This window comes from Colius striatus, chromosome Z, assembly GCF_028858725.1.
Source record: "Colius striatus isolate bColStr4 chromosome Z, bColStr4.1.hap1, whole genome shotgun sequence".
NCBI lineage: Eukaryota > Metazoa > Chordata > Aves > Coliiformes > Coliidae > Colius > Colius striatus.
Genome location: NC_084790.1, coordinates 17,682,621 through 17,826,799, shown reverse-complemented (window position 1 = coordinate 17,826,799; position 144,179 = coordinate 17,682,621). Strand labels below are relative to the sequence as shown.

Sequence of the window (144,179 nt, the reverse complement as noted above, 5' to 3'; positions counted from 1 at the left end):
TCCCCCTGTTACCGAGCAAAAGCTGCTTTTTGCTAAACCATGACACTATAACATGCAAAAATTAAACTCATATGTGCAGATGCAGGGCCATGATCTCATTGCAGTTACAGAGACATGGTGGGACAGCTCTGGAGCACAGCCATGAATAGCTATGTGCTATTTAGGAAAGGTGGGCCAACAAAGTGAGGAGGTGGGGTTGCTCTCTATGTGAGAGAGCAATTAGACCATATTAAGGTCTACCTGACCAGGGATAAGAGGTGGGTTGAGCGTCTGTGAGTGCGAATTAAGTGGCACGGTAGTGTAGGTGATACTACTGTGGGAGTTTACTACAGGCCACCTGATCAGAAGGAGGAAGTGAATTAGGCCTTCTACAAACAGCTGGGAGCTGCCTCACGATCACAATCCTTGGTCCTCATGGGGGCTTCAACCACCCTGATATTTGCTGGCAAAGCCACACACACAAGTGCACACAGTCCAGGAGATTCCTACAGATTGTTGATGACAACTTCCTGTCACAGTAAATGAGGAATCAATGAGGAGGAGTGTGCTGCTGGACCTGGTACTGACAAATCAGGAGGGCCTGGTTGGGAATGTGAAGATTGGAGGCAACCTTGGTTGGAGTGACCATGAGATGGTGGTGGAGTTCAGGATTCTGTGTGGAAGAAGGAGGACACCAAGGATTGTGACCCTGGATTTCAAGTGTGCTGACTTTGGCCTTTTCAAAGACCTGCTTGGAGAAATCTCACGGAATAAGATTCTAGATGGTAGGATCTTCAAGCACCACTTCATCCAAGCCCAGGATTGGTGAGTCCTTACAAGTAGAAAACAAACAAAAAAAAAGAGGTAAGAGGGCTGTGCAGAAGAACAACAAGCTACTGGAGCAACTCAAGGAGAAGAAGGAAGACTATGGAAGATTGAAAAGGGTCCTGATTCCTTGAGAAGAGTATAGGAATCTTACCAGAGTATGTAGGAATGAAACTAAGAAGGCTAAATCCTTTTTGGAATTAAGCCTAGCAAGGGATGTAAAGGGAAGCAACACAGACTTCTTCAAGTACATCGGTAGCAAAAGAAAGATTAGGGAGAATGTAAACCCACTACTGAAGGAGGAGATTCTCTTGGTGGAGGAGGACTGGGTTAGAGACCTGTTAGGTAAGCTGGACACCCACAAATCCATGGGTCCTGATGGGATGTATCCACAGTGCTGAGGGAGTTGGCTGATGTTGTTGCTAAGGCACTCTCCATCATCTTTGAATGATCAAGGAGATCAGGTGAGGTGCCTGAGGACTGGGGGAAGGCCAGTGTCACTTCAGCTTTCAAAAAGAGCATGGAGGAGGACAAAACTACAGGCTGGGTCAGCCTCACCTGCATCGCTGGAAAGGTGATGGAACAACTCATCCTTGATGTCATTTGTAAACACACAAAGGAAAAAATAGTTTTCAGGGAGAGTCAACATGGATTCCCCAAAGAGAAATTATGCTTGACTAACTTGATAACCCTCTGTGATGGTACAACTGGCTGGCTAGATGAGAGGACAGCAGTGGATGTCATCTACCTTGACCTCAGCAAGGCTTTTGACACCATCTCCCATACTATCCTCATCAGAAAGCTCAAGCAGTGTGGCTTGGATGAGTAGACGATGAGGTGGATTGAAAACCAGCTGAATGACAGAGACCAGAGGGTGGTGATCAGTGAACCCAAGTCAAGTTGGAGACTTGTGGCCAGTGGGGTTCCATAGGAGTCTGTTCTGGGGCTACTCTTACTCAACATCTTCATCAAATACCTGGATGAGTGGTTAGATTTACCTAATGGTCAGCTTCTGCAAGTCTTGTTCACAGCCTCAACGTCTCTGGTGTGAATGGGCTCATTAAGAGTGTTATATGTATATAGGTTGCCTGATCCTACCTTTTTGTTCTTTGCTACAAGACAAAGTGTCCAAGGGATCTGTAAATCTTTATTTGTCCTGCAATCATGTGGCTAGAAAATGAATCTCTGTATATGTATACATAAACAATGATCCTATTGGTTCACTTAAAATAATTTCAAACTAAATTACATTGATGTTTGAAGTTAACTAAATTATATGGTATACTCACTATTTCCTGTTCCTTTCTCACACAAAACTAATTAATAATATTTCTTCTTTGATTTTTAAAAATACCATAATTTTTGCTAGCTTCTGCAATATTCTGCAATAAATGAACATTCTGCAAGCATATATGAAAACTTAGTATAAATGATAATATTTTCCATATGAAATACTGTTATTTAATCACTTCTAGTAACTTCTTCTATAAGTCAGGTCCTAAAAGACTAAAGCTTTCCACTCTCAAATTGTGTGTGGTCTGGCTGGCATTTCAGGAAAGGCATCAAGATGACCTTGCACTCCAAAAACACTTCTCCAGTTGCAAACTGTTAGCAGCTCTTTTCTCTGTCTGGCCTGCACACTTGACATTGGTCACAGTGGTATGGATATCCTGGCTCTTCTCAGCAACTTCTCAGAAGTTGACATTTAGGGAAGGAGTTAAAGACTAGAGTGGGCATTCAGTCTCAATAACAGCACTTCCTCTCTTGCTTTCTGTCATGGTTTGGCCCAGCTAGCACAGCAGCATCACGACTGTCTCTTGCTCAGTGACCCCATTCACCCCTACCCTTGTTAGCATGGGAGAGGCCTCAGCGAAATGGGAGTAAAAAGATAAGCAAGGTTGTTGTGGATTGAGACAACGACAGGGAGGGCTCACTGCCAATTATGGTTCTGGGCAAAACAGACTCCAGTACTCGACTTAGAGAGGAAAGTAGGAAAGTTTATTCTACAAGAAACAGAACGGAGTAAAAGCAAAAAGGGAGTAGGATGATGAGAAAATTACAACCAGCACTTTAAGATCTCCTTCCCCCATCCCTCCTTTCTTCCCAGGCCCAGCTCACTGCTCCCCATATCTCTACCTCCTCCCCCCTCAACAGCTCAGAGGGGCCGGGAGTGGGGGATGTGGTCAGTCTCTCACAGATGGGCTCTGCTGCTTCTCTCTTCTCAGAGGAGGATGACTCCTGGCATTCTTCCCCTGCTCCAGTATGAGGTTCCTCACACAAGACACAGTCCTTAATGAACGTCTCTGGTGTGGGTTGTTCCCAACAGCTGCGGCTTCTGCTGATACAGGGCCCCTCACATGGGACAGTCTTTAGTGAATATCTCTGTCATGGTTTCTTTGCCACAGTTGCAGTCTCTGCAAATAGAGGGTCCCTCTCTCGGGACAAGGCCTCTTCTGGGCATAAGTTTAATGAGCTGCTTTGTCGTGGGTTCCTTCCCACAGTTAGAGCTGTGGATATTGGGTCCCTTCCACAGGTCATGGCCTGCTCCGGCCATAGTGATACAGGGTCCCTCCCGAGGGATACAGCCTCTTCTGGCCATAGTTTTAATGAAGAAAATCACTGCCCCTGGCTTGAGGCCTTTAATAAAGTGAATCTCTGCCCCTGGCTTGGGATTCTTAGCAAAATGAGTCTCTGCCCCTAGTGCAGGGTTTGTATCAAAATGAGTCTCTACTGCTGATGCAGGGTCTTTAAAGAAATGAAAATAAATCTCAGCTTCACCAGCTCTCTCCATAGAATGCAGGGGAGTCTCTGCTCCAGCACACCTCCTCCTCTCTTTCCTCACTGATTTTGGAGTCCTCATGGTTGCTTCTCTCACCGTTCCTACTCCTTGCACCACCACCAGCCAGAAAAGAAGAAGGGCAGAGGAAAAAAGGAACAGGAAGAAGCCTCCTCTTCGGCTTCTTTTTAAAAAGTGATCGTGGAGGTGTCTAATTGGCTCAGCCCCAGAGTGGGTCTGGCTCAGAGCTGGGGAGAGTTGTGAGCAACTACTTACAGAAGCCATTTTTACAGCCCATTCCCCCTTACCAGAAATGGCTGTCATGTCAAACCACGACACTCACCTTCACTTTCTTTGTTAATTTCAGCTCAAGGAGAGTTTTGGATTGATAGACTCTTTCACTCCTTGTGCTCCAAAGGAGCTTACAGCTCTCAGGATTTTAAATGGTAAAATCTGATGAGCATTGCAGCCAAGGGTTCCCTTGACCTTCTCGCCTGCAGTCCTTTTATTTTGGTTCATGAGTAGCAGGTCAACAGAGAATCTCCCCAATTTGGTTTGTTGATCCTCTGCATCAAGAAATTATCTTCATTGGGTTCCAGATTACTCCTGGATTTCCTATATTCATCTGTATTACCTTTCCATCATGTACTTGGGTGATTCAAGTTGCCTACAAATGTCAAGGTTTCTGATAGTGATGAAGAAGATATCTTCTTCTATCTCCTGTTGGTTTCATTGGGAGATCTGAGAAGATGCATCACTGGTGCTGTTCTGCCCTCCTTGCCCTTATCCACAGGCTCTCTACTTGTTCAACACCTACCACATAGTGAAGCCCCACACGTTCAACCTAAACCTTTGCAAAGAGGATGCATCCTCCTCTATGGCTACCCACCTTGCCTTTCCTGAAGTGCCTGTATCCCAGCACTCTGTCTGCAAGGGTGACAGTCATCCTGTCATGTCACTGCCATTCCACTGTCTCAGCTCTGATTCTGTGTGCCCACTGATAATACTCCCCCTTGTCCCAAGGGCTATCTGAACTCATACGCAGCTGTTTGAGCTGGTACATAAGTTCTTCTGCTTTTGTAGGTCATGCTGTTATGTGGACATTTCTGCTGTGCCCTGGTGCTCTAATTCCTCACTAGTTTGGCAAGCCTGTTTGCAAAGCAGGTCTAGTCCTGCTTTGCAAGGCTTCTTCTCTACTTAGTAACTCTTGATCCTCAAAGAAGGTCCTGTAATAAACAGATGCCAAAGTCCTGGTGGCAAATAAAGCCAGTAGGGAACAGCTGAACCACCTGATGAGCCCATTTCTAGTCAAGTGCTTCTGCTTTGCTGGCAGTATCAAAGAAATGCCACAGGAGTCCTTCACATTTGCCCTCAGAATTTTCTAATCACTCTAGGTACTCTCAAGGATTTCCTTGGCAGCATCAATCATGCCCATATGGAAGAGTATCAAGATAATCATCTGAAAGCCAGGCAAGCCTTGGTAAGCCTCTCACCATTTCCCCTTTTTGCAGACACAAGGTGCAGTCTCGGTTGGCTCTGATGCATCCCCTCTAAAGTGTTTGTCCTCTCCAGTGACAAGGCACTGTGTCCATTTTGCAGTTGCAGGTCTACGGGCGGACCAGAAGTCTTCCCACTGTTGCCAAAAGCCAGGCATGCTGTCTGCTGTCTTCACGGGGTCTTCACTGCAACCCACTCCCCCTGTTACCAAGCAAACCTGCTCTTTGCTAAACCATGACACATAGCAAAAAGTTTCATACAAGACTTTGGAGATAACCTGTGAAACATCATGTAATTGCCAGATGTAGTATATGTTTGTCAATTCTTCTGACTGATAATTTAAATACTGCCCTTTCCTAGCTGGAAAGATCTCATCCTATCACAATAGTCCAATTATCTGGCTTGCAGAAATCCCAAGCATTTTCCTCTTGTGACAAGTTACCATCTTCTTAGGATGAGAACTTAAAAAACATTACACTATGCCCACCACATCCCATTGCATGATGCTGGTAAATACATTGTGCTTCTACCTTTTCTGAGAAAGTGATTGCTAACCTTTCAGAATATTTGTGCAATTCATACTCTGGATGACTCTGGTCAACACAGATGACAATGTTCATATTCTGAATTATCATCCCAAATGTGCAGAATTCTTCTTAACCACAGAGGCTGATGGTTCTCAATCCATAATTTGCAGCCTGAAGAAATAAGACAACAGATATCATAGGACAGCAGAATACTCAGAATATGGAGGAAGCTTTTGGAGGAAAGGTATGCTAGTTCTAAATTCTTGGGCTTTGCTCAATATTAAACCCACAAATTTAATCCTCATAGTACTAATGGTTAAATCCTCTGAACTTGTACCACTATCTCATCCAGCATCTCTAAATCTTCACAATTAGATGAGATTTTCAGTCCTCAGATGAGATGTAATAACACCTGGTGAAGGAGGTTGGCTTTATGATACATTCTCTTTTGTCTCCTGCAAATATGGTCTGCTCAAAGCCATAAGCAATGGCTGATCTGGACAAAAAAAAAAAAAAGTGTTTACAGATATCACTTTCAATTCTATTACAACACAGAAAATATAACCAGTTAGAGTATTGTTACTCTGCTTATTCTCAACTTCACTCTGCATCTTCAGTTTTACTGCTATAAAATACATAGAAAGGGGAAGAGAATTTAACAGTATTAGAGCAATAAAGCTGTATATCCGAAACACTTCTACATTTTGATACAGAGAAAAAGGAAAATAAACTGCCACAAACCCTTTTTTGTGACGATATTACAACTTCTCATTAGATCACTGCTAATCAATACTGACAATACAGTATTTCAGGACATGGAACTGCAGCAGCACTCAGCCAAGCTCTGTTTAGCTGCACAAAGCTCAAGTAGTTGGAAGCTGAATCAGTTTTCACGCCTGTCAAGTACAATCATGGATTGCTCAGCAGGGGAGCTAGGAGCTAGGGAGCACAAGGAAGAACCATAGGGGCTGAGCTGAGCTGATGCATGGTTCCCAGGCAATGGGGAGATCCTCAGCAAAGCTCCTGCCAGCTTTGCTTACAGCAGCCTAACCCCAGACTATGCGGGCTGCACTTGGCCAGAGCCAGCTATCAGCCAAGCCCTGAGGTTGGGGTTGAAGAGTGGGGCACTCAAGGCTTCAACAGGAACTTTCTGTGATCCATGTTCTGCCTGTATCACCCCATTTGGTAAGATATCAGAGTTGTTAAAAGCACATGCGAAAAAAAAATGAAAGATGCTAAAAGGAGAAAAAGAAGAAGAAAGAAGTTGTAAGGAGTTAGAAATATGCCTCAATATTGATGGCAGCATGACTGACCACTGGAGCCATGTGACTCTCGCAGCTGGAGAGATTCTACCTGTTAGAGGTACTGTTGCCTCAGAATGCACATCCCGCTGTCCCAGACCATATTGTCTCTGCACAAGCGCCCGGGGGTGGCAGAAGAGTCAAGAGTCAACAAGAGATATGGAACACGGGGCTCTGACCCTCTAGAACTTTCCAGGACCCTTTGGAGATGGTACTGGGCATGTGCCAGAGAGGCGTGGATATAAGCGGGACCAGCAATGAAGGGGAATTCTTCCCCCACCAGACTGGGAAGAATCTCAGAACTCTTAAACAAGCAGGCTAACGGGACTCTGTGGACTAGTGGTGGTGATTATTGGAACTCCCCCACCCCTGGACTGGAGAGAACATCATAACTCTTAAACTAGCAGACTGTGGGGACTGTGGAGTCGCAGTGGTGACTATTATAATTTTCTCTTGCTCTCATTCTTTTCTTTCTTTTGTTGTCCTCCTCCTTACATTGTGGACTTTTGTGGGCAAAATAGTTTAGCACTTTACTCCATTTTGAGTCTTAATTCTGTACCCGAGAATACACAAAACCTGATCACAATCACCTGTTGGATCAGACATCATTCAGGAGATAAGCCCAGCCGCCCCCAGCCACCCAGAGTTGTCTGAGGTCAGTTGGAAAGCAAGGGAGTTTAACTTCTGCCAAATTAATTGTAACAGGGAATCATGACAGAAGTGAAGAAAGAGTGAAGGAGAAATATCCGCTCCAGACCCATTAAACATTTTGTAGAGGTATTGTTATTCGCTGATGAAATGCATGAGCTTCTTTATGGTGTTTTAACAGAGAGGATGATACTCCATGCCGGACCTCTGTTGTTCCTTCAGGAACACCTTGGCTAAGTGTAAACAAGTACATTTAAGTAACTGCATGCAGGTTTTGTGAAGTATTCTTTTAATATATCAGATAGAATGGCCTCCTTGCTCACATTTATTTGGATAGGAAAATATAGACATTCCTCTTTCTCTAAGGCTCCACTCACTGAGGTCAAGAAAACCTGACCTGGATCTGTGCAAAGATGTTTTGTGTCTCGCTGGTTATGGGTGACATTGGGTATTTCCAGTGTTGTTGCTGCTGTGGAAACTGCTGCCCAATTCAAGAGAGCATTGCCTGTCAGGAAGTATGAGTAGTTGAGATTGGTTGCAACATCAGCCCTGGTAGGGTCATCACAGCATCTTAAATACAGAAGAGAGCTGATTTTTCCTGGTCCTAGTCACAGACACCCTTACAGTCTGAGACATTGACTGTCTGGATGTGTCACACTGCCTGAGTCATGAATTTCATAGAAAATAAATCTGTCAAATGCTATTAAAAACGAAGAGCCCAGGGTGGGCGATGTACATATGAGTTATTCAACTATTTGTATTTCATAGCTCTTGTGCTGAAGCTGCCCAGGATACCATACATTTTTCTCATTCTTGCATTACTCTCAGCTAACAAATTCCAGTTTGGTGTTCGTGAACACTAGGTAACCACTTAGGAACTCACAGATCTTAGAACTGTAGAATCATAGAATGGTACGGGTTGGAAGGGACCTTTAGAGATCATCTAGTCCAACCCCCCTGCAGAAGCAGGGCCACCTAGATAAGGTCACATAGGAACATGTCCAGGCGGGTCTTGAAGGAACATGTCCAAGGAAGGAGACTTCACACCCTCCCTGGGCAGCCTGTGCCAGGGCTCCCTCACCCTCACAGTGAAATAGTTTTTTCTTATGTTTAAGTGGAACTTTTTGTGTTCCAGCTTCATCCCATTACCCCTTGTCCTGTTGCTATCTACTATAGAAAAAAGAGATGCCCCAACCTCCTGACACACACCCTTTAGATATTTGTAAATGTTAATAAGATCTCCCCTCAATCTCCTCTTCTCCAGACTAAACAGCCCCAGTTCCTGCAGCCTTTCCCCATATGAAAGATGTTCCATACCCCTGATCATCTTGGTGGCATCTTAGATCATGAACTGTCATTTTATGATTTTAAGATCCCTATTAAACATTCCAAGTACATGGACCTTGCAGAAGAGCCTATGAGCTCCTGGAAAGGAGTAGAGCTTTGCTGTTGGTCTCCACTCTTTGTCTCAAACTCTGAGATGCAGAAAGATGGCTTTGTACCTCCAAACTGTAACAAATCACTTCTTGTAAGAAAGCAGCCCAGATCTTCCAAGATACATATGTAACTTCCACTCAACTGAAAGCCTAGATACCTCTATCCATCTGGAATGATACTAAATATTCACGTGATGAGCTCTCAAGCAGGGTAATTAGGCCAAGGGGAGGGGAGGGGAGGGGAGGGGAGGGGAGGGGAGGGGAGGGGAGGGGAGGGGAGGGGAGGGGAGGGGAGGGGGAGGGGAGGGAAGGGAAGGGAAGGGAAGGGAAGGGAAGGGAAGGGAAGGGAAGGGAAGGGAAGGGAAGGGAAGGGAAGGGAAGGGAAGGGAAGGGAAGGGAAGGGAAGAGAAGAGAAGAGAAGAGAAGAGAAGAGAAGAGAAGAGAAGAGAAGAGAAGAGAAGAGAAGAGAAGAGAAGAGAAGAGAAGAGAAGAGAAGAGAAGAGAAGAGAAGAGAAGAGAAGAGAAGAGGACTGAGAAGGGACCTCAGTTAATACTTAGAAGTATTTGAAAGGTGCATGACTATGGGATAGGGCAGCCCCTTTTTCTGTAGAGTCCAGTGATAGGACTAGGTGTAATGGACAAAAGCTGGAATACAAAAAGTTCCACTTAAACACAAGGAAAAACTTCTCTACTGTGAAGGTGATGGAGTACTGGCACAAGCTGCCCAGGGAGGTTGTAGAGTCCCGCCTGGACAGGTTCCTGAGTGACCTGATCTAGGTGGACCTGCTTTAGCAGAGATGTTGGACTAGATGATCTTTAGAGGCCCCTTCCAGCTCTTACCAGTCTGTGATTCTGTGATTCTGCAAAGCAGCAGAGGTCATCCATATATTACCAGAACATGGCCTATATTATCTGTGTGATTCCTGCAGTTTTCACCCTATGCCAACTCAAGTAGGAGTACTCAAAAGTCACTAACAAACACCACCTGAGAAAATTAAGGAGCAAAAAATGACAAACAGTTCAATACAACCTTCATAATAATCACATATTTTGAGATCATGCAGGAAAATGATGAATGAATGCTTTTTAAAATTTTGCTTGAGCAGTTTTTCCTTTCAGAAAACTATTTGCAACACAATAATGACAAAAGTAGAGGAGTAAACAGAAATATTTTATAAGGCTGATTACTTTTACAGGGCATATAATTTCATACTCACTTTATTTATCCAGAGTGAATTCAGTGTTTAAAAAGACTATTTGAGCCTATTTTTTGTTACTTGTATATGTTTTTGCAGAGGAGGTGACTTGTGCTTTGTCTTACTGACTCAAGAACAAGATCCTGCAATGCAACAGAAAAACGGCTTTTCTAATTTTGGCAGTTCATGAATCTTACAGGACACCAGCCCATACAGCAGTTTGGTTCTCTTTCTTTCTTTCCGGTGCTTTTTACACTTTCACTTTTTCACATCTTCTTTCAGGTCTTTTAAATACGCATGCAGGTGATGCAATGTCTGCTTTTGCTTTTCTGCTCTGTTTTTCCAGGATAATATAGGCATCTGACAGCTCATTCATGCTCTGTCTCTCTCTTCCCATAAACACAAAACATGCATAGAAGAGTAAGCATATACATACATATGTATAACGTACGGACATTTTTTTTCTCCTTCAAAATACAGGGAATCTCAAATGGCCTCAGACAATGCTATGTGGGCTGCTAAAGCCAGAACTGTTGCTGACAGAACACCTTTTGTCTAAGCCTACAAAATTATACCAGATGAACTCTGGGAAAAGTGTAATTGGTCTCATTCCCACCCAGAGAAGATTAATGCAGCTCAGTTCCTTTCAGCAAAAATAAGCTGCTTAACAGCAACTGATGCAGTGAATCAGCTTGCTTATTCACACTTTGTAGGTATGCACAGTAGCAGTGATGAGCTGGTTTGCCCAAAGAACCACTGGAAAGCCATGGCTGCCTGTGTCAGAATTCTAATTTCCTAAGCCAGCCTACTCCCTTAGACACCAGAAACAAACCTGTGCATTTTGTCATGGTTTCTTGCTGGTCCAGGTGCTGGTGGACCTCTCAGCTGTACAGGTGCATGAGCTGGTGGATGAATGTCCTTATGCAATTTCACATCTAGTTCTGCAGCTGCCACACCAACACCTCCTTGTCCACTCCATAAAGGTAAAGGAAGGCCACAACAGAGCCCTCCATCATAGCCACCTCCCCTCACTTGTCCTTGGCAAGCATCCTGAAATCGTGTTACAGCCACGGCAGCAGGAGCCTGATGTTTGGGTGGCTCTTGAAAGAGTCTGCCCAGATCCCAGGAGGGAAGCTGTCTATGTGAGCCCTGGGCATCAGCCCAGCTAGATGGTCTTCAGCAGATAACTCTGCAGGGATTGGGATGTCAAATATCAAATAATCATCCTCTGACCACATCAAGAGTGAGATGTCCATCATCACTGACCCACAGACAGGGCAACGTGCCTTCTGCCATGTGCAGCACAGTGTCCAGCCTAAGCAAAACTTGTGTCAGCAGGGTGACATATAGGCAGTTCTCTTCATTGGTACAGCAAATGGGGCAGCTCCACTCTCATCGGCCATGCTCTCTGTGTGCTATGGTCAGCTGGGGAGCACTGAGGGCAAGCAGCAGCTTCCTCAGAAGCAGCAGCAGCAGCAAGTCTCATATGCTGCAAAACAGACGGGCTCCTGTCCCTCACTGTCCTGCAGAGAGGAGGAAGAAGTGCCCAGGCTCCTGGAGAAGGACAGGCTCACAGCTCTCTGAGCCCTGCCACCTGCCCCACGGCCACCCCGGGGGACATTTCCCCGCTGCCTGGCTGCCTGAACCAGGCAGGGCCAGGAAAACACAGGCGATGGCTCTGGGACAAGCACTGAGAGCTGCCAATGGCAGCCCCCAAAGCACCACCCGGCACTGGCAGAAGCTTCACTCGACTCTCCAAGTCTCACAGGAGGACAAGCATGAGCCAGACTGGGCCAGAGCTCCTGTTTTCTTATGTCAAGACAAATCACCTCCCACTGGAGAAAACAGTTAATGGCCGCTGATGGAGGCTGAGGAGCAGCATGGGCAGAGCACAGGGGAAACCAGAGGAAACACCTGCACTCGCACACCCCTGGGTGCTAATCCACTCAGACATGTCATGGTGTAGAGATCCCCAGCTGGCAGGACAGACGCCCTGGAGGGATGAGGTTCTTAAAGCAGGAGCAGTCAGCCAAGGAGATATTCTTTGCCCTTGGACATCCTGTGGTTCATCACCTGCCTTCCTGATAGAAGCTGCTAGGCCACCAGGCCAGTTGTCCTCTCTATCCAAACAGTGGAGCCAAAAATAAAGTGTGTAGGGGTAAAAAGGTGTGGAACAGTGAAAGAACTTTTAAGATCATTCACTTGGCAAGATGAGTTACAAGAAATAATAGTTTCATCAGTGGCCACTTAACGTGAACTTGCTGTGCATCATCCCTAGGATGTGCAAATCCCTTTTCCAGGGCTGGTGGAGGCTGAGTGGTGGCCACTTCCTGCCCCAGGCTAGGTCTTGCTCCCTTCCCTTCTATCATCCTGGGGAGCTATATAGCTCACCTCAGTCCATCCAGCAGCAGAGATAGCAGCTGTCTAGGAGGACAGCACCTCCTCCTCCTCCATAACACAGGCAAGGTCCCCAGTGGTGGAAGCTTGAGCCTAAATATTAGGAAGTTTCCTCTCCTGGTGTGGTGCCTCCAGTTCTGTTATTGCTCATTGGTAACACCTCTAAGAGCAGACCTTGGCAAAACAGAGCTTTGTACACACCCGTCATGTTCTCCTCTACTAGTACCAAAAACTGATCTTCAATATCAGCCCGACCTTCTGAGAGAACACTCATCCTCATGCAAATCTTTCCACCTCCCTGCCACTGCAGCAAGTGACTCCACAACCCCTCCAAAAATCCCCCAGGCTCCAGACAGAATAGCACCCTTGGAAGTGATGAAAATCTTGAAGGGGGTTTTATCACCCTTGTTAACCTCAAATAGATTTGAAATCGCTGTCCCTTGCAGGTAAAGACTTAAACACATGTTCAGTAGCTTGATGAAATCATTCACTTTGTGATTTAGATACCGAGTCTTCAGTGCTGTCAGATTTGCTCATCACTATCTTTGCACACTCAATCAACCAACAGCTGACGTGTTGGATCCACATCTGTCAAACCGGGGAACAATGAGTTTATCTGTAAAATTTTTGGTAGCTGCCAGGAGGCCTCTGTGAGAAGAGATCATGGCCTGCCCTGTGCCAGACACAGATGGTTCCCAGTTGGCTCCAAAACAGTCACTGCAGGACACAGCAAAGCCCACCAGCCATGCTGATGGTGCCTCCAATATAGAGGGTAAAAAATGTCACAGGGTAGCTGTGGGAGAAGAAAGTAATACACGAAACAGCTGTGAGTCAGAGAAGGAGGCAGGGGGAAGTCCTCCAGAATCCAGCAGAGATATTCCCTGGCAGTGTGTGGTGCAGCCCACGAGGAGGCAGGTCCTGTCCCTGCAGCCCACAGAAGTCCATGGTGAAGCAGATATTGGCACTGCAGTCATGCCAGAGCAGGTAGAGATGCCCCGAGGAAAGCTACGGCCCACAGAGACCCCATGCAGAGCAGGTTTCTGGTAGGAACTACAGCATTGTTTAGGAGCAGGTTTTCTGTCAGGATTTGCGACCCTGTGGGAACACCTGCTGGAGCAGTCCATTCCTGAATGAGTGCACTCAGTAGAAAGTAGCTATGCTAAAGCAGAACAACAAGTGTAAGCAGGAAGGATGAAGGAGCAGCAGAGACAGGGAAGTCATTACGGACTGACCACAGCCCCGATTCCCTCCCCCTGTGCACAACTGGAGAGAAGGTAGTAGAAGGGTCAGGAAGAAGGAGTGAAATTGAGCCTGAGGTGAAGGAAGGGGAAAGTGGTTTTAATTTTGTCTTTGTTTCTCACCATCTTACTCCATCTTTCATTAGCAATAAATGAAATTAATTGTTCATCAGTCTATTGGGCCTGTGACAGTACTTGTTAAGCGATCTTCCTGTCTTTCTGTCAACCCATGAGCTTTCTCATCTGATTTTCTTGCCCACCATATGGAGGACGGGAAGCAAGTGGGTATCTGGCAGGCAGAGGTCAAACCCATCACTCATGGAGGTAGTAATGCAAGAGACAGAAGGCCACTTCCTGGTTCAGCCCTGGGGCCTACTGCTGTGAACACAATGCCCAAATCTGGAGCACAAGACCCTACCTGAGCCCTGTGCCTTGCACATTCATGCAGCAGAACATCTAGGGTGACTTGAGATGGGTGAACATTGCCTAAAGCAATGAGGTCAGGAGGAGCTGCTCCATTGTCAATACTATAGAAAAGACAGGCGTCTTCCAAGTATGTAGTGGTAGAGCATATAGAAGAGGAAAATACACTCCTTGAGAGCTGCACAGCAACAAGACAGAAGGCAGGAGGTGTAGACAGCAACACTGAAAACACAACAAAGGAAATTTGGAAAAAAACCCACGTGTTTCCTATGGAAATACTCAAACATAGAAGAGGTAGCACAGACAGGCCTCCAGCTTTGTGAATATTACAAACTGAACAAATCCTAACCAATCTGAGTGAGGCTGTCCCTGCTTTCAGTGAAGGCTGAAATCTGATGAGCTCCAGAGGTCCCTTCCAACTTAAGTAGTCCTGACAGCACAAATATCCAATAGTCTCTACTGGTAAGACACCTAAAACTGCAAGACCAATGTTCTGTTTGAAAGGTACACAGTTCACACGTTAAAACTGATTTTTAAAAAAGTCTTATTGCTTTATTTGCAATTTCATGTAGTTCACTTCTATAATACCGGAAGTCCTAAGGACAAGTCTATATAGAAATTGCTGACTACTTTTCAGCACACTATCATCTTAAATCAAATAGAATAAAATTAATGTAGAATTCAGCCTAAAAGCAATTTTTCCTCTGTCTAGGAAAAACAATCCCCATAAAATGCAATTTCTGGCTTTTGGTTTGGACTCCTTTTTTGTTCTAGACAAAACTTTGAAATACTCTATGGATATATTTTACATACTACAAGAATACACAATGGCTTTACGAAATTAGAACTTCCAAAGAGTCTTCTGAGAAACTTTACAAGTTATGTACTAGGAGTATTCTTTGACTTAAAAGTGCATACACATTCAAAGGTTTTAATACATTTCCCAGACATCTTTTTACACACACAAATCACACCAGGTGTTTTTCTTATTTCTAAAGGGAAAAAAAAAAAAGCAGTTAGAACATCACAATTTTAAGAAGTGTTCGGTGGAAAGTGTGCTACATTTTTTCTTCTGGGAAATCAAACCAAGAGGACGTGTTGACAAGACTCTTTGGCAGTCTTAGTATCAACGGTTGTCTCTCTGGACATTCTAGGAAGGAAATCCTGGGCGAAGGCAGTTGACTGGAAGGCGCTGCTGGTGCTTCTTGAACATAGCTGGTTACAGTTTCTGAATGAGGGCTGTTGCTGCTGGTATCCCCTACAATACTCCGATCTGCTGCTGTTTCTCGAAGCTCAAGATCAGCGTTTCTAATGTCATCATTTAAGTCCCCTTTTCTGGAAGGAATACCATGCTTTTTTGCTGCTCCTCCAGCTTCACCATCAACTCTGTAAACATCTCCACATCCTGTCCTTCCCAGAAAAGAAGATGGAGACTCATTTCCCCTCTCATTTATCCGAGTTGTGCCTGTCCAGGTAATATTCCTGTCACATTCGGTACTTTCTGCCTCCTTGCTACTATCGCTATCAATCGTAATCACCATTGGAGAAGAATGTGCAGAATTATTCACATGATGTCTCCGGTGTTTCTTCTTATGCTTTTTCTTTTTCTTTTTAAGATGTTTTGTTGTGTCTGTTGCCTTACCTTCATAGACTATTTCCACACTTGGACTTCTCACGTATTTTTTCTTTTTCTTACGCTTCGTCTCGCCGCTTGCCCGATTGTCTGAAAAGCTGTCTTCATTTTTGTAGCAGTCATTGAATTTTGAGCAAGTTTTCTTGGAGTCATTTTCTCTTTCTAGACTTGTGCTCTCCATTAATGTATTCTCCAAGTGGCGAGTTTTGTACTTCCTTTTTCCACCAGGTTTTTCACTTTTCATTCTGTCAGTCCCTCCAGAAGGGGTCCTTGACCGGTTGCTTGACCGGCTCCTTGACCTGCATCTTTCATAACAGTAATAATGTCTCTCATGAAGTCCTCTCTGGCCATGTGGATCTGTCCTTTCAATAAATGATCGTATCCTGTACTCTGGACTAGCAGTGTGCCTTGAATAGAGGGCATTGGACTGAGTTCTCCTCCTGGAAGACTCATAGCCATCTCCGAATGGCTTTCGACTGCAGAAAGCATAACCCCACTGGTATCTGTTTTGATAACTGTCTCTTACATAATAACGGTCACTGTCTCGGCTTCTCGATCTTCTGCCATGACCTTTGCTACGTGATCGTGATCTACTTACTTCTCTGGACAGTGTGCTCTCACGACTTAGAGAGACTTTACTGTCATGAACCCTTGACCTCCTGCTTCTTCTTTTGCTCCTGTGTTTGCTGCTGTCTCTGCTTCTTGATCGTCTTTTTTTAGGCTGGCTCTTGCTCCGATGCTTCCTCCTAGACCGATGGCCATGACTACCTCGACTGTTCCGTGAACAAGACCGTGGGCTCCTGGACTTCCTCTTTCTTGACAACCTGTGACTCCAAGGGAAGCATACTGTGTCACTCCCTGGAGAGACACTCCAGCTCAAGTCCCGTGGAGACAGACTTTTGATCTTACATTTGCTCTTCGTATCATCTTTTGACTCTGTCTTCTCAACTGCAGGAGATAAGCAGCTTCTGCAACTACCTACATCCTCCTTATATGTGGGGGAATGTGGTGATAAACTCCTGCTTGGTTCACTGTCACTCCAGTTGCGACACTGGATTGGTTGCTGTTTCTTTGTATCTTCCTTTTTCTCTTCCCTGATGGACTCCTCAGAGTCCGAGGACAGCTCAACCACTTCTGGTGTCCTCTCAGCTAATGGCTTAACATACCCAACAATAACACAATTGTCTGAGGAAGAGTCACTGCTGTTTGAGTCGGTGTTAGCCTGGGGCTGAGTCTGCAGTTTGGTCCTTTGATTCTTTGTAGCTGAGCCCTCATCTGAACTTCCTGATGTCTCCAGAGGAGAAGCTATGGTTGCATGAACCTCTTCTGAAATGGAATAGGAAGGCCCTGGAGTTTCATCGTCCCAGGGGGCCTGACCAAGACCAGTCACAGATAAACTGTTATCTGTCCCTGGAGGATATGCCATATCCGGAGATATTGTAATAACTGACGAGTCTGAGCGGCTTGCTTCATCATATGATGGAGCAGGACAGTCATAATTGGCATGTTGATCATATGCTTCTAAGTTAAAAGGACAACGGGCAAAACTGATGAATTCATGTAAAAAGTGTTCTGTCCGATTCAGCAAAAACGGCTTTAAATCATCAGCAAAGGCCTGACTTTCTAGATCATACCTAGTCACGGTGCTCATGATCATGTGCTGCACAATATTAACCAAAGATCCACGAGCACCAAACAGGACTGTAAGCTCTCGCTTCAACCAAGGAACCAATCTGTGAAGGCAAGCAGGGTTGCGGCGGAAAAACTCTGCTGAAATGTCTCGATAGCGGCCGCCATCCTGAATACTGCGAATACGCACCCCAGTCCGGTACAGAGCCCTGCGGAAGTTGATCATGTCCTCCTCTTGAATCTGTCGCAGAGACCTGCCCTCAGCACTCGCTTGTCTCCTTGAGGCCAGCCTCCTCATCATCTGCTGAATCTCTCCATGCCTCTGCTGTACTGGCTCACTTGACAGCCCTTCAAACAATATCCCATTATCCAGAGGGTACAGCGTCCTTCGAGAAGGGGAATTGCCAGTCCGTCGTTCCCCTGTTAAGGTGGTGCGGTAACGAAACCTCCGGCCATCAGGGCTCGCGAAAGAGCTGGTTTCTGAAGGGCTGAGTACGTACTCCTTAAAGTCATCTTCAGCACGAATTGTATGGAAGATGGAAAAAAAGGGTTGCTTGCAGAGAGGACATTCTGCTTTGTTCTTTGACCACTCTTGGACACAGCTGAAACAGAATCTATGCAAGCAGCGGTCTAGATATGCAACGTTGTCAAATCTATCAAGGCAGATAGGGCATTTGGAGTCAGGAGACGCATCTGTTGGCAGCTTGCTGGTGCCAGCTTTTGGTGAAAAGTGGCCATCTCCTGAAAACTCATTATCTCCTGAAGTCATGCCCTACAAAAGAAAGAAACAAAAGATCACTGCTATCTCAGAGGGACAAAAACATTGAAAGTCTAGATACAGAAAACTGGATCAGCTTTGTTTACAGTTAGAAGGCCCAGCAGTTGCACTAAGGGAATACCAAAGAGATAGCACAACCTGGCTCTTCAGTGTTGTAAGTTTTACACAGAGTTTGAATCATGCTGGCATACATGAAGGTGTAGTGTTTTTTTGCCTGGGTCAGGTTTTGGTGAGGGTGGGGGGCTACAGGGGTGGATTCTTTAGACAAAGAAGCTTACCTTGTACCTGTTAGGGCTAGTGCCAGTCAATTCTAAGATGGACCCACCGCTGACCAAAGCCTGGCCAATTAGTGATTGAGATAACACCCCTGTGATTAATGTTTTTGAGAAGGGGAAGATGTTGCTGGCCAGATGATAAACAGCAGCAGCAGTTACAGGGAGTGAGAATGTGAAAACATCTAAACAGACACCAAAGTCTGTGTAGAAGGAGAGGGAGGAGGGTGCTTAGGCCCTGGAAGAAAGACTCCCCTATGATATGCCGTGAGGACCACGGTGAGGCAGCTGTGCCCCTGCAGCCCATGGAGGCCACTGGGAAGCAGAGATTCACTCACTGGGGCCCATGCTGGAGCAGGTGGATGTCTGAAGGAGGTTGTGACTCCGTGGGAAGCTCACCCTGGAGCAAGTTCCTAGCAGGACCTGGGAGTCTGTGGGGAGAGAGGTGCCCACACCAGAGTAGGTTTGCTGTCAGGACTTGTGATCCTGTGAGGGACTCAGGCTGGAGCAGTTGGTACCTGAAGGACTGTTCTCCCGGTGGATGACCCACGTTGGGACAGGGTGTGAGAAGCTGCCCCCGTGGGAGGCCCCATGCTGGAGCAGTTTGTGAGAAGCTGCAGTCCATGGGAAGGACCCACGCTGGAGAAGTTCATGAGGGACTGTCTCCTGTGGGAGGGACCCCACAGTGTAGCAGTGTGAAGTGTAAGGAAGCCTCCCCCTGAGAAGAAGCAGCAGCAAAGTCCATCTGTAATGAACTGACTGTAACCCCCCATGTCCCATCTCCCGCACCATTTGGGGGAAAGGAAGGAGAGTCCTGAGAAGAAGGATAGGGGAAGGGAGGTGTTTTAAGTTTTATTTCTCATCATCCTGCTCTGTTCTGATTGTTCATTAATAAATCAAACCTTTTTCTCCCCAAGCTAAGTCTATTTTGCCCATGATGCTAATTGCTGAGCGACTTCTCCATTCTTACCTCAACTCACAAACCTCTCGTTATATTTCTCTCTCTCCTGTCCAGTTTAGGTGGGGTAGTGATAGAACAACATGGTGGACACCTGGCACCTGGCCAGGGCTAAACTACCACAGCTATGAGTGGATCTCTGCTCCCTGCTGGCCTCCATGGACTGCAGGGGCACAGCTGCCTCACCATGGTCCTCACCACAGGTCACAGGGGAGTCTTTTAGGGCCTAAGCACCCTCTTTCTCCACTGACTTTGGTGTCTATGGAGATGCTTTCACATTCTCACTCCCTGTTGCTGCTGCAGTTTAGCAACTGCACAACAACTACTTCTCTTTTTCAAATTCATTAGTCACAGCAAACATCACCTCCATCACTAATTGGCCAGGCCTGGGTCAGCAGTGGGTCCATCTTAGAACAGACTGGCCCTAACCCTCTCAGTTACAGGGGAAGCTTCTGGTAGATATTTGTTTAAAAAAGCCATCCCTGTGGCTCCCACCACTACCAAAAACCTGGCCTGGGTAAAACCACTACAGAAGGTAACAGGCAGGATTCTGTGTTCTTTCCCACTAAAAAATAACCACTTTGACATGGTCAGTAAGTTTGTGATTAACATGGTAACCCCTGAAATCACAGAATGGTAGGGGTTGGAAGAGACATCTATAGATCATCTAGTCGAAATCCTCCACTAAAGCCGGTCCACTTCAACCAGGTCACACAGGAATGTGTCCAGGTGGGTTTGAAAACCTCCAGAGAAGAAGACTCCACACCCTCCCTGGGCAGCCTGTGCCAGGGCTCCCTCACCCTTTCCCGTTAAGTGGAAATTTTGTGTTCCACCTTATGTCCATTCCAAAAGAGACTAGTGTTTACACATGAAAAAATGAGCACTGATAGCTCTGTTCCTTAAGAGTTAAACCAAGTAATTGCACTTGGTGCAATTATGAAACTATGAGTTTCTAAGCTTTGACCGACTTGTCCTGCTCCTGTACCCTCCTCCCATACTTTGCTGGGCCCCTGCGCTGGGCCACACATGGCTTGTTGGACTAGACAGTCTCTAGAGAATTATTCCAGCCTGGATTAGCTTTTGTTTCCATGACTGACACAGAAGCAGCCAGGTGTCACTCCTACCCCCACCGTCGGGTACGGGCTGCCTTTGTGTCCAGTTGGGCTGCCAAGCTCGGTCATCGAGAAGTCGATCAGACACTTTGGGTATCGACATTTTCCTAAGCATAGTGATTCGGTGAAAATATGTCGCCATGCTACAGCTCACCGGCCCACCGTTCGCAGCACGGGATCACGGAGGGCGTGGCGTGCCGACAGCCCGAACACATGCACAGGGACACACGTCGAGACGTCACGAGCCCCCGCAGGCCCGGGGTAGGGGGATCGCGCCGCCCGGTGCCGCGCCGCCCGGTGCCACGCTGCCCGCCCTTCCGCTCGCCTTCCCCCGGGAAGAGTCCGCTGCGACACCGCCCGCCCACGCCCGCCGCTCGCACTCACGGCTGCCGGGCCCTCGCTCCTCGCGCGGGCCGGGGCTGCGGCCGCCTTCAGCCGGTCGTGGCGCGTCCGGCAGCGCCCGCCGCCAGAGGCCTCCCGCCGCTCCTCGCCTGGTGTGCGGCGGCGGCGCCGAGCCGCGTCCGCCGGGCGCCGCAGCGGCTCCGCCATGGCAGCGAGCGCGGCGTTGCCACGGGAACGGCCGCCCCCCCCCCCCCCCCCCCGCCGGCCAGTGCCGCGCTGCCTGCCGGGGCCGCGATCGGGATCGGGACCGGAACGCAGCCGCTGCTCCCTGTTGTCACTTCCGCTCGCGGCGGAGGCGGTGTGACGCGTGAGCTGGAGGAGGGGCTACCGCCGCCATCGCCGACGCTGCCATGGCTCCGCCGGTGCCCGCCACCCGCGACCCGCGCCCACTCTGCCGCCTGGTGCGTGCCGCGGCCGGCGGGGGTGGGCAGCCTCGGGTGTGCCGCTCGGGGAAGCGGGGTAGGCCGCCCGTCCCGCGGGCAGCAGGGCTGGGTGTGCCTCTCGCTGCTCGTGAGACACCGGGACCTGGTGGAAAACAGCGGGGTGGGGGAGGCTGGAAGGAGTCCGCCGATGCGGCTGTCGCCAATGTGCTTTGTCCCGCAGGCGCTGGCAGCCGTCGTGCTGCTTTCCTGGGGCTTCGTTCTGTACGGGGCACGGGTCGTTGCCCAGCGGCAATTGGAAAGCGAGCTCCTGGCCCAGGGCTTGCCCTAGGCAGTGGCAGAGCCCGTGGGACACCGAGGGGAGCTTGGTGTTACCGAAGGCACAGAGGAACGCGGTGGAAGGCTTGAGGGGTCTCCTAGTCAGTAGAGCAAATAAAACATTGATAGCTTTTAGGGAAAAGAAGGAAAATAAAGCATAAACAGTTATTAGGAGAAGAAAAATGATCTTTCCTTAGTGATTTGTACTATATGTGTCTGAGATGCACACACACCCATATATGCAAAAACCACACTGATTGGCAAGCCCCACAGCCAGTCTCAGCATGTACATTTAGTGCTGCTAGGCAGGACTTGCATAAAACACTAGCAGAGACAGCCGTGTCCCTTTTCTTCATTACAGCAGGAAGAATTGAAGTTCACTGGTGAAAGCACATACGGGTTCATGAATACCCTGTGTACCAGCACAGCCCTTCTATCCGTCTGATAACCCAGCTTCATATCTTGGACCCTCTTACTCCTATGCACCAGCTAGTCAAGCTGCCTGCTCACGGGCATACATGGGAGCATGCGCTGATACACTTACCCACCAGGTGCCACATTGGCAAATCTCCCTAGACACCAGCATGGACCCATGCCTCACCCTGCCAGGACCCAGGGCTTCCTGCTAACTTGATAGTCCACCTTCAAGTTTGTTAAAGAGTTCTATCCCCACACCCAGCGCTTTTCCCTGGTGTTTTGGGCAGATGCAGCCACTTTGGCTCCCCAGCAGGCAGCACCAGGCGTGTGGGCTGTGAGCTCCAGCTCTGCTTCATGTGCTGGTGCCCAGACTTTCTCACTCACAGTAGCTGCATCTGGGGCACTCTGTCACTTTCACCCTTCGCTGCACCAAGACCCTTACCCACTCCCATCGCTAGCACAGCAGTAGGCATCTGTATCCAAAATAGACCTACTTGGTCGACTTCTTAAGTGTTGTATGCATGTATTTACTCTTAAGCAAGGTGGGATCCTCTTGGAGAGTCCATCTCTTAACTTTCAGAGTCACTGAAATGGGAAGGTGGAAGATGCCCCAGGCTCTTCAGAAGGGGATTTTCCTTTATGAGCTGACAAGAGGCAATTCTGGAATTTAAATGGATCTGTTTTGGGGTTCTGATCTTCTATGCAGCTGGGAAGACAAGAAAGTCTTGTGTCTTCCTCTCCCACAGCCCACACAGCCTGGAAGCACCTCATCCTACCCACAGACCTCTCGAGGCTGGGAAAAAGTCTTCCCCTGGGGAAGGCCATCCCTGCTTCCTGGTCTCTGGGGTCCTCTAGGGTCCCTTGGTCAGGGGCAAGGGTTTTCCTCACTGGCAGCTTGGGAGTGAGAGTGTGGAGGAGCCTTGGTTTCATGTCCTGAGCAGCAGCCATGCGACTGGCAGTGCTCAAGCTGCTCACAGACACACAGTCCCTGGGTGGGGGGATAACCTCCACTCACCTCTGACTCTCCCTGGCACCAGGGACTGCCTCCTGGGCATGGCAGCAACAGCTGCTCCAGGGAAGGAGGGAAGCGTGAGCCTCAGGCTCTCTGATTCCTGGCTTATTTTAGTGTCTTCACGTTAGTTGCATCACCCTGCAAACACGTGACAATTGCCGCAGACCCCAGCAGCACCCCTGCAAGGTTTCTGTGCTGACAAAGAGACTCTCCACATCTCCACTGACTTTCTCTGAGCCAAACCACGTATTAGAAACAGCCTCTGACCGTAAGCTTCCCCGCCTTCCCTGTGGGTGCCACTGCTGGCACACACCTGCAGGCAGGCAGGTATCAGTCACTGCAGGGTTTCTGGCAGCTCCAAGTAACATTTGGCAGCCGCTTCAAAGGAGATCATCCATTCTGACTCCTGTTTTTCTGGGTAAGCATGTGTTTGTAATCACCTATTCTGCTGGTTTACCTGCGAGCTGCCACGAGATGGCAAAATACTCCCAGCATCACTCTCCAGTCTGCTTGCCAGCAGCAACGCAGCAGCACTGGCCGAGTTCTCCCTTCTGGATAGCTGCTCCTCGGCCTGCCTTTTCAACAGCCTCCGGAGGACCAAGAGCAGCCAGTTCTCTCTGGTCTCCCGAAGTCCAAGGCAGAGCCCGCGACAGCTTACAACTGAGGTCAAACGTCCAAAAATGTCCCTGCTGCTGACAAGGACCTCACACAGTGAAGCAAGGAGGCAGAAAGAGAACTTGTGGGTTTTTTTCTTTTGTGGGTTTTTTTTTTTGATGGCATTGTCCTTAGCTGAGACAACCATGTGATGTTTCTGCAGCTATTAAGAGAACTGAGAGTCCAAAGAGCCTTTTTTTTTTCCCCCTCTGCCCTGCCCTGACTATTCTCCTTCCTCACTCTCAGAATTACAGAATGGGAGGGGTTTGGAAGAGACCTAAAGATCATCTAATCCAACCTCCCTACTCAAGCAGGACCACCTAGATCAGGTCACACAGGAACATATCCAGGCAGGTTTTGAAAAGCTCCAGAGAAGGAGACTCCACAACCTCCCTGGGCAGCCTGTGCCAGGGCTCCTTCACCCCTTCAGTAAAGAAGCTTTTCTGTGTGTTTAAGTGGAACTTTTTTGAGTTCCAGCTTTTCTCTGTTATCCCTTTTCTTGTCATTTGAGACAACAGAAAAAAGTGCTGCCCCATCTTCTTGACATACATCTTTTAGGTATTTATTTGTGTTAACAAGATCCCCCCTCAGTCTCCTCTTTTCCAGACTAAACAGCCCCGGTTTCCGCAGCCTTTCCTCATAAGGAAGATGTTCCATACCCCTGATCATCTTGGTGGCCCTGCACTGGACTTTCTCCAGAAGTTCCCTGTCCCTCTTGAGCTGAGGAGCCCAGAACTGGACACAGGACTCCAGATGAGGCCTCACCAGGGCAGAGGAGAGAGGGAGCAGAACCTCCCTCAACTTGCTGCTCACACTCTTCTCGATGCATCCCAGGATGCCATTGGCCTTCTTTGGCCATGAGGGCACATTGCTGGCTCATGTTCAGTTTATTATCAACCAGCACTCCCAGGTCTCTTTTTGCAGAGCTGCTCTCCAGCAGTTTGACCCCCAGCCTGTACTGGTGCATGGGGTTGTTCCTTCCCAGCTGCAGGACTCTGCACTTGTCCTTGTTGAACCTCATCAGGTTCCTCTCTGCCCAACTCTCAAGCCAGTTGAGATCCCACTGAATGGCAGCACAGCCTTCTGGGGAATCAGCCAGTCCTCCCAGTTTGGTGTCATCAGCCGACTTTCTGAGGATACACTCTATCCTCTCATCCAGGTCATTGAGGATGTTGAACAAGACTGGCCCCAGAACTGATCCCTGTGGAACTCCACTGGCCACAGGCCTCCAACTCAACTCAGTACCAGTGATCACCACCCTCGGGGTTCTATCATACAGCCAGTTCTCAATCCAAATCACCATCCACTCATCCAACCCACACTGCCTATGGTTTGCTATGAGTATGTTATGGGAGATGGTGTCAAAAGCCATGCAGAAGGTAAGATGACATCCACTATCATCTACCCTCATCTATCCTTTTTTCCCCTTCATTTTTAAGTCTGTTTAAAATAAAGCATAGCTCTGATGAGCAAGGCTGGCTTATGAGTCTCGAAGTGGTTTGTTTGTTTGTTTAGGTTCCAGGGGGGTGTTTGGAAAAATTATTACTAGCATGCTTTTCATTAGCATAGCTAAGAGGACTTTTGTTTAATGAAATGATTAATTGATTCAGCCAGGTATGCAACCACATTAACAGCTGCTTCAACAGATACAAAAGATTTGCCTAGAAATAGGACCTTGCCTCACTAACATGAGACAGTACCCATGGATACACGTTAATTATTAGGTTGATAAGCATAAATAAAGAAAGCTTATGTTGTAGCTGAATTATTTAATGAAGGCTTTTGAAAACAGTCAAAAACAGAAACAAAATAATTAGCCAGGCAACTGTGGGCTACATTCAGCTTTAAATTGCTTTAACATGATGACGATAATAAATTTCTCCCAAATTATACCACCAGGGAAGTTGGAACACAATCACTTTATTCCTGCATTACACACTGTTTGAAAATGAACTCTGTACATTCAAACTAGAGTTTGACAGAGATCTATGCCTTCTTAACAATAATTATATGCTTTCATTATCCTCTCTATTATTTATGCAATACCACCTGTAACCTAAAAGATGTACAAATCTGTATAAATACAGATTTTGGTACACACAAGTTCATGGTAAATGGGAGCCTAATAATATTTTAAAATCTCAATGGTGACCAGATGTAAAATGCTCGTAAACCTGAAGACAGTACTTCAGGCTACAAGTGGCACCCAGATCAGCACACCAGAAAGAAAAAAACTAGAAATGCTGTGGTGAAAGAGGAACAAAGATGTATACATGGCATGAGACACAGAAGGAAAAGGGTAGGACAGAAATACAGAAAAGCAGAAGGCAACACTGAGCCCAAAGGAGGCTGACATGTAAGACCCAAAGGACATTACCAGTACCTTGTGATTAGGAACACTGAACAGACCTAGGACCCATTTGCCTGAGATAAGGCTCTGCCAAAAATCCCAGAAGAGTTTGGACAGATAGGCTTCAGTTCCCTATCTGCAAATATAGGCTATGAGTTTTCTTGCTACGTTGTCACTTCAGCTCTCCTCTGCTGTTTGCTGCAGGCATCTGCTATCACTCACCCCACACTTTGAGCTCCTGAAATGTTTCTGTGGAAAGGAACACCTGTATCTGAATAGAATTCAATGCTAGGGGATCTTGTCTTGCTGTCCGAGGCTCGACAAGGCTGTGTAACACACAAATGCGAGCAACTAGGTGAAACAAAAGTGTACAAAACCTTTGCAGAAGCCAGACGGCAGTGTCGGCACATGCTTTAAGGCACAGGCAAAGCTACTGCCTCTGTTTTTCACCATGGGCTCTAATTCTGGATCCTCTGTTTACAGGAAACAGTTTTGGACCTTTTTTTTTTGTCACCTGAGTAAAAAAAATGGCTTAGCATCTCTGAAACTTTAGCCTTAAGACCAACAACTATAAAAGCAGTACTCAATTCAGAGGGGAAAGCAACAGCTAAAAAGAGTTAAGCAGAGTTCTCAAAGCAGAAATAACATTTCTTTTTTTTTATTAGTAGCTCCTATGTAACCTGATCTAGGTAGACCTGCTTCTGCAGGGGGTGTTGGACTAGATAATCTCTAAACATCCCTTTCAACCACTATCATTCTATGATTCTATGATTTTTCCCTCATAATTTACATTCCTGCATGTCCATCGGTCATCGGTGGCACAGCACCAAATGACCTTGTCACTAAAAGGAAGCTGCAGTTTTTGAAATGGCTCTTTACATTGAAATGAGATAAAAAGAGAGGTGGAGGGCTCTGTCACAGATACTAGAAGAGACAAATGGTTAAAAAGATAAAAAACTTCAAAGACCGTATGTTGCCCCAAGCAGCCTTTAATGAATTTTACTGTGGTTCAGGGAGTCTGGTTTGCTTTTAATGGTTCATTTGGCAAGTTGTTGCTGCAGCAATTTCTAATAATAAGGTTACAATAATCTTTTTAATGGGGTACAGTGTTGTGACTATACAGTATTGCCCTAAAACTGATTCCTGGACTTGGTAAGATGGAAAAAACATGTTCCTTTAGTTCTTCCTCTGTGGCACACATCAAACGGAAGCACAAGAGGATAACAGTCACTCCAAGGAAAAGCAGAAAGAATTCTCTCCCAGTCAGATAAAGATTACTTTGAAACAATAATAGCAGCTGAGAGCACAACAGTGCCAGTAGTTAGGGAGAGCTTTTACTTCCTTCGCACTTTGAGTATTACTGATAACAGTCAGTAAGACAACATATTTTTACCCAATATGCTAGTTTCCTGTTAGAGTTATTTTCCTAGTCCTCTATTCAAAATGATATTTTTACTCTACCCTAGTGCTGATTCAAGTAGCAAAGTAGTAAGAATTACTAAAATAAGAAAATTAGGAACTTTAACCGAGACTAAATAAATATTAGTTTTCATCATGAACAAAAAGCTCCATGCCAGCAATAGAGTCCAGGAGGAAAAAAGGTTTAAACCCAAACCCTTGAAATAATTTTCTAGCTACGCAGCTTAATCACTAGACTCATAGAATGGTACGGGGTTGGAAGAGACTTTTAGAGATCATCTAGTCCAATCCCTCTGCAGAAGCAGGTTCACCTAGATCAGGTCGCATAGGAACATGTCCAGGCAGGTTTTGAAGACCTCCAAGGAAGGAGACTCCACAACCCCTCTGGGCAGCCTATGCCAGGGCTCCCTCACCTGAACAGTGAAATAGTTTTTTCTTATATTTAAGTGGAACTTTTTGTGTTTCAGCTTCATCCCATTACCCCTTGTCCTGTTGTTAGATACAACAGAAAAAAGGGATGCCCCAACCTCCTGACACCCACCATTTAGATATTTGTAAATGTTAATAAGATCTCCCCTCAACTTCCTCTTCTCCAGACTAAACAGCCCCGGTTTCCGCAGCCTTTCCTTGTAAGGAAGATGTTCCAGTCCCCTGATCATCTTGGTGGCCCTGCGCTGGACTTTCTCCAGAAGTTCCCTGTCCCTCTTGAGCTGGGGAGCCCAGAACTGGACACAGGACTCCAGATGAGGCCTCACCAGGGCAGAGGAGAGAGGGAGCAGAACCTTCCTCAACCTGCTGGCCACACTCTTCTTGATGCATCCCAGGATGCCATTGGCCTTCTTTGGCCACGAGGGCACATTGCTGGCTCATGCTCAGTCTATTATCAACCAGGACTCCCAGGTCTCTTTTTGCAGAGCAGCTCTCCAGCAGGTCAATCCCCAGCCTGTACTGGTGCATGGGGTTGTTCCTTCCCAGCTGCAGGACTCTGCACTTGTCCTTGTTGAACCTCATCAGGTTCCTCTCTGCCCAACTCTCAAGCTGGTCGAGATCCCGCTGAATGGCAGCACAGCCTCTGGGGAATCAGCCAGTCCTCCCAGTTTGGTGTCATCAGCCGACTTGCTGAGGGTACACTCTGTCTCCTCATCCAGGTCGTTGATGAAGATGTTGAACAAGACTGGCCCCAGAACTGATCCCTGTGGAACTCCACTGGCCACAGGCCTCCAACTCGATTCCATGCCACTGATCACCACCCTTGGGGTTCTGTCATACAGCCAGCTCTCAATGCACCTCACCATTCACTCATCCAACCCACAGTGCCTGAGCTTTCTGATGAGGATGTTATGGGAGACAGTGTCAAAAGCTTTGCTGAAGTCAAGGGTCAAGGTAGATGACATCCGCTTCTCTCCCCTCATCTGGCCAGCCAGTTATGCACTCATAGAAGGATATCAGGTTGGTCAAACAGGATTTCCCCTTGGTGAATCCATCTTTTCCTTCATATGTTCAGTGATAACATTCAGGATGAGTTGTTCCATCCCCTTTCCAGGGATGGAGGTGAGGCTGACTGTCCTGTAGTTTCCTGGGTCATCCTTCCTGCCCTTTTTGCAGACTGGGGTGACATTGGCCTTTCTCCAGTCCTCAGACACCTTGCCTGTCCTTCATGATTGTTCAAAAATGATGGAGTGGCTTAGCAATCACATCATCCAGCTCCCTCAGCACTCTAGGATGCATCCCATTAAGACCCATAGACTCATGAGCCTTAGGCTTGGCCAAGAAGCCTTTAACCTCTTCCTCTTCCACCCAGGGCAAGTCCTCTGCTGTCCTTGCCATCTTATTATCCTTACTGGACTGGGCCTCCCGAGGGCCGGCCTTGGCTGTAATGACTGAAGCAAAGAAGGCATTCAGTACTTTGGCCTTCTCTGTATCCTCGGTCACCAGGGCACCCTCAGCATTTAGCAGCGGGCCCACATTCCCCCGTATCATCTTTCTGCTGCTGATATACTTGAAAAATGCCTTATTACTAACCATACTTTATCTCTTTTCATCAGCCACTGTCATCCTGCTGTCACTCCACATTTCTACAGAGGCTCTCAAGTACAGGATAACACATTCAGTCTTCTATAGTGTTATTTTTCAGATATAACAGTGGGTGAACAATACAATTCACAGTAAGTATAAATGCCTAATGCAAGAAAGATATATTTGTAGCACAGGAAAAGGAATTGAAAGGAGACTTCCTCATGGAGATTAAATCCCACATCCATACAAAAATCTCATCATGACTTGGGGCAAATAATCCTATCAAAGTCACTGGAAGTATGCAATTTTAAAAATCGTGCTCTGTGTAAATATCTGCAGTAGGCTTCAGGTAAGCAGCAGACATGAAGCTTTCTATGACCTTTATAGTTGTCCTCAGTGATTTCTAGAGGGCTATTCACATACAAAAGAATGTGCTGCATTTCCTGAATTAGGACATAAAGCCAATTAATTCAGTCTTAACTGCAAACAAACTGCAGACTAAAATCCTCACAAGGCTACTAGTTATTAATCTGTATTTATGTATCACTTTGTTATATGTTCTAATTGAGTATCTTAAATTCATATACCATACCCTCAGACGAAAGGGGTGAGATTTACCCACATACTATATTTCTTCAAGAAGGGCTAGCACCCTAACGCATAGAATAGCATGTAGCAGTGGGCACTGAGGTCCTGGCAGCATGCAGAATTCAGCTGGTCTCTGCCTGCAGCAAACCTGCTTCAAAGTAAATTTTTGGGGTACTTGTATTCCAAAAGTTTGTAGACCACAAATTTGCATATGAATGTATTTTGCCATTATCATCTCATCACCGATTAAAACAAGAAACTCTATCATTTAAATCCCCATCACTGATTAAAAGAAGAAAGTCTGTGACTTAAATAAATAACCTTTGGTATTATCAATCTCTCTTTTCCAGAGAAGAAAAGAAGCTGTTTGGATATTTCACCTCCACAGAACTAAACTAAGCAATTACGACAATGATGACAATCTTCATGATGGTGCTTTGCTTCAGACATGCAGCATCCAGCCACAGGCTACAGATTTTACTGGCTGCAACCAGGAAGATTTTGTCCAAATATAGAACTGAGAGATTTGACCTAGTGATAAGTGTCAGCTTAATAATAAACCACTCCTCAAATAATTTCAGTTCATTAGGCCTTGATCCAAAGTCCAGTGCAGGTAACGACTTCAAGGAGGTCTGTCAGCACTGTTGTGCAAGGGCACATGTAATTCCAGCACTGAGATAGCAGAAGGTAGCATACACCCATGGTGTTTACAGTCTATGTAGAACTGCTGCAAAAAGAAGTGAAGGGAAATACAGTCACGCCTGTTTCCCTGCCTATGAGCTGAAGACAGAAGAGCAGGTAAGAAAGTTGTGTGTGCTCACAGGCAAGCTGAGAGCTAGCAACCAATCAATGTCCTCTAGAGGGCTCCATGCCAGAGCATCTTTTCAGGCCCAGATCTGGTTATAAGAAGCTTTAAAAATACAGATAACATTTTGTAGTATGCAGCCTTTAAAAAAAACAGCTAACATTTCTACAGTGTCCATCAAGGGGTGAAGAACAAGCTGGAACACATTAAATTCCACTTAAACACAAGGAAAACCTTCTTTACCGAAAGGGTGAGGGAGCCCTGGCGCAGGCTGCCCACAGCGAGAGTGTGGAGTCTCCTTCTCTGGAGCTTTTCAAAACCTGCCTGGACACATTCCTGTGTGACCTGATCTACATGGGCCTACTTTAGCAGGAGGGTTGGACTACATGATGTATAGATGTCCCTTCCAACTCATACCATTCCATGATTCTATATATGCTTTTTAACAAAGCCTTGTGAAACTCTGCTGAAACAGTCACAGCTGTGATGGGAACAGTGGGCTACAAATGGATAACAGTGGAGGAATGCAGAGATTAATGGAAAAAAAACCTCTGCAGTGTCACAGTGGACTGCCCCAGATTGAAAGGCACTGAGTCTGATGTTTAAATACCTGAGGCAAGAGTTATTTGATGGAAACCACTGGAAGAATGACTAAGCAGGGACATCAGCCACTCACAGATGATTGATTTGCATCTTTCCTCACAGAGATTGTTTCTTTCTGAATGGTCTATTAATTCTTCCTTCCAGCAAAGGGAAAAAAAAAAAAACACAAGAAATAATAATGCACAGTTGATTTTGTTTCTGGAGAAAAAGAAAGGCTTTACAATAAATATTAGCACAGAGTTCATAATTCAGAAACAGCTATTTTATTACTTTTCCAGATACAACAGAGTATATGAATACATATTTGCACAAAGTTTATGTACAAGTAGGTCATTTAATATGCTTTAAAAAGTGATTATATCTTAGATCTCCATTCATTTGACTGGATAATAAATACAACTTTAAATTTTCTCAAAATAGTACAAGCTCAGAAAAACACAATTTCCTAACACAGATCTCTTTTCATTCTTCAGTATAAACTCTTGACTCTATTTTCTGTGCAAGATTCACACACAGTCTGTGGTATATTGATTGCTCTGAAAATTTTTGTTTAGTTAAATTCAGATTAGGAAGTCTTTATCCAACAGGAAGAAGGATATATAACTAGATCTCAAAACAGCTTCATAATGCAACCTGTCATTGGCCAACATATCTCTCACAGCCACATTAATGCTGATAAGTACTAATTGACTCCTTCTGGGAAAGAGTGCCAAATACTCACTTGAAGAATGCATACTCCTAGTTTGCGAAACAATTTTAGAAATAGCTGAGTAAGACTCCTCTATTATTGCTTGATAAGCATATGCTCTTCTGTCACTTCTTTTGAGTCAAGTATACCTCACCTGTGTTGTTTTTTGCTGTTGAAGTAAGATAATAAAACTGTAGGTGACACTTTAGAAGGCTACAAAACTTCAGTGCTGAATTAAACGGACAATGTCAAGTGCTAACTAAAAATGAGTTACAATTAGTTTTCCAAGACAGCAAGCTATGCCTGCAGCCTGCTGATAATTTACATTTTCACTATCACATTTTTCACTGAAAGAAATGCTCCTTTCCCAGTTAGTGTTGTGTGAAAGGCCCAAATGAAGAAAGAGTAAGACTGATGATATGCATATGAATGTAGAGAAGTGTCAGCATTAAATGAGGAACCTCTCCTCATCCCTGCAAGGGACAAAGTGAGCCAGTGGAGACTTCTGAAACCACTTGCCCCTGACAAAATGAGGCCACTTCCATCAGCTAAAGTTTGTCTCTCTTTCCTGACATGATCAGCTCATCACAAAGTCGTGCCTTTGGAGAGAACTAGAAAAAAACCCTGCTCATTACTTTGCACTGTTCATAATTAAAGCACAGCTTACCATAAATTTAAACTTAAAACTCAAATTAAAGCCAGGTTTTCACTAAGTTCACACAGTGTTCCCCTGAAATAGTAAATATTTTGAAGTGCAAGTAAAAGGGATAGAGGCTTTAAACTCTCAGTGTATCAGCCATCACTCTTAACAGAAGTGATTTAAGTGCCTTTAATGAGGCATTCAAGAGGCTCACAGAACTAACATCACAATTAAAGTCACTAGATAACACATTTTTCAAACTCCATGTTTACAACTCTTTAGCTATTTATAAATTTATTCTCCTGTCATACCTGTATGGATAAGTTGAATATTCTGCTAAGAAATTGATTAGGCCAACATATTGTCACCAAAATAAGGAAATACAGTGCATAACACCGCTGTAGCATTAAGAAGCAGGCATCCCTGGTCCACCTAACATGTACACCATGAAATTAAATAATGCTCCTCATATACATTACAGAGAAGCAATTATGTTCTTTTTTAACATAGTGGCCTTGCTGAAACTGTTTTGAAGTTGTTTTTCTGCTCCGCCCCACAACTTGTAGCTAAAACACAGTTAACTGCTACCATCAGTCTCTCTCATTTGGCCTCTTCTTAAGCTGGTAAGTTCACCCCCTCAAACTCTTCTCAGGCTACTTCCTAAGGCATCTGTCTCCAGGTGTCTGCACAACAGATAAATGAATACTAGCACTTTTAAGAATTTTTAACTTTTTGCTTGCAATTTCAGTTCAAATCACATTTATATATAAAATAGCAAGTAAGGATGGGGACTTAGGGTTAGAAAGAATGAGAAATCTCTGAGTTCTGGTATTAATATGAGAACCAAGACAGGCATTGTGTCTCATAACACAAGCCACCCAAGAGTGAGGTATCTGGCTTGAATTAGCTAGCTAGGTTTGCCACTATATCCTAGGCCATCTAATTTTTACTGGATGATCCAATGCCTCAGTGCATTTATGTCTGCATGAGAGTATGGACATCCAAGGGCAAGAGCTATAAGGGGATCTTGTTATACCAGAGTAACACTAACCACAGAATCTAGCAGCAATTTCAGTTTAAGCAGTGGTGAGAGAACACATGTCAAACACTGAGTATACGACATCATCTGCACTTTTTTTCCCTGAAAATGTGCAGCATTGCATGTACAGAAGATGTAAAGCAAAGAGGTTATATTGTGATAGGCAAAGATCACAGACTTCTCGTTGCGCAGGCTCAGTGCAGAGGTGTTACGCCTTCTGAGACAAAAGATTTACCAAAAAAGTGATCTGAATTAATGAAACACTCAGAAGGAACATAAGGCAGAGAGATGCCACTGGAATGGGCATCGGGGTATAGAAAGTGAGGTTCTCCTGAGCATCTCGTCTGTTTGCTGCTTTTCATCTTGCCATAGTGAAACTAATGTAACTGACCTTAAACATTGGCCTTTACTAAACAGTATATGTGACGAGGAAGAGACCAACTTAAAATTTAACCTGTGCATGGTACAGGCAAAAGTATTGACATTTTTCCTATTCATGTCTAACACCTTTTGGTTTTGAGAAGGAATTTTGACATATGAAGTACAATCAGAAACTTAGCTCTCCAGTTTGCCTTCTGGACTTGCCTCTGGTACCTCACCCCAAGAGTTATGCATCAGTCAATGTGCTTCATATCCTTCCATTGACCTTGAAAAAAGGCAACCAGCAATGAAGCTAAGTGATGCAACATTATCAGGTGAGCTTCATCGTTCAAACACATCGGTTACTCTGTAAAAGGTCACAAGGAATCAAGAAGGTATTTTTTAGCACTAACCAAGCCAAACAAATTCCAACACATTTAAGTAACTACAGACATATTTCATAATATATATTTAGTTTCCTGAACAGTGTCTGAATTGATAATGCAAAAATCAACAGCTTTGCTTTTTTTTTTCACTCTTCATCAGGGTCTTCTGATGCTATAGCAGGACGGTAAGTTGAATGAAAAAGCATGACCTCAGTTTCTTAGTCTTGTGTTCTAGCTCTCCTTCCCAACACTGGCTGTGGATCCCTCTGCTCCCAAGTTCTTTGATACACAGAAGAGGTGACATGCTCGGCTTTTCCTGTGTGAGGACAGAGCTAGCATAAGAAGAAAGTATCAGAAGTGCTTATCTGGGGTGAGTTGCATTTGCCACTAACCATTCGCATGGGACAGCTGGTATGTGAATTGTGTATCTTTAAATAAAACTTGTTAGGACACAGGAGTTAGGAGATGGGCAAATTCCATGTGAGGTGGGTTTTTCTGCTCTGTTTTTTTTCACCCAGAGGAGACCAACACTTTCACTGACTTTGTCTCTAAAGACTGGCTAGCATTCCTTAACACCCTCATGAATTAGAGAATGATTTGTATTTAAACGGCAGGTAAAACTACATCTCTGACTAAGAAAAGATGCTTTCTAATGGCTTAGCTGTGCTTCCCAAGCTGATCTTCCAGACTGATTTCTAACAATGACATTCAGTCATACAGTAAAGAGATTAATTGACATCAGTTATTGAAGCAACTCATCAAATTAGCCAGGTTGTACCATCCAGCACACTTGATTGATTTAACCTAATGTCTCATCCTGGCCTTCGGGTTATCAGTGGGCAGCTCTAACTGTAAGTGTTTGAAAAGACATTTTCCCAGGGGAGTTTCTGCTTCCTGGAACTCAGGCATTGCTGATTATTTCTCCTGTTTTGCCCACTCTAATCTTTCCAGTCCTCTTATCTCCTAGAGGGCCTATGACACTTTTTAGTAACTTGAAATCAAGGTTCAGAATCTACAAGATTCTGATTACAGGAAAGCTCTGAAGGCAACACATATGGGCTTATAATGGCACCATGTCAGCACTGTATCCATTTACAAACCCCGTAGTGCCTCTGCAAACATGGGAGCTGATTCTTCTAACAGGTTAAACTCTGTTTCCTTATTCCTGCAAAGCTTGGCCTGTGTTACACGTGGAAGACATAAGGACTTTCAGGAATGACAAAGCACTTGCATGCATTTTTGTAGAAATTACAGAATTCTTTAAACATGAGTCTTTTCAAAGAAAATTGAGCTACCAGGTACACATCTATCAGCTATCAGAAAGGACCCAGTGCCCACCACATTTTAAGATTTCCATTTGGCTAACTGGGTCATCACTGCTGAGGAGCAATTCAGAGCATGCGTCACATTCTGACCTGAGAAGGAGAGAGTGAGTTTACTCACTGAGATAAGGAGTCTTTCCAGGAAGACAGCGACACATTTTCATCTCCCATCTCTGTTCCTAGCACTCAGCCAAGGGTGCCCACAGGGTCCCAGCCTGCAGGAGAAATTAGGGGGGTTTTGGTGGGCTTTTTTTTGGTGTGCTTTCCTTCAGTCTCCCTTTAGCCTTGAGGACTGGACTTGAACCATCATCTAATTTTGATGTGAGCTGCAGGCAGCTGTCAGATGGCAACATTGCTCACTAATAATGTGAATGGGAACTGAGTCAGCAATTTGGAAAATAAAGGTTTAGCTTCCAAAACTCCACCTTTAGGCTGCCCAATCCCTAGAATCTAATGAGCTATTTTACCTTCTAAAAAATAACCATATTCTGGTGGGGGGCAAGATAAAATTAAATGGTTTTTAAAATAGGATTATTCTTTTAAAAGTATCATTCTCTGAGTAAAACCACACCTATTTAGTCTCCTGGACTTGAAAGGACACATACAATCTAAACCATCATCGTAATCAAAAAGACAAGATGTGTACAGCAAGCAGTTACTCACAGAATGGACTGAATGTTTGCAAAATTACATGCTGGCCTTGAGGAGTTCTTTGGGTAACAACTGGAAGGAAGATAAAGACAAATACCTTTCAGCATGATAGTATCTGTAGAGTTTTATTTCTGGACATGGAGTAATACTTAATATTCCCTGGCACAAGCTCTCCTATGTAAATCCTTCAGGCTCTCTGGGATCAGCCGCCTTCTACCAGAAAGCTGTATATCCTCCCATCATTCTTCAGGCAGCTGCAGGGATGCATAGACACTGTCTGAACAGTGCCCACATTAGCAACCTGCTGCCTTAAATGTATTCAACACCTGCCCTTTGGTTGGCTGATTGTAGAGAAGCCAGAGAAGCTGGAAAGGTCAAGCGGAAATCACTGTACAGAGAGCGCCATACAGCAGACATCAAGTAAAGCAAAGCAGGCAATGAGTTCTCAAGCCTGGGAAAAACTAGGTCAAAAAGGTCTGAAACAGAAGTTGTTAAGCAAAGTGAGAAATCAAGGTTGTTATTTCAAAGCTGCAACGTGAGGCAATATTGCTCTGTGGCTGTGATGTGCTTTGGTTTTGGTCATGCTCTGCTCAAGACTGAAGGCAGTTTTGTATTGCAAGACAGCGAGAATTGTAAAAAGCACACGCAAGCTTCATCAGGAGGAGCAGACATGCATAAAAGCAGGAAGGGGAGGAGGAAAAAGCAAGAGCAACTATCCTAATACGGGGGAAATATTAAATTATATACTTTCAAAGGCAAGGGCAGCAGTGGAAACCTTCCATGCTCACTAACAGGTAAAACCACACATATAGACTTTCCACCTTCCAAGAATTTCACACAGATTTTTCTTTTAGATCATAACATCTCATCTTCCAGCCTACTCTCACAAAGACTGTGACTAATGCCTCAAAAGGAAAGGAATAAAATGAGCCATTACTCTATTCTCAGAGAGGGAAGCTAGCAGGACAGTACTTGTGGGGCTCCTTGTGGTACCCTTTGGGTGGGCATTTCAAAACTTACAAGGCATCACTTTGTGTCATCCTGGCCAGTGTCAGGTGCTTGAAAGCAGTGTGTTCTGAGTGCAGAGCCGTAAGTGCAGAAACACAGAGCTTTGGAATAGGAGCTGCATGGCAGGCGTGAACACCACTGTGACACTCATGCTTTCCTTCCCTGATGGGGAAGTCAGAAAAAGCAACCCATACTGGGGACTGCAGGAACTAAAGTAAGATCCTAAGGCAACAGTAGAACTCTGCACTGAAAAATTTACCTGGACATTTTTAAAGAAATGCAAAGGGCACAAAAATTTTACTAGAAGCCTTAGCCAGTCATCCTAAAATTATCTGTCCTTACGTATTAATTATCTAACAGTGAAAAAAACCCAACCAACAACTGTGAAATAACACCTTTGATCAGCCTCTGAAATGACACGCTGCTGTAATAACAGCTCCTTATAACGAGGATGAGCCAAGTTCAGCAGAGACCACAAAAGAGAGAATAACAAAGATGTGTGGTCATTTGCATCCTGTTTCAACTCCAGGACAGCTGAGCCCCATGCACAGCAAGGTTTTTGGTGGTCCCCACCTGCTCCTTGTATACAGGGGAAATGCAGATTTCAGTGTGTCGCTTCATTATGTTGCAGCTGGAGAAAGAAAAAAAATAATCCCTTTTCTTACCTATCTGTGAATGGTTAGGCCATGAAAGAAATAAATCACAACAAACTATGAGGTCCCACTCCAACCAATCTGCTACTGGATTAATTATGTTTGGGCTTTTTGGGTGTGTTTTGTTTTGTTTTAAAGGAGTTATACTTTAAACATCTAAATAGCCTGGTTTTGGGAGCCAGCATCTCTGCAACCATGGTGAATTATTTAAGTCAGGTTGATGATGCAATGCATAAAACTGTGTTGATTCTATATATTTATGTAACCAATATTCACTGGATAATATATTCAATATCCAAACCTGGTTGTATGCCTTATCTTCCTCTACTTCAGAATTTGAACACCCAACTGAAAAGCTGCACCAAAAAATGAGCTCTTCAGTCATGCCAGTACAATCCACATGCTTGAAGTTTTAGATATTTGAGAGGCCTTTAAAAGTTAAACTTGTAGACTTAGGAAGGTTCCTAAGTTTGATTTTTATCTCCTTTAAAATTTAATTTTTTTAATTCCTGTAGGTTGTGTCCGTCTGGATCCCACAGTGTTAGACTTTAATTCCCAGGCATTGACATTCACAACAATGCACTTTACAAATAGAATCAAAGCCTCACTGGCTTCCCATTGGAAGTCCTGGACCTTCAGTGCCTACAATTGACATGTGATTAAACTGGTTACCAGCACAATGCTGAGAAAGTTTGCAATCAGCCTGCAAGTTAAAACAAACTACTTGCCCTCCGTTAAATTTATATGTCAACATACCACAAAAAAGGATCTCACTATCATATTTGGAGTGATGGTGTTTGTCTTCCCAAGTAACTAGTATGTGTACTGGAGCCCTGCTTACCTGGAGGTGTCTGAATACCTGCTTGTCCATGGGAAGTAGGGAGTGATTTCCTTGTTTCGTTTTGCTTGTTTGCACGGTTTTTGCTTTACCTATAAAATTGTTTTTGTCTCAGCCCCTGAGTTTTCTTACTTTTTCCCTTCTGATTCCTTAATCTCACTGGGGAGGAGTGACTGAGTAGTTGCATGGGGCTTAGTTGCTGGCTGATGTTAAACCTCAATAGAGTGTCATAGAGTGTCACAGAATGGTAGGGGTTTGAAGGGGCCTTTAGAGATCATCTAGTCCAACCCCCCTGCAGAAGCAGATCAATCTAGATTAGGTCGCATAGGAACATGTCCAGGTGGGTCTCCTCCAAGGAAGGAGACTCCACACCCTCCCTGGGCAGCCTGTGCCAGGGCTCCCTCACCCTCACAGTGAAATAGTTGTTTCTTATATTTAAATGGAACTTTTTGTTGTTCCAGCTTCATCCCATTACCCCTTGTCCTGTTGCTAGACACAACTGAAAGAAAAGGATGTCCAAGCTTCCTGACACCCACCATTTAGATATTTGTAAATATTAATGAGGTCTCCCCTCAGTCTTTTCTTTTCTAGACTAAACAGCCCCAGTTCCTGCAGCCTTTTCTCATAAGAAAGAGGCTCCAGTCCCCTGATCATCTTGGTGGCCCTGCGCTGGACTCTCTCCACAAGTTCTCTGTCCCTCTTGAGCTGAGGAGCCCAGAACTGGACACAGGACTCCAGATGAGGCCTCACCAAGGCAGAGGAGAAGAGGAGCAGAACCTCCCTTGACCTGCTGGCCACACTCTTCTTGATGCATCCCAGGATGCCATTGGCCTTCTTGGCCACGAGGGCAAGAAGTGTCATGGAAAGAGACCCTGTAAAAGTCACAGGACACAGAGGGGTCACCAGGTTGCCCCTGTACAAACAGACATTCACAAGACTCTGTGAGTCTCTGTAGATAAAAAATGAAACCTGTGGATGAGGTGGTGAAGAAGGAGTCTTGGAGCAGTGAGGACCAGCCTCCCTGTAAAGGGGGTGAGCAAAACGTGGAGTGCAATAGCAGGGCTGATGTGAGCAGGCACCTCAATATCAGGCACTGGGATGCATGATTGGGGTTGGGGACAGAGGCAGAGGTCAGAGTCAGATTTGGGACTGAGGAGGGACAAGACTGATCAGAGATGTCTCTGTCTGAAACTGAGGGGAGAGCAGCAGAGCTCAACTTCAAAGCATCTCCCCATGGAAATAAGGGGCAGGTCTTGTTTCCAGTTTACTTCACAAACACTGCTACCAGCAAAAGACCTGCTCAGGACTCATGGGTGCAGCCAGGCAAATTTCAGCCTGGTCAATTTTCCTCCTTGCAAGGAAATATGCTCCTGGCCCTGAGAAGTGGTGGTCTCACAAGAGCAAACAGACCAGATCCCTAGCACCAAGAAATCAGAAAAAAATTAACTTTGCAACATCATGGTATGCCATGCAGACATGTTTATGAGGACAAGCAGATGAAGAAAAAAAAATGGAATCATACTATTTTTATGTGTGAGAAACTCTGGAGCAAGTCAATTTGCCCAGTTACACAGGTGAAATGAAACTTCATGTTTTCCTGATGGCTTTAACCATCTTTCTACCCTTGGGTCAGCTGCTCTGTGTCACACCTTGGAAATCAACACGCTTAGAGGAAGTAAAGTCTCAGGACTGACAGTCCACCTCCAGCGAGGCTGGATGAAACGTGAGCCAGCTGATGCCGGCAGTGCAGGCAGAGTGGTGAGCTCTCCTCTGCCTGGGCATCTTCCATCTCTGTGGCTGCAGCCTGTGCCCAGTGCTTTGTCCTGTGGCTGGGTAATGTCAGCACCACCGTTGGAAAAGGTGTCTGATAGGATGACAGCTACCCCTGCCAGCCATGCAGGAAGGAAGCTGGAAACTGGCACTGAGGCCATGACAGGCATCAGAAACAGACTGACACAGGACACCCTGCACTGAATCACCTCCCTCCCAGAGCTGCTCCATCTGCCAAAGCCAGACAGACCTAGAAGCTGCCTGCTGAAATACTGGCCTCTGAGCAAGGAGGTGAACTGAGACCTCCATGGGCTGGGAGATAAATGCATCTACTGGCACAGAAAAGATAGAAGCGTGGATTGTCCTGGACTACTGCGAGTACATACAGCAAATTGTCCTCGGTGTATCTTGCAGAGCTGGGTGCAGATGTTGGGGATTGACATATACAACTGGTGGAAATCCCACAGCATGTCCAAAAGGATCCCCAAAGATCAAACAGCAAAATATATGGTAGAGAAATTTCTTTCCTCTGACCCTTCTCATATTCAGCTTTATTTTCTTGAAACCCTTTCTTGTTGCAGCTCTCCTGCCCTAAGCTGCCACCCCAGTGACCTACACAGGTCTCACTGGGCAGCCAGCGCAGCCTGGGGTTACCTCTCAGCAACACATTGCTCTTCAGCTACAAAAAGTAAGAGGCTAGCAAACTACAAAAACTACAAACCAGAGCAACCAAGAAAAAAACCACAATCAAACAAGAAAAAGGTACCAATAAGAGCCTAAAAACTACAAAAGCAACAGGCTATGCCTTTCAACGCTGATGTTGAAACAGCCTGACTACTGCAGTGAGGCTTTTCAAAGCTGGACAAGGCCTCAAAAGCCCTCCATTCCCATGCTCTGAGCCTTTGATGGGACAGCTGGCTCTGGTCTGCTAACAAGGGTTAGGCATGAGCACCGCAGTTGATTTTACAGACCATGGGAGTCGAACCACATCATTACCATGGGGAACTGGTGGGCATCAAAATAGCATGCTCCTGCTCCAAAGATCACACTGAAACCTGTCCAAAAAAGCAGAGGTAAAGATTTCAAAAGAAAAATGCAAAAGAGACTTTGCTACAGCTGTAGACTTATCACCTCCACTAACTCTCTGGGCTTTTAAACCCTCTTTCACTACAGGTGGACAACAGCTAACATCAGTATCATGGGGCTGTTAAGCAACTCAGATGTAACTAATTACTTCAGTAGCAGATGCCATTTCAGATATTCAGAACAACATGTGCCATGAAGCCTCCTAATGTGCCCAGCACCTCTGGCCATGTGCCACCCCTTCCTCTGAGACTTTCCCCACACATGGCAGTTCAAGGTCCAGAAGTTAATTTATCCAGCAGGACTTTATGACACTTCCATTCTTCTCTTCTGAATGAGAAAGCCAGTGAAAAATGAAAAGCAAGACTAGCAGGACTAGAAAAACCATGATAAAAGTATGTGTAGCAATGTACTTTTTCTTAGAGAACTGTGAGTATGGAATTTATGCACACCAAAGCAGAGTGATGTAAAGGAATCAGTTCATGCACCACTGAGATGTGTTCATCGTTGAAGGGAGTACAACAGCTGTTTAGCTATGGACAGTAGCAGCATGTAATAATTTTATGCTAAAAATGCCTGAATTAATTGGACCTTTGGGGAAATTGAGGAAAGCAGAGTGTAATTACTCAAGCTGGAACTGATCCAGCCTGAAAAAACAGCTTACTCCTGGAAAAATGATTATGGGGACTTCCATAACAAAACATACTGTCCAAAAGCAGCCATACTGCTGGGCTGACATTTCCTATTATAAGCCACCCAGTGCTGCAAAGGAATAGGACAAAGAGGTTAATGTCATGCAGGCAGGTCTGATCAGTGGAAGATGTAAATCAATATATAACAATTAACTTTATCAAAGAATCAGAGCTGCTTATACTGATTTACAAATGCATGTCTGGCTCAGGTACATTTATTAGTTTGTTTACAACATGTGATGGTTATGAAAAATAACATAAATAAGATATAATTGTTTAAATCCTTTGGCTACCTTGAAGGCAGCTGTCATGCTGTGGATGCTCAGAAACCTATTGAGAAGTGACCTAAAACTAATGTCAGACCATGAGCAGGCCCATATAAAAATCACCAGTTGAGTTCTTATTTAAATTCAGTCCATTAAAGAAATATTAAGGTAATGGATGAAGTTAAGCTACTATTAGACTGAAAGAAGAGTACCCTACAAAAACGTAACTAGGACAAAGCAGGAAAGTGAAGCAAGCTGAATTGATCATACTTTTGTGTTTAGACAAAGAGAAGTATGCCCAACCTCAGTCCTGAGGCTTTCTTTTCAGCTGCAGGGAGCCTCCATCCAACTCATCTGAAGTGTTTCATTTATATAGCTGTCTATGCAAATCTATGCACATCAGGAGCTGCCTGAGCTCCACGTATAGTTAGTCAGCCTATCAGCTGCCTGGCACACGCAGGCAAGACAGGCTGGTGTGGATCCTCTGCGTGGAAGCCACCTGGGATGTGGTGTAACTTGTGTGGTCCTGACCTACAAGCCCTGGGGTCTTGACGCCTTGTTCAGAAACAAATTCAATTGCAAAGAACAATTTAGGGCATGTTCTCACTGGAGGAGGCTCTGCTGTTAGGTAACAAGAGGCCATCTTCCAGGACACAGTGTTCCACATCTAAGACAAGTGGGACGTTTTTATTATTAGAAAGCTACAACACATCTTTGCAAGCTTCCATCAGGCTGTTCTACACTTGCTCTACCAAACTGAAACACTGGTATTATTCATACTGCTCTTTTTGTGACATAGTTTTCACAAGCACAAACCTGACAATTACAAGTGTTGTTAAAAAACAAAGCAAAACTTTCAAAGGGAATATTAAATCTTTTCTTGCTCATTCACACACATTCATATAGAGAGACCAGTGTGAGCATGGGACAATCTTTCAGAGATCTTGTACCTCTGGATGGCTGGTGTTCATGGAAACTTTGAATTTTGTCTGGATAATGAAAAACGTGTGTCCCGTTCATCACTTCATACCTCAGATGTACATTTAAGAATTTAATCCGGTTAATGTGCACTTAAGCTTTGACCCAGCAAAAATCTCCCTGGGATATATGGATTGACACTGTCCCAAAATTGTCTCTGTAGTGACAGTGGACAGCTGTTACACAAGTCAATGTTGAAAGCTGATCTCGCTTCATCTGCAGGCAGCCAGGGAATTGCCTACACTCCAAACATTTCAGCAGAAAGAAAGAGGGATCCCAGCCAAAGGAAATGAGAAGGTGATAGGCATTAAAAGAGGAATCGGCTCAAATGCCACAGAGGGTGATGAAATGAGTCTAAACACAGGCAAAGCTTTGCCCTTATACGAGGCTTAGAGCTTTCTTCCTAAATCTAACTCTCACACGAGGGACCATCTTGGCGCACTCTAAAGAAGAAATTAAGTGTTCAAAGACATTTCAGGAATACCAGAACAAATTCGGTGCTAACATGAAGGGGAAAAGAGCTACCACCAGCAAAACATTTGTTCTGCTGGTGCAGTCATACTGCTGAACCTCGTTCTTTTTCCCTAAGTACATTTGAGACATATTCCAGAAATATAAATCCTGGAGGAAGATAGAGAAATCATCTCAATACCCCTTCCTCTACCAAGTATGCTAGGAAAGAATAAAAAGAAGTGGAAGTTCAAAGCTGTGTTCTGCAGCAACAGCAGTAGCATGGACTGGAAATGAATGGCTACAATCATGGAGGTAACTTTAGCTCAGCTCTGTCTAGTACGAGCCATCTTCTAGACTCGGCTAAATATATGATGGCAAAAGAAATTGCTACAGCACACTCCCCTGACACAGGCTACACCAGCTACCATCTTGGGTAATTGCCAGCTGTGAGAACAGGCATCATCCAAATAGGAAGCATGATACACTCTTTTCTCATCCAAAGCACAGGGGAAGGGATTTAACTTCCCCTGAGGCTACAATGCTCTTGTCCACAAATCAAGGAGTCAGATCCTGGTCTCCTAAGGCTATTAGCAAAATGTCCATTAAAGTCAATAGGATCAGGACAGAGTTTCTGGTCACAATGGATGGATTTGTCAAATTGCTCAGAATTTTTTTACCCAGTTTTACCAATTTTTTTTCCCACTGCTTAGTTGCATGTGTTGCAGTTGGCACCTGGGCAGGAACTATGGAAAAGGCTCTGTCAGTGACACAGGGTCTGAATGAACACTAAAATATCTTTAGACACTTGCTTTACTGAAGACAAGCCATGGGATAACATAGCAGCTGATGGCTTCCCCTAGGCATACAGGAATTCATATTTACAGTAGAAACCAACATCCTTACTAGAGAAACGGGATCAGACTTTTCAGTTCAAGCCCAAGGACTACATGCTCCATGGCCTGTTTCCAGTGTGTTTAGCAGTAGATTGTGGGAAATTGCCTTGCCCCTGAAGGAAGCCACCAGAGTATGGAACAAACTGAAGGCAACAGTCTGGGACTTGGAGGCAAGATAGTACCTAGCAAACGAAGATGAATATTTGGGGAGAATCTGAAAATGACAATGCTGCAAAATTAGGTACAATGTACTGTTCAGTGTTTCTCCTGGGGCTGAATAAGTGGGTTGTGGCCACTTGGGAGTTTAGACCCACAAGACCTTGCCTAAACCCCTGGTCCCATGATGATTTTCTGCTCTGGAAAATCAGCAGCAGATATCAGATCAGTTTCACAGGCCAGACAGACTCTCAGGCACTGCAACGTCCCAAAAACCCCATCTGTGAACACACTAAAGCTGAAAGGACATGTGCGTTTACCACCTGAGGGGGTCTTATGCACACAGCATGCCTAGAAACCACTTGATATTCCTGGAAACAGCTACTGGAAGTTGAAAGAGAAAAACTAATCATACCACAGTTTTGAAAGAAGTGGCAATCACAGCTCTGGCAGCCACACCCAGCAGCTGACATGAGCCCCTGGTAGACACATTTACTGTTCTGTCAGGCTGGGCTGAGCTGAGGGAGGAGTGTAGCACATCAGTGCCAGTGACCTCAGGAATCCATGGTGAAATGCCCAGAGGATTGGCCAGAATAGCACAATACTGAAAATTGCACCAGTGTGGCACAGGCTGCTTATATAAAGCTATTGCTCAGAAAAAAAGGTCTGGCAGCCCCCCCTTAATAGGGTCCTCAGAAGCCTTCAGCAGAGAGCACAGGGATACCTCTGTGGCATGAGGAAAGCAAAGGTTTCTGGTACTGAGCCAGTTTACACCTGTGAGGAGTCTGGCCTCGTGAGTCAAGAGCACATTTTGTCACGTAGCCGTGGCAGAAGCATCTGCTGGGGAGAAGCACTCAGTGTGCATTTCAGAACCAATTGTGCTCAACGGCTGTCAGCACTCAGCTTCAACAGAGCTGCTGGGTTCTGCAGCTACCCTATGCTCTGTCATGCCTTCAGGCTTGGGAAGTGGGTCACCAGCATCCCAGCATCCAGCCACAGAGGAAATCATCAGCAGCCTTAAGGATTAGGAGGGGGAAGGCAGATAGCTATGGCAAACAACACCATGTTTGATATTCACTGTTGCTGCTTGCATCCAAAAAGGATCAGAGAAGACTGGGAAGAGAAAACTTAACCAGCACCAGCCTGCAATAGAAGAGAAAATCATCATGTTTGTGGAGCTTCCACAGCATAACTCTGCTGCCATGAAACAGGGGAAATGTTCCCATTTCTGCTCACATATGTGCTGAGAAATGCAAACTGACAATCCCACTAATGATTTTGTTTTGACTTCCTAGGAGCAAACCTAGTCAAGAATCTAGGGATTCTTGTTTGGGGCAACATTTAAGGAAGAACAACACAAAAATGCTCTCCCCTTCATCAACAAACAAAACTGATCTGTATGCCTCTGAGCTGGTGGCTCTAACTAGATGACTTGTAGTGGGTGAGGCATCCCTAGCTTTAGCAATTTCTCCAACAAAATTGTTCTTTATGCAGTCCACAGACCAATTTCAATCAAATGTGGAAGAAAAACTAATCTCTGAGGCTTTAACTTAAGTTTCTGCTGGTGTTTGGAAACAGGAAACTGGCTAGTATTCCTTTAGAGGAGAAAGAAAATGTATTAGATGCTCAAACATTCATTTCAAAGAGAACTTTCCAATTAATTCTAGTGTTGATGGAAGTATCTGATCTCATTCTCCTGGAGAACGGCACCCTGGTGAAAACTGCAGAGAGAAATTCATTGCTGCTGCAGTCCTGCCCTCTTTCCCCAGCAAGACCTTTCAGCTTATGTTCTTTGCTTTCCTCTCCGACCAAAGCCTCAACTCCCTTCCCAATCTGCCTAATCCCTTTATACATAACTGGCTTCCTTGCAACCATCCCCTCTTGATTTGGGGTCACACTTCAATATGTCATCCTCACAGCTATCATTTGTAAACAAGAGGCAGTACAGAGGCAGTAAGGGAAGGTAAAGACCCGCACGTATTTTCTTATTAGGACAGATCTCAGAGCAGCAATAACCAGATTGCCTCAGGGTTCACTGTCAAGACATGTCCTTGCTCTGGTCCAGGATACACCTGAGATTCTTGCAGCATCCTAAAGCCAAACAGTGGTTGTGGCATAACATTTGAAAGCTAATGTGGGAAGGAAGGCCAATCCTGCCTGCCATTTGAGGGACACAGGGCCTTTCTTTGATTCTCTTAAGATTAGTGGGGGCTCCTCTGAAACCTCTGGAGTTGCACATGCATTAGTGTTTCCTGTGGTCACAAATGCAGGGATCACAGGGTCAGCAAGAGGCTTGTTTCCTCAGCCTCCACTGAGATGCTGAAATAGATGAGTCTGATAACAGGGTGCACCTGGCATGCACGGTGCTCAGTCTGATAGCAACTCCAAACAGCTCTGCTGGATGACTCACCTAGAAAGGTGTCAAGACACTCATCTGTTCCTAAGAATCAGCACTTACAAGGTCACCTTCAGTCTTCAGAGTCTCTGGCCTTGAGCTAAGGACAAATGGCATGACATAAAAAATCAGGAGAAAGCAAGTGTTCTGCCTTGATAAAATGAGGGCATTCTTCAGTAAAACTGTCTGGGTTTTTAGTGGCTGGAAACTCAACTGTCTATTCAAGTTCCTTCCATTTGCCCTAAGAATTAATCTAATGAGTCTCCTGTGCACTAAACCATTAGAAAACACTTTCTTAATTTGTACCGAAGTAAATGGTTATCTAAAACAGACACCACAAGGAGGTTCTTAATTAGTGTGTTGTCAGCTGGTACTGGACATGCTTGTGGCAACACAAGGCTACTTAATTACTCATCTTGCCACACTGCAGCTTCCTGTCAAAGCACAAGATATTTCTCAGCCTACAACAATGGCTGGTTGCTCCTTGTCAGAGACCATGACTGTGATGAGGGTGCTGGACTGATCTGCACTCACTCGCTGCAAGGTGGTGGGTTGGGGGGGTGTCCATGCCAAGGGTTCATGCCTGGGGTGAGCTGTCTGTCTAGAGAAGGAATCTTTGCTGCCCACATCCTGTGGCCACAACAGAAAGTTGCTTCCTGAATGGAAAATGAAAACAAGTGTTGGGAAGTGGAAATCTGGGATCAGATGTGACAGCCCAAGAGTCTTCACCCCAGTCAGAGTGATGGTGCCCAAGCTGTGCTCATCTGGTATTGATGTGGCAGTAGGGGAAAGCAGGGAGCACACCAGCTACTCCTTGAGCCAGCCTTGAGGCTGGGATTCTGACAGCTGTCCTGCTGTAACAGGCCCTCCAGACAGTGAATGTGAAAGCCAGCCAAAGAGACAATGCCCACATATGTGGTACATGGAGACCCAAAATGCCTCCAGGCCTGTGGAAAGGGCCTGAGGTGCTTTGCAGGAAGGAGGAGAAAGCCTGTTCTGGCTTCTCTTCCACCACACCAATGAGAGATGTACTCTCTGGCAGAAGTGAAATAAAAAATATTGCACACATGCATTGTTCACTATCTGGGAGCAGCCTGCCAAGTGGCCCAAGCACCTTCTTTGTAGGCTGAAGATCCCTTGACAGAGAACATTGATGCTAGATGTAGAGATGGGGCCTCACCAGTGGCTGGCTTGTGATGGGTTGAGAAGGGCCAGCAACACTAAACACACTGGGTAAATATTCACTAGTGCCCACAAAATGCAATGCCAAGGTTAATCCCCTCTGTGGGGAACGGTAAGCTACATTCTTGTCCAAATGGGGCTGCCTAGGGTGGCTGGGGCTGCCTGGGTGTCAGGTAGAGCGCAGGAGGGACAGGGTGGGGGTGAGCGCAGGGGCCAGGTTTGGCTGCTCTGAGCCTCTGCTCCAAGTCTTGATTTGCACCAACTTCTCAGTCCTTGGAGGCCGGCTGGAGACCTTTCTCTGTTCTGCTCCTCCTCCACAACAAATGTAGCTGTTTTTACAGCATCCTTCCCTGTTTCTTCAGAAGCACAGGTCTGTTCTAGAGAAAGGCAGTGAATTAGCAGTGTATTTACACCCACACATGCAATCAGGCGCCATTTGATAACCACTGATATAGGCATCCAAGGTTTTTATGAGCTCTAAGTGTTGCAATCAGTCCAAGTGTACAGCAATAAAAACTTTTTAACACTCTCCTCTGCACCAAATGTCTTTGAAAACTATGAACAGCCTATTATACTGAAAGGTGCATAACACTGGCAAAGTCCTCCCTCATCACCATCCTTCACCCTTTGTGGTTACACACCTCCTCATCCAGTAAACACTATACTTTATGGCTAAAGCATTCACATAGCTGTGCTCCCAGCACAATGAACACGTAACACTGCCTTCAAATGCTGCTCCCTGACAGAGAGCAGTGACTGGCTCACGGCCATCATCCTTTTACCACTTGCAATGCTTTAGTTAGTTAGTGGATATTGTGGGTGCAGCTTCAGGAAAAGGCAGTGAGTCTATAGAAAGGAAGAATTAAAATCTGTGAAGCTGCCCACACAACCGCCACTAGGGCACTAAGGCCAATCAGGTAGGCAATACGGGCTCTTATGAATGGTGCTTGTACAAGTCAGCTCTTGATTTTCAGACAGCTGGTGGCATGCAAGGGCCATGGTGACGCACAGGCATTGTCCTTTGCACAACAGAATATCTCCTGATTTTTCCCATCACAGACTTTATCGTTACTACCCCTTCCCACCCCTTTGTCATGTTACCCACAGAGAAAACAGAAACATCTTCCTAAATGCCATTTCCTCCCCTCCTTCCCTAAAAATTCCTCATGGCTGGTACTAACTCAAACAGCATTTCCTCTACAGGCAGGATCTCCAGCAGCTTACAGTATGCAAGGGAAGCCTGAACAGACTTATGCCACTCTCTGACCTCAGTCTCTGCTGCACCTGAAGGCCAAACAAAAGAAGAGGTTTGATACTCAGCTGCCCTGGCTGCCGGCTCTGGGTATTGGTCACCAGGACAGTGGAGCTCACAGAAACATTTCTTGTAGCACATCACTCTCCCCCAGGACTTTGGAGAAGGCCTGAAAGCTCTTCACAGTGGCCACCATCAGCAGCAAGCTGTGGTGGACTGAGCTGGGATGCATCTTCTGAGGAGCTTCTGTGGCCCCACATCTGCTGGAGGGAATTGCTGGAGGAAATCTTTGTGTGGTGGGGCTGAAGCAGGGGAAGCAGCAGGTATTCCCGAAGGCAGCAGGTCAGGGAGCTGCCAGGGAAGCACCTGAGAGCTGGGCAGCCACTGGAGGACTGCAGCAAGAGTCCTCAGGGCCTCCATCCATATGATGGTGGACGCTCCCAGTGAGGCAGATGCAGGAGGGAAGCTGTCAGTGTTTGACAGAGATCAGGCTGCCTCGTGAAAAAAAACACATTTCATATTACACAGGCACACAACTGCCCTGTGCCTTGTGTCACATCACATTCCTACCACCTGAGCTCCTGGTGCACTGAGCAGGTTTCAGCCTTTCCAAAGAGAACTGCTTGTGTCCCTTTTTCCAGTAAAACATGCCTTGCAATGGAGAACTCCATTCAGTACCCTGGCACAGAGTGATGAAGGGCTGCTCAGCCCATGCTCTCACACACACTTACATGCATCCATCATTTTCTCTGCTATTACAGAATCATACAGTGGTGAATGTTGAAAATGACCTCATCTGGTCATCTGGCCCATCTTCCTGGATCAACCAGGGTCATCCACAGCCAATTTCCCTTGGACTATGTCCAGACAACTTTGGAGTATCTCCAAGGATGGAGACTCCATCACCTCTCTGTGCAACCTGTGCCAGTGCATGGTCACCCTCATAGTAAAAAAGTGTTCCTTAAAGTTCAGAGGGAACATCCTGTATTTTGATGTGTGCCCACTGCCTCTGGTTCTGTGACTTGGCATCACTGGAAAGAGCCTTTTTCTGTCGTCTTTGCACCCTTCCTGAAGGTATTCCTATAGATTGATGTGATCCACCTGAGTCTGCTCTTCTTCAGATTGAACAGTCCCAGCTCTCTCAGCCTTTCCTAATAGAAGAGGAAATCCAGTTCCTGAATCATCTTAACAATCCTTCAATGGACTCTCTTCCCATCGTCCTTGTCTCTCTTGTACTGTGGTCTCACCAGCTCTGAGTAGAGAGGAAGGATTAGCTTCCTCAAATGGCTGGCAGCATTCCTCCAAGTGCAGCCCAGGTGGCCCAAATCTGCCACCTTTGCCACAAAGGAACAATGCTGTCTCATGTTCAAGTCGGTGTTTATCAAGACTGCTGGGTGCTATTCTACCAAGCTACTTTACAGCTGGGCAGCCCTCAGCACACATATTCTTGTCTGGAGTTGTTGCAGGACTTTGCACTTGCCCATCAGGTTCCTGACAGCCCATTTATTCAACTTGTTGAAATGTTTCTGGATGGCAACATAGCCCTCTGTTATCAACCACTCCTCCTAGATTTGTATCATTTGCAAAAATTCCTGAAGGTGTGCTCTGCTTCATCATCCAGATCATTGATAAGGATGTTGAAGCATCCCATATTGACCCCTGGGGTACACCACTAGTCACTGGCATCCAACAAGATGCTGTGTCACTGATCACCACCCTTTGAGTCTGCCCAGTTCTCTCTCAATACACCTCACTGTTTGCTCATCCATCCTATACATCAACAGCTTATCTATGAAGATCTTAAGGGAGACAGAGTTAAAGGCTTTACTGAAGTCCAGGTAGACGATATTCATTCTTACTCTCTCCCCCATATTCTATCAGGGCAATCATTTCATTGTAGGTCATGAGGTTGGTCAAGCATGATTTCCCCTTCATGAATACAGGCTGACTGGCTCCTAATTATTTCCCTGTCATTTGTACACCTGGAAATGGTTTCCAGGATTAGCTGCAACATCTTGACAAAGATGCTGACACAGTACAAAGTAATCACAAGACAGACTACCAGGACTGCTACAACAATATTTCACTCTTTCTTTGACATCCACAGCACAGGATAACTTTTTAATAAGTGCAACTTGCATTGTTTAAAAGACCTTTAGACTAGGAATTTTATGATATCCATCCATGTTTTCTTTTGCTTGAAATTGAGTTGGCTTGGAAAGTTCCTGTCTTCTAGAGCCTGCAATTTAAATGACTTGTAGATACTCTTTTGATTAATTCCTTTAGTTTTTCACTAACTTTTCCTAAAAGGACAAGGAAGGGTGTCAGTAAGCTTCCTGGAGAAAATGAATCATTTCAAGTGACCTAATCCGTGGTCATTTCTACATGGCTGTGCTTAAAACTGTTTTAAAGGTGCTTCAGTTCATCCAACATCATTAGCTTCTTCTGTAGAGTTAGGTCAAGACAACCTGACACGGGTTATTTTCCTTTCTTCTCTCTCCACAGATGAGAAACTCTAATTAGAGACCTCTATTTAGAAGTGTGGGTTTCAATTTGCCATGTTCTTTAGGACAAAGCAAGATACCCATTAGTCACCATAGCCCATAACATACAGTACTTCTGGGTGACTGCCCTGAAATTATTGCATCATTTATCTGGGTACTTTTAGATAGAATAAATAAAGTATATTTAATCAGTGAAAAAGCACACCAGGCAAAACAATGCAGACAGAGCTTCCATTGAATTGTACCAGCAGGGTTTTACTCATACGGTGTAAATTCAAGTGTCTCATGTTGTGACTCATACAACATCCTGTACCTTTTCTACAGCAACCCTCCTGAAGCCCCTGAGGTCACCTTGAGGCTGATGTATGACTCGTTACCAGGGTTTCTGAATCCCATTCCTGGTGCAATGGTTCAGTGCCAAAGCTCAAGTCCTTCAGGTATCTGCTCCTTCCCTTTTGCCACTTGTTTCTTGATGGGAATGTCTCATTGTCAGAGTCCTTCCATATCTGAGCTAGGACCAACTGGCCAGCAAGCAGCAGTTAAGCACAAATGACTGCCTGCAACAATCAAGATCTAAGGGCAGTAGTGAACAGCTAGAGACTAAAAATCTGTCTTCTGTTGAACTTCTTGTGCTTGCGGACATGAAGAAGCAGAGAACTGCCTAGTCCTTTGAGAGCTGTTAGAAGGAATGGAAGAGCCACAGGGTCTGGATCAACAGACTCCCTAGGAAAGATAAATAAGGTAATTTTGGTATGTGGAACTGGCTGAACGTCAAACTTTTTCAAATGGAAAAACAAAAAACTCAGTAAATTGAAGCATATGAGGATCATGGCACATAGTTGCACAGCACATAGAAATTTGCAAGTATTTCCTTTTGTGAATGTGGCCAAGAAAATACAATGTTAAAGAAGGCTTGAAAATGGATGTGGCATTCAGCACCCACTTTCAGCAGGGAGTATCTGCTATAGGAAACAAAGTGGAAGGACTTTGTGAAGCTGCTCTCCAGCAAGTTTGAAGTGTCAGTGACCTCAGCAGAATGATGTGGTCTACTCAAGCTAAGAAGGTGGCTTAAATGTGTGCACCAGAGCATTGCTGTAAAAGCTTGAAACTTGAGCAAGTCAGTCCACAAAGAACTTGTTCCATGTTTCCTATCCAAATTGTAGGTAAGACTTACATGATCCCACTCAGACACAGTACTAAGTTGTGTCAAGTTTTAGAATTGCCATAGAGCTTTAAAGGTGGAAAAGAGAACCAAATTTTGCCTCTGACATTACTAAGGTCTTACAGAATCTTCATATGGTACAGCTGTTACAGACACGCCAGCTATCGGTTGTAATGCATTAACTTGAAACTACACCTCCCAGATCTATCTCCCTTAAGGATGTTAAAAAAAGTATTGTATGCACAGTTTTCCATCAGTTTTACTGTACTGTCTGAACAGAAAAAGGCTGTGCTTTTACACAAAGACACTGACTGAAGCAGACAATCTGTACAATCAAACCTACACAAACCCAGAAATGATGTAGTACGTCTAAAGTTGTTTGTAGCTGTTTTGATTGCTCCATGGTAATTAAGAAAGCTCAAAGAAAGCACACCCTCAGAAAAACATGACTGGCAAACTCATAAACCACTTTTTTTCTGCTGTCTTCACCATCAACCTCTTTTCCCACACCCTGTCACAGAATCATAGAATGGTAGGGGTTGGAAGGGACCTCTAAAGATCACCCAGTCCAACCCCCCTGCAGAAGCAGGTCCACTTAGATCAGATCACACAGGAATGTGTCCAGGTGTGTCTTGAAAACCTCCAGAGAAGGAGACTCCATACCCTCCCTGGACAGCCTGTGCCAGGGCTCCCTCACCTAAACAGAAGTTTTTCCTTAAGTGGAACTTCTTGTGTTCCAGCTTCTGTCCATTGCCCCTAGTCCTATCACTGGACGCTACAGAAAAAAAAAGTGTTGTCCCATTCTCTTGACATACACTTTTCAAATTCTTGTAAGTACTAATGAGGTTCCCCCTCAATCTCCTCCAGGCTGAACAGTCCCAGATCCTGCAGCCTTTCTTCATCTCTAGTGGATGGATCACAACATGGGACTGGGGATCAAAGTTCCTCCTGATATAAGAGAAGATTAAATTTGTGACTACTGTAGAATCTGAACATACATAAATCCATAGGACCTGACAAAAGACATCTGAGTCCTGAGAGTATCAGCGGATGTGCTTGCCAAGCCACAATCCATGATATTTTAAAAGCCATGGCAGACAAGTGAAGTCCCTCGTGGAAAAATATAAATACTGCAACCATTTGTAGAAAGGACACCCTTGGGTACTACCAACATATTAGCTTCACCTCCGTTCCTGGGAAGCTCATGGAACATGTCCTCCTAGAAGTTGTCCTAAGGCATGTGGACAACAAAAACGTGACTCAAGAGAGCAAACATGTCTTGACCAAAGGCAAGTCCTGCCAGAACATCCCAGTGGCCTTCTATCATGGAGTGACTGCATCAGTGGACATGGGAAGAGCTACATATGTCACCTATCTGGACTGTTGTAAGGCCTTTGACACAGTCCACAATATCCTTCTCTCTGAATTCAAGAGATACAGATTTGAGGGGTGGGCTGTTTAGTGGATGAGGACCTGGTTGGATAGCTGCATCCAGAGGGCAGTGGTCAACAGCTCAACACCCAGATGAAGATTGGTAAGGAATAATGTCCCTCAGGAGTCTGTATTAGGACCAGTACTGATTAATATCTTCATCAATGATATAGTGTAATCAAGTGCACCCTCAGCAAGTTTGACAGCCACCAGACTGAGTGGTGCAGTTGACACACCTGAGGGATGGGATGCCATCCAGAGGAACGTGGATGAGCTGGGGAAATGGCCTCACGTGAACCTCAACAGTTTCAACAAGGTTCAGTGCAAGGTTCTGCACTTGGGTCAGGGCAACCTCCACTATGAAGAAAACATGGGTGACAAGCGGATTGAGAGTAGCCCTGTGGAGAAAGACTTGGGAATACTAGGGGATGAAAGCTGGACATGAGCCAGCAATGTATACTCACAGCTCATAAAGTGAACCATGTCCTGGGCTGCACCAAAACAGTGTGGCCAGCAGGTCAAGGGAGGTGGTTCTGCTCTTCTGCTCTGCTCTGGTGAGACCTCCAGCTCTGGAGCTTTCAGCACAGGAAAGACACAGACTTGTTGGAGTGTGTCCAGAGGAAGTCACAAAAGTGATTAGAGGGATGGAGCAACTCTCTTATGTGGAAAGGCTGAGAGAGTTGAGGTTGTTCAGTCTGGAGAAAAGGTGGCTCCAGGAAGAGTTATTTGTGGCCTTACAAAACTTAAAAAGAAGATACTTAAAAGAAAGATGCAGACTTTTTACAAGGGCCTGTAGTGATAGGACAACGCATTAATGGTTTTAAACTAAAAGAGGGTAGATTTAGATCAGATAGAAGATATTTTTCTTTACAACAAGCGTGGTGAAATCCTGGCATAGGTTGCACGGGGAAGTAGTAGATGCCCCATTCTGGAAACATTCAAGGTCAGGTTGGACAGGGCTCTGAGCAGTCTGATCTAGTTGAAAATGTCTCTTCTCATTTGCAAAGTGGTTGTCCTACATGAATTCTAAAGGTGCATTCCAATTCTACCAAATAAATAGTTTTAGTTCAGTGGAAGGTTAAGTTGAAGCAGTAACCACTTGGCTGGTTCTCGTTATTTTAGCATCAGTACAACTGGTGAGCAACTGCAAGCTAGAGGATATTTGGACTGTTGAGGTGACAAGAGAAAAAAGTAATAGAGATAAAATAGAAGATGGGGTAATCCCTGTTAGAAGGATCTGTCTCTTTTGGAAGGATGAGTTATTCCTACATAGATGCACTGGGCTGAGACCACTGCATGAAACCAGGGCTCCTGAAGACTCTCAGATCTTTGACATGTTAAAGTTTGCACCTTCCCAGCTAATGTTCAACAGTCTTTTACTCATCTGGGGCCATTCTAATAGATACATTTTACATTTGATAGATGAAGACGATAAAAGAGGAGATTGGGTGCTTTTGGGCACCCATGATACTTAAAAAAACTAAGACTACTATAGTCACTGTACTTGGAATTAGATCTTTATTTTCACTTTCAATTTGAAGTCAGCTCTAATTTGCAGTTTTCCAGCTTCCATGCCATGGCTATAAGGAGCTGGGGTAAATGACACCTCCAGGTTTCCTACCTGAGTAAAGCTTACCTATTTTACCATCAGTGGCCACTGCTTTCAGTTATGAATTTCAAACGGTAAAAAGATGATATACACTACCTGATTATCAGTTACACTAAACTGTTAAGAAAGACAGGAAAAGTATCTTGAACCTTACTGAGTATCTTGTATCTTACTGAGTATATAGGGGAAATGCACGGTGAAATTAGTGTCCCAGTCCAGAACATATCACTTACCATGTGTCCAGTATCAGCGTTCTGCCTGCCCTGGTAAGTGATGTCTGTTCACAGCCTTCTCTTCATGAATCCTAGATTTTCCCAAAAGCCTCTTCCAGAGACTAATCTAGACACCAGTCCTAAAAGAGCTGACAAAATCACAGTGTAAAGTAAGAATGTTTTTCCTAAATTCAGCTCTAATTTTGCTGCGAACAGTCTTAAGTTATGGGTAATAGCAACAAGAGACCATCAATCAATATCATCATCTGTTCAGTTAGTGTTTGGATTTTCAGTCATTGTGTTAGCTAATCCAAACCTCTGTGCACCACAGTAAAAGCCTGTTTCACCTCAAATGAGCCTTTTTTCCCCTCTAGTTACAAACAGGATCGAAAATTCAACCACTTGCATTGTTGCTCAACTGTGTAAGTGAATACTTGCTAATCTCTTGATTTCCAGCTTGGGAATACAATTGTATCATGCCCTCCTGGAATGGGGATGGTTAGTTTTCTTTTTATTATTACCCCCAGGAAGCATACAGTGTCCATACTGTCAGTCTTGGAAACCACTCAGAAAGGGACAAATCAGAGGCATTTAGTTATACCTTTGTCTTTACATATTCTCTAAGTATTTTCCTGCCCACCAACAGCTTTCTGTTCCAAAGTAGGTGATCTCTCTTCCATCTCTTCTTCCATTTCAGTAAATCTATCACTTAAATTTGAAGGGCCATTTTTATTCCTGTTAGATATTCTGATACACACTACAGTTCTTACAGTACTTTTTCCCCTCCACCGATGCCACTAATGATATGAACATTTCTGTGTCATCTACCGATGTAGTTTTCTTTTCTCTGAAGGACTGTTGAGGAATATTGCTAAAGCTAATTGCTATTCCCAAGCAACATAGTTTGGTTTTGAGCAAAAGATCAATTTCCAACCCAAAAGGAAAGCTTAAAGACTATTCAAATGTGTGAGAAGAGAAGAAAGGTCAGGGAGAAAGAATGATGAGTTTCACAGCATTAGTTAACAGCATAACTCTGCTCTTAACAAAACCTGTACAACATTTTATCTATGTGAGACGTACTGGCTGAAGGGTAACCACTTCCCTTTACCCAGAACTCAGCTGACAGATAAAAAAGGCATCATCCATTCTAAAATGAGGACATAAAAGCTGTATATCTAAATAACAGCAGATGGAAACAAGCAGCCAATTCTCACTCCAGAAAGTACAAGCTGAGAGGCTACAGTCATTTCTCACCCCACTGAAACCTGCACAGTAACAAAAGCAGAAGTTAACTTGTGCTGAAATCTAACTGGAAGGTTTTGATTTTTAGTCTTTTGGTCAAGACAGAGGGTATACCTAACAAAGTCCAAATCATTCCTGTTCCAGTTCACACAGCCACAGGTGGGAGGCTCAACATAGAGTTTACTGTACAGCTTCCTGGAGGATAAGTTCATACGATGACCATGGTCTACTAGAAACTTCTAATCTCCAAACCAGATCACTGCCATCAATTTAAACACCTCTCCCCAGCACAAGTACCTCTGCTCCCACACTTACTCTTCCTTCAAATTAAGAGGGCAAAGGCTATCACTGGACACTCATTTATGAAGAAAGTGTCTTGAAGGCAGGAGTTATGTGCATTACTGATGGGATATTCTTGGGCTTGCTCTCTGCAAGGCAACTTGGAAACCTACAACACAGAAGTGCTTTGTTCATGTTGTACTGTAGGAAGAATGAACAAAAAAACCCAGGCCTTTTCATGGCTGTTTTCTAAAATGGCTTTTCTGAGTTTTCCCAAGTTTCTAGTATGAGGAAAAGGAATCATGTTAATGGGAAAACTTACAGAAGCCATGGTTTCACAATTTAATTCAGAACGTCCTCTTTTATTTTCTTACCTCCCTTGGACACTTTCTGGTATTAGTCCTTCATATCTCTCAGTATCTCTGCCCCAGGTGAAAGCTTTTACTCCTTTACATCACAGGCAAATTAAATGTTGAAGGAACCAGCTTGAAAACACTGCTGCTCATAAGGCTCCTCCTGCCTTTCCACATTCCCACACATTTCCGATCTTTGCCTATACTTATTCAGATGGTGTGGCTTACTTTAAATTATCATCTCCCACCTGCATGAAAATTAGAGACTGAGCATCACCATCACAGACGACTTACGGAAGGCCTCAGGCACCAAGGGGAAACCCTACGAGGTGTATCCCAACTGTTAAGATTCCCGGGGACTTAAGGAGAGAATAACACTGGGGGAGGCTTTACCTCTAACGGCATTCTCCGGTATTGAATTCAGCGGCACCGCAGCATCTCCTAAAGCCTTCTGCTTCACTTCCACTAACTCGGGAAAGATGAGTTAGGGGTAGTACTGCTCTCTGTCCAGGAGAGGGTTTACTTTTGAGGGAAAAGTTGGGGGGAAAGCGATGGGGGGGGGCGGGGGGGGGGGTGGGGGGGTGCGGGGAGGTCGGAGAGGCGGGGGGGGGGGGGCCCGGGGGAAGAGAAACCGTGCAGGAGTCTCGGCTTTCTAAAAGGTCGGGCTGGAGCACCCTGGCGAAGGATGCTGGATGGGACAGCGCGTCCGGGGTGCCGCAACTGCCACTAAACAGCAGTGTCCGTGGGTAGGGGGCACTCCCTCGCCCGTCCCGCCCCGCACCTGCTCCGCGGCACCCGTGGGCAGTGCACATACTTACGGCTGCAGCGCGGCTCCGGCGGGGCTGGGCGAGAGCGAGGAGGAGGAAGAGCAGACGTCCGCTTGTTCCCCGCCCGCCGGCTGCTAGAAAGCGCCCGGTCTCCTCCCCGCCCCCCACTTTTGCAGGGTTCGAGTTCCCCCACCCCTGTGCCCACGCTAGTCCGCCGTCACGCGTGGGAGGGCCGCTCCCGCCTTAGCGGAGCGGTCGGCAGAGCGCGGCTCAGAGCGGCTCGGGGGAGGGAGGAGGCAGGACGGACACAGACTCGGACCCCGACCCAGTCCAGTTCTCATCTCCAGTCCTGGCCCGGGCCGTGGCCCTGGCCTCGTCCCGCGCAGTGGCTCCGCCGGGAGGAAGCCGAGCGGGGGGCGGCCGTCGGGCACCTCCGCACTTCACCGTCCGGGAAACTTCGGCTACTTGCCGGCGAATAGCCACCCTGTGCCCCATGGGGCTGGCTGCCTGGGCGAGGGGCGGTGGTCCCTGGCACGGCAGCAGGATGGCACGGACAATGAGACCCGATGACATCAACCCCCGGACAGGGCTGGTGGTGGCTCTGGTCAGCGTCTTCTTGGTGTTTGGCTTCATGTTCACAGTGTCTGGCATCAAGGGAGAGACCCTAGGTGACATCCCACTGCTGGCTATCGGGCCAGCCATCTGCCTGCCGGGCATCGCTGCCATTGCCCTCACCAGAAAGACCGACGGCTGCACCAAGTGGCCGAAGAACAAGTGTCCATGCTGCAAGCAAGTGAAAGACCGGGATGTCATGGAGCTGCTGAGGACCCCCTCAGACCTAGAATCTGGCAAGGGGAGTTGTGATGAACTGGCCAAGAAAGCATACCAGAAGGACAAGAAGGTGCTGCGGGGTGAGGACTCTGTGTCCATCTGCACCACCACCACCACCATGGGAGAGTGCAAAAACCTCATCAGAAAGGTGGATCAGGAGGAAATGCTGAGATACTTGGAGACCTGTTACCCAGAGATGCCAGGGAATGTGTTCGTGGCAGACAGTTCTGTGTGCAGTGCCTTGGAGAGGAAGAGCTCTTCTCCCACCAAGGATGATACTGCTTGCCCAGACATCGAAGACAACATTTTTGTTGCTCCTAAAGACAGCATCATTGTCTGCTCTTACAAGGAGAACAGCCCTTATGACAGATACTGTTGTTACATAAACCCCACTGGAGTCAACTCGGACCAGGAGACCATAGTGTGAAAGATGCATACTTTATATATATGTATGTATACAAAAACCACAACTTCTTGATAGGGGATAAATATAGCTGACTGCACTGCATGGGACAATCCTGATACTATTACAATTTAACCTGATATGTGACTGATACTCAAACCTTTTGTGCCTGAAATACTCTTTCTGTAAGTAAACAAGCATGTTTAAAAGTTAAAGAATTTAATTCTTTATTTTGGAAAAAAGAAATTCCATTTTATTTTTATTTTCTTCCTTTCCCTCCCTTTTGTTTCATCCCTGCTGATTGTTCCCAAGCCTGTAGACACACTGGCAGGAAGGCAGCAAGGGCTGTCAGCTGAGATCAAGAGCTGAATCAGAACTCCGGAGCTGTGTGTAGGAAAGAATGTGGTGCCCTGTGGCTGAATGGGTTTTAGCAATAGTGTCACTTCATTTTGGGAGAGATTGAGAGATGTAAGCATGCATTCCCAATAGCAGTCTCACGTTACGGAACATAGAAGTGATTTGCCTCTCTTCCGTCTTCTACCTGGCAGGATTTTATTTTCTTCTGCCTCAAAGAATCAATGTGCTGACCCTGTGCGTTCTTTAGGAAGTCTCCTAGGAGCTAGATAGGCTCAGGGTAGTTCTCAAAGGCTAATTCATCATCAACAGAATGCAAGGTATAGGTTTTAGCTTCACTCCCTACCACTGTTGAGTTCACTATTGAATCCCTTTTGCATTTTATGGGTGTACTTGACAAAGATACTACAACACGGTCTTGACACAGTTCTTGCAGAGACTAGGAGGAGATGTCAGTGGACTCGGGGTCTTAAAAATATATTTCAGTATCTCTAAAGTCACTTAGAGACTAGACTTTACAGACTGTATTCAGAGCTGGTTCTGACTCTTCTGAAAATGTCATTTTCTTGTGCCTTTTCTAAAATTCCAGATGTTTCTCTATGGATGATGAATGATTACAGTCCACTGAGGGTCTCAAAGCCATGCTTTGATAGGGAAGGGACTAGAGCACCCAGCTGACAGATGTTTTTGTTCACAGCTCGTGGCTACATCGCAAGAGAAGTACGAAGTGAGCAATGAGGATTAACCATTCAAAATCTGAGCCTGCAGCTCACGTACAGAAACACAGATCCTGGGTATTCTGTCCAACAGTGAATTGCATATTCCATGCTGTGTGTAAAAATCTTATTTGACCTCTATTATGTAGGTAACAGATGTGGTATAATGTGATGTGCATGCTAAGCAGCTACTCAAAGGGTTAAGCTCTTAGGGAAATGGTTACCAAAGCATAGAGTAATCTACTAGCATCTCAGAAAGTCCCAATTCCTATACTCTCATGACTTCAGAAGGTTCCACTGTGATGGAAGTCTTAAGAACTGTTCTTAGCTGTTTGTTTTTTTGGGGTGTTTTTGTCAACCATAACTTGTATGAGACAAATGTATTGAAGTAACAAAGTAGGAAAAACAGCCTCTGTTTTGTAGCAACCTGAGACTTGTAGAAAGTGGCAAGGAATCCATTCTTTGCTACCTGTGGAAAGTGAGTGGAAACCCTGTGCATCCACCAGTTTGTTTGGAATCTTATATCAAATTGTTACAGGCAAGCAGCCTCTTAAGAGGTTTTCAGAAGGGGGAAATACTATTTTTTACATCGGATATTTTGATTTCTTTCAGACCAAACAAGATGTTAATGCTTTGGTCAGGCTTTCATGGGGCATCAAGTTGCTATTAGGGTAAATTAAAAAAATAATAGAGAGTTTGAGTTAGGTAAAGCCTCTCAAGAGGTGGTTACAGTGAGCTTTGCTGCTCTGGCATGCAGCAGCAGTGCTGTGGGAATAAATAAGCTGTTATAACCTGTACAGCCCAAGTTTTCTCTACTGAGCAAAGGAACTATACAAAAACAGACCCTCTCTCCAACACTGTCAACTCCCACTTCCACATAAAAGCACTCTTTTGTTGTCAGGCAGTCTGCCACAGGCTTAGTCACTGCAGGACCTTATTCTGCATTGTACAAATCAGCTTTTTGATGGCACTGGGAAGCCTTGTTTCTTGACCTCTGAAGACAACAGCTTAAATACTGCTGATGAATGTGATGAGTAATAGGGTGTTTCTTCACTTTCTATTCCCAAGAGAAGCAGATGAGTGTCCCAGCATGTGCCTGTGTGTGCTCAGCATCCCTGAAGTTCAGACCCACCAGAAAAAACACGGTACCAGGTAGCTGCACACTGCCTTTGCTGGGGTTGTGAGCGATCACTTGCCTTGCATAAGAGCAAAGCGTGAGCCCACTGGGAACCTGGGTTTGTACAGTTCTGTAAATATATATAGGAAGAGGTCAAGTTTTTCCATTTTGTCTAGGATTAGATGTTCTTTGTCAAAAGTTATACAGGGTTTTACAAGGCAAGACAGCAAACTCTAGTGTCAAATTGAAAGGCAATCATAAAACTGGAGACACAGCCATGGAGACCTGTGTCCTGTCCTTTATTCCATTCTTAGTGTAATTTTTTTTGTTCAGGTAGTTAAGCATAGAATGGAATGAAAAAAGATCAATTTGGCAATTTTTAAAATTTGAATTCGACATTTTAAAGGTTTTTGTGTTTTGCCTTTTTTCTAAATAAAGTGAGGTTTTTTTCATATACTAGTTTTGCCAGTAAAAATCTATTGCTTGTTTAATAGAAGACAGCATGACAGCAGCTTCAAGCCTTTTATGCAGATACCATGCTCAGGCCAGAGAATTACTGGGACTTTATTTTCATTCAGCTCATGTGGTGTCTTCTGATGGCCACCAGAACTTGCAGGATTGATGGTGATCTTGGAACAAGCAGGAATAATCATGTAGCTTCTCAGAGGCAGCTTTTAGTCTTTGGTCTGAATTTGGCTTCAGGATACTACAGCTTTGGGTGTGATTCCAAGCCATGACCTGGAGACGAGAGCTTCCTTCTGCCCTTGCTGCCTTTAAAGCACCTCTGTGTCAAAATTCCTCTTCACAATGCCATCTTCCAAACAATGCTTGCAGCTGTAGTGGAGCTCTGATTTTGGCTTTAATTCTTGGTCTCGTTGAAGTCGATTGCCACATGTTACTTGCTCCTCTAATATGGGTAGCAAGGCATATATTTGTATTTGAAGAAAACTAGTGATATAGACATTCAGAAAAATGTTTCTAAGATATATACAATTTACTGCTAGAACAGCATTTGTCATAGTACTACAGTGGAGTCAACCTTCTTTTAAGAAACAATGTGATACACAGGTGAACTATACGCAGGGTAATTTTGTGCTGTTTCGTTTAGATTTCTACTGTCATAAATAGCCATACAAGATGATAATTGCAAAGCTTTTAACAGATAATTGGGAGGTTTAGGCATTGTGCATTTTTTCCTCCCAGAGCACTAAAAAATAGCTGATCCATTCTGCCTGGAACTGAAGGAGTGGGAGGTGAGTGTGCTCACAGTGTGTCCCCCTCAGAGCCAGCACCATACTCTTTATCTGTGTGCTGCAGAAATATGGTGTTCCTCTACAGGTGGTTCCTCCTCGATCCAAACTCTCCACAGTCCTGGCTCCAATATCTATTTGTTATGTAGTAATTAGTAGAGTAAAAGCTGCTATGATCCCTGGTATCTACCAGAGTGAGCTTCTGCTAGTAACCAGTATGGAACTGACACTGCATCTTCCATCCCATGTAAGCCCTTTTGTTGAGATAGCCAGCTAAACTGTCAGTTCTTACAGTAAGGGCCTGGAATTTTGCATCTCCATGTAATACCTTTCACACTAAAGATGTTGTAGGGATGGGTTAGAGATGAGTGACTGTCAGGCCTCAAAGGCACTTACAGCTTGATTTTCATGAGCATTTAGGGACTGATCTGTTTATACGTAGAGCCCAGTCTGCACTCAGAAACTTACATCTCAACATTGCCATATTGTTAGAGAATACAGTTCTGACATCAGAGGTTTTCCGAGTATTGAAAGGTTTCTGTAGAAATTTCTAATATCAGTTCTATTAAAACTTGTGGAGGAGTTTCCTAATATGTAGACTAGAGTTTTCTTGACACATTCTGAGCACACAGCTTGGGGCATCAGCTGCAAAGAGCTGCAAAGCCCATTTCTTCTTTGCAGCCAGTATAAAGTTGCCATCCCCACTGAGATGACTGTTGGCAGATTTTTCACCTCTCTGTTACCTTGGACTCTTTTATGTTTGGTCTTTAGAAATAACACAGAAAACATATCTAGAAATTCACATTCAATGTTCTCTGGCAAACTTTCAGCATTACCTTTAATTTATCAGTCCTCTTAGTGGAAGAAATCCAGATCTTGTATTTCTTTACCAGGCAAGGAGATTCAGCTGTCACTGTTTTTTTCAGTCACACTTTATTTTCTTTTCAGAACAGTTGCATGGATTAGCCCTCACTGTCTTATTGTCAGATGCACGTAGAAGTGTTTATGCTTGATTTCTTACTAACTGCACCATGCATAGGTGTATATACATTACACATTTGTTTGCAAGAGCAGGTCACACAATGCACAATATATTCATTCAAGATCAGCTCACAGAACTCTCTGTATTTCTGACACCTCACCCAGATTTTCTGCCTTGAGCTTATTGTTGCAATGCAAAATTTCTTCCATCCTTTAGGAGAAGAGATTTTTTTTTCTAAGAAGAACTCCATTGTGGCTTTTTAAGGACACACAGTTCTTCCAAAGGTTACACTGAGTTTAAATGTCCCAGGACTGTGTTTCATTATAACCTTAATGAAATCCCGACTCCTTTATCGATTGCAAACTGAAATTTTCCAGTGCTTTGCATTCATCATTTCCCCATACTCCTAGTAAAAATCTCGAACCTTTGGTCAATTCTGACAGACTTAGTAGTAGTATTTTTTCAACTTATGATTTCTTTACTTAGGGAGTGGAAAAAGGGTTAAATACTTTGAAAATCTGGCTCTGTATTTTGTTCTAGTGAGACAATAATAGAAAAAGAGATATTATTCATGAAAGCAAAATAGACCAAAAAGGCTTCACAGACAGTATTTTATGACTTTGTTAGATTAACTGTGTTATGTTCTGTTCACATAGGCAGCATGTTTAGTGTGTTCTTCCTTATGTGTATCTTCTCTTTGGTAGCTTACCCTGAATAGGCTCCTCAGGTATAGACAATGATTTTCTGCCTGAAGGCAGGATGCAATTGGTGTGCAGTAGGAATTTGATGCCAGGAACACTGATTCATTTTCAGATCTCATCAAAACAGTTATTTGCACACCATCGTATATTACTGTGAAACACAGTGACAATCTTTGGCAATTATGTGCACTCATGAGCATAAGGGTACTACTACAGGAGCTTTATTTTTGACATTCACTGGCTAGCAGGTACCTATTCTATTGCCATTGTAATCCAAGGCAAAAATCACAAAGGTGTAACAGTAAAAAGTTCATGTGGAGCTTCAAGGTCATACTTAGTGTTGCATGAAATCTGTTAAATCTGGGACTGGAAATTGGTTCCAGAAAGGATGTATATGTGCTTAAAACCTAGTACAGTAGAAGTGAGAGGTACAAAGAGAGAACACAGAGTAGCTTGATTCCTTGTCTGACCATGGTTAGTATGCTATGGGACACCAAATAAAATAATCTAGACTCGTGTATGCTCATTGGAAGGTTTCAGTCATTAGGCTTCCCACACAAATTCTACAAAACCCACTCTCTCACATTTCAGACTGGCTGGTTTATATCTCTACATCAGAAAGTGCATTTTAGCAAATTTTAAATTAAGAGGAGAGGACATTTTCCCCTATTTTCTTTGCAAAGAACATTGGATTGCAAATCATTTTATATTTGAATTCCAATTTAGAATGTAATCATGTACAATTCAATGTTATACACTGATGGGTGTGAAGTGGGGGAAAATTCAGATGGGAATTGTGAGGGTAGAGTAGTCATTAGCTGAAAAGCAGATGGTAACTAGCTGGAGAATAATCAGAATAGTCTTGCATGGCCTTGTCTTTTTACTGGTCTGAGAGCACGAACCCAGAAAGAAACTCTTAAAAACCAAAGACTCTTACTATTGAGGTAAATTCAGATGGAAGGGCTATTAATAACTTTTTGGAGTCTGAATGGAGTTGGAAAGAGAGATGATCTGCAGGGTAGGAGCCTCATACCAATCTCTTCTTCAGTAATTGATCATCAAAACAACTTACCTCCTCTGACTGCAGTCAGGCTCAACACTTATACCATGCCCTCGCACTGTTTGCAAAGAACACCTAAGTTAATTCCGCTTTTCTTTAAAGAAAATATTTTTTCTGACTTGACTAATTAGCAGTAAAAGGAGCAGAATCATGGAACTGGAGATCCTCTGCATGTATCTATTACAAGCTAAATAAAAGATGTTTGCTACCTAATCTAGGGGATAAAGAGTAACTTTTTGGTGGTGAAACACAGTCTTTTTTTCCATTGTCAATTGTTTGAATAAAGTCTAGGAAGTTTTACACTTGGAAATACCTTAATCATTTTTTTTTACTTGTTGGGATTTTTTTTAATATTGTGGTTATTCAATCTGTTCTTCAACATTCAAACTGAAACAATGTAGTGAAGGTTTATTAGTCTAATTAAAGACTTTTGTAAGTCATTTTTTGCATTGTGTGATTTATTTTATATACCTGTCTGCATCCTCACTTGTATAGAAATGGACATGCAATAAACAATAATCAAAATGCGTAATCTTTCCTTAAAATCATCACCTCATGAATAAAATATTAGTATCTTCTGCATAATTTTGCATGATCATAGACAATGAATGGTCACGGAGTGAACTGACCGATAAAGTACATACAACCTTCAGTTATTCAGCTCTATCTACAAATGCTTTCTCATTTTTTTGTTGGGATATTATCTCCTAAGAAAGGGAGAACATCACATATGTATCTGTGTAAAGTGCCAATTTGGAAAAGAATACTTGGTAGATTAGCTGACTAACTCAACATCTGGTATGAGAATCTCTGTGGATTTAAAGGATCTCACAGTTGAGTACTGTGCTGGTTGTCATCCTTCAGCTTTACGTGATGATAAATGCTTTCCTGCATTGCCAAGGTCATCAGGACTTTAGTCAGCAGCTACAGTGTTAGCCACAGCAAGATTCCTTGCTGTTTCCTATGAAGAGAGATGCTAGGAGCTATAACAGGACCCTCTGAATATCTGAATTTGCAGTAACATCAGTCATAAGTGTCACCCCACACATAGATACAGATTTAGAGTAGTGAAATGGGACAGTGTTTTGGTTTACAGACCACATGCCCTTGTATGTGAAGGTCTGTGCAGAGCACCGCTTTGTGTTCCCTTGGTAGCTTAACAAACTGAAATGCCTACAGAGTTCAAATCTGAGGCAACAATTCCATGTCATTTGGTGGATATTGATTTGCAGTAACCACTCCCCGTACAGCTGTATTTACAACCAGACATGTTTTACAGATATAAGAATATATAATTATCTATTGTATATATTCTATAGATATGTTCTTATACATACATTTGCTTGTAGCCACAGCAACACAGGAAAAAAATTATCTCTGCAGCTATGCCATCACCGAGAGGTAAAAGCAAAGCAAGTTGCACAGGCTTTGTGCCGCAACCACCTTTACTGGACTTGCTGTGTCATGCAATCTCTAGGGATTGCTATGTTATATCTAACTTCTAGTAGAAATCTGTGTAACCAAATGGAGTTCATGTTCTTGAAACTTGCTAATTGCTTTGCTAGTTGATCATGAAATATGGCTATAGCCATTGACTACCTCTGTCAAATTGCCTGAGATAACCCTAAAATACTTGCCAGTTGACTGAGGACACTTCTGTTTGCATCTATAACATTCATTACCTTGTACTTCTGGAGGAAGAACAGTTTTATCATACAGTCATTGGGTAAACTGACACTAATAAGGACTACTGTGTGAAGTCTCAGGAGAGGTTCCACAGATTCAGTGGTCCTTAGAAAGTAATCTAGTTCTCAGTCTGGAGATGCTCTGTTTGACAAAAGGATGAAAAGATAGGAAAATACCAGTTAAGTGAAACAGTGCTGGTGTTCTTCAAGCTGTAATTCTTTTGTAGATAACCACCACATTCTAAGCATCTTGAAGTCAGCAGGAGTCTACTATCTTCAGCAAAATTTGAATATAACCCACAGGCATGTCAGTGGTGAGGACTGTAAATTCAACAAGCTTGCTAAGGGTCACTCATCACTTATTTATTTTAGAAGACTTTATACTCAGAAAACAGTAATTTTAAAGCTTTTAATTCTAAAAGCACCAGTAAAGTAAAGCAGAGGAGACAAAGCAGAGGTACTGCTACACATGAACATGTGACAAAGCACAGATTTTCACATTCACATTTGATAAAAGACCCTGTGATATATACTTTTTGAATAAAAATGTAAAAAAAATGCTCACTCATTAAAAAATAATGTAAACTGTATTATATATCATACAGCACTGTAACAGAGCAGAGTTTCACAGTACCTAGATAGCATCTGGATAGAGGAAATGGTGGTAATAAAGGACATCTCAGGGCTCTGGATAACTGAAAAGTTTATTTTGTAAGATTACAAATAAAGTAAGTACCATGTACTAATATGAAATTCAAAAATAGAGAAAATGTTCTTTTAAGTTTAGGAAAAAATATGAAACCAGTTAAAAATTTGAATTTTTGACAATTCAGATAGAATCTGTTTTAAGATCTCATGTGACAAGGTCAGCTATGTGCATGTACATTGCTGAAATTCTGGTCCCATTCAGATGGCAGCATTCCCACAGATTTCTGAGACAGAATTTTACTCACAATGATCTGTATTTTTCTGTGGATTTCCATAATTTGGAAGGATTTATCTTTCTAACTCAACTAAGCATCTCTGAAAAAATCTAACATTATCATCACATTTACCTCTCACAGAGGATGAAGGACTGTAGTGTGCCTCTGATAATTACTGTCACACAGCAGATATTCAGCATTAAAGGTTTGATAGCTACAAGGGAACATGGACAACTGGTCAACTGCTTGTTTAAGATACACAAATTTATAGTAGAAATATTGCATCTACCTTTGTATATTTGTACTTTTATCTAAGATTGAGTATGGACTGGAGGGTGAGGGAGTGGAGTAAGTGGTGCTTGTCACTCATAGTCCTTCTTTTTCATGGCCTCCCAGTTAGCTTTGGCCAATCCAGATCATATTATGGCGTAAGTGGTGTGACTCTTGGTATTCTTTTTCCGTCTGATTCACCTATCCCATTCTGTTAGACTGCTTGTTAATGAATTGAACTTGAACTAGCTAAACTCTTCAAGATATATTAGCTGAAAGGTAATTTCTTGCCATAAATACACCCCTAAAAAGTATAAACAGGGTCCGCTGTACATATGCTTTGTCCTTAAAGAAAGTCAACACCAGCAACACTGGTTCTGTAGAACCATGCTTATGAACAGATTACTCCACTTGCTCATCAAGAGATTACTCCTCTTGTAGTGATGGGTCTCTCTTTACAGGAAACGCTTCCTTAGGAATGACTTTTTCTAAACTATATCCTAAATTACACAGTGACTCAGAGAGCTGCCTGATTTTGCAGTCAGACAGCTAGCAAGCAATAGTAGGTTCACCACCACTTTAGTCAAAGAAATGCCATAATGTAAGCTGATGTTGAGAATAGTTTTTCAGAGAAATCCCAGAGCAAAGAAAGAATAGTTGTTAACGCACTCTTTTCTGTTTAACAACAGCATACGTCTTTCATTTTTTTCTCAAGATTTTCAGATGTCAGTACCAAAACGGCAAGTATAACCAAGTGTTGACTTTATGGAAATACCTTGGATTTTCTTCTTCATTCTTCTTTCCATGCTTAAGGCAATGGAGATGAAATAAAAGCAAGAGCACAAATTCTCATTTTGATTTGTATTCACTATGATTGCACTGCCTCATCCTCCTCTTTCAGTGGCTTTTGCTTTCTAACATAATATGCATCTCATTTTTTTGCTTTCACAACACAAAACCAATCATACCCACAAGGTTTATCATATCACTAAATAGAACACTACACTGTCTCCTCTTTCCCATGGAACCATGGAACTTATAGGCTGGAATGTCCAGACACCTAGTTTGAAGTGATGGAGGCTGCTGGCAGGGGATCACCCCGCAACATCAAATCAACACATAACACTGGGAGCTACTTTCTACCCTACTAGCTGGTGGGCCAATCTTATGTATAATTCCTCAAGATAGGCTTTTGTTTTTTCCTACTTTTCCTGCACCTGGTGGGAGAGAGATATAGCTGTGAATAAAGTCTGAGCTAACATTCACAAGGCCAAAGGGCAGACTATCTCTTTTTTTACTTTTTAGTTCAGCAGGATGAATGTTTGAGTTAGTGAGTGGCTAGTAAACAGGACTCGAAAGAGGGTCACTGGGAAGGACACCTGGTATTAAAGTAAAAAAATCTCTGTTGGGGTCTTGTAGAGTCATAGAAGAGCTTGTGACAGTCTTCTGGGTGGTGGTGGCTTTCTTGCCTTCAAGCCAGTATGTTACCATGTCTCCTTTCCCCTAAGGAAGAAAATGAGTCATGGGTTTTTAAGACTACCTCGTACTTGTGTAATAGTACTTTAATTACAACTTAAAGAAGTCCCAAAAGAAGACTGATGTGCCTGTCAGCCATTTAGCGTATAGGAAAACTGAGGCATAAAACTTTTCCATAGAAGATAGTGCCAGTACTATTGGTTAAAACAATTCTTTGAAATCCCATCCAAAACTGGGTCCAGAAGTATGTTAGTTGTCCTATGGGATTCTTGTAATGATTTATGATGTCTGAATGACCTTTTTTGCTTTCAAGCAGTTATGACAAAGTGTCATGCCATGTAATACTTCTGAATTTGGCTCAGCCATCTCTGAATTATCAGGGTTGTCTCATGAACAAGCCCGTGGAATTGATCCTGGTTTAAAACTTGAGACTGTCTTCAGGGTCAGGAAATAGTCTAACCCAAGGACTCTGAGACAGACAGGACTGCAAGGGTTAAAACTGAAGGACTCCAGAGGACTTTCACAGTCTCCTCTCTGGAAACTGAGTGTACCTGTTGCATACACACCTTGACTTGTAAATTCCCACGGCATACTAACACATACTCTCCAATCTGCTCCAACAGCTGATATGCACTTGAACTGCACTGTATTTTAAGAGCTGGAAAGAGAAGCAATGGTTATATTATTACAACAATTTAGACACTAAGACAGACCTGAGACTCAGACTCTCTTGCTTTGTTTGTATCTTTGCTGTCATTCCTCTGTTATTTGAAATGCTCACACACAAGCTCCAGTTTCCTGGCTTCTTTGTGAGAGCATCTCAGGACAAATATGTATCTGTCAACAAATTACTCTTCACATCCTGAGTCTAATATTATTTATCTACTGTTGAAAGCTGCCTGGCTAGTATTACTGACATACAGTCTTTTCATCTTGCAGAGAAAACCATACATAGTTCTACCTCTTGGTCATCAAAGAGCTAGTGCTTTCTTTGCACAGACAGTTTCCAGCAAAGTCTAAACCTTAAAGAAACTGCCATCCATGATCTGTCTCCAAACCTGTAAATAAAAACAAGGGGAAGACACAATGTTACCATAATTCCACTTTCAATTTTTTTAACAATGTGATTTTTCCTTAGCTGAGAATTTATCTTCATATAAACTTTGACTGTCTTGCTTTTTGCAAATAATAGAGCAAGGACCAAGGAGGAGGACAGATAGAACAAATTCTGAATATTCCTACTTTTGCCAGAAACAAAGTTTTGCCAAAATTCATAAAATTGCCAAAAAAACCTGGCATTGTTTGCCTTTAACATTCTGTGACACAGACTAAATCATTATGCTCCATTGTTTGAAAAAAATCCCAGATGATAGTAGGACTGGCTAAGAGTGTCTTCTTGGTTTTTCTCATATCAGAAAATGATGGTTTCATAATATCCGCTTTTTTGTTGTAATTGTTTTTGGGTTTTTTTATGGAAATTTTCAAAACGCTTCTTGCAGACCAGAAAGTGTAAGTTTCAACATAGCCAGATATGTACCTCTGAAATGTTCTTTCCAGTACATGATATTTTAACTGGGCATTCTGCTTTGGAACAAGACATTAAAACACAGATTCCAGCTGATAGCAATTTTATTTTATATTGCTAGTAATTAACTAATCTATTTTAAAGTGATCATCTTAGGGTTAAAACGTGTTGATGTAATTTGAGATCCTTAGATGTATGTGGCCAGAGAAAGAGAGATAAAAGCAAAACTTAAAAAGGTAAGAATCTCTGTCGTTGTACTTAAGTTTACAGTGTTGATGTGCCATATGAGAAACAAACTGACACACAGAACAAAAGATGGAATGTGAAGAAAGATTGAAGCAGGTTTTGAAGGCATTAGTTTTAAAGCAGTTTAGATGAGATGATAAAAGAGCCTGAAAGGAGAAGGAGGAAAAGGAAAGGAGATATCCATGAAGCTAACAGAAGGAAAATTAAGTGTGTTCCATTCAGGCTTTGGAAAAACATATAAAACGGTGAGAAGGAATGGATCCTGGTTGGCTGTCAAATTCTCAGGCTAAACCTTTAAAACCATCATGCAGGATCTGTCTTTGCCTTGTTTTTAGTGGATCACTATAGGTGTTGAAAGCATTACTTTTTATCATGAAATGAATGTTGAAAACACTTTGGATTTCGCCTAAATCAGGTAATTAAAATCCATTTACAAAACATTTCAATGTGACCTGTAGAACCATTTAGCTTAATTACATGAATGAAAGAAAAAACCTAAGCTATCAAGGTTGTCTGAACTTGAATCACTCATTTTTTTTTGTTGTTGTTCCTGGTTTTTTTTCAAGTCACATAGATATGGCTAAAATATTTCAGAATTTGAGGTTCAGATGCTCATGCTGGCTAAAGATGAAGTTTGCTATATAAACATGGAGGTCTATTATCTCCTGAGAAGGGACAGTGACGATATTATCATTATTTAATCTCTAGAAATTTCTTCCTAATCTTTTTGCTGAAGGACATATATATAATAGAAATAAAATATTTTAACTATAAATTTAGGGTGCCAGGAGCAAATAAAAACAGTGAACACACTCTTTATGTTTCATTTTATCTGATTCTTACCTTTTTTTATTGCTGAGAACTTCAAAGCCATGAAAATTCCTCTCTGAGACTTGAGAAATGTGGGTATTTTTTTCAAAGGCTGTAGAGAATATCACTGGCATAATTTGCCCACAGACAGATTGGACTCAGAAATCAACAACCTCCTTACAGGATTTGCAGTTATTTAAACAGGAGAGGACTCAACACTCAGCATAACATTTTTTTGAGAACTCAAGTGAAGGTCAAAACCACACCTGTAGCTTGCTCCTTCTTACCTTCACCGGTGGACTCCATCCTGGAAGCTGTGTTCACGGTATCTCCAAATAAACAATACCGTGGCATTTTGGTCCCAACAACTCCAGCTACAACTGCCCCTGTTAAAGAAAATGGGATATTTTTTATGTTTTAAATCACATGATCAGTCATACAGCCTCATGGTCACTTCCTGCACTATCTTATTCATTAAGAAGACAAAAGACTGTCAGTATGGTCTTGTATGGGTCATACATCTGACTTACATCTGGCTACCAGGGCCATGGAGGGAGTTACATAAGGTTCTCAAAGGACAATGGAGGGATTAGTGATGATGGGTTGAAGGTAGTATACCTAAATTAAGGCACCTGCAAAATCATTTTTCAACACAGCAACAAAATACGAGGGTCAGTGGGACAGGAATGCCAATAGGAGTTGTGCATACGACGCTCACTAGTCACATAGAAGAGCAGGAGCAGGAAGTAACCTGCTTCTGATGAAGGCAGAAAAACAAGCATTTTGATTCCTTCACGTCAAGCCCAGGGGACTTAAAATATATTTAAAATATATTTAAAATATATTTAAAATATAGAAGATATGATCTCTTGCTCAGAGGATGTAAGCAGATTAATTTGCAGATGCTGGGCTGCACAGAATATGTCCAGCTCTGGCTATCTATCAAGAAGGAGCTGTGATCACACATTAGCTAAGATTAGGAAGGTAAGAGCCTTAGAGTGAGGTTAGACCAAAGTGTCAAGAAGCATCTCACTGTTTAAAGAAAAGAACAGTGGAAAAGGGCAAGTAACAGCCTCAGAATGGCAGCCTTCACTCACATAAGCAAAGATACTGAGGCCATGCGGTGTTCCCAATGTTGTATTCTGCATTGTGTGCCAAATATTCCAAGTATTCAATAGTTTATATTTTTGAGATGGCCTCTATGAGGTGTTCCATCTCATGTCAAGAAATTAACTTCATTTTTAATGGAGAGGAAATGCCATGGTATAAACATTTGTTAAACAAGGGGAAGACTCTTTCAGCTCTTTCAACATACCTGAATGGATTCCTGCTCTAATCTTCAGGAGGGTATTTGGCTTGTGTGGAATCTTAAAAGTCTTGCAGACATCCAGAAGGTCTAAAGCCATGCTTGCAATCTCACCAGCATGAAGAATTCCATTCTCTTTAGGTACACCAGACACCACCATATCTTAACATAACAATGCAACTGTGTTAACCTTTGGCATTAAGCATGGATTTACCAAAGGACATTGTCTAAGTTAGAAAAAAATTAAAGCTCCATTCATATCCTGAGGCACAGTTGTGCCTGCTGAGAAGAAAAAGCCATAAACAAATGAAGGATAGGGCAACAGCTCATTTTATTTTTCTCGTATCCTTTCTTTGTCCCTACCCCATTGAGAATGCTTGAAGTAGAATATAGTTGGAAAGTTGCTGCTCAATACCTTTTGTCTTTTGGCAGATACAAAGAGAGACAACAATTCCAACTAGGCACTGTCCTATGCTTCCTACACAGACTCTTACTGTGTTGAACAAGAGTCAGGTCTCTTCAGGATCCTTCAGCTGCATTTGTTCAAGAATTTTATTTTCCATAATGTGCTCAACTATGTCATAGAACAAAAAAAAAAGGGTTTTTTTCCCCATAGCTCTTATAGGATTTCCCATCTGACTCATCTAAAAATCCTGCTAGATTTCTGCTAGGTTTTTGATGGAATTCAGTTTTAATGGTAGCAAATCTCTAGAAGATTCCCATGGTAGCAAATAGAAAGCAATTTTACTAAAAAATCCCAAAAGAAGAGGCAGCCAAGCCCCTACAGAGTGTTAGAAGAGACAAGGTTGTGTGGCCTTTGCAAGGAAGACAGAGATAATAAAGCTTATGGGATAGCATCTGCATCTCATGTAGAAGGTAAATTTTTCATTTGCGTCCTTGTAAAACAGACATTGCCAAGGTTTAAAGCCAGCCCTTACAGGTCACAGAAACAAAAAAAACCCAGCAGTGTTAATTTACTGAAATCATTTGTCCCATCTGCAGCATTCATCAGTTGTAGAAATGGTGATACGTATGCAGGAAAATGTTCCTAAAGTTTCCTAGTGCTTTACTAGGACATCTCCCCTAATTGTTTTATGGGGTCTTCCCAGTGGTAATAAGCTTTCCAGATCCCCTTTATCTGTTCTTGCTTGTCATCAAATCGGTCTTTATCCTGATGAAATGCCCATGTCTCACTGTTGTACATAGCTCAGGAAACTTACAGGCATCTCCTATTGTCTCCACCTTATAGACATCGTAGTTATCTATTATTTCATCAAAAGTGGTATAAAGCTTGTTCAATAGTTCTACTACTTGGTAAGGTGTGCTGCTGCTGGAGAGCTGAGTGAATCCAACAATGTCACTGTTAAAACACAACAAAAAATCTTATTTATCCACTGCCTTAACCAGTGCAGATTGGTAATCCTAAACACACAGTAATAATTTCTTGGTGGAACTACCTCAACCTTCTCTTTTTAAGTACTCCTTTTGCTCAGATTCTTACAGAATACTTTTGTCTTCATACATTTATTGAGACTAAGAACAAACTCCTTCCATTTAAAAAGACTGACCTAAGTAATTTTGGTTACCAATGCAGTAAATTATGTTATACAAGTAGACTTTTATCTACAGCAGACTAAGTAGTCTTCAATTTTGGATCATGTACAAGTGAATTTGTACATATTGTACATAAATTTGTTTGATTTTGGGTTATGTTACATTTATATCAGATGTTAAGTGAAGATATGCAATTTATATGTTGCTTCATGCACACAAGTCAAAGACTATAAGTAGGTGTGAACTTAAGTAACTATATTGAAAATGGAGAAGTGTAAGAGTTTTGAAAAACACTCATCTGCAGTCAGTATTGCCACCTGGCATGATAAATAGAAGTTTAGATCCACTAGGAACCTAAAAGTTTCTTTGGAGGGAGTCAATTTGAGCCCTATCTGTTTACCTGAAAAAGATGGTGGCACTTAAGTAACATTGAGCTTGTGCATGTTTTCCCTGCCTGAGATCATCTGCTACTTGCTTCGGCAACATACCTGTTGTAGAAAGCAGTGTTGTTACTCTCTTGACATGGATAAAAGCACAGAACATGAATATACAGAACATGTTTGTTCAAAGATATAAAAACAATGTTTGTGAATATTAAATATTTTGAAGGTGAAAGCACTATTTAGCACCAAAATCTATTCTGCTGTAATGTGAGAAGTCACAGCAAATCTCATTGATAAGAGTGCTCAGGTGACCCATAACTTTTAGTTGAAACAAACTTTTATCTGTATGTTCCAAGTCAGAGAAAGGTTAGATTCTAATAGTGTCATTTGGAATATTACTAACTCCTTCTTCATCAGCTCTTTGCTAGTATTTTCCTCCTATGCTAGATTGGTTTAATATCTCTTATCTGATTTTTAAAATTTTTTATCTTTCTCCTATCTTGCACTTCCACAGTATTTTTCTTTTCCTCTCCTATGTGTTATATCTGTTCATTTATCCCTTTTTTCTTGTGACATTCCATAAGATATACTGCCATCAAAAGTAACTTCAGTCCAAAATCAATACCTCAATGTTTATAACTATACAGAAGGACTACTAAACAAGATCAAAGTGAGAGTATTATGGATTCTGGAGTCATAGCTTTTAGATGGGTATACAGATCTTTATAGGGAAAATATAAAAAGTACCTAAATATCATTTCACCTTTGAAAAAAAAAAAAAAAGTATAGTAATTCCTTGCCAACCAAATGTTAGCTATTAATTAATCACCTATTAAAGCATTTGTAATTAGATAGTTAAAATAAAATTGAGAGGAATATCCAGTATTTTAGCCATATAACTTACTATACAACAGACGATCAGTCTTCTGTTTTTCATGCATTAAATCCTGTGTTCTCTCAGAAACCAGTATCTCAAGATGTTTGCTATATTTCTCCATCTAAGTAACAGAGAATTGCATAAAAGAATCATTTTACTTAGATTCATAGTTGGATAGTATTTAAGTATTTGAATGATTCTTCTTTGAAAACATTCAGGTAAGCAAAGGCTCAGGTCTGAGATAGCTAGTTTTCTCTTATAAAATCCAAAGATCAGATTTCTCCTTAGGTAAACTGATGATTTGAGATTTGACATTGTCATTTACACATAAGAGGGCAGAAGGCAATTCCTGACTTTTCAAAGTCCATGTAAACATTTGGAGTCAAATCCAATGCAGAGATCAAGCTGCAGACATGGATTAAAATATGTTACCAAATATGAAGGTATCTAAGTCAGGCAACTGACAGTGGAGGTAGGAGTCTCTTTTCTCTCCTGATGAGATTAACACATTCTGCTCAAAATGCATCTGTAAATGTGGTGTTTAGTATACAGGGATTCTGTATCCCCAGTACTGTAAGACCATCATCATCAAGCCACTGGTATGAGGGAATATAGTTTCCTCTAAATGCATTAAAAACCAAACAACATTTGACTCAAGAAACAAAAGTGTTCAGAAGTTAAGAAAATTAAGAAAATACTGTCAGAAACTGAATGAGAAGGAAAGCTGGGTCTCAAGTAGAACTGCAACTACAGTCAACCCATCAGAGGCAAATGAATGACCGTGGATTTTCTTATTAAACAAGGAGTATGAGATCCAAAACCAAACCTGTATGATAGAGATTATTGAAAAGTTATTGCAAGTTAGCTGATTGACTTGGATTGGATTAAGAAACTAAATTTACCAGAGTCATCATCATGTCAACAGGGCTAACTTTATTAGGATTCATCTTGTACAACATTTTCTTGACTTGTTCAAAAGTAGGCCTTTGGGCTGGATTATTTTTTCTGCATCTTCTGATTAACTGCAGCAGGGAAAGAGAATGAGAAAAACAAACAGCCTTTTGTAATTCCAAGCACAGGCAGTGTTTCTAATTAATTCTGACATTTTCTTGGTGCAAACTCTGCCTTTGACGTCCTATCTGCAACTGGTGAGAAGTGGTAGAGTAATACAGGTATATACTGGATGAAGGATGTTAGTTCATGAAAATGAGGCTCTGGGAAAACATTAATTAGATGCTCATGTTCCTTCTGCCAAGCTCTGCTTAAGCTCTTGTCTTATGCTTTAAGCCAGTGTTATGCTATTGGAGTCACATACTGTTTTCAGGCTTGTCTGTACACAAAATTCACTAAAAGCTGGTGCTGCCTATGAGAGATTTGTTACATTTCTGTTGCTATGAACCACTAGAGGTGAATTGCATGGCTCTTAAGCGGAACCAAGGGTGGTGCAATATTATTCTGATATAATTGAACTGAGAGGGAATATACTTTGTTTTATTAGGCTGTTTGAGGCTACTGAACACGTATTGCATGAGAATCAAACCAAACTCGTATATTCTTGAGACACATCTTCACTATTTGAAAGTCTTTTCCAAGTAAGCTAAAATATGTATGAAACTCAACACAGTATAATAAAATGAAAATGTACAAAAATCAATGATTGAATGTTAAAAACATACTTTATTATACTGATAATTTGAGATGACAACAGAAACTTTCAATTTGTCAATGACAGGTTTTTTATTAAGGATATTAAATAATTTCACTGTGCCTTGTTTGAGATGTTCTTGGCTTCTGGGTTATTTAGATTCATCAAAGGTAATATTGTCGTAAAACTTCTGTGACATGTCTCAAATTCATTTCAATAAAGAATTTTTGTACACTATATTGTGTCTTACTCACCTCTGTGTAATCTGTGGGACATGGGCAAGAATTGTCAGCATTTCCTGAAATTAATTCTGCCAAAGGTGGACACCAAGAACATTCAGCTGAATACACATCATCTTTCTAGGGAAAAATTAATTAAACAATTTCTGAAATTAGTAGTGTGTTTTCCATATCATATTATTATTATCATCATTGCTATTATGATACCTTCTCTATCTCTTCCAGATCAACTATTTTCCATGAGAATGTGTAGTGGTTTTGTCCGGGCAAGGTTTTGGTAGCAGGGGTTAGAGGTAGCTTCTTTAAACAAAGATCTGCCAGAAGCTTCCCCTATAGCTGATAGGGCGTCAGTCCATTCTAAGATGGACCTGCTGCTGACCAAGGCCTGGACAATTACTGATTGAGGTAATGCTTCTGTGAAGAATGTATTTGAGAAGGGAAGATGTTGCTAGGCATATGCTCAACTGCAGCAGCAACAGAAGGGAGTGAGAACATGAGAACATCTTCATAGACACCAAGGTCAGTGGAGAAGGAACAGGAGATGCTTGGGTGCTGGAAGAGAGATTCTCCTGTGACCTGTGGTGCAGCCCATGGTGAGGCAGCTGTGCGGGTGGATGCCTGAAGGAGGTTGTGACTCCGTGGGAAGCTCACACTGAGGCGAGTTCCTGGCAGGACCTGGGAACCTGTGTGGAGAGGGGAGCCCACACCAGAGTAGGCTTGCTGTCAGGACTTGTGATCCTGTGAGGGATTTAGGCTGGAGCAGTCAGCAGCTGAAGGACTGTTCTCCCAGTGGATGATCCACATTGGGGAAGGGTGTGAGGAGCTGCCCCCATGGGAGGTCCCATGCTGGAGCAGTTTTTGAGGAACCGTGGCCCATGGGAAGGACCCACACTGGAGAAGTTCATGAGGGATTGTCTCCTGTGGGAAGGGACCCCACAGTGTAGCAGTGGGAAGTGTGAGGAGGCCTTCCTCTGAGAAGAAGCAGTGACAAGGTCCATCTGTAATGAACTGACTGTAGCCTCCATCTCCTATCCCCTGTGCCTCCGGAGGGAGAGAAGGGAGAGTCCCTGGAAGAAGGAGGGGTGGGAGGAGGTGTTTTAAGTCATTTTTACTTCTCAATTTCTCTACTCTGTTCTGATTTCATTAATAAATCAAACATTTTCTCCTCAAGTTGAGTCTGTTTTGCCTAAGATGTTAATTGCTGAGTGATCTCTCTGTCCTTATCTTGACTCCCAAACCTCTCGTATTTCTCTTTCTCCTGTCCAGTTTAGGAGGGGGAGTGATAGAACATCTTGGTGGGCATCTGGCAGCCATCCAGGGCTAAAACACCACAAAGTTCAAGAAAAAACCAAAAAAATATATAACCCAGTCTAAACTGGGTAGCCTTGCCTAAAACATTTTAATGGCTGAAAGACTTTATTGTCAGTGTTTATACCAGATAAACAACTTTTGAAATAAACGAATATCTTGCAAGATATTGGGAAATTTTTGAGAAACTACAAGGCCTACATTTGGCTATATCGCAAACTATCAGAAATGGAAGAATGGCAGTTTCAGGTCTCTGCTGTTAGAATTCTTGTTAAGGAAGTTATTTCAGACAGAACATGGTTACATATACAGAACATCTGTTTTTCAGTCTCAAGGTGCATTGTTTTGTGTTTGCCATTTAGCACTGATCACAACACATGTGCAAAGAAGTTATTTTCCTTGTGGAGAACAGTTCATTTACTCTTGTAACATATCCTTAACACTGCAAGGCTCCAATGGAAGGGCCTGCACAACGCAATAAAGGGAAAGAGTAACAGGAGAAAAAAGATGTTATGGCATACCTCGCTGCTACTGCTCCCTGCCATTAAGCCTCACAGAGCTAACCAAAAGGTGATTTGGGAACTATGTTATTTTACTCATACACTCTTCTTCAAAGTCCTGAAGAGAAGGCTGGTAAATGCACGAGGAAGCCCTGTTTGCATATTTCATTGGACATACAAAATCAAGACGAAAATGCATGCTCAAAAAACATATCAAAGGTACAATTACTCAGAGTTTGGTTTGTATCTTCAGCATAAACAGAGGCAAAGTTGTCACACAGACTTCAAAATTTGTCTTTACTTACTGGCATAGGGTCACTTCTTGTAGCAATTTCTAGTAAAATGATGGCATAGCTGCAGAATAAAAGCAAACCAAAATCTCAATGAAATAACCATCAAGGAGGTCAATGATGTCATCTTTCTATGATTCTTCTCCATTTTATGACTGAAAGCCCAGTATCCCAAAAGAGAGGGTAGTAACAGTGCTACTATCTGTTACTACTCTGTGTTTCTAGAGATTTGTCATTGATCATTTCACAGCAGTCTCCTTTCACAGTTATCAGTCTCAGAGATGAAGCATTTGAGTTTGATGGATGGCAAAGCAATTTTCTCCGGGACAATTAACAGAATCCAGAGGGGATATGTGCAGGGATTTACATGATACCTACCAATTAAACATACAGGGCAGGTTTGTGCTATAATCAAAGGGCAGAAGTAGGTTCATCAGAATCATCAGCTGGAGAAGTGGCTGATTTTCAGCATAGACGACTGTTCTGGAAAATCTCCATAAAGTCAATGATGAGACAGTGTGTCCCGAGCAGATCTTGTATAGTAAGCATATTGGCTTGTTCTTTGTGAGTTATATTGTCATCATCATCATCCTTAGATTAATCAAAGTCAAATATATTCATGAAGGGTGAAGAACACAAAAAAATGAGGTGACAACTGAGCATTCAGTCTCCTTCTTGAGCTTACTAGAGACCTTTTAGCACAGGGATCTCTAAGAAGCCAACATGTCTTCCAGCCACCAATCCTGATAAAGTTGCTCTTGCCTCTTTATGTATTGACACTGTGTAATAATTAGCTCCCTGCACGTGTCTCTACTAGAGAACGTTTATTTTTATGGGGAATATTGGCTTGCAATCTGCTGTACTAGTAATGGTTGCTCTGTTGTGTAAGGCATTCTAGCTGCATAATGGGGTATGTCTGTCTGTCTTTCACTGCACTTGTGAACCACTACTGGCAAATAAAATAATGCATATAAACCATGCTGAAAAATGTAGAAATTAATCTGGTGACATTTTTATGTTAATTTTAGGGGGATTTCATAGTAGAAAGGATTACCAATCCTGGTCAGAATGCAAAGCTGAAACAGGTTAGCAAGGAAAGCAATTATAGTAAAGGTAACTCTGATGATGGCAACTCCGATAAAGCAGTGTTGATTTCAACAGCATTGCTCAAAAAAGTTCTAATGCAGTGAATATTGAAATTCACACATGATTACAAGTCAAGGGAAGCCAGTCCATGAGAAATTGTGACTGGAAATAGCCTCTTCAGCTCCAATGGGAGCTGCTTTCATGCTCCTGTTCTCACTTCCATTTCAGCTTTCCCATCTGATCAACACATTCCCTGGAGAATTCCCTTTAAAAGCAAGTGATTATTCTGTAAGAGTACAAAAATTAGAAGTCACACTCCTGTAGAGTCTATTCATTTTTTTTAATTATTATTTGGGCCATATCTTCAGGAATATTAATGGAATTTTTGCACAGATAGAAACTGAGGATTTCAAGACTGAGACACTGCTCCCTAGCCGGCTACCACGCATACATGTATCAGGAAGGTTTGGCATCTGCTCCTGTCATCAAACATAAACTGTGTTAAAGTGCAGATTCTGAAGAATATCTCAGTTACAAAGACAATTCTTTTAATGCTACAAAGTACATCTTTATCTTTCTTCTCAGACCGCATGTTGCTCTTCTCCCTTTCCTAATTTCTTGTTTTACTGTTTGGTTTTTTTTATTTTTTACCAAGAATGGATCATCTGCAGTACAACAAAAGAAGATGTGGATTTTGCACACATGAGAGCTGACAGTAAGACAGGTTGATCGAGTAAAGATCATTGTGGTCATCTGTGATATGAGCAAACCAGCTCTTAGCACTATTTTAAGTGGAGTCCTTTGTAAATATATGGCTTCAGGAGACCAGGTTAACAGCAAAGTCTAGTAAGGACATCTAACCTGAACAGGGGCAAAGTGTGAACCAGACAATCACCATGGAAACATTTTCTGGAATATATTTTTGTCTGAGGGGTAATGATAAACTGCAATAAATATGACAGTGCTAACGTTACTACTTAGTTGGAGCACAGTACTTTCCAAGATCCGTCTGAAAAAGTAAAGACTAACACAGGACAAATTGCAATAGCCAAAAATATCAACACAGTGACAAATTGGTTTTATCTGAGCTATTTTGAAGTAAATTCTAAGGATATTTTTAAGCTTGTATATATAAATACTATCACTATCCCAAATTCTTGTTTACATAATCTGATAGAATGGATTACAATTCACAATACTATAGCACATTGCATATGTATACATTTCTTTACAAAGGAATAATGTGCATTAATCCAGTAAATGAAATATATAAAATCATGTCTTCAGTCCATATTAGTGTTCAATGGCTCATAATGGAGAAAAGGGGAAGACTTAAACAACATTCTGTATTTCTGTAACTAATTTTTTAATAAGACCCTCATAACATGCACTGAATTCAGGAAGCATTTATTGTGGTCTGTTGCAGCACAGAGGAAAACTAAGAGCTTTTGAGAAAAGGTAGTAATAGCTAATCTCTGGTAAATATTGTTAATAAACAGTGCTAATAATCATGCCTTCTGCTGCTCAGTCATGTGACACCATCAGCATTTTAATCTCTAATTGAATTTCAGCTTTTTACATTTTGCTAGCTACCAGAGTCTGAGGAAGTGGAAGAGTTCTGCTGGGCTGGGAATGTGGCAAAAAAATCCCCAGACAGACAAAACATCTTGTAGTAATATTTTGTGTTTTCTCTTTTCAAATGCTTTCAGCAAACTACTGGAAATAAGCAGAGAAAGGAGTATCACTGTAATGACATAGAATACACCAAGAAAACAATGGTTTTCAAACTTAATACAGAAAATTCATGTGAGAACCAAGAAATAAAGCTATTAAAAATCAAAACAAAACAAAACAAAACCCAACACCTAGATTACTGTTTTATTCATTGGATTATGATTCTCTCAAAATTCAATTGTAATCTTGCTTATCTAAAAAATGGTTGGATAGAAGCTACTCATGTCTGGCAAAGCAAAACCTGGTAGCCAAATAAGACATTGCAGTGTGATGTTCTTTAAAGGCTTTTGGAAAGAAGGGGATGGAGCTATTCACTAGTGCATCCATTTCCCTTTCCTACCTCTGTTTTTATTCTGCAAAGTAAATGTCACTGTGTGTGTGCACAGTACACAATACTGCAAAAATGTAATAATATATTGACACTAATTATAAAATTATGGGATGTGTATGTGTGTTATGACATCCTGGAAAATTGATCATTATTGAAAGTAATCTACTTTTCCATAAGAAAGAGCAACAAAAGAGGATTACTTGCAAAGAGCAGATCTTTATACCTTTTTTTACCTCCTGGTCCAGAGAAACTCCTTATAAATCAATAGACAAACTCTGCATTTATATAATGTCAGTGAATTCAGTATTTGGTTAGTGACCTTGAAAGAAAAGATCCTATGATATCTGTGCTATTCTGTACTCCGGGATTAATCCTTTTAAAAATACAATTAAACATATACCTAGGGTGACACAGAATTATACTAAGCCTAATTGTGATTAAAGAATACTCGAGATTGTTAAATGCAAGAAAGAGGAAAAGATAACTACCTGTAGACATCTGTCATAGAAGTGGGTTCAAAATCTGAAAGGGAATGGATTTCAGGAGCTGTGTAAATCTGTATCAAATGCTGCTGGTGTGAGCTGAATCCATCAGGAGAATCTTCTTTTCTGTATGACTGCAAACCATAATCTAACGTGGAAGAAAATAAGAAGTGAGTACTTCTCCAAAATGCATGCATTAGTAGACAACGACACAACTAGTTTAAAGCAATTAATTTTCACTGTTTGAAACACACATCTTAGACTAAAAGTAGCATATGTCTGATGGTCTTGTCCCTCTAAACCAATTGCATAAATAAGAACTGAAAACCAAATATGTGGGTTAGACTGCATGGTGACAGGAAAGTTACCTGTCCCTTTCCAGTCAGAATTACTTTATGATTCTGTAAAATTATATTTGGAGTCTAGACTCGCTTCAGTGCAAGAGTTAGCATGCAAATGCAGGTTTCTGTTCTGCTCATTTCCTGATCCTCATCTGTGGTGACGGGTAGCTAGAGTAATTACAAATTGGAGAAAACTACTGAAAATCAGATGGTGGGCTTTACCTGCACACCAGTAGCTTCAGAACAAAGGTAGAATAAATGTGAAGTATTTTGCAGCTGTACCTTTAGCCTAATATAGTAGAGAATCTCATCATGTGACTCTACCAGAAAGCAGAAAGAAGGAACTGACTTCAGTTTTCTGTCTGATATAAAGAACACTCTGCTGAGTGTATGGGAAGGCAGGATGCAAATACTTGTTTTTGTCTGGAGTGACCTCTAGTTAAGAAGTTCCTAGGAGTTCATTCCTTATGTTGGAGGTCATTGGAATTCTTTGAGTAGGCCCCACCTTGGTTATTTGTGAGGTTTGTTTGACATTATCTCATTCAGATAAACGCTGAATATTTAAAGTCTATATAGTGCAACCAGCTAACATCCAAACAATTTCACAGGAATCCCCTTTCATTTTATGGAGTTGTGCTAAAGTTATGCAGTTCATGTAACCTGCCTCTCTTAATGTTTTATGCTTTTCTCCAGAAAAAGCTCCAAGTGAAGGAGGCAATTCTGAAGGCAGAAGGATACTAAATGAGTTAGAGAAACAGGTATGGTCTTGTGTAGGAGCGTTAGTCATAGGATGAATCATTGAAAGACAAATTTGTAGCTGCTTTTTTTAAGATGGCTGTAGGTTATAGAGTGTGATAACTACTTTGGGGAGGAAGTAGAAGAGATGATCATTGCTTTCATTCCCTTTGGCAGCTACAAAGTAAACTAGACTCTCCAGTGGTTTTCCTATCCCCACCGGCTGTCATCTTGTACCATGAGCAGACCAAACCAGAAACTGAGTCTTGTGTGCGGCACTGAAAAGATCTGAGTCTGCTTTTTTTAATGGTACTAACTTGAGTTAACCAATAAGTTATCATCATTCCATGTCTACACACCACTGTCTACAGCTCAGGTTTTCTCTCTGTATCAAAAATGAGAATGAGGCAGTTTTTTGCTTAGACTGCAGCTGAGATATTCCACTATTTGTGGGATCTGATGTGTCCACCAGCAACACACGTTAAATGATGATATGATAAAATTATATGAAACTTCCTTCAGCACAGGGCACTTCTAAGTGAAGGCTGGTATAGTCAATGTCCTTTCACATGAAAGGACATCATGGAGAAATGTTGGGAGGAATGTTGCGTGTGAAATCTATGTTAAACAGTGGGTTAGCAGTTTTGAAATTTTGTTTTTCATCTTCTCTTTACCTGTAATTTTACAAACCCATCGGTCATCTATCACACAGTTACTGGACTTCAGCCGTCCATGGTAGATTTTGTGGTGGTGAAGATAGGCCATTCCTTGTGCAATATCAGTAGCAAAAGAAAACCTGAAAGGCAAAAATCTATGAGCTAGTAATTCCATTAGAGTTTCATTCAGGAGTGATGCCAAAGCTTACTGAAGTTGACAGAAAGCTCCCTATGACTGCAATAGCTTTCAATTTATATCCTCATGCTCATTTTTCCACAACACAGTAAGCTGCAGAGAGCCCTTAACTCCTACTCAGTTGTCTTAATCCACAGACCTTTTGCCTCTTTTGACAGTGAGTTTCTTCTAGAAATTCACAGTACCTTTATATTCTTGAAAGTGTTTTCATATGTTTGAGGAACAAGAGAAACCACTTTTTATTAACTTTCTCAGTTTATCTAGAGGGTTTCCTCCCTTACAATCTTTTTATTTGCTGAATGCAAACATAAGGCCAAGAAGGTTATTCTCAAAAAAAAAACCTATATCATTGCCTTTCTGGATGATTCAGTGGCAATTTGAGCTCATTTTCTGTATTGGTAAATTTAGAATCATAGAATCATAGAATGGTAGGGGTTGGAAGGGACCTTTAGAGATCATCTAGTCCAACCCCCCTGCAGAAGCAGGGTCACCTACATCAGGTCGCATAGGAACATGTCCAGGCGGGTCTTGAAGACCTTCAAGGAAGGAGACTCCACAACTCCTCTGGGCAGCCTGTGCCAGGGCTCCCTCACCCTCACAGTGAAATAGTTTTTTCTTATATTTAAGTGGAACTTTTTGTTGTTCCAGCTTCATCCCATTACCCCTTGTCCTGTTGCTAGATACAGCAGAAAAAAGGGATGTCCCAGCCTCCTGACACCCACCATTTAGATATTTGTAAATATTAATGAGGTCTCCCCTCAGTCTTTTCTTTTCTAGACTAAACAGCCCCAGTTCCCTCAGCCTTTTGTCATACAGAAGACGCTCCAGTCCCCTGATCATCTTGGTGGCCCTGCACTGGACTCTTTCCAGAAGTTCTCTGTCCCTCTTGAGCTGAGGAGCCCAGAACTGGACACAGTACTTCAGATGAGGCCTCACCAGGGCAGAGGAGAGGGGGAAAAGAACCTCCCTTGACCTGCTGGCCACACTCTTCTTGATGCAACCCAGGATGCCATTGGCCTTCTTGGCCACGAGGGCACATTGCTGGCTCATGTTACATAATAAAGCATTTGTAGGTATGCTAATCATTTAACCAATATGTCTTCACCAACAGAGATGCAATGAATTTTAATTAAATGGGGATGTTCAGGATATTTGTAACAAAATTAAGTGATATGGTGGGAAAAAAATTGTCCAAAATTAGTTTTGCAGTATAAGAAAAGTCCTTGACTTAGCATGACCAATGCTAAACATGTGATTTCTCAAAGATTCAAGAGACAATTTGGGCTGGATATTTGAATTCACTTTCATTCTTCTTTATCCTCTCCATATCTCAATGCAGGCATGTCTATCCAAGGATTTTATGTGAAATAAATTTCTTGTCCTAAACAGCACATAGCACAGTTTGTGTCATTTAGCTTTTTAAAAGCCTTTTTCTACCTGAATCCCCAATTCAAAGGAATGTCTTCATTGAGCAGAACATCACTTAGGCTGCCTTTGGGGCAGTACTCTGTCACAATGGCAACATTTGGCACTTCTATACAACCTCCAATGAATTTGCAGAGATTAGGATGGTCAAGTTCCCTGTGGAGATCAACAAAAATCACAGTAAACCAACAATTTTCATGGATGTTGCTCCTGCTTTTTGTAGTATAACTGCAAAACCACACGCCTTGTCTCACAATGCAGAGGAAAAGAGTAAAACAAGCATAAGGAGAATTTGATCTGGTGACAAAGCAAAGTTTGAAAGGAGGAATATTAATTTACAGTCACATTTGGACAGTTTATAATCCCTAAAGAAAAAAAGTAAAAATGGAACAGCATATACTTCTCAGGTTTCACTACTTACCTCACTTGTTTTACTTCTTTACGTATGGATTTGGACAGCGTGAACACCTTCTTCGTTATTTTCTTTATGGCCACTGTTCTACCATCACTGAAACAGAATGAAATGCTGTTCATGGAGTTCTAGGCTAACTTCATAGGACAGTCTGACTACAAAACTTGACTGGATATTTTTCCTACAGTGGGCAGCTTCCTGTCTCTGGAGATGAGGCACAGAATTGAATCATGTCCATATATGGGTGTAAATCTGAATCTGAGTATGTGACAGGTGACAGGGCTGTTTCTGTGTTAAGGGAAGTTTTAGTGATTATGTTCAAGCACCTTTGATCTGTGGATGACATTTGGAACGGATAGTGTTAGAGTCAGTTGAGACAGTTGGAAGATGGAGTAACAGCAAAGGAAACATATACAGCCAGACTCCTGCTATCCATTGCTCCTATCTGCTTCCAGTACTGAGTTCCACCACTGATACTTAACATCTTTTTGCTCTCATGGGATGATTCATCCTCATCAATGAAGTAGCTCATTTTGATAGACAGCGAAGCAGCTTTCCTTGGAATAAAGGAATAAAGGAACCTAGCAGAGATATATATAGGAATTTAGGTGATACCCACCATAAAAATACAGAGTACGGGGTCTGTGGTGTACAAAATGTAGGTGTTTCACCAATGAAACTGAATGTCCATCTTACATCTTTCACCCTTGATGAATATATTTAACCTTCATTCATCTGAGGAAGATGATTATGATGATGATGAAGATGTCGTCGTTCAGAAAGAAGAAGCAAAAATCTCACTGTAAAAGATGTATGCTAGACATAGTGTCTCATCAATGAAGTGGCTGTGAACTTCCAGACCTATACTGAAAAGGCAGCTGTTTTCCCAGCCAATGATCCAAAGTAACCTTCTCTATCCTGCAAAGCATAGAGTCTGCCCTGTGTATTCAAATGTAACTATTATTTCCATCTTTGCAAACATTCTACCCTTACCCTCTATTCTTCTTATTTTTACCAGAAAAAATACTTTCTGGTTGGCAGAATATCATAGAATCACAGAATATTAGGGATTGGAAGGGACCTTTAGAAATCATCTAGTCCAACTCCCCTGCAGAAGAAGGGTCACCTAGATCAGGTCACATAGGAACATGGCCAGGTGGGTCTTGAAGACCTCCAAAAAGAGAAGTCCACACTCTCCCTGGGCAGCCTTTGCCAGTGCTCCATCACCCTCTTGTCACTAGATAAAACAGAAAAAGTGATGTCCCAACATCCTGATACCCACCATTTATATATTTGTAAATATTAATGAGATCCTCCCTCAATCTCTTCTTCTCCAGACTAAACAGCCCAAGTTCCTGCAACCTTTCCTCATAAGGAAGATGTTCCCCTGATCATCTTGGTGGCCCTGTCCTGGACTCTCTCCAGAAGTTCCCTGTCCCTCTTAAGCTGAGGAGCCCAGAACTGGACACAGGACTCCAGATGACACCTCACCAGGCCAGAGGAGAGGGGAGCAGAATCTCCCTTGGCCTGCTGGCCACACTCTTCTTGATGCATCCCAGGATGCCATTGGCCCTCTTGGCCACGAAGGCACACTGCTGACTCATAGTTTATTGTCAACCAGGTCTCTCTCTGCAGAGTTTTTCAGCAGATCATCCCCACTGGGACTACTCTGTGCCCATGTAGTTATATGATGTGCACCTTTATAACATGATCCAGAGGTGAAAGCTTCTGTATCTCTAGCTGGTTTAAGGACAAAGTTTCTAATGTGCTACTGTATAGGATGTCACCCTTTAGTGCAAAGAACCTAGCCGTGCTCTGCTTGTGTTTAAAAAACTTGGTTACAGATATATTTGAACCTTAAGGGCCATTCATTAACAGCTGCAAGACACATTATGTAGCCACAGTGTTTTAACAAGACCACAAGAGAACAGAAGAAATAACAATCGAAACAAAAGCCTAGCATATAAAATATTCCATAGCTGGTGGTACAGAATATTCTGTGGTACAGAAGTCAGATGATGATATCAACTTACTGGATTTTGCCTAACAAGAGAAATGCAAACTTTTGCACTACTTATCAACAGAAAAGTAGCAAGAAACAGAAAGCAAGATGAAGCTGTGGTAGTTAGTGAGCAATGTATTGACTTACTATCTTCCAGTCTGAGTGAAGTACTGCTTCTCAGACATGTTAGCAGCTGCTGTGCAGGAGCTCAGAGCAGTGATACAGCTGGCATTGGAGTCACTGGGTGCTGGGAGAGCATTCATCACACTTTCTGTCACTCTCCATACTATGCGCTCTAAATGAGATGAGGGATGAGAAAAGTCACCTGAAGATGCATATTATTGCCAAGACTCCAGAGGCAGACAAATATGGAGAATTATCAAAGTCTTTGCATCTTGACTGATCTTGATAACTCTTAAGACAGAAAAGCATTGCTTGGAATGTGAGTGCTGTGTAAGAAGTTTAAAAGTTCCAGAGGTGATTCATTGCCAAATATCTTTCCCACTAATCCTCAGGATTTGATGCAAGTTTCATTTCTCTTCTCTTGGCATGATTAGCCCATGCTACTACTTAGGTGCTGAGGACAGAACCCAGAGAAGCAGAGCAAGTCCTGTGCCATACTTTAACAAGTCTATTTGGAGCTCCTAGAAGACTGTAAAGTACAAGGATGTGGGAAGTGATTCTGACACCAGAGGGAACTCAGAGAAGAGCAACAGTACAGTCAGACAAACAAAAAAATTATCTCAATGTATGATTTTAATCTCTATTGACCATCTCAAGGTAATAAAATGGATTTCAAAACAAATTTAATGAACTATATATGATTTCACCAGCTCCAAATAAAAAACTGTTTTAGCCATTTAGTCTCAGCAGTGATGAAATTTCTTGACTCTCCCTGGTATCTGTTTTGGATAAAGTGTTGATGTGACTTTCAGCATCTCACCTTGCATCAAGACTGCCATGTTCCAACACCATAGTATTATCCATATGCAGTTTAAAATTGCCTTGGTGTTTGGAGTCTTTCTATAGCATGCCACCCAGAAATATATTAGCAAGAGTGTGTATATGTATATATAAATATGCACACACATGTATATAGTGTAATGCAACAAAAAATTAGTTATCTTGAAAAATTAAAACTATTTTTTCACAATACAGGCTACATACCCTGGGTACATCTCTGCTGATGTGCTCCCATTTAGATAACTATACATTTCAGGATATTATGAGTATCTCTGGACAGCTTTGCCCAGAGCAGATGTAGGTCTGTTTCCAAGCCTCATCCCATTATCAGTCCTTATTACTCTTAAACTGTTACTTATTGCTCCTAGGTCTTAAACAATATTCTTGTTTTGCAGACTCCTCTCCAAGAAAACTGTGTCTTTCATCTTGGATTTTTTAATTGATTTTTAATGTGTTATTTTTTGATCATGTCTCTAATTTTTCCTTCGTCTTTTTCTATTGTTTCTCCTGCCATGTCATTTCATGATCTGTTCTAATTCACTATCAGATGAAAAATTGTTGGTATTCTTCATTGTTATATTGAAAGACACCTGAGTGCTCCTTTTCTATTTTCACAAATATGGTTTGAAATTTGTTTTGGCTTATTTACTCAAATTAATTTCAAAGTTAATATCTGTTCTTTATAGTAATGAGGATATAATATTGAAACTACACTGAAATCCTTATCCAAGCCCAACACTGAAAGTATCTTTACAATATATTAACACAAGGATGTCCTGACGCTTCTACTAGCAATACAATGACTTAACAGAGATAAAGGAGACATCTTTCTAGCAATTCCTCACAGAGACAGAAAGGGAGAATGCGTACATCAGCACAGACCTATCAATCAAAGACCTAGCGGATTTCTACAGATTTACCCTTTCTGAGGGTCTAGGTTTTGTTTTCCTTCTGAATGCTGAAACAGTGAACCATGAAGTAAATAATCTATGTCTATTTTAAGTGCAGCATAGTAAAGCACGTAGTAACTTCTGATTCTATTCTTGACATGTCTAATTAGAACTGATTAAACAGTATTTTTTTATCCAGAAGGTAAAATGAAAACACTCTGCCCACAATGAACTACTTTTCGCAGCAAGCCCATCACAGATAGTGTACACTAACAGAAATTAAGATCTCATTATATCCCTCATTATATTTGTGCAAATCCAGGGCAAATTAGTGAGATTAATTGTACACAATGATGCATCCACTGAAGCAACTGCAATTTACTTTGCCTAAGTCCAGAGTTTATCTCTTTATTTTGGGAAAGGTCTGTCTTTTATGGTGACAAATCACCTTAAGAAAGAAGGAAACTCTTTAAAATAACTTGATATTTAAAGTTTCAATAAACAAAAATATCAATGAGCAGTTTGCAGAGGTTACAGGGATGAAACTTTGGATACGTCTTTCACAAATTCATTCACCTTTCGTGAGACACTTAAAACATGAAATTGTATTAATGATTGAGATTATTTCTTGAAATTACTAAGGAAACTGATCATAGTATCAAAATAATAAATTGCTAACCTTGTTTGATGCAAGTGAAGTCAATAATCCAGCTTTCATCCCAAAACATTTTTTTTTTCTGATATTGAAACCACTAGAAAAATAAATAAAATTAATTCCTGGTGTAGCCCTACTGTCTTTAAAGGTACTAAACTAGATTATTTTTTTTCAAATATGAAAGTTTATAAGTATCCAAATGAAATTTTATGTTTCAGTGTCCAATATCTATCTTAGAAGTAACATTAGAATCGAGAGTCTTAGAAAAAAACCCAGCATTTACTAAATATTTTTAAAACCATACACTCTATATTCTAGAATCCAATTACACATTTTGTATTGGCTGCAAACCCTCCACTACTGTCAATACTTCTTATGCACTACATTTACATCTCTGCCTGGACATTGGAAGGGTGGTTTACATGATCTCATGTGGTGGAAATACCCTGTGCTATGTAAATGTATAACCAGAACACACTACATCCCAACACCAAGATAAGCAGCAGTACATCTTATATCCTGTAATAGAATTCATCCTTGATCTGCAAGTGAGGTCATATTGTTTGAAATACTCTGGCATAAAAAGTAGTGTGTTGGGATTCTGTGTCTGCTTTATAAAGAAGGTTGATTTTCTGTAGTTCTGTCACATAAAACACAGAATGTATAAACACATGGTACCTAAAGAGGAGCATCTGATAAATTACACAGCTATTGCAGCTGTGGCCAATGCTAAAATGTCAAACCAAAGCAGCATTGTGCCATTATTATACCATCTTCTATAGTGTGGAATTTAATGCTAGGAACTGTGTATTCATTGTAACAAGTAACAAAAGCCCACATAAGACAAAAGGAGTACTGTGTGAAGATTTTGTTGATATTTTGGTAGAAATTTGTGCCAAATAAAGATCTCATTGAATAAAAATTAACTCATCTTTATTTCAAAAGCTTTCTGAGAAAAAAACATCTACACTTCAGCTTGCAAAAGTATGGCTAAACAAAGACACAATAGCTAGAAATGACCACCAGGCTTGCTACAGACACTGATACCAAAGGAATCCTCTACTCTAGTAGAATGATTAAATAAGGAATTAATTTACCAGATAATTCTTTTTACATGATATTACTTACTGAAATAGATAAAAAGACCTTTCCTGTCTTGTTTACTTATCGTCTAAACAAAATACACACACACAAAAAGAACATGCTACTGCAGAATTTAGCAGGAATAAGTATTCAGAAATTCAAGAACAAAAAAATTAAATTTCAAAGCTTACCAAAAAAACACCACGAATACTAGGCAAATATTGCTACAAGATATTTAGATAAACCTGTGCATGGCCAAGACACTCCATTGCTCTTTTTAAAATGCCAATCATTTAAAAATATCTGAACTTCTAATCTGTCCAGCTACACATTTCTATCAGATTATACAGTTTCACAGGACATTTACTATAAACACATTGCTGAAATTGCACTGTGGATTAGAAATAAATGCTCAAATAGTTTTCAACAGTGTTTCCGTTCTTAACTCACAAAGCCACATAGGAGAGTCATGGAACAGAGGAAAAATCTAATTGAGTGTCAGGCCTCCTGTAAGAATCTTATTCTGTGGGTGATCAGCATTCTGCTAATTCCCTCTCAGTGTACTTGCATACCTCAGATGCTCAATGCAACTGCAGTACAAGACAGAATCCTGAGGAAAGAGGAGCCTATCAATTTACAGGATTTATAGGCGAAACCTCCAACAAATTACATGTTACATACACAGTCAATAAAATGAGTCTATGACTGCTGTATTCACATGAGACATTCTTGTAAGAGAATTCTGAAATGAGGATGCAGACACATAAGGAAAGTAAATCCTCTTCCCCAGAAGCACTGTGAAGTACTAAGTCATAACAGTATGTTGTCATCTTTCTCTACAAACATTTTCATTTAAAAGTATCCAAAACTACTGCTCCTAAATTCATACACTCTTCTCTTCTTACGACTTTTTTGGTTTTCTTTCATGAATCTGTTATAAAATTAATAGCTATTATCAATATCAAAATTAATCACTTTGAACTAAATCAAACTGGTTCAGTTACACTAAGAAAATCAGCCTATTAAACCCCCTGCCATCAACCAAACAACAACAAAAAAAGAAATATCCTCTGCTCAGTATTTTTTGGGAGGGTGGAATATCTCAAGTTTTCCATTGTAAATTGTATTTGGACTTTGAGATATAATGGCCTCTGGTGGAGCTAATCCTTTTATGAATCTACCTAATTTGGGTTTTAATTAATTTATTCTTCTGAGCTCCGTAGGGTTTTGAAACACTTATTTCGTAAGAGTTCTATTCTGTGAAAAATATTCTTACTTTCTAAGAACCTCCTAGTTCCAATGGTGTGAAAAAACTCATCTTCTTTTACCGTTATGTATCCATTCCCTCTGTTATATTCCTCTCCAGTCTTCTCTCTTACAGGATGAAGACTCCTAGCCCATGAGCCTCCCTCATAATGAAGCCAAAAAGGTCCCTTACCCTTCCTTCTGCTTTCTTCCATATCACACAGGTTCTGGGTGCAGAAAATAATCTACCCTTCTAATGTATAATCTCTAATAACAGACAGATGCACTCTAACTAATTAAAACATGGAAGAAACATTAAAAGAAATGGAAGACGAGAGAAAGGATACTCACCGTGACTGCCAAAATGAAGCCAGTGCAGATTAAACATATCGGAAAACCAATTGCTAACCTAGCATTAGCAGACAGTGGGCATTCCCCACAATCTGCTGGACAGATAGAACAGCCTTCTTCTTCCTCACAAAAGCCATCACCACAAACTGATTAGAAAAGGAAACACACATCAGATTAGTTTACATCAGTTTCATCCGGCCATGAAGTTGTATTCAGATTTAAACATGTTTCTTCAGTTGGGAAATCTCAGAGTATCAGAAAGAATATATCTTGAAGAATCCAGAGACAGCACCCCAGCAACTGAAAGAATAATCTGAATTTTTAAAGTGATACAGTATCTCTTTGATCACATTAAACCACCAATGACATCAGGGTCTTTGACATTTTGTGTGTAAATGACTTCATCAATGCTGCTTCTCATTACCATATGCTTTTTTTGGAGACTTATATTTCCTTGAGTTTGGCATTGTAATTTGTAATCTTTGTATTTAATCCAGCCCTTGAGATCCCCAGAAACTGGTGACTCTTCCTACGCAGCAGCAGCAGAAGATACCAGGTATTGCAGAATGAAACCTTGCAACTCATACTTCAAGGATTTATTTTTGATTCAAGGTCTTCTGAAAATTATCAGCAGTATCAGATGTGATTTAAAATAAAAGTCTTGAAGGATAAAACGCCGTCTCCCGTGTCATAAATGGTGTTTCAATTTTACCTCTATGACTAAACCAGTGTCATGAACCAGTGTCATGATATACTTCAGTCCTATGAGATGAGATGAAGGTGTTATTCTGTTACTATGAAATATTTTTTTTTAATCCTGAACAAAACAAAATCCACTGCTCAGTAATAATTCTGCCTCAATCTTTTTTATTTTAGTGCAAAAACAGGATAATCACAGAAATCACTTTCTGCCTCAGGGCTAGAGCTGCATTTTTAAAATTTCTTTTCTGGTAAATTGTAAGTTTCCTGGAAAACCCAGTTGCAGCTGTCTTGAAATGAATAGCAAATTCTGTAGCTAAATGTTTCCATCTGCACTGAAGTTGCTTTGATTCTTTTTGGATTTTTTTCATAACGTTGGGAAATACATTCTCAAACTTTCAGAAGAATAGCTTGCAAGAGTAGTCTCATGACTACTCTTATTTTACCCAATATTTTTCATCAGGTTATGTGTTTCATCTATTTAATAAAGTCCACTTTTTTAATTTTACATTACAAAGAGGATTGTTACAGTTATTTCTTCTTCAGTAGAAAGAAGAAATAGTATCACATACAGCAATACTAAAGTTAGTGAAAGACTGATGTCTTTGGAAGCAAATGAATTTTAATGTGAACAAGGGAACTAAGGTGGGTTTTTACCTTTCCAATAAGCTTAAGGATAGTCTGCTTCCCTATGGATTAATCATATCCAGATCCTCACAACATACTAGCTAGAATAATATTTTCACATTCCCACTAGCTGCAGGCAAGCCTTGTAATACCTGAAACCATTGGTCATGGCATTTTACTTTACCTGTTTGACAAAAATGGCTTTCTACTGGATTCACAACTCGATTCATATTCAAGTTAGAAGCTCAATCACTTTTTCAGCTGTTCAGTGTTAAATGATGAAAAATTTTATGAAAACTTTTGTGGTTTTTCCATATTAACAGTGGGTAAGAGTAATTTTTTATTATAAAGGCATTGAGATTTGCAGTCAAACAATTCACTCAGATATTCATTTTTTATCATACCTACTGCAGGAAGGACTGTGGTTTTTGCTTCCAGAGCAACTTGCATTCTCCCAACTCTGATGTGTGCAATGAGAGAAGTCACACCCACGTGAACTAAAACAACCTGCCAAACAAGTGAAAAAAACAGCACGCATCAAAACTTCACTTGCATACAGTAGGCTAATATTACAGTTGTCTAATTTTGATATCTTGTGAAAGAATGTCTACATTTTTTTCAGAACCAGAAAGGACAGGTGTCCTCAATTGGGAAGACAAATAGAAGCAGGAGACAACTTTTGTATGAAAAGCAGACGTGATTCCTTTCCTAGTGCATATTTTCACCAAGCAGGGCCATCAGCCTATGCATTCTGACATGTTTACTTCCCTATTACTTCTGCTGGGTAGAAGTACCCTAATAACTGTATTAACCTGCAACGCAGTCCAGTCAGTAGTACAATATCTTGTTCGTGTAAGCCTTAAATGGACAGATTATATTATTCTCCCTGCAATCTCCATGACTTCTACTAAATACCTAAGGAGTAGTAATGTGAACAGCTGTAACTTTCAAGTCACATCTATTGGAAATTTATATTACTCATCCATATGCATCACTTACACGCATAACACTGACAAATAAAGTAAATGGGAAACATGTACATAAACTGAACCAAACTACTAACAAGTAAGCTCTGAAAAGACTAAATCAGGTAAAATCCTGTATGCAAGAAGTATATATTACCTTGGCAGTCCAATTTCTTTGGCTCATTTTGCCAGCTGTAGACAAAGTGTGAGTAAATATCTGGCCATCATCTGGGATCCATGGACCGCATATTCCTCCTCTACCCTTTATCAGACATATTGGTTATGTTAGTAAACCATGACGCAATGAAAATCCTAGCTCCTTCACTTTTACTTTCTTAAAAGGATTTGTGTTCTCTAACAGGAAATATAGTGTTATTTTAATACTAAATCTATTAAAAGAACAAGCAACACCATTCTATGATAAAAGATAAAATAAGTAATTGTGTCTAAATCAAGTTAAAATCTCACAAATATTGTTTTTAAAAACATTTTAACTGCAGTAATTCTATAAAGCTAATACACTTTTTAAGGATTGATTGTATTAGAGTAAAAAATAAATTATATCCCCCTTTTTTATTATTTTTCTAAAGATATTTTGTTAAAGTTTCACTTTTGATAATGGCAGCTTTTTATTTTTTTTCTTTAATAAGGAAAGAGGGAATGTCTTCTGTGCTTGTTTGCAGAGCATTTCTCAGTAAAGCTGTTCAAATGTAAACCTCCCAGCAATTGCAACCATAAAGGATTATTTTGACTGTCTGAAGGTCTTGATTTTATTTGTTTGAAAGGGCTAACTCTGTCTCCTAACTCCAGATATTTCTTCAGGCCCTTCTCTCAATGCGCTATAAAACATAGACCAAATAAAATGAAATGGAGCTTATGTTAGCCAAGATAAAATATTTTAAGTCATGACACTGCAAAAAATCCCAAGCACAATAAATCACCTTTGAAATAATGGAAAAGGCTTGCTTTGAAGTGTAAGTTGAGTCGTATGCAATGTTACACGTGGCCTCTAGTTATATGGCAGTCAACTCGCTTAGACTTCTAAACAGAAACTTCACTGTATTACAAAAACATTCAATGATGTGTGTTGGTTGCATGCTTTCAGCTTTTCCGCATCTTAATTCCAAGCAGAACTAATTGTGAAAGTAAGAAATAATGGAAAGGTCACTCTTACTGGAGAGATGGAATATTGAAGTTCTTTACTATGACTCCAGGCAAAAGTTTAGATATGATGGTTTCAGCAGGGATTCCTCTTTTAAAGTCCTAGGATTAGCTAAGGTTTCCAGGGAATCAATTAATAAAACAGGTCCTTAAGAAAGGTCTTCCAAGAAGTAAGCTAGAGCTCTTCTGAAGACATTAACTCTTCTCACAGAAGGGTACACAAAATAGTCACAAGGTGTGTAGACTTAGTTTTCTACTAAGTTTCTTAGTTTTCTACTACATCATCTTTGATCAGAAAGAATGCATCAGATTGCCAAAAGGCTTGCCTCACAGATAAAAACAAGAAAAAAAAAGTATCTCAAACTGCATTATTGGAGTCAGAACTTTAAAAATTAGTTCAAAGAGAGACAAAGAAGTTAAGAATTAATCCTATTTATATTACACAAACAAATTTTGTTATCTTGTATTTGGATTCCTTTTTTTGCCTTGATCTAATACAGAAAAATTCTTCCATCTCAGGACACGTATATGCAGGCTTCAGCTCTACAAATCACAGCCAGTAATACTCCACTGAACTTCAGTAATTCAAGCAAATCACTCAAGGTCTCTCTATAAACTGCAGAGACTGATAATCTGCTTTACTTGCTTTACAATGGAATTACCTCTCTTTACTGACTGTACAGAGATCTAGTTCAAGTCATCTCAAAGAGGTAAACATAATGCAAGATTCTGAATACTGTCTTGTCCAAAAATTCGGCCATTTGTTTTCAGCCATTCACCCACAGCATCCAGTGCAAAAAATTTTAAACTAAACAGATATTCTCACAGTGGTTTCAGTGAAATATAGATTTCATCTAATTGTAATAGCAGAAAGATTTCCTAATCTTGAACCTGGATACTGTGATAATGTCTCATCCAGTAGCAACAACAGAGCATATGATGCTGCACTGTTATACTGACCATGAAGGCTAAAGGACAGGAGTGAATATTGGCATGGTGAACACAGCAGTTCTTGTCGTTTGCATCTTTCCAGCTCGCAGGGCATTCATGTTCCTCACAGAACTCCTTTGCAGCAGCAGCATTGCTAATCAAGCAGCAGAGAGAGAAAAAAACTTTTATGCTCATTCCTCATTCCCCAAAACTGCAACAAGCATATGTGAGCCTGTTCTTTATCCTGCACAGAAAAATTAGCAAAAACATACGCAGAGAAATAAACATCTTTAAACCATTTCTTTGTCTTTTGTGTCACTCTTGATTGTAGCACTTCTAGAGCAATTAAGATTGTTATCAACCACACCACTGTCTACTGCCATGTGGTAGGGACTTCTGGCAAATACTGCCATAAGCAGGTACTGACCTTCACTTCTCTCCCCAGACTGACTTCATGATTAGAAGGAATGACTTGGCAACACTACAACTGGCATAGAAAATACCATTACTGTACTTTCACTAGCAGAAATATATGCCCATGGCCACTTACGTTCTCAGTGTTTTCAATGTTCTACCTTCCCCTATGCATACTATTCATACATATCAAGCAGCTCCAGGCTTTGCTTTACAACTCAAAAAAGCAAAGGAAAATAACTATATTGAATGATAATGTTAGATATAATTCCACAAACAAAAACTTCAGAGTAAATAGTGGTTTTATGACTAGATCATTCTCCAAAGCAAGGTGGGTCCTTTGAAAGTTTATCCCTAAAGATGTGGTTACCTACAAATGTGTGATGCAACACTTCTCACTGTTTCTTCTGTTACACTTTCAGTTGGTTATCACTGTAATAAATTTGGCTTTAAAATAAAATCATTTTCCACAGCTTAATTTACTGATTAGATAAAGCCAGACTTAGTTGTAGGGTTTAGCTTAAATGTTACACACTTGTGATTGGTCTTTGTAAAACAATGCCAGAATACTAAGATTTATTTTTTGGTTCACTTTTAATGAGAGAATTAGCCAGCAATGAGTAGGCCTAAGACTGAAGATTGTATTATAAGAAATAAACACAAACATAGTGGATCCAAACAGAGTCAGATAGATAGTCTTCTATTCAAAATGAGGTATAAATTTGATCCATTTGAAAAACTGCAGCATAAATTTCACTTTTTTTAGATATTCATCATCTATCTACATGTGCAAAAGGGGGCAAAATTTTCCAAATACCTTACTAATTTATGGGAGTCAGTCTCCCTGGAAAGATTTGAAAAAAAAATATTTGTTTCCAAGCTGTGAAAAAAAAAAAAAGGAAGAATGGAAGAATAGTTCTTAGAACTGTTACTAGATATACATGTCCATATTGTGCACTTCAAACACACTTATGGCAAAAATGAGTGTGCAACAGTGATGTTCAGAGTTACACTGAGACAGTGACACAGACACAGGATAACATGTCCTATCCTTAACCATGCAGGCAAACATGACATGACGGCTGTTCTGAGAGCAAAGCAATTGCAGAGGAAAAAACATGAGGGTAAACAGAGCTATGAGACGCAAATGAATCAAGGAATTAGCAAGGAGCCCCAGAGTAAGCATTCCAGTTATACTACTGAAAATGTGCACACAGAATCCCCATATACACATGACCATTTTTATAGGAGGTCATACCTGTGAGAAAGGATTCCATTTTGCACTGCGTATTGATAAAAGCTATCTGAAGCAAAGACTGCATATGTCACATTGAAGAATTCTCCACTCACAGCCTTCTCTGGAGGTCTTTGTACCCATGCCATCTCCAGCCCTAGAAACAACACAGTTGTGGGTCAACATATCTACTATACTTTTCTACTCTACAGATGCATACAAATGTAAAGCTTTCTCTTGAGTGATTTTCATTTATTGTTCCTATTGCTTTTTTACAAGCCCAAAACAGTCATCTATCTTACTGGCTGTGTAGGTAAACGTAAATGCAATTTAATTGAACCATTCTGATGCTCACTTAGAATAGATCAAGCAATTGGAGAAAAGAAACAAAAAACCTGGTCATTTTACCCTAAACTATCTAAAGTAAATTTGCTCCTGGTATAATTAAGTGCTGCATGTCCTGATATATTGGCTTTTCTCTTTGATTGGGCTGTTTTCAGTGAGTCACATCTCATTACAGAAGAACAGTCAACTCTAGCACACATGAAAATCAATCAAAATCCTTAACTTACTGAGAGATAAATTAGATATACTAATAATTATGTATTTAAGGAAGCATTCTCATTGTACAATGAGGACAATGGAAGGAGTGCAACTCAGATATCTGTCATTTTTCATTTCCTCATGGCGCACCTTATTACCTTTGAGCCTGGCAGTGAAGTGATATAAGAGGTAGGAGAAGTTTTTTATCCATATTCCTAAACAACATTGTCAAATCTTCCACTCTATTCACCTACTTCTTTACATATTCTTGGATTCATGTTTTAATTTGCACCACATCAAATAACTTACATCATGCAAGTGTATAGCTCTCAGTTGTCAAGTTTTAATTCCTTTGTGAAGAAGATAGGTAAATCTGCCCATCAAGTGAACCTCACTTTTTTGTTATTATGCAATTATAAACTTTTTTGTTGCTCTAGAGCTCTTTTTACAAATATATTTTTCACTTGCACTGTTGGTGAAGATGTCACTTTTTCTCATAATTGTAATATTCCTTCAGATATAAAGAATTAAAAAACCTCTTGATTTCACATCTTCCTTGAAAAGTAAACATTCATTATAAATGGTAACACTATGAAAGAACACAAAGATTTAAAACAAACCCGTGTTTTATTTGCACTAAAAGGTAAGCGAGAGATGAGCTTCAGAGAATGTGTGAAAATGAAGGTAAAAGGTCAGCACACATTTCAGTTAAATTACTTTCTACTTCCCTCTAAAGGTCTCACAAAGATAAACAAAACTCTTCTTTGAACAATATATACTGTCACATTTAAATGCTTTGAAGATCTTGTGTTAGATCCACAATAATGAGGCTACAGTGTATGATACCTCTTGCTTTGATTTTAGCAATGCCCAGAAGATGACAAAGAACCACCACAAAGGTGTGTCAGACCTTTGAGCTAGTTATAAAACTAGTTCTAAAGGATACAGGTTAATTAAGCAACCTGCTCATATTAGTTTTCCTTGTACTCAGTTCACACTGGTCATTAGCAAGAGTAGCTTTAAACAAGTAATCTGTTCTGATAGTAATTTCAATGTTAAAGTAATAGTACATTCATACAGGGATAAAAGTCTTAGCTGGCAAATATCTAGATAGTCGTTGAATTTCACTGTGCCAATCAGACTCCTTAGAAAAATGTTTATCTATAAGATTGAACTCAGAGTGTAACCCAGCAGTGTATTTCCTGGAGTGCTCTATCAGTATTTGTTTCTCAGATTGTTTTTCCTTGTTTTTTTCTAAAAAACATATTGAAACACATTGTCTCTGGTCTTACCTTTTACAAAATAAACAAAAGTGTTCCTTTACATCAGTTATTTATCTATTAGAGAGTCATAAAATCACAGAACGGTTGAAACTGGAAAGTACCTCTGGAAATCATTTGGTCCAGTCTTGTGTTGCTCAAGGAAGGGTCATCTAAATCAAGTTGCTCTAGATTTTACATTGCTAGGTTTCAGAAATTTACAAAGTGGGAGAAATCATGACTGTTCTAGGCACCCTGTTCCACTGTTCAATCACTTTTACAGCATAAAATAATTTTCTTATATTTAAATTGAATTTTCTGTATTTCAGTTGCTCTTTAAATACATTTCAATCTTAGACAACTTAGTTTTAACATTAAAAAAAACTATTTCTTATTATCTCATCATGTAAATTCATTTTGGAGATTGATTGGAATAAGTAGTTCAAGATCTCTGTATTTTTTTGAGTACTCACGGAACAGATTTGAGTAAGGTGGAAAAGCACTTGTGTAGAATCAGTGTTTTTGTTTACTGGCTTAAGGGTTTAAACACAGTCCACTTTCGAAGTGGCATTACAAAATTTCAGCAATGACTCAATAGAATTTGCTGCAATGCAGAGCTGCCTGCCTGCTTTGTTTGCATTTGATTTTCTAATGAGAAATAAAATGTTTTTAGTTTCTTTATGGAGGAATGGATTCAGCTGTTGCTATTACTTGTTCTTTTAGAACCCATGAATATTGGACGAATAATTTCCCTGAAGTATCTTTTAGTTGTCTTTTTTCACTTCTTTTTCTAGAAAGAGAGGTTGTCACTGATTCAGATCCTTTCCACTATGCATATCATTCATCATGAGTTAGATACTATTCTGAGTACTTTAATTTGGGGTTTTCAAAAGTCCTCCAAGCAAAAGATGATCTTTCTTGAGCAGCTTTAGGATTTACTCACCTCCACAGTCCAGCATGTTATACTCGTCTGGTTTTTCCAGAGGCCAACAGTCATAGTCTTTGTTATCTAAATCATGCCACCCCTCCACTAATATCATCTGCCAGGAAAAAAAGCATATGAATAGACTACAATAAAGAGAGCACAGGAGAAAGATGAGTTCCATCTCTGAAGTTTATATTACTTCTAAAGAAATCAAACCAAATGCAGAAATATTTCTAGCATAATTCACTATCTTCAACTCCCTGGAGCAAAAGATGACAGCTTCCTAGTGGTATACAGACTTGCTCTGTATATTATTTTTATCGATCCAGAATTAGTCATGAAACAATGAGGGAACTTAACTAATTCTCCTCTCACAGAAATTTTTCCCCACAAAGACTGGTGGTTCTAGGGCCATGTACAGAGACATATTTGATTTAAAGAGGTTTTTTTGATTGCTTTTAAAATGACACGGGTCCTGCTCCAGATTGCTCAGTTTCTTTTAGTCTTTGACAACTAAACTCTTTGAATAAGTAATTTTTTGTTACACTGTTAATAACACAATACAAATGTTAATGATATAAACATTAAAATATGTAGTTATAGATAATATTAAGATTACATAGGTCTATTACAGTTAGAATACAGCATTGTAATAGCTTACAGATTGTATTGCAAGAGTAGGAAAATACACTTTACATTTGTACATCTGTTATACATTATAATAGGTATATTAATCATGTATTAAAATATATACTCTAGGGTGTCTGTATGATGAGAACAGAATATACTGTGACAATACACCCTGGACTTATTCCACTTCTAGTAAAAAATATTAATATCTACCCATATAATCTGCAATCAATTTTATATAAATAAGGACAATAATTGCCTACTGGATTATACAATTACTTATCGCAGTATTCACAGGATAAGATATATATAAGATACAATTGATTTTTCCAATACATTCTTCTATTACTCTTGTGTTCTACATTACTAAAATAACATTCAGCAATTGCCTGCTAGAAATAGCTGTCTTACTGCAATAAGCCACAGTTCTTTCTGTATGCACAGAATAAGTTATGTTAACCAGATCTATGTGGTTTACCTACCAATAAACTGAGGAGGCTTCGTAGCCCTAAGGCTGATGTTTTGACAGCTCTCATACTCCCTAATGTGCACCCAGCTCACCAAGTGTCAGGGCTGCTTCTGATATTGCTGTTGAACAGCAATTGTTGCTACTGAATTGGATGACCTTGCCTAAGAAGGCGGGTTGCTAGGCAAGCTGATCATGGCAACTCCAGTTGCTGCAGCTGTTTTGCCTCCTCCTTCCCTCTTCTCCCATACTCCACTTCTTGGTGCAGGATGGTAACAACTGTCTCTGCCTTTTCAGAACTTCTCTGAAAAATCATCACTTCTCTTATGGACAGCCCTGGTCTCCAAATATTAACATTTGTGTCCTTGTCAGCTCTAATCTGGAAAACCAATGGAAGGATTTTATTTCACTGCCTTGTCAAATGTGGGCAGCATCTGATCTTTAGGTTGATGAATTGATACTGTAGAAATAAACACAGAGATGTAGCTGAGCCTGAGTGAGGTGTATAAACTCCAAGGCAAGAAAAGGTCACCTATGTAAAATAAACAAGATTTGCAAATGGACTAGGTGATCTCCGAGGTTCCTTTCAACTTGAATTGTATTAGACCCTATGACTTCAATTTTCAGCCCCTGGAGGTGTAGGACAACTTCTACTTGTGTCTTGCTGCATACACATGTGAAATAAACTGCTGCCTAGCCATGCAGGAACAATAAAGACACAGATGTGTCCATCACTATTTCTGTTTGCTGAAGTCAATGCCAACACAGAATCTCCGTTGTTATTCAGTGCTGCTGAATACTTACCTATGTTTTGCCTGGAATTATGGCTCTCAGCCTAGACTGACATTGGACTTCACTATTTATCACACCAAAATTGCATGAAAAAATGCAATGCATGCCTAGTGCATCTTGAAAGGTGTTGCAGATCAATTTTAAAACCTGTTTTGAATTCAGTCATAGAAGAGATGTTTGTATAAACTAATTTAAACATTTCAAGTTGAACTTTATGTTTGCAGTGAAATCCTACACCTCATTTGTGTTGTCTTTCTCTACTTCACTATAACCAGTTCACCTCAAACACGAGTTGCAATTTATGGAAGCCTTTAGAGTATTGCAGCTTGGCTACATAGCAGAAAGAGCAGAGAAAAGAATGCCTTCTTTTTTGCTAGAATTTTCTGCTTAAAAGAAGTCTACATATATTAACATCTTTGAGAGGTTTTACTGGTGATTTGTTTTATGGTATCTTGCACTCAATGAGGAATTTGCTGGCAGGGAAGCTAAGGATTATAACTCGTTAGGCCCTCCAGCAGTCAAAAGATTACCAGACTGATCCTATTTTCTTTAATAGAACTGTCAAATATTCACACGACACTAATATCATGATTCAAGGACTGTAAATGTCATATATTACCTTTATAGCTACTTGTCTATCACCAAGTTCAGAACTCCTGGAAAGCAGCTATGTACAAGAAGCTGATCTGGGAATCCTGACTTAAAGAAGGATGGACCAGAATGTATGGCTGGTGACTGTCTGATTTAACAATTGATCACAGCTATTTGAGAAGGACAATACCACTCTTCAATTAAGCATGAGAAATTTTTCTTAAAAAAAAAAGAGAACTATTGACTTAGTTTAACTGAATTTTGCCAGCTGACACTTGACTGTGCTATAACACAGTTCTTTGGCTACTTCTTCTCTTACAGGGATCTCTGAAAAAAATAGATGATTTCTACTGATTGAAATTAAGTTTATCAAACAACTCTATCTTAATAGATTTATTTCTGTTATGTTGCGTATATTAAGTTATATTATTTTCATTTAATTTGTTAACTCAATAGTAGTTTCTACTACCAGAGGGAAAATAAAGATATTTCAAAGCTTTATGAGCAACATCACTGTAGGTATCTGTAAAAACATGATTTTTTATTAATGTTTTGATCATAAACTCATAAAGTATAAACATACAATATTTGTAGACAGTAACAATGGTTAAAATATTGCTGAATAAAACTTATTGTGTGCTTTCGAGTATTTTAGGAAAGCAATTTCCAGTAACATACCAAACCAAAAATTACTGTGATGAAAGCTTCAAATATCCTTGAAAATATTTAGTCTAGGATTCAAACTTTCCAGATGGTTTTTGACTTGATAAGAAGCTGAAGTTCAAAAAAAGACATTTAAACTACTTCATTTTAAATTAGAGAAAAATTTCTAGCAAGATACCTATTTTCAACAAAAACAATCTCAAAAAGTCACTGCCAGGGGTCATATGAAATTTTAAAACGATGGAATTTCAAATATACCATTTTTCAGAACTGTGTCGTAAATTGTGAAATCAGCGTGTAAAGACCTAAGTGCTTGAAACATAAAACTCTACAATGCAGAGTATGTTCACCCAACACATGGTCTGGCATCCTGCTCAAATGCTACACTGCTCTGGGCTCCTAGCATCCAAAGCAGATTATCTATCCTAATCTCCTTTCATAGTGTTAGATCTAACAAAACTCACTTTAGACGACACCGAGTCGTTGTTTGCAGAGGTAGTAAGCGAGCGTGGCCAGAGCACTCTGACACTTCCCTCTAGTGGTTACATTGCAGAAAAACGGTAGACAAAATATTCCTTTGCGCTATTTGGTTTAAGGAGAGCCTCTTCTTGGCAGAAGCTGCCACAAATGGAGCACTTGGGAGCAGAGTGTCAGAGAACCTTCCTGGTCTGATTTCAGGTTCTCATCTGGGAGTTTGGTGGCAGAAGCTGGTGACCTTTGTCCCCTCCCCTTCCTGGCAGCAGAGTGATGCATTGGACAGCCTGAAGACATTCCCTGGGTTCTGGTGCACAGTCACACTGCTACAGCACAGAAGGATTCCACCTACACTGGGTCGTTGTAACCATGTGTTGACACATTTTCAGCCTGCAGAAAGTGCTTTGCTTTCCTATGTAATGCAATGTTGATCTTGCCTTGTAACTCTGCGTTGACAAAAACATGTCAGAAGAGATCTTCCAAGGTGGTCTTCTTGTGTGCTCTCCCCGTGGTGCTGTTCTTTCAGGCTTTCTGCTGCTTATGAGGTTAACTGGACAACTTATCTGATTACATCTGTTTTATTAACTATTATTTTTCTGCTGCATAAGCTTTAACTGTGTCAGTGTTTTTTTCCTCCCATCCTTTGTCTTTTCTTATCTCTTCTGGGTTCAAACTCTTATTCAAGTAACATACACATGTTCATCTGGTTCAGTGAGACTCAAATATCAACTGAGCCTGGATTAGCATTAAAAAACGTCATCTGATTGTCTCCAGAATTCTTGGTAATTTAATGAAAAGATAAAACATTGTCATACATTTTGCAGTAGTCTGTAGCTTCAGAAGTACTGAGTGACCTCAGTTTGTTGAGAGTGCTGAACAGGCAACAAGTGTAGGTCTGGTGAAATGCTGGAGGGCAGTTAGCAAAGTTCCTGAGCCTTTTAGATACACTAACCCGTAACTTTGTAGTATCGCTCTATTTCTCTCACATACTCTCCCAATTACTGGAACTATGAGAGAATTCTAAAGAAAGAGGCCTTGGGCTTAAAGAATGGTAATCATAAAAAAGAAGTAATGATATATTTGTTACTAAAGATCTGAAAGGTTAATGTTAGATGATTAATCTTGGATGATAGTTTAACTCAATTGCAGAAGGAGGAACAAATAGTTACATAGTTTACACAAAGGAATGGAGATAAGAGGCAGTATGAACGCATGACAGATCAGAGAAAGAGTTTTGTAAAATGGAAATTAGGGACGTTGAAAACTAGTTAAGAAACTGCTTCTTCTGACTTCTTCATACTACCTAGGATGTTTGTATAATATGTATAAGGTCCACTCTAGTTCATAAGACATCATAGGAAGGCTTGTTTTGTAGCTGCACTTTAAATCTGATCTGCAGCACTAAACATGTTTAAATACTTAATTAATTTCAAAACTGTTAGAAAATACATCAAAACTTGAAACAACAAGCAGCATGTATACTCCCTGTACTTTATATGGAGACTGTCATCTGGGTTTTACCACAGACTTGAAGAATTATTTCTCTTTAATAGTATGCACTGTTCTCTGTTTAGATGATTGATCATGAATTCCATTAGCTACTGTGGAAGGAAAGAAACATTCTAGGATTTTCATCATGTAAGACAGTCTGTAATTATTCTTCTAAAGAGAAGGTGGAAAGAATGGGAATATTGGGACTTTTGCAAGAATACACAAAGCTAGAAAACAACAAGGCAACAGCGATTGTTTCCCTATCTGAAAATATTGTTGGACTCAATAAGTTGATATAACATGACCGGAAACCTCTAAAGAGACTGAGTAAGAAAAACTGAATTCACAGTTCTCAGGGAAGCCAACTGAAACTTCACTTTCAAAGTCATCCAGATTAACCTTTAGAAAATCCTAGCCTAAGTACATAACTTAAAAGACACTTCTGACTCAAGGGATTCACTCGAATAAATAACTCGCAGCACGTTAATGCTGCAGTTGTTCAAAAGGGCATTCAGCAAGTCTGAGACTGTGAGAATGAATTTCAGTTTGATAGGATGGCTGCCTGAAATGCTTAAGAAGAGCTGGTCCCAGTTCAGCACAGAGTAATTTCAGTTTTCTTTTTAGTAAGAAATTGAGCTGAACATCACTGATATTCTCAAATGCTTCCCATCTTTCAGTCCTCCCACATAGGAAGAGATGTTATAAATATCTGCAGAGCTTAAGAATAGAAAACTTGGCTGCTCTTAAGTTCTACTGTGGAGGATCTGAGTGTCAGTGGAATGGCAGCTGAGGGACATTACTGTTCTTACCTGGGTCACGCTCCTAAGATCCACTGGTCATCCCACTGATTGTAGAGTATTCGATTGAAATCTGCCTTCTGCCTTAATGGGGTTTTTCCTCTCCTCTTCTCTTCCCACTGCATGACTCATTCATCTTTTCAGAATACTCGATGGAATTTTTTTCACATATTTTTATGCACATTAACACTGCACAATTATTTACATTGCACACATCCTTTCTCCCAGCTCTCCTCCCTCCCTCCCCAATAAAAAGAGACATCCTCATAAGACACAACTACTTCCACATTTCTAGAGGCTCACATAATTAGAAATTCTTATGACAACAGAAAGATTACTGAGTCAAGGTATCTCTTGGCCTTTTACAACTGCAAGATAATTTAGCCTTTTGTATCATATCTTCAGAGCAGACCCAAAATGAGGGGGCTGGTCCAAACTGTTTCCAAATTGGTCCTGACAGGTTCAAATTATTTGCTCTACTCAAATTATGATGATTTCTGCACATGTCAGGCTAGAGAGATGCTTGCCTATCACGTTTTCACACACTTTCAGTAGTGGAGCCTCTATCCCTTCCTTTGTGGTATAGTCCAATGCTTTTCACTATCCTTCCTTCTTAAAAAGTTTTCTCTATGGTCCCATCTGCTTCTATTTTGCAATATTATTGGCTCAGTACTTGTTCCAGCTATACAGAGAAGAGTTAACAAGTTCTGTGTACTTTTTACATGCTTAAAGTCTTTGCATTCTGGCTTCTGTGGGTTCCTATATATCAAGATGCCTTATACAAATGTATTCTCATATTTCTTCAAAGAGAAAAGGGATTATCCTAGTTTCAACAGCATAATACAGGAATATTAATATTTGCAATGCAAAAATAAGGAGTGATTAAAGAAAGTGTATAAGCCTAAGCAGAACAGAGAGTTCAACAGTGGGAATGGACACTTTCTCCTCAGATCTTTGAATGCAAACAAATGATGTCAAATGCAGCTCAGGACAAATCACAACAGCAAAAAGTCACATTTACACAAAGAAGTAAAAAATCAGTCTTTTAACATCCCAGCCTTTCTGCTGATGGAGACTTTGTATGAGCTTTTAAAATCTTTGCCTCAAGTGGAGTAAACTTGGTAAATGTCCAGCTTGGCATAATGCCATTTTTTAGACAGTTTTGTGACTAACTACTTGTCAGAACCAGTCTAGTGGGAGAAGCTGAGGATTTTCAGATGCTACTGAACCAGAAAAAATTTCTCTGCTATTCAGGATTCTCTGATTCTTTGGGTACATTACTTTCTCTGCTGGTCAGACATGCCTTCCTTATGTTAGAAAACACTGAGCAGCCAACAACTTCTTTTCCTGTCATGTTTAGCGCCCAAATAGAGATTGCCAGCTCAAGAGGGACAGAGAACTTCTGGAGAGAGTCCAGTGCAGGGCCACCAAGATGATCAGAGGATTGGAACATCTTCCTTATGAGGAAAGGCTGTGGGATCTGGGGCTGGTTAGTCTAGAGAAGAGTAGACTGAGGGAGGATCTCATTAATATTTATAAGTATCTAAATAGTAGGTGTCAGGAGGTTGGGACATCCCTTTTTACTATTCTATCTAGCAACTGGACAAGGATTAATGGGATGAAGCTGGAACACAAGTTCCACTTAAACATAAGAAAAAACTATTTCACTGTGAGAGTGAGGAAGCCCTGGCACAGGCTGCCCAGGAGAGTGTGGAGTCTCTCCTTGGAGGTCTTCAAGACCCACCTCGACGGGTTCCTATGTGTGCTGATCTAGGTGGACCTGCTTGAGCAATGGGGTTGGACTAGATGTCTCTAAAGGTCCCTTCCAACCCCTACCATTCTATGAGTCTGTGATTTTCACCTTAGCTTTGACACAGGGAACAGTTGCTCTAATGTCGACAGAGAAGAAAAGACAGAAAACTGTTCTGAATTTGAAACTCAAAGACCTGATGTGTCTTGCCTGCTGGCATTAAATAAGGTATTCTTTTGTAGCAACATGCAACTATCACCTGATTTAAGACTCAGCCTCACTTTAACTGAAATCCTTGGCACATCTTTTTTTCTTTTTCCAGTGACACACTAGTCTCAGAAAAGAGAATTGAGAACACACTGCAAAGAGAAATGTAAGTATAGTCAGTATTTAGAAAAAGGATCTTTTTCTCACTGTTTCACTTTTATATTGCCTACTAGTTAAATAGCTTTTTCTTCTGAGTGCTGTCCTTAATGGTTTCCAATGCATTCTGGTTAACAAGAAGCATGAGATGTCAGTATTATTCTGCCATGAACAATTTCATTGCCCTACTCTCACAAGTATTAGTACATCATCTATATCTTCTCATCTTGCACTTCTCTAAACCCTTCAGTTTAGTTCCTATATTATGATTTATTGGTTTTTCTTCCAAAAGCAAGAGATGCTCAAAGGCATACACAGCATATACAACATCCACTGAAACTCCTCATGGTTTACTGACACATACTTCTTGAAAAAAATTCCACTTCTTTTTGTGCAAGTATGTAAAAACACTCACAGTCCTGACATAGGCTATCACAGCCCTGAGCATATTCCTCTCTCCTGGAAGCTATGCTTGTCTGGTGTCCGGGTCACGACAGATAGTGCAGCTCTCCAGCCTTGAAGCTATGTGAAGGAGAGTTGCCTGAGAAACTCTTGCAGGGGGTATCCACTTTTCTTTAGGAACTGCTTTTATAATTAGTCTTTCAAGACTTATTTTCTGCCAGCACTACATTGCACCTATGTCCATACCTGGTCAGGCACACCGTTCATCTGAATCCTGACCCTGACACATGGATTTATCTCGTTGGTTTGACCTCAGATTTGTCTCGCTCCCATTGACTCATCTGCAAATCTCCACTTTTGCCTGACCCTGTTTACCATCTCCAGAGCTGTTATGCTTGCCCTCTTCAGGCATTGTAGGCCTCGGCTCTGCTTGGACTGACACTATTTTGCCTACCTCGCTGTCACCCTATATGTCCCTCCTTTCTAGAGCACTCTGCCCTTGCTGCTGACAAGGACACCTCAGCTATAATGTTGCAGTAAAAAGAAAAGTTAAAAAGTGTTTAGGAATGAGTATGCAATAAAGCAAAATTTTACCCAAAAAGGAAAGTGTAAATGCTTTGCTCAAAACCTTGTACAGATACGTATCTGCAGTATTTTTTGCTAAGTTGTGTCCAACTGCAAGTATGAATTACTGTAAAGGATCTGCTCTTTACAAACAAACAAGAAATTGTTTTCACAGTAAGTAGGTAATTATCCAGACACAATTCTATTAATAGATAACTTCAAACACAGATATTATCAATATCTTGGGATTTTTCTGGGGTTTCTATAGTTTTTAATGAACAGTATTATCACTAATTCAGTTTGATTTCTAGGCACACTGCTGCTTCAAAATATCTGCTTCAAGCTGACTGTAGTTTTAAAAATCTTTATAAAATGTATGGAGGCACTTTAGTTTCTTAACAATAACAATTTTTTGTTAATGTTTGACCACTACTGAGTGTTGTATTGGTTCATAGTGTCATTCTCTTCCTAGCCATACGACAGACCAAATGTTTTTTCTCCTCCTTCTCTGGGTGTTTATCTCATTAATAGGAGATGATCTCTAACTTGTGTAAGCATTATTCTCCCTGCTTCAGTGAGAAGAAAAAACTCACTTCATTAATGCCTTCTTTATATCACATGAAGGCTGGATAAGCAGCAGCATAGTTCATGGGAAGGTCTTGAGGTACAACTAACTCATCTGGAAGAATTATATACAAAATCCTTAGCCCTCCAAGCACAAAGTAGGACAATCTTCCCTGTCAGACAACAAGGAATTAAAGAGCCAGGCTATCTGCAGAAAGGGTAGGGAAATTAGATATGCTGTACAGGAAAACCAGGAAAGAAATTTCTATCCTCCCAACTTCTGGAAAAAGCACTGCTTCTCAGGGACCATGAAACTTATTCACTTTTCTTTTTGTAAATAAACACCTCGGCTGTGAGAATTAATTTTTACAGACCCTGAAATGAGACCTACGTTAGTACATTCCTCTTTAGGGAGAGAAGGATTGCATGAGAACGTGAATTTTTAAAAAATCTGTTATGCTTCTTTGCTGGTGAGAAAGGAACGCCATTTTAAATGGCGGCCTGCGACAAACTCATTAGTACATTGGAGTGACTCCCAAGGACTATTCTAGAATATCTTAGAGGGTTTTTTTTTCCTTTACATTCGAGCAGAGAGATGCTTTTCATCTCTGGCTCAGCTATTTCTGACACTAGCTAGGGCATGTTTCAAGGCATTCTCTGTGCTTCATGCAGGGCTTATGAAAAGACTATTTTTACCACATGACTATTAGTGTTTCCAGTCCTCCTGCCCCTCTCAGGGTCAAACTCTCCCTTTAAAGTGTGCTATGATTATGTAAGAGATATAAATTGAATTTCCACCGGGGAGCTGTGGCTAGCATAGAGCTAAAGAGAAGATTACTTGTGTGACTTTGGTAAAACACAAGTGGATCATCCTCTTAAAGAAATCAATGGTTATTTTTGTTAGTTATGATATACCAATGGTTCAACAACTACTCAGTGTGCAAGTGTAAATTTGGTTCTTAAATTGAGTTACATCTTGCCCTTCTAAAGAACCCTACAAATCTGAGTTAGTGAGCTTTTATGAAACAGCTACCTCTCTGTGTATTATGACTAGGATATATTTAAAATCAGAACTTTCTGATCCCACAGAGAGGAGTATCTTTTCTCTTAAAAGCAGCCTGAGATCACTTTCACTTCTAATCATAGAATGAACATGATCTATCATTAGCAGCACCATTTCACTTTATTACTCTGTGTTCACAGCAAGTAGTCAATTGGTCAGACTCTTGACCTTCTCAAGAAGCGACTCTTCTCTTTCCATTCTTGTGTGCTCGAGAGGCACACTTGTTTCAAAAAGAATTCATGATATGTAAGATAATCATATAATATACCCACAAAATATATGGAGTATTGAAATGTATATATTATAACTGTGCATGAAAATCTGGATTAATTGGCTTTGGTAAGTCACCTCAACTTAAAGTTTTGAGGTATAAATGTTCAAGTCTGGGAAGAAAAAAGAGAGAAAGTATGTTTACTGCAGAGTTGCATGGCTTTGTATGACCAATAGGACTGTGTGGCTACAACTACAGGTTATAAGCATTCTAAAAGATGTAAATAGACAAAACATTTGTGGTTAAAAGAGCAAGGAGCAGAGCAAGGAGTATCCAGGACAGTAAGCAAAATAAACAGTGGCAGGCAGGATAAAAGAACAGAGCTGTGAACATAAAGGTTTACATGTGCTTGGCATCACACAGAGGGGAAGTGACTGTACCTCTGTGTTGGACAAATGTGTTTTACTGGATTTCTGAGCTGAAAGTTACCATGATAGCATGCAGACATACTCCAACAGTTCTGTTATGCTGATCCCTTTTTTTCCTGATTGGAAATCCTGACTGGCAGATGTAACTAGTTGAGAAGCAACAGACTTGCTGAATGCTGGTAACTGGCACAGCAGAGACCAAAAGATAGCCCTGTGACTTCATAAGTACTGGGAGATGGTAATCAGAATTCATACAAAATGACACCTGACAGGCAAGCAAGGAAGTAGGTAGACATGCAGGTTTTACTGGCCCTCCCTGATAAAAGGTGTAAATAACTAGTTTGGCTTTATTTAGTTGAGATGGACAAAGGATCTTAAAGGAAGGATGAGTCCCAGTTGATAGGGAGGAATAAGGAAGTGCTATTCAGAATTATGAGATTTGTATTTACTCTTCAGTAGATGTATTAAATTAATAATGACAAAGACCAAACATGTCTGGGCTTATCTCATGATGCCATTAAGTGTATCTTCTCTGTGTCTCATGAGAATTATCGCCAGTATTTGTTACTGATGCCTTCTGTAGTGAACAGGGTCTTCATTTTTTTCTTTAGGGTGTGCTGAAAGAATTGACTTGTTTGATATTTACAAGAAATAGTGAAAAACATTTATTGATATAGCAGAAATCTTAGCTGTCAGGGTGAGCTGTCAGAATCCAAGCAAGCAACTTGTATTATTTAAATGTGTCTTAAGCAATGTTATGCAAATTATGTTTTCTTATGGTAAAAAAATTATTGTGACAAAACTAAACATAGATTTTTTGACCTGTGTTTATAGAACCCTGTCTCTGCCTGTGCCTTATATTCTTACTAAGGGATTAGGTTTTAGAATGGAAGAGAAAGATGGAGATTCACACCAGTGACATTTAGACACAACAGCGAAAGAACAATGCCAGTTTTTATCTGATCTGTAAAGAAAAATCAAAATTGTAAATAGAGATGCTAACGATCATTCATGATTAATGATTCATAGTAAGTCTGGTAACTTTACAGATATATCTTCATCAAATTTTCTGTTTTGATAATGCCTTCTATTTTAAATTAGGTGGCTCAGAACATAAGACTCTACAGTTCGCAAGATTGATTTTATGTTTCAAATGGGATACTTTCAACTTTATAAGTCAATATCACTACATTAAGCCATACCCACTAACCACTGCTCAGCCACTGGTATGTATCTAGACAATGTCTGTGTCCATTGTACAACGTTAATTAATGTTCTGCATGTCCTCATGGCCAAGAAGGCCAATGGCATCCTCGGATGCATCAAGAAGAGTGTGGCCAGCAGGTCAAGGGAGGTTCTGCTCCCCCTCTACTCTGCTCTGGTGAGGCCTCATCTGGAGTCCTGTGTCCAGTTCTGGGCTCCTCAGCTCAGGAGGGACAGGGAACCTCTGCAGAGAGTCCAGCACAGGGCCACCAAGATGATCAGAGGACTGGAACATCTTCCTTATGAGGAAAGGCTTTGGGATTTTGGGCTGGTTAGTCTAGAGAAGAGTAGACTGAGGGAGGATCTTATTAATATTTATAAGTATATAAATGGTGGGTGTCAGGAGGTTGGGACATCCCTTTTTTCTATTCTATCTAGCAACTGGACAAGGATTAATGGGATGAAGCTGGAACACAAAAAGTTCCACTTAAATATAAGAAAAAACTATTTCACTGTAAGAGTGAGGGAGCCCTGGCACAGGCTGCCCAGGAGAGTGTGGAGTCTCTCCTTGGAGGTCTTCAAGACCCACCTCGACGGGTTCCTATGTGTGCTGATCTAGGTGGACCTGCTTGAGCAATGGGGTTGGATTAGATGATCTCTGGAGGTCCCTTCACCATTCTATGATTCTATGTCTATAAATGACCTAACATTTTGACAATGTTTCCTTGAAAATTGGCTCTGAGGTATGTCTCAAAATAGTCTAATGTATTAAAGAACAGTGTTCAATAAAATGTATGCATTTGTAGGGTGTGGGCTAAAAGACAGGAAATTAAGGCATGGAAATGTTCAGTGACATGCTAAAGATCACAGTGTAGGCTAAGGATCCCTGCTTAGTGCCATAGTTCTGTCCTTGATGAGCAAGCCACTTGCTTGCTCTGAAGCCCACTGGAATTCTGCATAGTTTGTGCGCTTGAAAAACAGAAGATTTGAAAGTTTAGTCTTTTGGTTTAAACAACAGAAGTCCACTGGCTTTCTGTTCTAATACCTTGATACTTTAATTTCCTCATTGGGAAGAGTGGAAGGACTTAAAATTTATATGTAAGAGCTAGCAAGTGCAACTATCAACTAAGCTACTGCAGACTGTCAGATAAAAACAATTTTATAAAAAAATGAAAATATGGAGTCAATAAGTAAATTTTATGCAGTTCTATTGGACATGTGTAAAAGTGGACACAGGAATGGATGTAAAGGTGTTTTTTTAACACGTAACTACAATACGGCACCAAGAAATAAACATTTTCTGTAGTAACTGAGACACAAAATATTGAAGAAGTGAGAGCAAGCATAAGAAACATATTCCAGTGACACCAAACAGCTCAGTTTCCATATACTCATTAAAACAGGACAAATAACACCATTCTATCACAAACACAAATGTAATTCTTTCCATTAAATGCAGCTTAGTGAACTATCATGAGAAAAATGTAATAAATTACACACATTGTCTTTACAGTGCATCAAAAATTAAATTTGTGTAATCCACTGTTTCTTTAATCAATGTGATGCCTATGAGATTGGCAGTAAAAACATCTTAAAGTACTCATGAAGATAACATTATCTCCTTTAATAGAGCATCCATAGATTCTTAAGAACACTGCTCTTCTTAGAGATATGGTAGCATGTTGAATTAAATGGCTGTGAGGAAAAGGTATTTTAAACAGCCTTTTAGTCTTTCAGTAGTAATGCTGGCTTGAAGGAAATATCACTTGCCAACAAAACTAGGACATATGTCAGCACCAAAAATTAGATATTAAAGAATGAAGAAGGCAAATGATTTGTCTAAAAAACTAAAGCCGAATGATTGATTGATTTCCAAAATGCTGCACAAAGTTCCCGGTAAACTTGTTGCTTTCAAAGTAGTTCAAAACTTCATATTTCCTTACTTCTTAGAGGACAAATAACTGCAAAGAAAAATATTCATACATGCAAGGCATTGAACTAGTTACTTGGCATCGGTAATACGTTTCAGGGAATGGCTAAGGACTGGATATGAAAATCTAGAAACAACTGTGAAGAACTTAACCAGTCATGCAACAATTCATTGGTTTCCAGAACTGTTTCTCAGTTTCCTTGGCAGCGTTTTCCACCTCCTCTCCCCCCCCCCCCCCCGCCTCCCCCAAATAGAATGATAGCTGAAATACTTAAATGTAAACAAGGGAAGCTACGTCTCATATGGGAGCCAGAATTTGGAATTACTCCTCCCTATTACCAGAAGTAAATGGCAGATGTAACAATCTGTAATGGCCACCTGCTGGTTACAAACTAAAATCTACTGTTAGTCATAAAACATTTAAAGTCACCTATAAACATAGATAACATTTTTTTGTTCAGCAATTGGATTTAGTTTGGGACAAATTAATATGCAATTACTTGAAATAACAGTAAGACTGTAGTTATTACTGATGAAATTATTTTTGCTTTTAATGGAGAAATGTCAGCATCATCAACAGCCAGCAAACCTAGAGCTAAAGGTCCATAGAGGGGAGCTCCAGCAAAAAGACTGAGATGTGATCAGTATGATTCCTTTCCTTCCCAGAGCTACAACAATTCTTAAGGAGAAAAATGAGAATGACTTGTGGAAAAGGCTTTCATTAAGCTGAGGAGACAGATTCTCAACTTTGCAATCTCCTGCAAAGAAGAGAGGAACAGTCAGACACAATTTTTCAAACATTTTGTTTTCCTGGACTTGAAAAGTATTTTACATTCAGTTTTAACAATCTGTCCTGTGAACAAGGGACCAGATCTTGTCCAGATTCCCCAGACGTTGGTCTTGGTTTTCATGTGACAGCTCATGGTGACATCACTGCAGCAGCCAGAGAAGGCAATATGTGTGGCTGAAGCCCCACCAATTATAATCATGGAATTGTTTTGGTTGGGAAAGAGTTTTAAGATCATCAAGTCCTATTAATAACCTAACAATGCCAAGCCTACCACTAAGTTCTGTCCCTAAGCACATCATCTACACATCTTTGAAGTACCTCCAGGGATGGTGACTATCACCTCCCTGGGCAGCCTATGCCAGTGTTTAACAATCCTACCAGTGAAAAATTTCTTCCTAATCTCCAATCTAGAGCTCCTCTGGCTCAGTTTGAGGTAATTTCCTCTTGTCCTGTCACTTGTTACTTGGGAGAAGAAATCATCCTCCTCCTTGCTGCAACCTCCTTTCAGGTAATTGTAGAAAGTGGTGGGGTGCTGCTTGGGGATGCAGAGGCCTTCAGGCAGCACTAGGGTCTGCAGTCTGGTGGGGCAGAGATCAAAGTACTGGTGGAGCTTCGTGACACCTGGATCCCTGTGAGGGTCTCAGGGATTTTACATGTCCATGCCCAAGTCCTGGACCCTGGTAATCTGGGGCCTCTGCTGAGCCTGGCCCACACTGCTGCATGGCGCTTACCCAGTTGAGAGACTCTGGCAGAGCTTCTGAGCTTCCTGGCTGAGGCAGTGTCAGGAAACTACAGGATGCAGTGCTGCCAAGGGGAACCTAGAAGCCGGGCCATACTCCTCTTGCAAAAAATGGCAGATCCTGTGAATGTGTAAGAACCATGCCACATGTAGGAGGAATTGTGGTGTGTTAGGAGAAATCATGTTTGTTACAAAAAGAAAGGAAATAAAAGGAAAGGGGGGGTGGGGGGAGGAGAGAAGGAAATTAAAAGGAAAGGGAAAAAAAAGGAAAGAAGAAAAAAGGAAAGAAGAAAAGAGGAAAGAAGAAAAGAGAAAAGAAGAAAAAAAAGAGGAAAGAAGAAAAAAAAGAAAAAATGAAATAAGAAAAAAGGAAATTAAAAAATGAAATAAGAAAAAAAAGAAAAAAGGAAAAATAATGAAAAACGTAAGAAAAAGGGAAAGAAAAAATTAGGGAAAAAAGGAATGAAGAAAAAAGAAATGAGAAAAAAACCACCAAACCCTAAAAAAGCCGGCAATGAGAACACGGAGGAAAAGCGCGCACATGTCGGTAGCTGCGTGGGCCGTGGCGCGGGCCGCGCCGCACGGCTCCGGGCCGCTCTCCTGCAGCCCTGCTCACCAGGAGCCCCGCTCACCAGCAGGCGGCAGGCGTGTACAACGCAGCGGCCGCCCGGCGCGCCCGCGGCAACATGGCGGTGTGCCGTGACTGCGGGAGATGGCGGCGCGGCGCTGAGAAGGCCAGGGTGTCTCCAGCCGGCGCAACGGCTGGTGCTGGAGGGCAGCCTGGGCTGGGGGACCGCTGCCCGCAGCAGTGCCCGGGAGAGAGACGCGTGGGGCCTGAGGCTGGGCAGCAGGCTGCCCCTCGGGGGTTTACTCCTCGGAGGAGTGTGGGGCAGACACGAGGCTGGGCTGCCTATTGCCCACAGTGGCGCTGCCGTGGGCTCGCCACGACAGGCTCTCCCCCTTCAACTTACTGATGGCTTTCTCGCTAAGACGGCACTTGCCTTTTGGGAGAGCTTCAGCTGCCAGGCAGCCTTGCCTGAAGCTGTCCGGTATACACCTTCTCTTGCACCCTCATCAGTGGGGTCCTGCCAGGTGCTCCTGCTTTCTCCTTACCTATCTAGTACGCAGAGAAGTGCTAATTGGCTCAGTTTATAAAGGGCTGGGTAAGCTGCAGCAAAGGGAAAAAAAGAGCAACAAAACAAACCTAGGTATGGTGGATGCTCAGTACTTGCCAGCTTCTGCTTCTGTTGAAGGCTGGTGTTCAATAACATGCCCAAGGTTGCCAGCTCCATGTTGGCCATGAAAGGCACCAGACCATCCCACAGGCTAGAGACATTCAAGGCTCTGAGTAGGAGATGAAGGCTAGCTGCAGAAACCTTACACCTCTGCCTTGATTACTTCAGGGAGTTTTTTGGGCTTTACAATATAATTTACAGCATGAGACATCAGTTTCTGCTCAGATTAGGTAGTTTCTTAGGCTAGTTGGCTATATCTGATAAAAAAGTGAAAAATGCATTTTTGTTTTCTTCATTTGTGCTCTCTGTTGAAAGATAAGCTAATAGAGCTTACATGAGCAAAATGCATACTGGTCATTGTCATGAAGTAAAATTTCCTCATACAAAAAAATGTATATGGTATGGTGTAACTTGCAAGAGCTTTCTCAGAAAAAAAAAAAAAAACCCAAAACCCCAAGGCCATAGGTTCAGAAGTTCTCTCTTTTTTCCTGGAATTTCTGGAGCATTAGCAGCTGCAGCAGATCAAGTAGACTAAACCAAATAGGAAATATACTAAATCAGGGATGTACACTTGACAGAAGATAAATATAGATCCAGTACCAAACATACAGTAACTTATCCCAGATGGCACTGCTGAACTGTGAAATGACAAAAACATCAGTGTTGTCTATTCAGTTCCTTTACAAATACTTTTTTTTTTTTTACTAGCATGCCCATTAGAGAGTCTTTTAGCTCTCAGTTTTCTAGTCTTTTTCTACAGAAAGAAAAGTAATAATTGCTCAGTAAAGCAAGGATCTTAACAGCAGTTCTAGTGCTTTCGGGTCCAGGGCTGTCCTTCGGGTGAGCCAGACTGCACAGCAGACATGGCCCCCTTAAACTAGGGCTGGTGTTTTCCTGTGTTGGTGTTGTGAGGACAAATTGCTAAGCTGCATTTCATGTGTAAGAAACTCTACCAACCTAAACAGGTGTGAGTATATCACTCTGATAAATTCAGGAAAAAGTTAACTAAAATTTAAAGTCTTTAATCAGTAGCAGTGAAATGTCAGACACTGTACTAGTCAGTGATTGCTCAGGATTATTTAAGGCATGTAACTGTATTAGATGCTTCTACATGCTTTAATTTCTCTTCCAGAGTAACTCTGACGTTCTTATGTACAGAGTGAAGATCAGTACATATGGTAAATCAGGGTTTCATGGTTGTCCAGAGCTACTACAAGTCTGTAAATCATGGCTGCATGTTCCCTGATGATACAAGTAAGGCTCACAGGAAACAACTGCATGAATGTCCCGGGTGTCAATATGAAACTTCAGAGGTTTTCTAGCAACTGGAGGATACTTGACCTAAGTTTAACATTCTGTCTCAAATGTCCAATCCTCACAGACACATACTCTGTGTTTTCCATCCTATATAGATAACATACTTCCTAAACTCACAGGAATTTTTATGTTGCTGCTGATAGTATGTGCACTGAAAAGTATCAGTTATTGGTTAGAGAAGTGCTAGGAAGACAGTCTTAATTATTTGCTGATAGTTGGTGTTAAGTCCCTGTACGTCTTTTGGAGAAGCAAAAAAGATACCTAAGCAGCCATGGAAATGCAGCTGCCATATTGACCTTTCTGTGAGCCATCCCCTAACAAATGGTTTCCGCCTTTACAGTCCTTCAGCATTGCTGGAATTTTACCATAACAGAGTCTCAGTTGTTACATAACTTCCAAGATGTGACTGCTATGAGTAATGATAAGTGCAGAAGTGCATAGTGGTCCTTGAATTACACTTTCAAGATTAGCAGCATTAATTCTGTGAGAACAAAGTTAAGACATTTTCTGTACCAGGTTAAAGCAAAGATTTCATCGTCTGTCTTACAACTTGTTTTCTGTTTTGCCAAACTCCAATCACTAGAGATGTAAGAAGAGTGTAAGGTGGAAAGAACTGCATGCTGCATAACATTATGGGTGCATTACTAGGCTCCTCTTTAAAAAATCAGCTAATGTATGCAGGCTGTAGAAAGCCCATTGTCTGCCTGACTAATGGAAAGACAAAGAAACTCTAATAAAAAATGGATCATTTCTGTATCTTAATAGATGCTGTTGGGAAAAAGTGAAACAGTTCTAAATGCAACTAAACTTTGTACCAAATATCTCGTACCATTTGATGGAATGATGTATGTGACAGTAGCTTCCAATGATGTCATTCCTTGATGTCTGAAGTTCAGCTAAATTTAGTTTGTGATTTATCACTTTCAAAAACATGCAATTGGACAAAATATTCCAGAAATCTTTCAGTGAAACATTTTAAAAATGCCTTTTTTAGATAGGTGCAGACCCATGACTGCACTCCAGAACAGAATTACAGCATATGCTGGTCACTTGTCCTTGTGCCCTCTTTAATGGGAAGAGGTATTACAATTTTCTTGACTCTAGGCCTGTGTGGATCAAGTTAGCCATGTCAGTTCATTTCATATGGGCCAGTAAATAGCTGCCAGATAACAGCAGCTTTCAATTGCTGCTGAGCTACGCTGGATGAAACCTGACACCTTAGAAATCACAGGGCAAAAGAAACTCACTTTAAAATGCTGCTCTGAATCTGTTAAAAAAACTTTTCCAGAAAGTCAAGTTTCATGTCCATTTGCCCTATTAAGTATGTATAGAAAATGTTTCCACTCCCTACGTGCATTACACAAGCATATGCCCATGCAGATATATATTTCAACAGTTGTTTGGTTTATACGTCCAACTGTAGTTAAAAAAAAGAACCAACCAACCGACCAAACTCAGTCAATGTAATTAATTTATTTTTCATATGACATATATTGCATATTAGATATAGAACTTTATAGTATGTGTATATACAGTGTATATACATGTATATAGTATATATACATATAGCATATGTATATATATATCAATTAGATATACATATATATAATATTATAGATGTTAATAGATATTGTTGTATTTTATGCCTATTATATACCTCTGTTACAGATATTAGATATTACAGTACTAGAGTATTTATACTTAAACCATGTTCTTCCATCATTGCCTAACTCAACAGAACCATCCAATTTTACACTGTTTTGCAAAGGAGAACAAAGTGATAATTATATCTGTCTCTTCTGGTTTGGTATAAGGCCTGGGTGGTTTAGGATTTGACACCAGTGTAGACAGCAACATCCATGAAGTTTACAGTATTTCCTTTTGTGAGTCGTGTTTACATTGCTGCTTTGGTAAAGATTCAGTTTAAGCAAAGAATGTGTTTACACTGTGAATAAGCCTAAATGCATTAAGGGATCAGAATTTTAAACCAATATGTTGTTGGGAGGTTTACATTGAAACAGACATGTAAGAAAGGCAGTATTTGAGAACAAAATTGGTAAAAGAAAATACATATATAGCAGAAGCCCACTACATTGACAACAGTCTGCAGAAGCTTTTGCAGTCATGTTGATGGGTGGAGCCTGGATTAGGTCTGTCAGTATAAACCAAAAGATGATGCTGTGGTTGGATGGAGAAGTCCCTATCACAAAACCCCAGAAATTTACCACTTCAGTTGTCCCCTGTACTACACAGGGTAAAAGCATAACCTTGAAGATTGACCAGCTCTCATTGGCACTTCTGCCATCTAGAATCAAGCACCACTTCCTCCAAACCCAGAATCAGTGTGTCCCAATGCGCAAGAAAGCAGGAAAAGGAGGTAGGAGGCCTCCATGGATGAGCAAGGATCTGCTAGGACAACTCAAGCATAAAGCAGCCACCCATGAGAGGTGGAAACAGGGGCTGGCTTCTTGGGAAGAGTATAGCAACATTGCCAGGGCATGCTGGAGTGCAACTAGGAAGGCTAGAGCCCTTCTAGAATTAAATTTAGCCAGGGATGTTAAGGACAGCAATAAGGCATTTTTCAAGTACAGCAGCAGCAGAAGGATGGTGAGGGGCAATGTGGGCCTGCTGCTAAACGCTGAGGGTGCCCTGGTGTCCAAGGATGCAGAGAAGGCTGAAGTACTGAATGCCTTCTTTGCTTCAGTCTTTATGGCCAAGGCCGGCCCTTGGGAAGCCCAGTCCAGCAAAGATAACAGGATGGCCAGGACAGCAGAGGACTTGCCCTGGGTGGAAGAGGAAGAGGTTAAAGACTTGTTGGCCAAGCTTAAAGCTCATAAGTCATTGGGTCCTGATAGGATGCATCCTAGAGTGCTGAGGGACCTGGCTGATGTGGTTGCTAAGCCTCTCTCCATCATTTTTGAACAATCATGGAGGACAGGTGAGATGCCTGAGGACTGGAGAATGGCCAATGTCACTCCAGTCTGCAAAAAGGGCAGGAAGGATGACCCAGGAAACTACAGGCCGGTCAGCCTCATCTCCCTCCCTGGAAAGGTGATGGAACAACTCATCCTGAATGTAATCACTGAACATACGAAACATAAGATGGTTATCAGGGGGACTCAACATGGCTTCACCAAGGGGAAATCCTGTTTGACCAACCTGATAGCCTTCTGTGAGTGCATAACCAGCTGGCTAGATGAGGGGAGAGCAGCGGATGTCATCTACCTTGACTTCAGCAAGGCTTTTGACACTGTCTCTCATAACATCCTCATCAGAAAGCTCAGGCACTGTGGCTTGGATGAGTGGACAGTGAGGTGGATCGAGAGCTGGCTGAATGACAGAGCCCAGAGGGTGGTAATCAATGGTATAGAGTCGAGTTGGAGGCCTGTGGCCAGTGGAGTTGCACAGGGATGGGTTCTGGGGCCAGTCTGGTTCAACATCTTCATCAACGACCTGGATGAGGGGACAGAGTGTACCCTCAGCAAGTTCACCCATAGTGGGAGGACTGGCTGATTCCCCAGAAGGCTGTGCTGCCATTCAGCAGGATCTCAACTGTCTTGAGAGCTGGGCAGAGAGGAACCTCATGAGGTTCAACAAGGACAAGTGCAGAGTCCTGCATCTGGGAACGAACTGCCCCATGCACCAGTACAGGCTGGGGGTCAAACTGCTGAAGAGCAGCTCTGCAGAGAGAGATCTGGGAGTCCTGATTGGTAATAAACTAAATATGAGCCGGCAATGTGCCCTCGTGGCCAAGAAGGCCAATGGCATCCTGGCATGCATCAAGAAGAATGTGGCCAGCAGATCGAGGGAGGTTCTGCTCCCCCTCTACTCTATCCTGGTGAGGCCTCATCTGGAGTCCTGTGTCCAGTTCTGGGCTCCTCAGCTCAGGAGGGACAGGGAACTGCTGGAGAGAGTCCAGCACAGGGCCACCAAGATGATTAAGGGTATAGAACATCTTTCATATGAGGAAAGGCTGTGGGAACTGGGGCTCTTTAGTCTGGAGGAGACTGAGGGGAGATCTTATTAACATTTATGAATATCTAAATGGTGGGTGTCAGGAGGCTGGGACATCCCTCTTTTCTGTAGTAGATAGTAACAGGACAAGGGGTAATGGGATGAAGCTGGAATACAAAAAGTTCCACTTAAATATAAGAAAAACTATTTCACCATGAGAGTGACAGAGCAGTGGAACAGGCTGCCAGAGAGTGTGAAGTCTCCTTCCTTGGAAGTCTTCAAGACCTGCCTGGACATGTGGTTATGCGACCTGATCTAGGTGAACTTGCTTCTACAGAGGGGTTGGACTAGATGATCTCTGGAGGTCCCTTCCAATCCCAACCATTCTATGATTCTATGATTCTATGAAATCCCACTAAACAAGCCTTGTCTCTCCCCTGTATTCTTGTTGAACTCTTCACAAAATCTGTTTTCCTTGTCCTTTTGACTGCTCCTTCAACTGCTTCAACTGAGGACATGTACTTTGGATTGCTTCTTGCAAGGCAATGTGGGTTTTGGATGTCCAGGGTTTTCTTGACTCTTCCCTTGAGTCACTTAAGTGCAGGTTCTTCAAGTGACATTTGCAGACTTAGTGGACTTCAAAGATATGGGAGAACTTCTGGATTTTTTTGTCACCACATCCACAAAAAGGGTAAAGGTCTAGAACTTTCTCCTGTAGTCTTCTCTAAACAGCTCCAAGATACAGCTGTACATGTGGTCCCCGAGTCCTCGTATTTCTTTTGAGAAGTGTGGAGAATGGCTCCCCTCTTTATTTTCCGTGTTTTGCCCTTGCTAAACACGTCTCTTTCTCAGTTTATTTTACCTCTTACTAGGTTTTCTGTAACTCCGTAGGTGTTGTTTGTCCAATTCATTCACTGTAGATTAAGAAAAATTATTTTGCTACAACAGTATGTGTTGTGTGAGAAATAATGGACTAAAAGCAGTTTTCCTATTCTCACTCATAATCTAGGGCTTTCCTCAAAATATTAATCAAACATATGCATAGCCTGAAGATCATAGAATGGTAGGGGTTGGAAAGGACCATCTAGAGACCATCTAGTTCAACCCCCCTGCAGAAGCAGGGTCACCTAGATCAGGTCGCATAGGAACATGTCCAAGTGGGTCTTGAAGACCTCCAAGGAGGGAGACTGCACAACCCCTCTGGGCAGCCTGTTCCACTGCTTCGTCACTCTCACGGTGAAATAGTTTTTCTTTATATTTAAGTGGAACATTTTGTGTTCCAGCTTCATCCCATTACCCCTTGTCCTATTGCTAGCTACAACAGAAAAAAGGGATGTCCCAGCCTCCTGACACCCACCATTTAGATACTTGTAAATATTAATGAGGTCTCCCCTCAGTCTTTTCTTTTCTAGACTAAACAGCCCCAGTTCCTGCAGCCTTTTCTCATAAGGAAGATGTTCCAGTCTCCTGATCATCGTGGTGGCCCTGCGCTCCAGAAGTTCTCTGTCCCTCTTGAGCGGAGAAGCCCAGAACTGGACACAGGACTCCAGATGAGGCCTCACCAAAGCAGAGGAGATGGGGAGCAGAACCTCCCTTGATCTGCTGGCCACACTCTTCTTGATGCATCCCAGGATGCCATTGGCCTTCTTGGCCACGAGGGCACATTGCTGGCTCATGCTCAGTTTATTACCAATCAGGACTCCCGGGTCTCTCTTTGCAGAACAACTCTTCAGCAGTTTGACCCCCAGCCTGTACTGGTGCATGAGGTTGTTCCTTCCCAGATGCAGGATTCTGTAGCTTGTCCTTGTAGAACCTCATGAGGTAATAAGATAATATACTCCTCTTCATGTGGAGCCAAGAAGAAAGTTTAGGGAACTGGTTTGCCTTGTGTTGAATAGTTTCTTAGGTGAACAATAAAACAGGGTGTGGCAAAAGCATTACTTGAGATGAAGACTACCATCACAACAAATCCTCTAACACAGATGTCCTGGCATGGGAACCGGGATAGCATCAGAGGGAACTGAAGATCTCTGCTCAGCCCAGCTCTTGGTAGAACATACACTGAACTGGACTGAAGACATCCTGCATCTTCTTATTTCTTGCTGCAACAAATGACCTTATTGAATGCCAGGAATGCATCAAGAAGAGTTGAAACACTTTCTGCATTCTTGTTTATGAGTAAATGACAGTTTTTACTCTGGTCTTAGTTGACAAAATGTGGGAGATGCATCAAGAATCTTTGAAAAGAAAACAGTTCTTTACAGAAGAAAGACCCCAACAAACAACAAAACAACAAAACCAGAACAAAATTGAATAAAAAACCTCACAAAAAACCTGAAACCCAAAGCATGATCTCTTGTACAAACCACTGGGTGCCAGTATTGTCTTATGGTGTTATCGTTTCATAGACGCGTAGAATCATTGCAGTTGGAAGAGACCTCAGCTGTGACATAAGTCGTATCAAATTGTGGTTTATCCCTTGCACCTCAAAAATATATGTAATACTGAGAAGGGAGTCTCTTTATATTTGCATTACCCTAACACTGGAGTTGTAAGGAAGTCTCATTTTTAATCTTATTGTTTCTATGATCTCATCTTAATAAACAGCATCCAAACAGACTGACGAGAAATGCTAATGCCTCAAGTAGTGCTTTCCCATACTGTACAGCTGAAGAGTGATGCTCCCACCCAGCATTCCAGGGATTCCTGCAGCCAGGTAGAGTAGGATGGTCAGGCCTTCTGCCATCTCAGAGCCCGTTTCAAAGGCAAAGTGCCTATCTGGATGAACCCAGGCTGCTATGAGATACCTGAGAAACAACCTTGCCTACTGTGTTTTCGTTCTTGTCTCTGGCAGCTTTCTAATTCAATGCTTCTACTGCATAAAGTTACAAAATCTTCTTATGGTTAAACATTTATGTGGTTTTTTTGAACATGCAACAGAGTGACTGCAAAATGGTACCACAACTGAAGCTCCTGTGAAATGAAGTTGATGCCATCTCTTTGGCTGGCTTCAGAATGATGTTTAGAGGTTGCAGTGCTTGTATTCAGTGTTGTACTTTTCCAAATGCTGTCAGTCTTGCCAGGAAAGAGCTTTGCTAGTCTATTAACATGGTGAGTGGATTCAGTGAGATAGCTCAGTTGTCTCACAGTTTAGCTGGTCTACGCGTCGTACTTTTGGATGCTGTTTTGTTACATTCTTGCCTAATTGTATTACTGACATTGAGCACAGTAAAATTTTGATGAAAACAGTTGAGTTAGATAATCAAAGAAGTCCTACTGGAATGATGTACTCACTTTTGTACTTGGTCATTAATATCATTTGTGGCAGTGAGTTTAAGTGATTGATGACTTTTTTGTTGATTTTGCTTGTAGATAGCAAGCAGTTAACTAATGTAGTCAATGACTCGAGGAATGGAGAAGGTAATTTATTAATATTCAAAATCTCAAACAAGTCTATGTGTAAACCTAACTAGATTTCCTCTTCCTGCCAAAACTCGAAGGTACCAGATCTTTTCTGCAGGGCAGTTTAGTATGTAATCTACAACACTGAAAACATGATGTTTTGTTAAGGTAGGTATTCTGGAGCATCATGCAGTGCAATACCTAGTATGGAGCTGAATTTTGCAAGAAAATTTTGGTTTAGAACCACAGCTTTTCTGATTGCATGTATAAATTATTAAAATATCCCCCTCTTCTGCTGAGTTCCTCTGTTTTGCAAATATTTCCTGTGTCATTCCTATGTAGTATTTGTTGCTCATAAACTTTCCACTGTGACTGCTATTTGGTATGCAGTTACAGCCTTATTTCTGGATAAAATATGAGACAATTCCCATGGTGAATTAAGCCATACAATTAAAAAAGAAAGTTCCTATATTTAGAAAAAAAATAGTGAACACTGAGCAGAGAGACAAATGCATAGCCTAACCCAAGCACACTTATGATACATCTGAGTAACAGAGTTCACTGTTACTGTAAAAGAGTTCATGAAGAAATCTATAGCATTTTTTTAAATTTGTGGACAAATGATTTGTTTATTACTATATTTTGTGACTTCCCTCTCCCCCCCCCAACATTCTTTATTCAAATGCATCTGCTGTCATGGCTGTGTTAGAGACATTTTCCCTCTCATCAACACTGGTAGCTTCCTGTACAGAGCTGAAAGGACACAAAGTGTGTTTATGGGGATTTCTGCAGGGAAGGGGAAACACAGACTTTTGAGTGGTTATACTAAATCGTTTCCCTCTCCTTTAGCCATCTCTAGGGTGTAAGGTCCTGTTGCATTCACATTTGTTGTAATTCAGTTTCTGATGTTGCAGCAGCCTTGCCACCCTCACCTTGAAAATTTGAAGCCACCTCACCACTTGCCTGCAATCTGCTGCTAGTAGCATGTTACAAGAGTCTTGTCTTCCCTTGTAACTCATAGCAGTATGCTTTAATCTCCTTCCCAACAGCAAGCCTACGTGCCAAATGTATCTTAAGTGGTGGCTCCCTGCCCAGGGCCCCATATGGCAGAACACTTGCTTTCCAAGCTATTGCCCAGCAGCACCTGCAGAAATAGCACAGCTTCTTTAAGTGGTGATGAAAGGGCCTAGAAGCACAGCCACGTGCTTGGGGCGATCAGACTTGCTGACTGCGTTGCTCTTACCAAGGCAACCAGCACTTCCTGCTGAAATGTGCCACCTGCTTCCAGCTCCAGCATGCTGCAGCCATGGCACAGGCTGGGGTGTTATGTCAGAGGCATGACAGATAACTCACCCAGCTGCTATCGCCCCATGCTGGGTGCGACGAATAAGGGAGTTTCTAGGTTCATTTTCACCTCATGTCACAGAGCTGCTGGGAAGGCGGCAGCAATGTCAAGTTAGAGAATTCCCCCTTACAGTCTCATCCTGAAGTGTATTGAGGGAATGTTTAAAATTGAACTTATGGGTGACATTGAGAGCAAAATAATAACACTAGCTCAGCAAAGACCCGAAGACAAATTTTACAGATGATCTTCAAGAGCTTGATCTCAGGTCCCTAGGAAATGATGGGAATCTGTAGGTCTTGCTGCAGTGGTTGTTGACTAAATGTAAAACAACAAGCAGTTGTGGAATAGGGTCAGTGAGACAGGAAACAAAGTTTAAAGAACTTCTTTTTCCCTCCTACATAAATGAATGAATGCCTGCCCCAAAGTATATTTGCAAAAATCTTAACTATACCAAAATTTCCTTTAGAGGCTATGCAAATATTACTTTACAGTCTAACCAGAGAGAAACATGAGGCCTGAAATAGCAATCCTATGATCATCAGGCTAGAAGATATCCAAAATGTGAGTGGCAAACAGAGGAAGGAAATACATTCAAATTCCTATAGAAATTCAGTGTTGTATTTCCAAACTGGTAAAGTAGGTATTGAGAACAAAGTAGATAAAGAATGTGATGTAGAGAAATATAAGCGCTGATACAAATCCTGACTCTTTAGATATTGTTGTTACTGACAATCTAAACTATTTTTTTCTTCTGTAAGACACATGCATTCAGGTTAGTGCAAAGGCTGTGCAATTTAGCTTTTAGTAACATTTTATTTCTTAATTTGCTTTACAGAAGTGTATCAACTGAAAGAAGGGAAAGAACCGTCTTTCTTTTAGCTGATGTGGAAAGTGTGCTCAACTATTATGCTAGCCTTTTCTTTTGGATAAAATCTCTAATGGACAGTCCCTCTTTCCACTTCTCTCACCTCTGTCACTGAAATTGGTTCTAAATATGATTTCTGCTATGATCCTGAAACTTCCACAGGCCTTTCTAAGACCTTTCTAAGATTAGAGGCACTTCTGTAACTATATCTGGAGCTACCATGACTGCAGATCAATGCAGAGCATTGAATATATGCTCATATATGGTGCTTGGAGCTCTGACAGTCTTCCCTTTTAATTCTGTTCAGTAGCTTGTTGCTCTTGGATGGATGGTATTGGATCAAAATGTCATGGAATAATTTGGTTGCCACAAAACTTACCCTTGAGCCTCTATTCATCAGAAGAGGTACAGCTTGCTGGAGAGCAGCTTCTGGGCAGATTCCACTGAAAAATGCTGGCAGTAGGGGAAGGTGTTGTGAACCCTGTACTGCATAGCCAGTAACCTCTTACACCAGGAACCCAGGAGAGGAAGACAATCCATGAAAATGGGAAAGACTCGGATGAAAAGTGAAAGACTAAATGATTGTATGTCTGTTTCCCCAGACCTATGTCAGAGTGCTGTCAGGAGCTATAACGAACCTGGTGCATTCAAGACATATATGGAAGAGAGAGAAGCAGATGACATTGAAATATTTTGTTGTCTATAACTTTCCTGAATTTGGGTAAGGCCTACAAGCCCGGAACATGACCACTTGCCAAAGAGCAGTATCTCTAAAAATAGAAATCAGTGCCACTTCTGCATCATTCATGGTCATCTTGTGGAACTTGTTGCTCCTGTGGTGAGTCCACTGAAAAGCAGAGCCTGAGAATCAGAGGTTCTTGCATATGTATGGGTAGTAAGGCTTTTTTTAAAATAGGTATCAGAGCTTTCAGAAGCATAGTAGGAGTATTAAAAAATGTTAATACAAAAAGAAGAATCAGAGATAACTGGTCTGCTGCTTGACAAGGTTAGTCACCTCACAAATAGGGAGACAGACAAAGCAGAGACATTTAATACCCTCTTTTCCTCTGTTTTCAACATGGGTAAGAGGGCCTGGGATGTCCAGAACCCTGTGCTGAAAGACCATGACTGGGCAGATGATAAAATCCCATTCTGACTCTGAATTTGTTTGAGACTTGCTGCTCCATGGGTGCACATAAATCTATGGGGCCCAATGAGGTTCGTCCCAGGGTACTGGAAGAGATAGCTAATGTCATCACAGACTTCTCTCCATTATTTATCAACAGTCTTGGAAGTCTGGTGAGGTCTCAGTTGACTGAAAGTTGATAAATGTCTTTTCAAATTTTCAAGAAGGACATGAAGATAGACTCTAGTAATTACGGGCCTGTCAGTCTTCCTTCAGTGACTGGTAAAATTATGGAGAATGTTATTCTGGGAGTTACTGGAAAACACCTGAGAGACAACACAGTCATTGGTTATAACCAGCTTGGGTTCATGAGGGGAATGTCTTGCTTAACTAAATTTCCTTTTATGACAAAGTCATCCATTGAGTTAACCAAGAGAAGTCAGTAGATGTTTAAATTTTAGCAAAGCTTTTGATATTGTCTCTTCCTATGTCCTTCTGGAGAAAATGTCCAGGATAGAGCTAGAAAAATCCATAATGAGTAAGCAATTGGCTGACAGGTCAGGCTCAAAGAGTTTTATTAAATAGGATTACACCAGGCTGGTGGCCAATCGGCAGTGGGGTTCTCCAGGGTTCAACTTTTAGGGCCAGTGCTCTTTAATGTTTTTATAAGAGGTCAAATAAAGACCAAATCAAATGTACGTTAAGTAAGTTTGCCAGTGATACTAAACTAGGAGGAGCTGTGGACTTGCCTGAGGGTGGAACGGCCTTGCAGAGAGATCTGGACAAACTAGAGAGCTGGGAAATCACCAACCATCTGAAATTTAAAGAGAGCCAGTACCTATTTCTCGACCAGGAGAGGATAATCCTATTATGCCTATAAATTGGAGGATGATAGGCTAGAAAGCAGGCTCACAGAAGGAGATCTGGGGATTTGGAATGATGGCAAATTGAATATGGGTCAGCAGTGTGCTCTGGCCGCTGAAAGGGCCAAGCATGTCCTGGGTGCACCAAGCACTGCATAACTAGCTTGTCAAGGGAGGGGATTGTCCCCTGCACTGCACTGATGCAGCTTCAGCTTGAGTCCTGTGCAGTTTTGATTGGCTTAATATAGGAAGGTCATCAAACTGTTAGAGTGTGTCCAGAGGACAGAGACCAAGATGGTGAAGCCTCAAGGATAAGACTTATGAGGAGTGTCTGAGGTAATTTTTTTTGTTCAACATAGAGAAAAGAAGGCTGAGGGGAGGCCTCATCACAGTCTACAGCTTCCTCAAGGGGGGCAGCAGTGGAGGAGGGGCTGATCTCTCTCTGGTGACCAGCAATAGGACACAAGGAAATGGAATGAAGCTGCATAAGAGGAAGTTCAGATCGAACATTTAGAAAAGGTTCTTCTCTGAGGTTATGGTCAATCACTGTAACAAGCTTGCCAGGGAGAACCAAACCTGTCAGAGTTCAAGGATCATGTGAATGATGCACTTAGTCATATAGTTTAATTTAGATAGTCCTGCAAGGAGCAAGAGTTGGACTCAATGATCCTTACAGATCCCTTCCAGCTTCAGAAATTCTATTATTCTATTATTGTACATGATGACAAGGATTAAAAATTTATCTCGTGGTTGACTTCTGCCTTGCCCTTTGCAGTTTGACCCTTAGACCAAGATTGTGAGTTGGTCTTCCAAAGGAAGTTGACACTGGGTTTTTCCTGACCCCTTTGAAAAAGAATTATTCTCCAAGGCTTAAGACCTGCTTTATCCTACTTAATTCTTCTCATCAGATATGAAAGGACTACTGTGGAAGACATGCTATATCTTTTAAGTGTGTGTTTACACACATACTCTTTGTGTCTGCTGAAATCTGTGTTGAACAGCATCTTTGTTTCTTTGGGACTCTACCTATTCAACACTGCAAGTATTTTATACAGAACTGTCTGTATAACTTATTAATCCCCAAATTACTTAAAACTGAGCTGCTTGCTCTTTCAGATGTGAAAAGAATGTCTTGAAAGGATCTTCCTTTTGTCTCATGAAACTCAGACTGTTAGGACTGTAGAATCAAAGCTGCCCTAGGAAAAATCTATTTGTGCTTTAGGCTGGTTTGTTTTCGGAAAATATCTACTCCTATTGACACAGCTAATGTAGCCAGTGTGGGTTTTTCTGTTTGTAGTCCATGGGTCCTGCAAATGTCTCAGTGTTACAAGAACTCTTTTCTCCTTTTCTTTTCTTTTCTTTTCTTTTCTTTTCTTTTCTTTTCTTTTCTTTTCTTTTCTTTTCTTTTCTTTTCTTTTCTTTTCTTTTCTTTTCTTTTCTTTTCTTTTCTTTTCTTTTCTTTTCTTTTCCCTTCCCTTCCCTTCCCTTCCCTTCCCTTCCCTTCCCTTCCCTTCCCTTCCCTTCCCTTCCCTTCCCTTCCCTTCCCTTCCCTTCCCTTCCCTTCCCTTCCCTTCCCTTCCCTTCCCTTCCCTTCCCTTCCCTTCCCTTCCCTTCCCTTCCCTTCCCTTCCCTTCCCTTCCCTTCCCTTCCCTTCCCTTCCCTTTTTCTTCAATTTATGGTTTATAATTTCCATTGACCTAGTTTTTCCAAAACATATAGTTGAAGTCTGCCTTTAAATATTAAAAAAGTAAGAAATTCAGACTTACAGAGAAACTTGCTGTTAATTTGCTTTCTGACACCTAAAGGCCAAAGAGCAACAGGACTTCATTGGGAAACCATATAGGAAAACTCTTGACTTGCCTCGTTACCTCTTTCTCAGTAACCCTGCATTTGCAGTGAATTGACATCATGAGAGAAGTGTTCATAGTTTACAGTATGTTGGGGCCAATATATTAGGAAGGAAATTGTTCTGTCCTTATACTCATGGCATAATTCATGTGACTTGAGTATTTTTAAGTTCTCTCTGTGTTCTTCCCTGTTGGACCACAGATTTGGAAGACTGCTCTAATTGACAGCTTGGTGCAATGCTCTGAGATAAACTCCAAGCCTAAACTTTATTTGAGGAACACAGAGGTGGTAGGAAGCCCAGCTCAGGGTACTACAGAAGACAGAAGAGCTGTACTTGTTCTGAGAAGAAAGTGTCTTTGTCTTCAATCGTAGCAGAACAATGGTTTGAGAACAGGATAAAGGGAGAAAATACGAAATCCTATCCTTCTTAAAAATTAGAAATTCATCTGCTGCATCTTTTTGCTTGGAATAACTGTGCTGTGACCTTGAGATGTTGTCTTTTATAGAATGGAGTCCTTAGTGCTGAGGTAGGCTTTCTTGCTGAAAGCCTGGTGGCTTTGTCCAAACCTTGATACTATTCATTTAGCAGGAACTAATCACTCTGTCCTCAACAGACTCTGATCTTGCTATTGAGATCTGGTTGTTAAGAAGAGAAGATATTTTGAATACCAAGGCTATAGCAGTTAAACATCTTTGTGGAGACTGCTTAGGACTAGATGCCTAAAGTGAAAGAGACTGTTGGAAAATAATATTAGGAGAGAGGTAAAATTAATATTCTAAGTCTTGGTGTGGAGATAATAGGGCCAGAGATTTGGCTTTGTATTAAAAATGTCTTTGCAAGATGAGAAGGAATAAGGACATTTGGAGGGTGGAAGACTTTGACTTAGCAGAAGAAACTGGAACTGACCCAGGGGGAAAAGGTAAACCTGGGATAATTGAGAGTGGAAGTGAAGACTCAGAAGAGAGAACGCACCATGTTGTGCAAACAGATGATATCTTGCCCTTATACTGTGCTCGGTTAGTGAGAGGGATATACATGATAGGTGTCTAATGCTTTCTCTTGTCCTAGACATCTAGAGGACAAGATCCTGCCAGAAGTAGTGATTTGTAGGAGTCCTAGTCCTGCTTTCTCCTTCCTGCTTTCCTCCATACATGCTCTTCTCAAAAGGTTCTTTGTGATGACCTGGGTCTGGGTGGATGATACCACCAGCATATCTTTTACTAGTTGAGAAATTGTTTCTTTGTGCTCCTCTTTCCTTAAGCCATGAAAAATAGAGATAAACATGTGAAAAGAAGACTTGAAAGGATGAAATAGTACATTTGCAACCCACAGTCCTATAATCTGTTTATCTTGGGGTCACGAAGACCTTCCCACCTCTTCTAGCATGGGGCATATACACCCTATTTTGCATGAACTGCTAGGACTTTATATCCTGGGCAATTGTATGAAAACCTGGTCTCTTTTTGGGGAAAATAGAGTCCAGAGAACAAGGAGTGAAGAATATTTTTACTGCTGATGTCATAGACTATCATGTGTTGCATAAACCATAGACTCAAACATACAAGTCATTCTGCTTAATAAATTTTGTGTTGAATAGGAGTCAAATAACATGCAGTGGTGCTTGTTACTTCTGCCATTACTGTTACTACTCAGTTATTACTGAGAAAAATACTTCCAACAAACACTGTGCAAGGTAACTTTGAAAGAAAATACAAAAGTTTGTGAGGTGAGATTGGGAGAATAACCCTGCTTGATTTTATTAAAACTTAATTATCTGGATATCTATTCTGCTGCCACAGAATCACAGAATCACACAGCACTTGTCAGCTGATGTTTTATCCTGCACATTATGTCCATAGCTCTCCACACAAGAAGATATTTTTGGATCTCACTTCTTGACCTTTGTGATTTTCTCACCTACTTCTTTCTGCTTTCTGAGCATGAGAGGCAAAGTGCATGTGCATGTGACATTGCAGGGTTTCTCCTGCTTCAGCTGGGAAGTGACAGAGTACAAGGTGCCAAAGTTATTTTTCCACTGTTCCATTGTCTGCTTAGTTTTTCTGTCTTGCACTAATGTGCAGAGAGACTGGGAGGAAACACTTTTTATGAGACAGATATTCCAACTGTGAAAAAAGCAGGCAGGCTTAGGGCACTGAAAAAGCTAAATGATATTTCTTATTTTCCTACAGGTGAAAATTATTGACAACTGAAAAACTGCCTCATCTTTCCTTCTCCTATTGTTCCTTGTTTGTGAACTCAGATGAGGAGTTGCACATAAAGCAGGGTACAAGGACTAAACCCAGTCTTCCTTGGTGATTAGCAAGACAAGGATCCATAAATTAATACTCTTCTTTAGTGGTAAAAACCAATAATAATCTCTATCATTCTTTAAGCAACTGCCTGGGAAACAGTGTAATATAGACCTGATCTGTCTGTGTCCTCTTAGCTATCTGCATAAGGCAGATGGATCAGAGCCATCCTGACAACGAAGTGGTAAGCGAGAATTCATACTGTGTCCTGGAGGTGCTATCAAGGAAGGGCTGAAATCATGGACTCTTCAAACTCTTTCTCAAATGTTCTAATGGCTCACATGCATCCTGTTGCAGCCTCCAGTCACAAGTGACCTGAAAAGCCTTGAAAATGATTCTTTGGTGGTTAAAATGACCCTGGGTACTGGAAAGGATAAAACTCTTGATTTCTAGCGGGCACAGCTATTACGCAGCAGGGCATTCAGTCTGCAGAAAACCCTGTTGTCATCTCTCTTGCATTAGAAAGGGTGAAGCAGGGAAAAGGCTATTTCAAGTGTATAGGAGAATTTAGAGCTCTTCCTATTGAGTTTTTAAGGACATGATATTCCAACTTTGCTCCTATGTGTTTGTAAAACTCTGTTGATGGTGATGTCAACAGATTGACAATAAGCAGGGCTCCTAGAGCCAGGAGCACAGCATGTGAATGCCTGCATGCTCTCTGACCAGGAGAGAACTATGCACCTGTCAGAAATTAAATCCTTAAAGATGTGATATGTCATTCATGCTATAGGTATTGGTATGTTTGAGCTAGGTTAGCAGTCCTGAGGAAGGGAAGTCTACAGAAAAGATTTGATATCTGTGATTTGATATCTCAGGAAGATACTTTTCCTGGAATTTGAAAATGTGACTCACTGATAACTGACCAACTCACAAGGCTGAAATAGAATTAGTTGAAAAATTTCTTCTGCTAATTTTCTCTAAATGCAGATTTATATTGCACATCATATAAGGAGTGACTGAGGACTCTGGATTTGTCTGGTTTGGAGAAAAGGAGGCTGAGGAGAGATCTCATTGTTCTCTACTCACTAATTCATGAGTCAACCTGGATTCACCAACCAGAAATCCTGTTTGACCAACCTGATAGCCTTCTATGATGTTTTAACTGGATATCTAAATGAGAGGAGAGCAGTGGATGTCATCTACCTTGACTTCAGCAAGGCTTTTGACACTGTCTCCCACAACATCCTCATCAGAAAGCTCAGGCACTGTGGCTTGGATGAGTGGACAGAGAGGTGGATCGAGAGCTCGCTGAATGACAGAGCCCAGAGGGTGGTGATCAAGGGCACAGAGTCGAGTTGGAGGCCTGTGGCCAGTGGAGTTCCACAGGGATGGGTTCTGGGGCCAGTCTTGTTCAACATCTTCATCAACCACCTGGATGAGGGGACAAAGTGCACCCTCAGCAAGTTCCCTGATGACACCAAACTAGGAGGACTGGCTGATTCCTCAGAAGGCTGTGTAGCCAGCCATTCAGCAAGATCTTGACCGGCTTGAGGGTTGGGCAGAGAGGAACAGAGAGGTTCAATAAGGACAAGTGCAGAGTCCTGCATCTGGGAAGGAACGACCCCATGCACCCGTACACGCTGGGGGTTGAACTGCTGGAGAGCAGCTCTGCAGACCTGGGAGTCCTGGTTGATAACAAACTAAATATGAGCCAGCAATGTGCCCTCACAGCCAAGAAGGCCAATGGCATCCTGGGATGCATCAAGAAGAGTGTGGCCAGCAGGTCAAGGGAGGTTCTTCTCCCTCTCTCCTCTGCTCTGGTGAGGCCTCATCTGGAGTCCTGTGTCCAGTTCTGGGCTCCTCAGCTCAGGAGGGACAGGGAACTTCTGGAGAGAGTCCAGCACCGGGCCACCAAGATGATCAGGGGACTGGAACATCTTTCATATGAGGAAAGGCTGCAGGAACTGGGGCTGTTTAGTCTGGAGAAGAGGAGACTGAGGGGAGAATTTTTTAACATTTACAAATATCTAAATGGTGGGTGTCAGGAGGTTGGGACATCCCTTTTTTCTATTGTATCTAGGAAAAGGACAAGGGGTAATGGGATGAAGCTGGAACACAAAAAGTTCATTTTAAACATAGGAAAAACTATTTCACTGTGAGTGTGAGGGAGCCCTGGCACAGGCTGCCCAGAGGGGTTGTGGAGTGTTCTTCCTTGGAGGTCTTCAAGACCCTCCTGGATGCATTCCTATGTAACCTGATCTAGGTTGACATGCTTGAGCAAGGGAGTTGGACTAGATGGTCTCTAAAGGTCCCTTCTAACCCCTATTGCTCTTTAATATTATGATTCTATGTTTCTACAGCTTCCCGAGGAGGTGGCAAAAAACCCCCTGGAAGTGGAGAGGGAAATACTGATCCATTCTCCCTGGGATCCAGTGGCAGGACATATGGGGAATTGTTCAAACTTGTGCCAGAGGAAGTTAGACTTGAGATTAGAAAACACTTATTTACCAAGAAGGTGGTCAAACATTGGAACAGACAAGCTAGAGACATAGTCAATACCCCAGGGCTGTCAGTATATAAAAAGCTTTTGGACAGTGCCCTTCATAGTATGCTGTAACTTTTGTTCAGCCCTGAAAAAGTCAGGATTTTGGACTGGATGATCATTGTAGTTCCCCTCAAGCTGTGCTGTGCTATTCTTCCCTCCACTTTCCTTCCCTTCCCTTTGCTTCCCTTCCCTCACTGCCTCTCCTCTCCCCTCCTTTGACTTCCCTCTCGAAAATAATGTGTTGTGATTTGGCCTAGCTAGCAAAGAATCACTTTATTTGGATATCTGTAATTTGCTTTTTGTTGTGGCTGTAAACTCAGTGTTTCTCATCCCTTGATAGCAAATTTCCTACTGATTGACATTAGAATAACAGTTGTACTATCCTTAATGCATTGCAGTAAACAATTCTCAAAATTGATCAATATGAAAAGCAATATCACAGAGATTTTTTTATTGCAATTACCTCCTCTACAGTAAGTTCTTCCTGACCATTGTACTGAGCAATCATCTTTTTTGCTGGAAGCTGACATTTCAAAAGTTCTTTTAATTTTGCTTATTGTGTACCTCTTTACTATTAGAATTCTGAATATTCTCCCTAGTGTAAGTAATTTAATACTTTTTGAAAATTACCTTTGAAAAGCTTTAAGTGATGCTTTTGGAGTTCTCAGTGGCTGCTAGCTTAACATGTTTTGGTTGTCGTGGAAGTGAAACCCAGTTAATAAGTGAGTTTTCTGAGTGTACTTTGGGTAATGGAATACAGTGATTTTTTTATTGAACGTCTCCCTACTGCTCAGACAAAGATCCTCTTTGAGCACAAATGCTTGAAAACACCAGCAAACACTGCTGTCCTTGTCATCCAAACAATGAGACCTTATGCAATTTTAAATAGGATGAATTTTTCCCTCTATGGAAGGAAACACCAGTTTTTGCTGCTTAAAGAAAGTTAATTTTCTATTAAGGGTTAAATATGGAGAATAGATATTTATTACTGAATCTTGGAGCTAAGACAGGTGATAAAACCCATTGGCTTAGTATGATCAAAGTTTTCTTCTCAGTAAGGTTACTCTGAGAGATTGCACAAATGAGAAAGCCCATCCTCTCACCTGATGGAGTCATTCTTAATCTCAGTCAGCTAAAGACTTTCAGTCTTGGTAACAAAGCTTTACTAGCTGACAATGAGAAAGAGGATTATTTTTCTCTTCAGGGAAAAACCCAAGAAGGATGAGAAGCGTCAGGACATAAACAGGAAGCAGGGCAAATACCTGCAGCGCAAGCCCTACTACTTTTTCATGCTTTAAGGACTGCCACAGATGCCAGGACCTAAAAATAACCCCTTAGCTCAGGTCTCTAATATCAGCAAATCAGACAGTAAAGCCATAGCTTTTTCCAATTTTCCAGCAGTCTTAACCTGAACTTTCCTATGCATATGTTTAAAACTGCCATTGTTTGGACCATTTCAGCAGATAATAAAAGTAAAGCACCCTTTGGAAGTCAGTAATACTACCATAGCTTATAGTAGAGGAGTATCTGGCTCCATGTGTTTGGTTCTGGGCCCAATGTGTGTTACTACATGACACATAATATTATCCTTGAAATTTAACATTACCTAAGTAGATGATAGCTCTGGCTCTCCTCTGATAGAGCTGGCTCCATTAAAATCCAAATTAAAACCTTTAGTTTGGCTTTACTGCAGAATTTCAAGTCATGAGAATGCTCGTAAAAGTTAAGCATCTATCCTGTGGCACGAAGAATAATTATTTGATGGTACTTGTAGTAACATGGTTTTAGACTGATGCTTGACCCTTGATCTACAAAGAAAAATAACTTTTGTCAACAATTGAACTAGTCTCGAGGCAGTACTATGGTTGCA

The 144,179-nt window shown here is 41.6% G+C and overlaps 3 protein-coding genes across 5 annotated transcripts; 1 reads left to right on the top strand and 2 right to left on the bottom strand.

The window, feature by feature from the left end:
• Positions 1–14,773: 14,773 nt before the first annotated feature.
• Positions 14,774–21,174, bottom strand: TOPORS (TOP1 binding arginine/serine rich protein, E3 ubiquitin ligase). Of its 3 annotated transcripts, none has more exons than XM_062019048.1 (2): positions 21,010–21,174; positions 14,774–18,277 (listed from the first exon to the last, which is right to left on the bottom strand). In XM_062019048.1, exons 1-2 carry the CDS (start codon positions 21,172–21,174, stop codon positions 15,302–15,304), a joined length of 3,141 nt encoding a protein of 1,046 aa, XP_061875032.1. In that variant the 3' UTR covers positions 14,774–15,301. The 3 variants fall into 3 exon arrangements, with proteins under 3 accessions (XP_061875032.1, XP_061875033.1, XP_061875034.1); XM_062019049.1 differs by lacking the exon at positions 21,010–21,174 and adding an exon at positions 20,638–20,977; XM_062019050.1 differs by lacking the exon at positions 21,010–21,174 and adding an exon at positions 20,780–20,977.
• A 39,223-nt stretch (positions 21,175–60,397) lies between these two features.
• TMEM215 (transmembrane protein 215) lies at positions 60,398–61,111 on the top strand. The gene has a single exon (XM_010195152.1). It carries the CDS (start codon positions 60,398–60,400, stop codon positions 61,109–61,111), a length of 714 nt encoding a protein of 237 aa, XP_010193454.1.
• Positions 61,112–71,483: 10,372 nt separating this feature from the next.
• LOC104552766 (atrial natriuretic peptide receptor 2) lies at positions 71,484–121,542 on the bottom strand. Its single transcript, XM_062018805.1, has 23 exons — positions 121,474–121,542; positions 105,667–105,763; positions 102,946–103,078; positions 101,304–101,427; positions 99,340–99,444; positions 98,622–98,724; positions 96,892–97,037; positions 94,237–94,309; positions 91,852–91,999; positions 89,712–89,798; positions 89,303–89,446; positions 87,688–87,809; positions 85,944–86,085; positions 82,320–82,368; positions 80,222–80,326; positions 79,225–79,344; positions 78,350–78,443; positions 77,463–77,550; positions 76,729–76,868; positions 75,518–75,670; positions 74,490–74,588; positions 72,188–72,279; positions 71,484–71,648 (listed from the first exon to the last, which is right to left on the bottom strand). Exons 1-23 carry the CDS (start codon positions 121,540–121,542, stop codon positions 71,484–71,486), a joined length of 2,598 nt encoding a protein of 865 aa, XP_061874789.1.
• Positions 121,543–144,179: the final 22,637 nt, after the last annotated feature.

Excerpts from the sequence above, each read along its gene's own strand:
- TMEM215 (XM_010195152.1), top strand. The coding sequence starts at position 60,398 with ATGGCACGGACAATGAGACCCGATGACATCAACCCCCGGACAGGGCTG.
- TOPORS (XM_062019048.1), bottom strand. The coding sequence starts at position 21,174 with ATGGCGGAGCCGCTGCGGCGCCCGGCGGACGCGGCTCGGCGCCGCCGC. Across the intron at positions 18,278-21,009 it reads GGAGCGAGGGCCCGGCAGCC|GGCATGACTTCAGGAGATAA; the intron begins GTGAGTGCGAGC and ends TTTCTTTTGTAG.
- LOC104552766 (XM_062018805.1), bottom strand. The coding sequence starts at position 121,542 with ATGCAGCAGTGTGGGCCAGGCTCAGCAGAGGCCCCAGATTACCAGGGT. Across the intron at positions 89,799-91,851 it reads TTCACTCAGACTGGAAGATA|TGATGGTAGAACAGTGGCCA; the intron begins GTAAGTCAATAC and ends ATTCTGTTTCAG. Across the intron at positions 79,345-80,221 it reads GTCCCACAGATTACACAGAG|TTAATCAGAAGATGCAGAAA; the intron begins GTGAGTAAGACA and ends TCCCTGCTGCAG.